At 45.4% G+C, this 144,179-nt stretch overlaps 1 protein-coding gene and 1 long non-coding RNA gene across 5 annotated transcripts; one reads left to right on the top strand and one right to left on the bottom strand.

The window, feature by feature from the left end:
• Positions 1-26,865: 26,865 nt before the first annotated feature.
• SESN3 (sestrin 3) lies at positions 26,866-126,703 on the top strand. 4 transcript variants are annotated; one of them, XM_063951475.1, is made up of 10 exons: positions 26,866-26,884; positions 91,934-91,996; positions 97,505-97,702; positions 99,176-99,358; positions 100,482-100,718; positions 102,406-102,553; positions 120,828-120,946; positions 123,593-123,783; positions 124,635-124,779; positions 126,510-126,703. In XM_063951475.1, exons 3-10 carry the CDS (start codon positions 97,595-97,597, stop codon positions 126,594-126,596), a joined length of 1,218 nt encoding a protein of 405 aa, XP_063807545.1. In that variant the 5' UTR covers positions 26,866-26,884; positions 91,934-91,996; positions 97,505-97,594; the 3' UTR covers positions 126,597-126,703. The 4 variants fall into 4 exon arrangements, with proteins under 4 accessions (XP_063807545.1, XP_063807542.1, XP_063807543.1 ...); XM_063951472.1 differs by lacking the exon at positions 26,866-26,884 and adding an exon at positions 26,986-27,217; XM_063951473.1 differs by lacking the exons at positions 26,866-26,884; positions 91,934-91,996 and adding an exon at positions 26,986-27,217.
• Positions 38,473-51,873, bottom strand: LOC135050529 (uncharacterized). The gene is made up of 3 exons (XR_010241648.1): positions 51,676-51,873; positions 39,491-39,621; positions 38,473-38,739 (listed from the first exon to the last, which is right to left on the bottom strand). It is a non-coding gene; the product is annotated as an uncharacterized LOC135050529 (long non-coding RNA).
• Positions 126,704-144,179: the final 17,476 nt, after the last annotated feature.

Here is a 144,179-nt window from a genome sequence, read left to right as displayed (position 1 = left end):
TTATGAACGTGTTCACGGAGGACCACGTAGCCGCCATGCACAATTGATCAAGGGTCGCACCATGGTGGGCCGCCCAAGAAGGTCCAACAGACCGAGTAGAATGGGCCGTAATGTGAGCCGGAGCTGACAGACCAGCCTTCACATAAGCATGTGCAATCACCATTCTAATCCATCTGGCCAGGGTCTGCTTGTGAGCAGGCCAGCCACGTTTGTGAAATCCAAATAAAACAAAGAGAGAATAAGATTTTTGAATAGAAGCAGTTCTCTTCACATAGATACGGAGAGCCCGTACCACATCCAAAGACCGCTCTTTGGGAGACAAATCAGGAGAGACAAAGGCTGGAACCACAATCTCCAGATTAAGGTGGAACGAAGAAACCACCTTAGGCAAATATCCGGGACGAGTCCTAAGAACCGTCCGGTCATGGTGAAAAATCAGATATGGGGAACTACAAGACAAGGCACCCAGATCCGACACTCTTCTAGCAGAGGCAATAGCCAGCAAGAACACCACCTTAAGGGAAAGCCACTTAAGGTCAGCTGAACCAAGAGGTTCGAATGGAGGCTCCTGCAACGCCTCCAAAACCACCGACAAGTCCGAAGGAGCCACAGGCGGGACATAGGGAGGTTGGATACACAACACACCCTGAGTAAAGGTATGCACATCAGGTAAGGTCGCAATTTTTCTCTGAAACCACACCGACAAGGCAGAAATATGAACCTTGAGGGAGGCCAGACGCTGGCCTAAATCTAGGCCCTGCTGCAGAAAAGCCAAAAGTTTGGCTGTACTAAACTTGGAAGCGTCATAATTGTTAGATGCGCACCAAACAAAATATGCCAGACCCTATGGTAAATCCGAGCAGAAGCCGGTTTCCGGGCCCGCAACATAGTTTTAATGACCTCTTCAGAAAAACCCTTAGCCCTCAAGACGGAAGCTTCAAGAGCCACGCCGTCAAAGATAGCCGGGCTATGTCCTGGTAGCCACAAGGGCCCTGAACGAGGAGGTCTGGGCGTTGTGGAAGTAGAAGTGGACGCTCAGACGACAGGCCTTGCAGGTCTGAGAACCAGTGCCGCCTGGGCCACGCCGGAGCTATGAGAAGCAGATTTCCTTTTTCTTGCTTGAACTTCCGAACTACCCTGGGCAGGAGTGACACCGGAGGGAACACGTACGGCAGCCGAAACCTCCACGGCACCGCCAGAGCATCCACGAATGCTGCTTGAGGATCCCTTGTCCTTGCTCCGAAGATCGGAACCTTGTGATTGTGTCGAGACGCCATCAGATCCACATCTGGAAGACCCCACCTTTCCACGAGGAGTTGAAACACATCTGGATGGAGGCCCCACTCGCCGGCATGCACGTCCTGACGACTGAGAAAGTCCGCTTCCCAATTCAGGACTCCCGGAATGAATATAGCCGATATTGCCGGTAGATGGCGTTCTGCCCACTGTAGAATCCGTGAGGCTTCCTTCATTGCCAAATGGCCTTGAGTGTCGCCTTGATGATTTACGGAAGCCACTGTGGTGGCGTTGTCCGACTGTACTTGAACAGGACGGTTCTGAATTAAATACTGGGCAAGGTTCAACGCATTGAAGACCTCCCGCATCTCCAGAATGTTGATCGAGAGGAGAGATTCCTCCTTGGTCCACCGACCCTGTAAGGAGTGCTCCTCCGTCACCGCGCCCCAACCTCTTAAACTGGCATCTGTCGTCAACAGGACCCAGTTGGATATCCAGAAGGGACGGCCCCTGCACTATTGTTGGTCCTGGAGCCACCAAAGCAGCGACAGACGGACCTCCGGAGTCAATGAGATCATTTGAGACCTGATCCGGTGAGGCAGGCCATCCCACTTGGCTAGAATCAACTTCTGGAGGGGGCGAGAATGGAATTGAGCATACTCCACCACGTCGAATGCTGACACCATGAGGCCCAGCGCCTGCATTGCCGAATGTATCGACACTTGCGGACGAGAAAGGAAGCAACGAATCCTGTCCTGAAGCTTCAGGACTTTCTCCTAATACAAGAACAACCTCTGGTTGTGAGTGTCCAACAGCGCTCCCAGGTGCACCATGCTCTGAGCAGGGACCAGGGAGGATTTCTTTCAGTTGATGAGCCACCCTTGGGCTTGTAGAAACTGGATCGTCATATCCAGATGACACAGGAGAAGATCTGGGGAATTTACCAGGATTTACAAGTCGTCCATATCCGGCAGTATCCTGACCCCTTGACGGCGGAGTACCACCGTCATCACCGCCATAACTTTGGTAAAAACTCGCGGAGCCGTTGTTGAACCAAAAGGTAACGCGCGAAACTGGTAATGGATGTTGCCAATAGCAAACCTCAGGTATTGTTGATGTGACACTGCTATAAGAATATGCAGTAAGCATCCTGTATGTCCAGGGAGACCATGTAGTCCCCAGGTTCCAAGGCCAGAACTATAGAGCGAAGGGTTTCCATACGGAACTTGGAAATCTTCACAAACCTGTTCAATGCCTTGAGGTTGAGAATGGACCGGGAGGACCCATTCGGTTTCGGGACTAGAAACAGCGGAGAATAGTACCCCCGGCCCCTCTGAGCAAGAGGCACCTGTACTACGACTCCTGTGTCCAGGAGGATCTGTACCACCGAGTGTAGAGTTTTTGCCTTTGTCCGGTCCAAAGGGACGTCTGTCTGGCAAAATCGATGAGGGGGTCAGTTTTTGAAGGCAATGGCGTAACCTCGAGTGACGACTTCCCGTACCCAAGCATCTGAACCTTCAACCATTCCTGGGTATACCCTAGAAGCCGGCCCCCCACCCTGGGATCCCCCAGGAGGAGGCCCGCCCCGTCATGCGGCAGGCTTATCGTCTTGGCAGCTGGCTGATGGGCAGCCCAGGCTCTTTTGGGCTTCAGCTTACCAGGTTTGGAAGTGCGGGCCTGCTTAAGGTACGCCTGACCTTTTGCTTTACCTGAAGGACGAAAGGGGCAAAAGAACGTACCTTTAGCCTTCGACACAGAAGGAGCGGTATTAGATAGACAGGCAGTTTTGGCAGTAGCCAAGTCAACCACTATCTTATTTAAGTCCTCCCCAAACAGAATATCTCCCTTGAAAGGGAGTACCTCCAGGATTTTTCTAGAGTCCAGATCCACAGACCAGGATCTCAGCCACAATATCCGGCGAGCCAGGACTGACATAGTAGAGGCCTTGGCTGCCAGGATACCGGCATCAGAAGCCGCCTCTTTAATATATCGAGAAGCTGTGACAATATATGACAAGCATTGTCTAGCATGGTCAGAGGAGATTTCAGCTTCTAACTCCAAGGCCCATACTTCAATAGCCTCAGCAGCCCATGGAGATGCAATAGTAGGCCTTTGTGCAGCACCCGTGAGGGTGTAAATCGCTTTTAGACAACCCTCCACACATTTATCCGTAGGCTCTTTCAGAGACGTGACGGTAGTGACAGGTAGAGCTGAGGAAACCACCATCCTAGCCACATGTGAGTCCATTGGAGGAGGTGTTTCCCAATTCTTAGACAGCTCTGGCGCGAGGGGATAGCGAGCCAGCATCTTCTTTTGAGGCACAAACTTCGTACCCGGATTTTCCCAGGGTTCCTGACGTATATCCACTAGGTGATCAGATTGAGGTAAAACCTGTTTAACCACCTTCTGATGCTTGAACCTATCTGGTTTCTTAGGAGGCACGGATGGCTCGGGATCATCCGTAATCTGCAGAATTAACTTAATAGCCTCCACAAGGTCAGGAACATCCACATGTGAACTACCCTCCCCATCAGCCGTATCTGAGTCAGAACCTGTGGGGTCAGTGTAAGTGCCGTCCTCATCAGACGAGGTGTCAGTGACAGCAGTGGATTGTGATGAGACGAGCGCTCGCTTAGAGGACCTCTTGGACTTAGGTGAGCGTTGGTCAGACTTTTTAGTAGTCAAGGACTGATTCAACTTCTTCAATTGAGCAGATAAATAATTCGCCCACGGCGGGTTAGCTGCAGGGACCACATACGGTTGTACCGGCATTGGGGGTCCCATAGGGGGTGTTAGTTGATGAACTAGCGTATGCAGTAGCGTGGAAAAAGTGGCCCACGGTGGGTCAGTATGTGCCCCCGTTGCCACAGTCCTACTGGGGGGCAAGGATCCCCCAGAACCAGAGTCCACAGCTGCTATAATCTCCTCATATGTGCCTGTGGCTTCAGCAACACCAGCAACCGTTACCCTCAGAAGCAGACATGATATAACTTGCAGTATGAGGTAACACAGTACAATTAACAGCAGCACAATATCCCAAACCCAAACCCCTGCGCAGTGTAGTCAGCACCAGCAGAGATAAAGGAGAGATATGGTGACCAAATCACATATTAGATAACACCTGACGCACCAAGCCCCCTCAGGTTATAGAATATAGGGATAGCAAGTTGAGTGAAAGACACGAGATGGACAACACTCTGCTATCAAATGCACACACAGAAGGTCACAGTTTGTACAATGCAGAGGTTATTTTACTGACAATAATACTGCACTGGACTAGCTTACACAGCTATATAAAAGTAGATATAACAGTACACAGTAAGAACTGGATGTATATCACAGGGTAATTGTACTAGAAACCCCTGACTAAATGCACTCTTTCTTAACTATCGCTGACTAAAAAAAAAAGGCAGGTAGAATACTTAAGTGTCATGTAAAGGCACAGCGCTGACAACCAGGCGGCTTTACATAGGAGGATTTGCCCAAGCAGTCGCAGAAACAGTGAACTGAGGAATAATGGCGCCGCAGACACTGACTGGGAGTGAGGAAAAGACAGATATGCAGCTCCAGAGCAGGAACATTTGCGGGAAATGGCACCCTGGGGCTGGGGGAGGGGCTTCAGGTCTAAGCCTTATCCCCCTTGCTGGCAAAACCACCGGGTACTGTGGGCGATATAAGAAGTGGTTTAGAGAGAAAACCCGACCTGCGCCCATGCCCTGGTGATCTAGTGGGATCGCCTGTATCCACAGTGTCCACCGCCAGCGCGCGCAGCCCGCCTCCCACTGACCGCGCCGGATCGCGATAAAGACCGGGTCCCGCAAGCGGGACCCACTTACCACCCCCGAAGCACGGCCACGCGATCCTGGAGAGCCCCAGCCGTGTGTGCCTAACATGAAGAAAACCGGAGCCTCCGCTGTAGGTACCCGGCAACCAGGGCTCGGGAGTGTACAGCGCCGCTGGGGAGAGCTGGAGCTGCAGCAGTGAATGTCACAAGACATTTACCACCGCTGCTGCCCATGAAGTCTTCACTTTTTACCTCATAAAAAGCTTTTCTCAGGGCTGCTTGGAGCAGCCCCTCTGTTAAGGGGAGGCGGGGTGATATAGGAGGTGGCGCTGTGCATTCTGGGAACAGTCAAAGCTTTGAGTCTGTTGGTGCCTCGAATAAAGATCCTACTCTACACACCCATTGTCCAGACTTGTGGAGCCCAGTGTACCCCGCAGCAGAAAAATGCAATACAGGTTGAGTATCCCTTATTCAAAATGCTTGGGACCAGAAGTATTTTGGATATGGGATTTTTCCGTATTTTGGAATAATTGCATACCATAATGGGATATCATGGTGATGGGACCTAAATATAAGCACAGAATGCATTTATGTTTCATATACACCTTATACACACAGCCTGAAGGTCATTTTAGCCAATATTTTTTATAACTTTGTGCATTAAACAAAGTGTGTCTACATTCACACAATTCATTTATGTTTCATATACACCTTATACACACAGCCTGAAGGACATTTAATACAATATTTTTAATAACTTTGTGTATTAAACAAAGTTTGTGTACATTGAGCCATCAAAAAACAAAGGTTCCACTATCTCACTCTCAGTCAAAAAAGTCCGTATTTCGGAATATTCCGTATTTCGGAATATTTGGATATGGGATACTCAACCTGTAATAAGAAAAATTAAAGGGATAAAATGACAGAAAATAGAGCATTTGCGTAGGATCATATAATCTATAAAGTGGGAAAATTACAGCAATGGAAATTTTTGGAATTGGATTAATCTCCAAAAGACTGACACACAGAATAGTTTTAGAATTATTATTTTTTTTTATATCCACACAGTTCTGCTTCAGCCCCCTTTCTGTTGGCCTGGTTCGGAGATGCAAGTACAGTTCTGCGCATGTGCAGATGCCGTACTGTGCAGGTCTCCTTCTGCGAGATCGCATGCAGTGCCTAAATCACAGCATGACTGACATACTGCAGCTGTTTGGGGGCGGGGCAGAGCTGCTTGCGTTTCCATAAAACAGGGGCATGTCAGACCCATTTTCTGGGAGTGGGGGGGGGGGGGTCAGTGTCAGCGTCTTCCGACGCATATTTACTAGCCTTGAAAGTGGGCAGCAGGCGAACATTTTGAGTAAACTTAGGCTTACTTAGCTGTCTGAACCCCCGACGCCTGAGTCGTGGAACCCCCGACGCCTGAGTCGTGGAAATTCAAAATGTTGAATGTTGAATTTCTCTGATTTGCTGATCCCAAATAATGATTGGTATCAGCATATCGGGGATGTTTAACATGCAGTATTTCCTCATCAATGGCCGCTAGGGAGGCCAATCCCGGGCCATTTTTTTCAATCCTGGAAATCGGGATTGAAAAATGCTCAATCCCGAGATTCCCGGGATTGCAGAAGGGATCAGTGTAGGGAGCAGGGAGAGTGGATGTTGATAAAGCTAAATATTTATCTTATAACATTCACTATATATTGGTAAGAGACTCAGTACGCAATGGGCGTACGGGGTACCGTAAGGGTACGCACTTAGAGTAGCAGACGCTAGGCCGTGGTCGAGACGCACAAGCGGCACGTTCGCTCACAGCTTACGCTGGGTATCGAGCACGTTATAGGCGGTCTGAGTACCGTAATGCTACGCTACTAGCGTAGCGGACGCTCACAGGATGACACACAGTAAACCTTGTATGCAACACAATGAAAGGATATGCTTATGCTTTAAACCTTATTACTGTAATATTACCATAATGCAACGCTAATTAACCTCTATTATATAAAAGCCGCCTGAGCGATTGAGACGCTCTGAATACTCTCAGCAATGTAATAAACACACAATACCTTGCTAAGGTTCCAAAACCTTTACTAACGAGATTTAGTTACGTAAAAGGGAAAATACAGTTAACAGTTTATACACTACAGGCTAACATCAATATCTATAAACATACAAAAAATATATAGCGCTAAGGAAGATATATGCAGACAGGTGTAAATGATATCAAATTTATTGGACTGAAATTATTCAATAAAAGCAATAAAAATTGTGGAATCAACCACAATGTTAAAAGTAGGAGCTATTCATGTAGAGTTCATAACAACCAATCTCTGGTAAATTGGGACTTGCGGGACTATATAGTAATGTCCAGTGGTCAGTGGACCTACAGATGTTATAGCCTTTTGTATGGGATGAAATGTTCCACAATAGTTACCACTCTTTGAAGATGGATAGTTCCCTTAGCGGTGGTCCAGATGGCACAGGTTCCAACCACAGAATTGAAGGGAAGAGAGGTGGATATTCAACAAAAGGATCGCACACCATAGGTTGAATCCAAGGCTAAAGGTCCACTTTCCGATGTTCTGGATGTCCCAAAATGTAGTCCTTTCAGAGATCGCTGATGTCCGTTATTATTAAGGGGAACATTACCTATAAAACATACTATTTGAATTTATTATGTAACGATTGAGTCTCCCGCTAGACGTACACAAACTCTACCGTAAATACACATACCACGCACCAATGCGCACGGCCGTAGAAGCTCCATTACGCAACTGCGAATATGCGCACGCACGGGAGAGAATGTGCACGTGCAGCGGGCAAGCGCATGGGGTTAACATATGGCAACGTGAAGCATGATATTTTTCGACTTTGACAGTCCACCCTTTGGCAGTCATCAATAACTGCCACTTACTAAAACAAAACAGAAAAATATATGTCGTCATGTAAACACCTTTTTATGATTGGGTCAGGGAGGAGAGAAGGTGGGAAAAGCATGACCTAGTGAGATAGTAAAGGCATGTGTGTATGAAATCCATGTTTGAGGGGTCATGTATCATCGTGCCGTACGTGTTTTAAATCAAGCTTCGAGGTATTGCGAAGTATATATTGAATCCTTCTTATCCCTTATCAAGGGTCTGTGGATGGGCTGTCAAACTCTACCGAGCTCTTTTCGGCTTTTGGTTGCACCAAATGGGGGAGCACATTTAGTTGATGATACATGAAGGGGGGGAACATGTGAATGCTGATATATGTGTCTATATTCCCTGTCGACTATGTGTGTCATTACCTGGAGGTTGTAGAGATGAAGATAAGAAACAATCGTTATAAATGCAGTCGTAAACTATGTGAGTTTATATAAACAGTCGCCGATTGAGGTCTTGTCTGATGTCTTGTCTTGATGTACATGTTGTCTGATGTCTCTCGGTGCTTTTGCTATAAATAGCGAGCAAAAGCTTTTCCATTGTCCATAAAGTTACAGTCTCTAAAGTATTGGGCTATCGTAAAAGTTAAAGTCACTAGGGATATTGGGGGCTTGTAGCATAGTTCATCAATGGTCTGTATAAAAGAGGTTGTCAAATTCTTTTTCCAAGCGGATGTCTTTGTACCTTGGAGGAAAACAAAGGAGAAACGGGTGAAAGAAACGGACCGTGGAATCACATTTTCATCACAACATTGTCTCTATCGTTGGGTCATAAATCAAATTAGTTGTTGTTATTACAGTGTCCTCGCTCCTCAGGCTCATCACTCTGGTACTACCTTTACACTTCGTTAAAGTCCGAACGCATCTAAATATCAGGCCAACCAATATGACGACTCCCAGAATACACAAGAGAAATTTCCCTACATCCATTATAATACCTTGGGCCCATTCTCCTAAACCAGAGAACCAATTTCGTGGGTTCAACCATGACACCCAACTGGTCAGCTCATTACCCACAGCAGTGAGAGTGAGATTATGTTTCCTTCGAAACTCCCACTTTAATTGCAAAATGTCATCCATCTTTTGGTCTATGACCTCGGCCGGGTCCTCAGTGCTGTTTGTAATATACGTGCAGCACTTTACTCCATACTGAGTTGCTAGGGTAACACAATACCCGCCTGTCACTGCTGTGAGATAATTGAGAATCATCCTATGCTGAACCAGCTCTGTTTTGTAGGCTTGTAACTCTTTCCCAGTGTACCTGAACGTGTCGTCATACATTTCGGTGATATTGTCTAACAAGTTCGCTAGCGCAGATATATATTTATAATTTATCACTCCTCTGGCGGTACGAGTGATATCTAACGCGAGTAGGAATTGAATCCCGGTGGATTCATGGATCAGATCAGAGGCCGGATGCTCTGTCCTCTCTATCAGGTGCCTTTTAACGATGTGCTCGTAATGAGTGTGAGTATAAGGAGCTTGGGCACCGCGGTGAATGTCTTTCATTTTGTTATGGGATACAGTCATTACTTCAGGCAGTACTTTTCCAATGTAACACAATCCCTCTGAGTTTGGGGCAAGCCACTTATACGCCTTTCTCCCGCATATGAAATATGCATCATCGGGGAGAACATATGGGACGGAGTATGACATTACCATGTTACAAATTTTCCATGTGAAATCTCCTAACCCTAACTCTCCCATCTGTCTAGTACACGTATCAGTTTGTACGATATGTGCACAGTATCCTGGTGATACTTCTCCAACTCGCATTGTTCCTACTTCCTAGAGTATACCTATACCGGAAATATTTTCCACTGTTGGCGATCTGGCGTATAAGCTCTGTGTCTATGGGCATTCTATCGGCTCTATATGAAAATGTCATGGTTTGATTACTCCATGACACTTCCCAATTTCCCGGCTTTCGGGGATTGGAAATGTTAAAGCATACTAAGGACTTATCCACATGATACTGGTGGAGCTTCAAACTAGGAGGACTAGAGACATTAAACCTCTAGTCCACCGGCCTCCCACCACTTAACTCAAGTACCTCTCCTACAGTTAAAGGGAATGGTACTAGTCCTGATTTGCTATGACCTTGAGGTACTTGAGAGCATACCCAACAGTCTGTCTGGTTTAACACTTTACCCACTAAGGAGTGATAGTCACTCAATGGATGTCGGTCCATGTGGACATTAAAACTGGACTGACATTTCTTGATGCACCCATCCTCAACTATATTATCACAATGCCTACAGATGCAGTTCTCTTCAGCTAACAATCCTTCACAATTCCTTCTATTGTCAATGTTACCAGATCGTTTTCTGATACTCGCCTTTACTCTGTGATTATGTTGCTCTTGGAAAACTACGCCTCCATCCTGGTCATCAGAACCCATTCCAGATCCTTTCTCGACCTCCATGGTACTCTCACCGAAACGGACTGCTCTGGTCAACATCATGGTCAACAGGAAAATCCGGATCACAGTCTCTTGGGGCAAGTCCATCTTATGGGAGGAAAAGGAGACAAATAAGAAGGGGGAAGGAGAATAGGAGGGAGATGGGAACTGGAGAAAATAACAAAAGGGAAAAAGAAATCTGGCTCGACAAGCCTCCGGTCTTATTATTCTCAGCGCTCAGGTGTCGTCTCGACCTTCCCGGAACAGACACTCTAGTGATACAACCTCTACCGTCTGTTCTTTATCACGGGACCTCTCCGGGTCAGCAACCTTTTTACAATGAGACGAATGGACCCAAGTCTCTCTCTCGGCAACCTTCAATGCGGTCGTGCTGGTCAATAAGACTTGATATGGTCCTTCCCATCTGTCAATAAGGCAACCTGAGCGTAGAAAATTCCGTATCATTACATAATCCCCAGGTTCAATGTCATGACAATTACTGTCTGGCAAATCAGGAATCACCAACTTTAGATTATCATTCTGGTTCCTCAGTTGTTTACTCATCTTAACTAAATACTTTACAGTGACTTCATTGTTACATTTCAAATCATCCTGGGGGTTAATCATAACATGGGGTTGTCGACCAAACAGAATTTCAAAAGGAGACAGATTAAGAGGGGACCTGGGAGTGGTTCTGATGCTGTATAATACGATTGGCAAAGCTTCGGGCCACAACAATCCTGTTTCAGCCATTACCTTGCTTAATTTGTTTTTAATAGTGCTGTTTACTCTTTCCACTTTCGCACTCGCCTGGGGGCGGTACGGAGTGTGCAGCTTACTATTAATTCCCATCAACTTACACATTGCTTGAAAAACTTCACCTGTAAAATGGGTACCCCTATCACTCTCAATGATTCTAGGGATACCGTACCTACACACAAATTCCTGCACAATTTTCTTTGCAGTAAACACAGCGGTATTTGTGGCCGCGGGAAATGCTTCAACCCAATTTGAGAACACGTCAATACAAACCAATACATATTTTAAATTTCTACAAGGTGGCAATTGTATGAAATCAATTTGTATTACCTGGAAAGGACCATCTGTAGGAGGGATATGGGATGGCTCTGTTGGTATTGCCTTTCCAATATTCTTCCTCAAGCAGGTGAGACATGTCATCGCTCTTTTACCCGCATGGGAAGAAAATCCTGGGGCGCACCAATAAGCTCTTACCAACTTACACATTCCTTCTTTGCCTAGATGAGTCAGTCCATGTGCCGCTTCCGCTAGACTTGGAAGGTATGCTCTGGGTGCCACTGGCTTACCCTGTCCATCTGTCCAGAGTCCTGAGGACTCCTGGCCATATCCTTTTGACCTCCAAACTGCCTTTTCTTGTGGTGAACACAAATCTTGCATTTCATATAATTTCTGTGTTACAGTATTAAATACCATCAGTTGTGTGCTGTCTGTCTGTATGGGGCTACCGGCTGCTGATTTAGCAGCTTCGTCTGCTCGGCTGTTACCAAGTGATACCGGGTCTTGGCTATACGTGTGAGCTTTACACTTGATAACAGCCACTCTGTCGGGTTCCTGTATCGCTGTTAGAAGTCTTTTGATGTGCTCTGCATGTGCTACGGGTGTGCCAGCTGCCGTCATGAAATTTCTGAGGCGCCATAAGGCCCCGAAATCATGGACTACTCCGAAGGCGTACCTAGAATCTGTGTAGATATTGGCTGCCTTGCCTTTAGCCAGTTCGCATGCTCTGGTTAGGGCAACCAGTTCAGCAACTTGTGCTGAGTGTGGTGGGCCTAGGGGTTCCGCTTCTATGGTACCTTGGTCATCTACGATTGCGTATCCAGTACACAAGTCTCCCGAGTCCGTCTGTCTGTGACAACTGCCGTCAGTGTAGAAAGTAAAATCTACATCTTCCAGTGGGTTGTCACTGATGTCAGGCCTTGCCGTGAAATTTTGGGCCAAATATTCCATACAATCATGTGTGTCATTTTCCTTACTAAATCCTCCTTCACCATCACTCTCATCCTCCACCCTTTGTGCCTGTCCAGGCACACCTGGGAGATATGTTGCAGGATTTAGTGCGCTGCATCTCCTTATGGTGATGTTTACGGGGGCCATCAATGCCAATTCCCATCTTGTAAACCGTGCTGATGAGACGTGTCTGGTTTGGGCCGAATTCAGTAAAGCTGACACTGCATGTGGTGTATGAATTGTGAGATTGTGTCCTAGCACTACATCTTCGCTTTTACTTACTAGCAATGCTATTGCTGCAACGCTTCACAAGCATGTGGGGAGGGATCGCGCTACCGTGTCTAGCTGAGCGCTATAGTAGGCTACCGGCCTGCTGGCATCACCATGCTTCTGGGTTAAGACACCTGCCGCGCACCCAGCACTCTCTGTTCCGTACAGCTCAAAGGGTTTTCCATAATCTGGCATGCCTAATGCTGGTGCCTGCGTTAGGCACTGTTTAAGTCTTTCAAATGCCATCTCAGACTCGTCTGTGTGAGAAATCCGATGAGGTTTGTTTGAGGAGACCATCTCCTGTAAAGGCAAGGCTAGTATGGAAAAACCTGGGATCCAGTTACGGCAATATCCACACATTCCTAAAAACGTTCTAATCTGTTGCTGGGTTTGTGGCAGGGTCATGTCACGAATTGCTTGAATTCTATCAGCGGTGAGGTGTCTCAGTCCTTGTGTCAGACAGTGTCCCAAGTATTTTACCTTGGTCTGGCATAATTGTAACTTGTCTTTGGAAACCTTGTGTCCGGTGTCTGAAAGATGAAACAGGAGTTGTTTCGTATCTCTCAGAGATGATTCCAGTGAATCTGAACACAGCAGTAGGTCATCCACGTACTGTATTAATATTGATCCACTCTCAGGTTGAAAAGACTGTAAACAATCATGCAAGTCTTGTGAGAAAATACTTGGACTGTCAATGAAACCTTGTGGTAATCGAGTCCAGGTGTACTGAACTCCTCTGTATGTAAATGCAAATAAGTATTGACTGTCAGGGTGCAGAGGTACCGAGAAGAAGGCGGAGCAGAGGTCAATCACAGTGAAAAATTTGGCAGTGGGAGGGATTTGCATAAGGATGACAGCTGGATTTGGCACTACGGGGAATTGACTCTCAACTATTTTGTTGATCCCTCTTAGATCCTGCACTAATCTGTAACCCCTCCCCCCACTCTTTTTAACAGGGAAGATGGGACTATTGGCAGTGCTGGACGTTCTTACCAGAATGCCCTGTTGTAGCAAGCGCTCTATTACAGGGTAAACTCCTAACTCCACCTCTGGCTTCAGAGGGTATTGTGGGATTTTTGAAACTATCCTACCATCTTTTACTTGTACAACTACTGGGGCTACGTTTGCCATTAATCCAGTGTCTTGTCCATCCTTGGTCCAAAGTGATTCCGGTATCTGGGAAATCATTTCCTCTACCTTGGATGGACACCTATTTACAATAACAGTGTGTGACATTAATCTTGTTGGGGAGTCTAGCATATCCTGCACTTCCTGAGCGTGGTTTTCGGGTATGTCCAAGAACACACCTTCAGGAGTACAATATATGACACATCCCATTTTGCACAGTAAATCTCTCCCTAGGAGATTAGTCGGAGCCGATGCAGCCAGCAGAAAAGAATGCTTGGTATGCAAAGGCCCTATCGTAATCTATGCAGGTTTGCTTAAAGGGTAGTGCTGTACTACTCCTGTTACTCCCATGGCTGGAATTGTTTTACCAGTGGTTCTCATGCCCACGGTCGAATTTATCACTGACTTGGCCGCCCCCGTATCTACAAGGAAATTTAGAGATTTACCAGCTACATCAATTGTGACCTCGGGTTCACTTCCAAGGCTCGCAATTAATTTTACTGGCTGCAGATTACAGGTGTGGCCCCACCCCTATTGTATGTGGTGACCTCCCTGCATTGCGCTGGCAGCTATTACCTGTGAAGGGGGTAAATGGGAACTATCAGAGACTTGCCAGTCTCTTTTTGGGGGATACCATTTTGTTTCAATGGGCGTACGGGGTACCGTAAGGGTACGCACTTAGCGTAGCAGACGCTAGGCCGTGGTCGAGACGCACGAGCAGCATGTTCGCTCACGGCTTACGCTGGGTATCGAGCACGTTATAGGCGGTCCGAGTACCGTAATGCTACGCTACTAGCGTAGCGGACGCCGTGCCCACAAGAGGAACACGAGCGGCGCAGACGCTCACAGGATGACACACAGTAAACCTTGTATGCAACACAATGAAAGGATATGCTTATGCTTTAAACCTTATTACTGTAATATTACCACAATGCAACGCTAATTAACCTCTATTATATAAAAGCCGCTTGAGCGATTGAGACGCTCTGAATACTCTCAGCAATGTAATAAACACACAATACCTTGCTAAGGTTCCAAAACCTTTACTAACGAGATTTAGTTATGTAAAAGGGAAAATACAGTTAACAGTTTATACACTAAAGGCTAACATCAATATCTAAACATAATAACTACACATATACAATATACAACAGCGTAACAATAACAGAGAGAGAGTATGGCAAATACAAACAGAGAACAAGTTGGTTACAGAGAAACACTTACACACTGGGGAATGATCGCTGCACAGTCCTGGTACCAGCTCTCTAGTTAGTCAATGATGAAAACCGTTGTGGAGAGAAGACTGAGCTGGCCAGGCTGGCTGTCCTTATATACACTGCGTACAGTACACTACAAAGGGACCTATAATCTCATTGTTCATTGGACACAGGAATGTCTCCCCACATTATAACAAAAGGTCATAGGTTGATTCAAACAGGTGGGCTGTGACTATTTTATACTGCTCAGGTGGGAGGGAATCTCAGGATTCCCGCCGCATGGATAATGAACTGCAAATATAGCAAATGTCTATAAACTTCTTATAGACATAACTATTCGCAGGAGCGATTGATTTCTCTCAAACCAATACCAGAATGTTTCTAATAATATACTCTACCGTTGCATACCAAACACCACTGCTCAAAACCTGTCTGACCCTTCGTATCATGTAAAGAGGGATTCCTCTGTCCAGGGACCAGTTACAATAAACAAACTTACAGTTATTATTAAGGGGAACATTACCTATAAAACATACTATTTGAATTTATTATGTAACAATTGAGTCGCCCGCTAGACGCACACAAACTCTACCGTAAATGCACATACCACGCGCCAATGCGCACGGCCGTAGAAGCTCCATTACGCAACTGCGAATATGCGCACGCACGGGAGAGAATGTGCACGTGCAGCGGGCAAGCGCATGGGGTTAACATATGGCAACGTGAAGCATGATATTTTCGACTTTGACAATGTGGAGGGCAGCAAGGGAGTGTGGGTGTAGGGAGCATGTAGGGAGCAGCGGGAGGGTGGGTGTAGGGAGCATGTAGGGAGCATCGGGAGGGTGGGTGTAGGGAGCGGGGAGGATGTAGGGAGCAGCACAGAAGAATGGATGTAAGGAGCAGGAAGGGAGGGTGGGTGTAGCGAGCAGGGAGGGAGGGAGGATGTTGGGAGCAGTGAGGGAGGGTGGGTGTAGAGAACAGGGAGGGAGGGAGGATGTTGGGAGCAGTGAGGGAGGGTGGGTGTAGAGAGCAGGGAGGGAGGGAGGATGTTGGGAGCAGTGAGGGAGGGTGGGTGTAGAGAGCAGGGAGGGAGGGAGGATGTTGGGAGCAGGAAGGGAGGGTGGGTGTAGCGAGCAGGGAGGGAGGGAGGATGTTGGGAGCAGTGAGGGAGGGTGGGTGTAGAGAGCAGGGAGGGAGGGAGGATGTTGGGAGCAGTGAGGGAGGGTGGGTGTAGAGAGCAGGGAGGGAGGGAGGATGTTGGGAGCAGTGAGGGAGGGTGGGTGTAGCGAGCAGGGAGGGAGGGAGGATGTTGGGAGCAGGAAGGGAGGGTGGGTGTAGCGAGCAGGGAGGGAGGGAGGATGTTGGGAGCAGGAAGGGAGAGTGGGTGTAGTGAGCAGGGAGGGAGGGAGGATTTTGGGAGCAGTGAGGGAGGGTGGGTGTCAGCGATACTTAAATGTTACTTAATACTCTTACTATTAGGCGGGCAGCAGCCATGGACACACAGTGACTGCGCCGGCGCCATTTCAAATGTAGCGCTGGCCGCCAGCCAGTCAGAACTGGCAGCCCGTCAGCCAATCATGAGCTGCGGCTACTGCCGCTTCTATGATTGGCTGCCGGTCTGCCAGCGCTAATTGGCTGGCGATCGGCACTACAGTTGAAATGCCGCCGGCGTGGTCACTGTGTGTGTCCATAGCTGCTGTAAATACCTCGCTGACAGCCCGGCAAAACTGCGCATGCGCCACCTAATCCCATGATCCCGGGATTGGAGGCTCCAATCCCGGGATTTAAATCCCTGCGTTTTTGGGCCAGAATCCTGGGATCCCGTCGATCCCGATCCCGGGATTGGCCTCCCTAATGGCCGCCAATTGGGAATTTTTGATCAGCGCATCGAGAAAACGGATCGGGAAATTGGGGAAAGCCGGTGCAGATGTTTGGGGCCCATAACACCTTTACATACCAATATTCCCTGTTTTTACAGCAAATACTTAATTTGTATTGGTATCCTAGATTCTAGGAGGAAATTTGGGTTTTTAGTTGGGAATCTGCAGACTTGGTGACTATAGTCTGGTCTGTGAAATGAGGTATACGTTCCTTAGGTCGACCATACTTAGGTCAACACTCAATACAGGCTTGGACTGGCCCACAGAGGTACAGGGGAAACCACCGGTGGGCCCCACTGCCTGGGGCCCCACCTCCTGCTCTAAGGATCGGGTTCCAGACTGTGCACTTGAATAATACATTATACACATGTTACCTTATACTGGACTGTGGTGCATTTTCTACAATGCATTGCTGTTATTAATCTGGTACATTATCACGCATGCAGCAGCTGAATTTACTGAATTTAATGAAGGGGCCCAGATGTTGCACTCTCTAATAGTTAGTCAAACCAATGTGGTGGCAGTCCACACCCCCTGTGCAGACTGGCCACACCCCTAAACATGGGCCCCTACCACTACATCCCCCCGGTGGGCCCTACATGCCCCAGTCCGAAACTCACTCAATAGGTCGACCACTATTGGTTGACATGCATTATTGCCTCTCTGCAGCTATGCACAGCTCCCCTCAATACTCGCCCATCCCCTTAGTTATTGCACCTCTGCAGCTACAGTATGCACAGCTCCCTTTCTTACCCGACCATCCCACTACTTATTGCCCCTCTGCAGCTATGCATTGCTTCCCTTGTTACCCACCTACACTACTTATTGCCCCTCTGCAGCTATGCACGGCTTCCCTTGTTACTCACCCACATTACTTATTGCCCCTCTGCAGGTATACACAGCTTCCCTTGTTACCCACCCACACTACTTATTGCCCCTCTGCAGCTATGCACAGCTTCCCTTGTTACCCCCTCACACTACTTATTGCCCCTCTGCAGCTATGCACTGATTCCCTTGTTACTCACCCACACTACTTATTGCCCCTCTGCAGGTATACACAGCTTCCCTTGTTACCCACCCACACTACTTATTGCCCCTCTGCAGCTATGCACAGCTTCCCTTGTTACCCCCTCACACTACTTATTGCCCCTCTGCAGCTATGCACGGCTTCCCTTGTTACCCACCCACACTACTTATTGCCCCTCTGCAGCTTTGCACAGCTTCCCTTGTTACCCACCCACACTACTTATTGCCCCTCTGCAGCTATACACAGCTTCCCTTGTTACCCACCCACACTACTAATTGCCCCTCTGCAGCTATGCACGGCTTCCCTTGTTACTCACCCACATTACTTATTGCCCCTCTGCAGGTATACACAGCTTCCCTTGTTACCCACCCACACTACTTATTGCCCCTCTGCAGCTATGCACAGCTTCCCTTGTTACCCCCTCACACTACTTATTGCCCCTCTGCAGCTATGCACTGATTCCCTTGTTACTCACCCACACTACTTATTGCCCCTCTGCAAGTATACACAGCTTCCCTTGTTACCCACCCACACTACTTATTGCCCCTCTGCAGCTATGCACAGCTTCCCTTGTTACCCCCTCACACTACTTATTGCCCCTCTGCAGCTATGCACGGCTTCCCTTGTTACCCACCCACACTACTTATTGCCCCTCTGCAGCTATGCACTGATTCCCTTGTTACTCACCCACACTACTTATTGCCCCTCTGCAAGTATACACAGCTTCCCTTGTTACCCACCCACACTACTTATTGCCCCTCTGCAGCTATGCACAGCTTCCCTTGTTACCCCCTCACACTACTTATTGCCCCTCTGCAGCTATGCACGGCTTCCCTTGTTACCCACCCACACTACTTATTGCCCTTCTGCAGCTATGCACAGCTTCCCTTGTTACCCACCCACACTACTTATTGCCCCTCTGCAGCTATACACAGCTTCCCTTGTTACCCACCCACACTACTAATTGCCCCTCTGCAGCTATGCACGGCTTCCCTTATTACTCACCCACACTACTTATTGCCCCTCTGCAGCTATACACAGCTTCCCTTGTTACCCACCCACACTACTTATTGCCCCTCTGCACAGTAGCGGATCTTGCCACGGGCAAGCAGGACTTTTGCCCAGGGCGCCGCCTTCCGGAGGGCGCCGCACCAGGGCAAGATCCGCTGCTGCTGTGTGCCCCCCGCTGCCCGCTGCGCCCCTGCTGCCGCTGGCCGCTGCCCCCCCCCCGCTGCCGCTGGGAAGGGAAACTAGACACGTACGCGTCTAGTTTCCCTTTGTGGTGAGGTCCTTTACTGTGCGGTGCGCGATGACGTCATCGCGCACCGCACATCATTTCAGTCTGTACAGGGGGCGTAAATGACCACGCCCTCTGTACGAAGCCACGCCCCCTAATGCCGCCCGGGGCGCCAGAAGCCACGGAACCGGCCCTGCCTCTGCAGCTATGCATAGCTTCCTTTGTTACCCCCTCACACTACTTATTGCCCCTCTGCAGTTATGCCCAGCTCCCCCTGTTATTGCTCCTGCTGTTAAATACAGCTCCCACTGTTACTAACCCTCTGCAGATTTGCTTTACTTCCCCGGTTATTGCCCCTGCTGTTACGCACAGGTCCCACTATCAGCGGTGGATTGGCACGCTGGGATGCCGAATCAGATTCCATTTGGCTGCTCCAGGCGTCCCTCAGTGGCCGCCGTCATCCCCCCACGCTGGCCGGCAGGGGGAAGATTGCCACAGGAGGAGCTGCTGCGCATGTGCAGCTGCAGCAGTTCCCCCACAAGCCTTTGTAGGGCCGGACCGTCAGTCAGCACTGACGGCTCCGCCTCCAGGACCGCCTCTAGCCCTGAGGCTTCCACCGGCCCCATGCTGTTTCTCTCCAGGCAGCCGCAGCAGCCAGGAAAGTCTAAAGTAAGTGAAAGCCACAGCAGCCTGGCTGTGTCCTGACTCCTGCCCACATCATGATGTGCCAAATATATATATATATATATATATATATATATATATATATATTGAGTATCCTATATCCAAATATTCCGAAATATGGAATATTCCGAAATACTGAATTTTTTGAGTAAGACTGAGATAGTGAAACCTTTATATTTTGATGGCTCAATGTACACAAACATCTTTTAATACACAACTTTATTAAAAATATTGTATTAAATGACCATCAGGCTGTGTGTATAAGGTGTATATGAAACATAAATGAATTGTGTGTATGTACACACATTTGGTTTAATGCACAAAGTTATTAAAAATATTAACTAAAATCACCTTCAGGCTGTGTGTATAAGGGCCCTCATTCCGAGTTGATCGGTCGCAAGGCGAATTTAGCAGAGTTACACACGCTAAGCCGCCGCCTACTGGGAGTGTATCTTAGCATCTTAAAATTGCGACCGATGTATTCGCAATATTGCGCTCACAAACTACTTAGCAGTTTTAGAGTAGCTCCAGACTTACTCTGCCTGTGCGATCAGTTCAGTGCTTGTCGTTCCTGGTTTGACGTCACAAACACACCCAGCGTTCGCCCAACCACTCCCCCGTTTCTCCGGCCACTCCTGCGTTTTTTCCGGAAACGGTAGCGTTTTCAGCAACACTCCCATAAAACGGCCTGTTTCCGCCCAGTAACACCCATTTCCTGTCAATCACATTACGATCGCCGGAGCGATGAAAAAGCCGTGAGTAAAAATACTATCTTCATAGCAAAGATACTTGGCGCAGTCGCAGTGCGAATATTGCGCATGCGCACTAAGCGGAATTTCACTGCGATGCGATGAAAAATACCGAGCGAACGACTCGGAATGAGGGCCAAGGTGTATATGTGACCTTCAGGCTGTGTGTATAAGGTGTATATGAAACATAAATGCATTCTGTGCTTAGACTTGGGTCCCATCGCCAAGATATCTCATTATGGTATGCAATTATTCCAAAATACGAAAAAATCTGATATCCAAAATACTTCTGGTCCCAAGCATTTTGGATAAGGGATACTTAACCTATATATATATATATATATATATATTAGGCTATTTGTTAGTGGCAGCACTCACTGGACTTACACTGCTCTGCTGCAGTTATATATATTGGGGGTAATTCCAAGTTGATCGCACCAGGAATTTTGGTGGTCATTCCGAGTTGTTCGCTCGCAAGCTGCTTTTAGCAGCATTGCACACGCTAAGCCGCCGCCTACTGGGAGTGAATCTTAGCTTATCAAAATTGCGAACGAAAGATTCGCAATATTGCGAAAAGACTTCTCTGTGCAGTTTCTGAGTAGCTCGAGACTTACTCTTCCAGTGCGATCAGTTCAGTGCTTGTCGTTCCTGGTTTGACGTCACAAACACACCCAGCGTTCGCCCAGACACTCCTCCGTTTCTCCAGCCACTCCTGCGTTTTTCCCAGAAACGGTAGCGTTTTTTCAAACACTCCCATAAAACGGCCAGTTTCCGCCCAGAAACACCCACTTCCTGTCAATCACACTCCGATCTCCAGAACGAAGAAAAAGCCTCGTAATGCCGTGAGTAAAATACCAATCTTCATAGCAAATTTACTTGGCGCAGTCGCAGTGCGAACATTGCGCATGCGCAATTAGCGGAAAATCGCTGCGATGCGAAGAAAATTACCGAGTGAACAACTCGGAATGAGGGCCTTTGTTAGCAGTTGGGCAAAACCATGTGCACTGCAGGGGAGGCAGATATAACGTGCAGAAAGAGTTAGATTTGGGTGGGTTATTTTGTTTCTGTGCAGGGTAAATACTGGCTGCTTTATTTTTACACTGCAAATTAGACTGCAGATTGAACACACCACATCCAAATCTAACTCTCTCTACACGTTAAATCTGCCTCCCCTGCAGTGCACATGGGGGGTCATTCCGAGTTGTTCGCTCATTGACGATTTTCGCTATACTGCGATTAGTCGCTTACTGCGCATGCGCAAGGTTCGCATAGCGCATGCGCTTAGTTATTTTACACAAAAGTTAGGTATTTTACTCACGGCATAACAAAGCTTTTTCATCGTTCTGGTGATCGTAGTGTGATTGACAGGAAGTGGGTGTTTCTGGGCGGAAACTGGCCGTTTTCTGGGAGTGTGCGAAAAAACGCTGGCGTTTCTGTGAAAAACGCAGGAGTGTCTGAAGAAACGGGGGAGTGTCTGGGCGAACGCTGGGTGTGTTTGTGACGTCAAACCAGGAACGAAACTGACTGAACTGATCGCAATGTAGGAGTAAGTCTGGAGCTACTCAGAAACTGCTAAGAATTTTCTATTCGCAATTCTGCTAATCTTTCGTTCGCAATTCTGCTAAGCTAAGATACACTCCCAGAGGGCGGCGGCTTAGCGTGTGCAATGCTGCTAAAAGCAGCTAGCGAGCGAACAACTCGGAATGAGGGCCATGGTTTTGCCCAACTGCTAACAAAATTCCTGCTGCGATCAACTTGGAATTACCCCCATTATTACCAGTTATTTATATAGCGCACACATATCCCGCAGCGCTTTACAGAGAATATTTGCTCATTCACATCAGTCCCTGCCCCAGTGGAGTTTACACTCTATATTCCCTATCACATGCACACACATTCACGCTAGGGTTAATTTTGTTGGGAACCAATTAACCTACCAGTATATTTTTGGGATTGTCGGAGGAAACCGGAGTACCCGGAGGAAACCCATGCATATAATGTGCTTTACCTGGTGCAATGTGTATAACCTGCTCTACCTGGTGCAATGTGTATAATGTGCTCTGTCTGGTGCAAAGTGTATGACGTGCTCTACCTGGTGCAATGTGTATAATGTGCTCTGTCTGGTGCAAAGTGTATGACGTGCTCTACCTGGTGCAATGTGTATAACGTGCTCTACCTGGCGCAGAGTGTATAACATGCTCTACCTGGTGCAATGTCTATAACGTGCTCTGCCTGGCGCAAAGTGCATAATGTGCTTTACCTGGTGCAATGTGTATAACGTGCTCTACCTGGTGCAATGTGTATAATGTGCTCTGTCTGGTGCAAAGTGTATAACGTGCTCTACCTGGTGCAATGTGTATAACGGGCTCTACCAGGTGCAATGTGTATAACGTGCTCTACCTGGTGCAATGTGTATAACGTGCTTTACCTGCTGCAATGTGTATAACGTGCTCTACCTGGTGCAATGTGTATAACGTGCTCTACCTAGTGCAATATGAAAAATGTGCTTTAACTGGTGCAATGTGTATAATGTGCTCTGCCTGGCGCAAAGTGTATAATGTGCTCTACCTGGTGCAATGTGTATAATGTGCTTTACCCACTGCAATGTGTATAACGTGCTCTATCTGGTGCAATGTGTATAACATACTCTACCTTGTGCAGTGTGTATAACGTGCTCTACCTAGTGCAATATGTATAATGTGCTTTACCTGGTTCAGTGTGTGTAATGTGCTTTACCTGGTGCTATGTGTATAATGTGCTCTGCCTGGAGCAAAGTGTATCATGTGCTTTACCTGGTGCAATGTGTACAATGTGCCCTGCCTGGCGCAAAGTGTATACCGTGCACTACCTGGCACAAAGTGTAGAATGTGCTCTATCTGGCGGAATATGTATAACGTGCTCTACCTGGCGCAGTGTGTATAGGTTCTATCTGGTGCAATGTGTATAAGTGGCACTACTGTGTGGTATAATGCGAATTGGCACTATTATGTGGCCACGCGCCTTCCCCACTTAGCCACACCCCTAAATTTTTGCTGCGCGCCTGCTGCGTGCACTTACCATACGTGCTTTTCGGCAGGCCTTCTGAGCAGTAATCCCTCCCACTTGACAGACTCCACCCCTTAACAGACATCCCCCCCCCCCCCCTTTAGGGCTGCTTCCATAAATTCCCCCCGCTGGTTTTCGATCCCAATCCATCCCTGTCCACTGTTAATGTCTCTGCAGTTATGCTTAGCTTCCCTGGCTATTGCCCTGCAATTATGCACAGTCTCCCGTTATTGCCCCTGCAGTTATACACATGTCTATGTCATTGCCACCCCCCCCCCCCCGCGCTGTTATGCACAGCTCCCCGTTTATGCCCAGGCAGTTACACACAGCTGCCTGTTATTACCCCTGCAGTTATACACAGCTCCCATTATTGCCCCTGCAGTTATACACAGCTCCCATTATTGCACCTGCAGTTATACACAGCTTCCATTATTGCCCCCTGCATTTACGCAGTTACCCTTGATTGCCCCTGTAGTTATGCAAAGGTACCATTATTGCCCCTGCAGTTATGCATGTCTGTTATTGCCCCTGCAGTTATGCTGCTGCGTAGCTCCATCATTGCCCCTGCACTGATGCTCAGATTCCGTTATTGCCCCAAATTATACAGCTCCCCTATTATTGCCCCTGCGGTTATACAGCTCCCCTGTTATTGCCACTGCGGTTATACATCTCCCGTTATTGCCCATGCAGTTAAGCACGGCTCCCCTGTTATTGCCCCTGCAGTTATACAGCTCCCGTTATTGCCCCTGCAGTTATACAGCTCCCGTTATTGCTCCAGCTGTTATACAGCTCCCCTGTTATTGCCCCTGCAGTTATACAGCTCCCGTTATTGCTCCAGCTGTTATACAGCTCCCCTGTTACTGCCCCTGCAGTTATACAGCTCCCCTGTTATTGCCCCTGCAGTTATAAAACTCCCCTGTTATTGCCACTGCGGTTGTACAGCTCCAGTTATTGCTCCAGCTGTTATACAGCTCCCCTGTTACTGCCCCTGCAGTTATACAGCTCCCCTGTTATTGCCACTGCGGTTATACAGCTCCCGTTATTGCTCCAGCTGTTATACAGCTCCCGTTATTGCCCCTGCAGTTAAGCACAGCTCCCCTGTTATTGCCCCTGCAGTTATACAGCTCCCCTGTTATTGCCCCTGCAGTTGTACAGCTCCCGTTATTGCCCCTGCAGTTATACAGCTCCCGTTATTGCCCCTGCAGTTAAGCACAGCTCCCGTTATTGCCGCTGCAGTTATACAGCTCCCGTTATTGCCCCTGCAGTTATACAGCTCTCGTCATTGCTCCAGCTGTTATACAACTCCCGTTATTGCCCCTGCAGTTATACAGCTCCCGTTATTGCCCCTGCAGTTAAGCACAGCTCCCCTGTTACTGCCCCTGCAGTTATACAGCTCCCCTGTTATTGCCCCTGCAGTTGTACAGCTCCCGTTATTGCCCCTGCAGTTATACAGCTCCCGTTATTGCCCCTGCAGTTAAGCACAGCTCCCCTGTTATTGCCCCTGCAGTTATACAGCTCCCCTGTTATTGCCCCTGCAGTTATACAGCTCCCGTCATTGCTCCAGCTGTTATACAGCTCCCCTGTTATTGCCCCTGAAGTTATACAGCTCACGTCATTGCTACAGCTGTTATACAGCTCTCCTGTTACTGCCCCTGCAGTTGTACAGCTCCCCTGTTATTGCCCCTGCAGTTATGCACAGCTCCCGTTATTGCCCCTGCAGTTATACAGCTCCCGTTATTGCCCTTGCGGTTATACAGCTCCCGTTATTGCTCCAGCTGTTATACAGCTCCCGTTACTGCCCCTGCAGTTGTACAGCTCCCCTGTTATTGCCCCTGCAGTTATACAGCTCCCCTGTTATTGCCCCTGCGGTTATACAGCTCCCGTTATTGCCCATGCAGTTAAGCACGGCTCCCCTGTTATTGCCCCTGCAGTTATACAGCTCCCGTTATTGCCCCTGCAGTTAAGCACGGCTCCCCTGTTATTGCCCCTGCAGTTATACAGCTCCCGTTATTGCCCCTGCAGTTATACAGCTCCCGTCATTGCTCCAGCTGTTATACAGCTCCCGTTATTGCCCCTGCAGTTATACAGCTCCCGTCATTGCTACAGCTGTTATACAGCTCTCCTGTTACTGCCCCTGCAGTTGTACAGCTCCCGTTATTGCCCCTGCAGTTATGCACAGCTCCCGTTATTGCCCCTGCAGTTATACAGCTCCCGTTATTGCCCCTGCGGTTATACAGCTCCCGTTATTGCTCCAGCTGTTATACAGCTCTCCTGTTACTGCCCCTGCAGTTATACAGCTCCCCTGTTATTGCCCCTGCAGTTATACAGCTCCCCTGTTATTGCCCCTGCGGTTATACAGCTCCCGTTATTGCCCATGCAGTTAAGCACGGCTCCCGTTATTGCCCCTGCAGTTATACAGCTCCCGTTATTTCCCCTGCAGTTAAGCACGGCTCCCGTTATTGCCCCTGCAGTTGTACAGCTCCCCTGTTATTGCCCCTGCAGTTGTACAGCTCCCGTTATTGCCCCTGCAGTTGTACAGCTCCCGTTATTGCCCCTGCAGTTATACAGCTCCCGTTACTGCCCCTGCAGTTATACAGCTCTCCTGTTACTGCCCCTGCAGTTATACAGCTCCCCTGTTATTGCCCCTGCAGTTGTACAGCTCCCCTGTTATTGCCCCTGCAGTTATACAGCTCCCCTGTTACTGCCCCTGCAGTTATACAGCTCCCCTGTTACTGCCCCTGCAGTTATACAGCTCCCCTGTTATTGCCCCTGCAGTTATACAGCTCCCCTGTTACTGCCCCTGCAGTTATACAGCTCCCCTGTTATTGCCCCTGCAGTTGTACAGCTCCCCTGTTATTGCCCCTGCAGTTATACAGCTCTCCTGTTACTGCCCCTGCAGTTATACAGCTCCCCTGTTACTGCCCCTGCAGTTATACAGCTCCCCTGTTATTGCCCCTGCAGTTGTACAGCTCCCCTGTTATTGCCCCTGCAGTTATACAGCTCCCCTGTTACTGCCCCTGCAGTTATGTACATCTCCCTTGTTGTTATTCTTCACTTTTTTCCCTTTGTCCAGCAATGAACCTCTCTAAGCTCCAGAGGGCGTGGCCAAGCCTGTTTTTGATCTTTTCCTATTGGCTGAGGCGCCTTTCTATTTCTCCGGCCTGCGATTGGCCACCGCTTACAGTTACCGGGGGGCGTGACGCGAGCAGCGGCTCGCACGCCATTGGCCGGAAGAAACGTGAAGCCGAGAGGTGGATAACTGTCAGAGCGAACATAGACCCAGGCGTGGCTATCTCAGAAAAAGGCGGGGCCAGCCGGTAAGTGGGCGTAATAAGGGCGGAGAGTGGGCGGCACCTCACCCTTTCATACAAATACCGGCGCTGTGTGGGCGTGTCTAGGGAGTCGGGTTGCCGTTACAGCCGGCGTGCTGATCCTCCCACCCCGTACTCTGTCACTCAGCTTCCCCCCTCCTCCTCTGCCCGGTCTGTGTGCTCTCGGGTCGGCCCGCAGACAGTGCACAGCTCCCGAGCAGCCTCAGCTGGAGCACCGGGGAACGGGGGCAGGGAGGTGACAACATGAACAGCACCGACAACCTGGGACACAGCACCGACTACCTGATCTGCAGCAACTGCCACAAAGTGCTGAGGAAGGTGAGCCCCCAGCTCCCAGACACAAAGTACTGCTGGGCAGCACAAGTCTCAGCATGCCCCTGGCTGTCAAGGCATGCTGGCACTTGTAGTCCCACAACAGCTGAATGGCTACAGGTGGCCCCATAGTTACACTGTATGCACAAAGTGCCCCCCCCCCCCCCCCCCATGCTGCACTGTGAGCAGCCTTATCCACCCCTTCTCTCACTGCAACCACCAATAACCCCAACTTACTAGTGTTATTTTTCAGAGTTAGTCACTGCACACTTCCATAACTGCACAGTGATCAATATACTGTGTCACTGTATGGACCAACTAGGCATTAACATTGAGCTCCTATACCTATTGTAATGCCTTTTACTGTGCATTGATTGTTCTCTCCCAGCTGTATTTTTCCTACTAAAGCCCAAGAGGAGGGGGGAAGGGGTATTTGGGGGGGCGGGGGGGGGAGGAATGGGGTGCTTGGTTACTGTACATTGCATTGCTTCAGCCAGTGTCTCAGTACCCCTATGACTCTGCACAATTGCAACCACTTCTTTACTCTATTCATTCTCCTCTTGGGACCAAGCGCCATTCTGAACACTGGCGCATAGAGCTAGCAATCTATTTTTACGGCTTGCTACATTTTTGGGGACACAAGTGAAACTATATTGCACCAACCCGCGCCCCCGTTGAAGCTGCCCGTATTATTTGCGTGCATTTGTACCGTGAAGTCTACCAGAGTGCATGTTTTCTGTGTCTCCTTGATTCAGCATTATGTCATGATTATGCAGCACTGTATGACTTGTGGAAATAACAATCCTTTCACTTGTGAGCATATAGCAGGCCATTTAGTTCATTCAGCCTTCTGGCAGCCGCCTACATTGAAATATGCAGTTATTTCTTGATTAGCGGATCAGTAACCAAGGTTGGATTGTGTTTCTCCTCATGTCACTCTCCCCAGAAAGCTCATTACCTTACGCTAATTCATGTGCAAATCACTGACGTTTAAATGCGCTTGACTATTATTTCGCTGTTGAATGTGAATATTGCTCTTTTTTTGTTAACCAAGCTCGCTCGTCACCCGGGTGCTAAATGCATTCCTTATTGCCGCAACCCTTGTCTGAACTGCTGCTAAATTGCTGAGTTTCCCAAGTGTCTGACGGATTCTTGTCACTTCTCTCTTGTTTACTGAAACTGCATTCCCATTGTTGCACGCTAGTAGGGAACAGGACCATGTCATATATTTAGTTTATTGTTACGTTTAAAATCATCCTTTTTGCAATTTTTGCACGCCACCTAGATTCGTTGGCACCCGTCTACCTGTCTTGGCATTAAAGGAAAGTGATATTGTCTTGGCATTAAAACAAAGTGATATTGGCAGATAATGCTGGATATCTTTCCTTTTTTTTGTATTTGTTATGCTGATTGAGCTTTCGAATCGAGATTATAACAAATTAAGGTTCAAAAAGGTTTGAGATCACCTAAAGGATAAAAAGGGACAGACTAGATGGGCCAAGTGGTTCTTATCTGCCGTCAAATTCTATGTTTCTGTGTCTTTTGATTTCTTTATTTTCTCTTTTTTTTTGGGGGGGGGGGGGGGGCATTTTGCACCACAACTGTATCCTGTTGTGGATCAAATGCACAGGAACCAGTGCACAATCTGTAGAGTCTTCAGTATGTCTTCTGGTAGGAGGTCTTCCTGAAACACTGCTGTCCTCTTTCTTTGAGAGTTTTTTGGCAGGCTGGCATCTTAAGAGTCAGTGTGCGAACATTATCCCCCTTTCACTAATCACATTTGTTAAGCAGGCGAAAGATAGCTAATGAAATCCCAATCTCAAACATTTGTTAACCCTTTTTTGGGGGTAACAGTACGTGAGAACGAACGCGTGAAGTGGGACTGTAGAAAATTCCTGCATATGCGGGGCACATGCGTGTCATTTTGTTTTCATATGTAGCACTTGCTTGGATACATCCTAATTATGTTTTAGTTTCTGATGGCACCGATTTTCTATCAACCTGTTCCTTCTTATGTACACCTTGGCATCTGAGTTGCAATTTTGTTTGATTATACCAAAAAAACATAATTGTTCGATTTCAAGGTTCATATGTGTATTTACTAGTGTTATAGAGATGATTGTATGCATATTTGTATTTTCTAATGTTTTATGGACATTTGTATGTAAATTTGTATTTTCTAGTGTTTTAGAGACGATTGTATGCATGTGTATTTACTAGTGTTTTAGAGACGATTGTATGCATACAGTATTTGTATTTTCTAGTGTTTTAGGGACGATTGTATGCATATATGTATTTACTAGTGTTTTAGAGACGATTGTATGTTTTGAAAGGAAGCAGATGCACAGAAATGTAACATTCTAAAAAAAACGCAAGCTGGTATGGACTCACAATCCATTACTTATGTCTAAACAAATAAAAAAAATTAAACATAGCTTCCTATATACAATCAGGTGTCATATTTTCCAAATGTTTTGTTTCTAGTAGAAGATAGAGAATTGATGTAAAATATAAATAAAGGTAAGGAACGTAGTCTTTTTACTGCAGTATCTAGCACAAACACTGGATAAACCTTTGCTCTAATACCCAGATATGCAGGTGACATACTGTACAGGGACAGATGAGCGCCCCAACTTGAAAGTAGTCTCATAACTGAATTGTTTGTATTTACTGCTTATACTGTGGGTTTGCCGACATATCTTTACAGCATTGGGTTAAACACTATCATCTGAAAGTCCATGTCTTGGGGTCTGCTGAGAAGCCAAAGCTCATGTTTAGAATGCTGAAAGGATGCAATGAAACAACAAAAATTAAGACAAGACATTTTTCAACGTTGGAAAAAACTATTTTTCTACTTCCCAAACCATTTCCCAGCATAAATGTAATGCGTATGTCAAAATTGTAGCCGTCTCATGGAATGTTTGGCCCAAATCACTGAAAATGTTACCATCTTACCCATACAGTTGTTTCTAATTCCATTGCCACCTACCCCCATCTTCCTGTGCTGCCTACTCCCATTTACCACTACTCCCCTGCCCTATTTTCCAGTACAACCTACCTCCATCACCACCCACCATCTTCAGGTGCCTCTCACCCCCATTTTCCAAGCAAGAACATTCCAATTCCACCTACCCCCATCTTCCACTGCTACCTATCTCCCATTTTCCACTACTCCCCAGCCCTATCCCCATATTCCTCTACTGCCCCCTATCTTCCAGTACCACCTGCCACCAACAACCACCTACCATCTTCCAGTGCCTCTCACCCCCATCTTCTAAGCATGAACATTCCAATTCCACCTACCCCCATCTTCCACTGCTACCTATCTCCCATTTTCCACTACTCCCCAGCCCTAATTTCCAGTACAACCTACATCCAGGGCCGTAACTAGGTGTGTGCAGAGGGGGCACCGCACATAGCGCTGCATGCTAGGGGGCGCTGTTGGCAGCACTTGTCAATTTATCTGTTTTATTTTCACTTGCAGCTTCCCCCCTTTTTGAAGCCCAGCATCTCCTGAGCACCACTGTCTCCTACCCTGACCCCTTCTGTTGCTAATATCTATTCAACATTTAGGAACTGAACTTGAGATTTCTTTGTTATCCGGTTACACTGTCCTTTATTACATTTCAAGATGCTGACATACCTGGGATTCAACCCCATTGCCTGTGGCATTGCAGTCCGACAATATATTCATTGAGCTATCTGCCCTGGCATAGAAAGGTAGTTAATTCTAAGCTAGATAATTCTAACTATTTGATATATACTGTATAATACCTCTAACATGTGGGAAGGGGCATCCTAGCATGGGCTTTCTCTGGGATCAGTCTTGTCATGCCCCTTCCCCACAAGGCATGCACCTTATGTCCTCATTGAAAAAGATGGGGGGGCGCCAATTCTCTTTCTGGCACAGCGCACCAAAAAGTCTAGTTACGGCTCTGCCTACATCCATCACCCACCATCTTGAGGTGCCACCTACCCGCATTTTCCACCACTGCCTATCCCTATTCTCCTCTACTGCCCACCCCTATCTTCCAATAGCACCTGCCACCAACAAACCAACCCCCATCTTCCAGTGCCTCCCACCCTCATCATCTAAGCAAAGACTTTTGCACAAAATTCCTCTACTTCTGGATCCTATAGCTGTGAAACCATTTGGGTAAATATTTGACGCTGATGTAGTTATGCAGAACAAACTATTGGAAGAATCATGGAAAATTTTATTTCTTATCTGTGATATTTTTTCTGTATACAATGTCTATAAAATAACACTAATTATTCTCATGTGCTACTAAAAGGGAAGGGTTATCTACCCCCTTAAATAAAACAAGTGGCTGGGATTTCTATGCACAAGATTGTCATACATAATAATATGTTATACCATAGAAAGATATGTCATTTCTACACAGAATGAACATATAACATAATGTTAGGAAATTAAAATAGAGCACATTTGCAGATGGAACAACCAGAATAATGGTTGGGGAGACGTGAAGGGAGGGTTGAGGTGGCATGGGGAGGTAGACTTCTTAGAGGGAGGTTACCATAGATTGGTATATAAGATAGAAATAAAGTTAAGATGTATGAGTCACTGATCTGCCTTAATACAGGTGTATGTTCCAGTATTAGTTTGAGACTGAAAGTGGACAGTTTAAGATGTTTTTTTTCCAGTAGAACTTTTGTTCCTCATTCCCAATGGGTATTGTCAGCATATGTGACCACTGTCTTTCAGATTGGATTAGAAGTCACTGACCAAAAAATAAACCCAGTCATCTGGTCAGACCACTACTCCCTCTGGTTCTCAGTTGCAACCCCTCAAATGAGATCTCTGCCCGTGGAGTTGACCAGGTATCGTCCAAGGAGGGGTATGACTCCCCAGGCTCTTGCAGCATATCTGGATCTCTCTGCTATACTGGGTGCCTGTGAAGATCCCTGTTCCCTAGTCCGTTATTATAATAGGGATGTTATGGCTGCAATTGATATTATCGCCCCTGTGCGTTTAAGACCTTGTAAACCACAACGTCACGCTCCATGGTTCGACAACAGTGTTAGTGAGCTCAAGAAAAGGGGGCGTAGACTGGAAATACGATGGAGGAAGACTAACCTAGTGGATGACAAAATAAAACTAATAAAGCATAACGAAGAATATCAATCGACAATCACTCGTAAGAAAGCACAGTTCCTGTCAAATGAGATCACAGCAGCAAACAATAGGCCAGCTCAACTTTTCCGCACAGTGGAGATGCTTTGGAAGCCAGCATGCCTGCAAACTGATGAACCCCTCTCCCAGGCAAGATGCAACGAGTTTGTAAACTTCTTTGCAGATAAAATATCCACCATCCGGGCTGGAATCTCCACAGTGCCATCAAAGGAGTGCCAAACTACAAAGCCTGCCAATATAAGCTACCTGCCTTCATGGACCAGCTTTGACCCAGTGGATGTAAAGGACACTGCTGAAATTGCTCAGATTTTGCGTCCCACCACCTGTGATCTGGACCCAGCCTCAACCAAGCTTCTAATAGGTTGTATGGATATAATTGGTCCTGTCTTTACAAAAATTGTTCAATGCTCTTTGCAGACAGGCATTTTTCCTGGACCCCTAAAGGAAGCAATTGTTAGACCGCTTCTTAAAAAACCTAATTTAGATCCCGACTGCATGACCAACTACAGACCGGTATCAAACCTTCCTTTCCTAGGAAAGGTTATTGAGAAAGTCGTTGCAAATAAACTGGAAACCCGCCTGACAACCCATGATATTTATGATCCATTTCAATCAGGATTCAGGAGAAGACATAGCACTGAAACAGCCCTGGTGTGTGTGTTAAATGATCTTCTGATGGCAAAAGACAGAGGTGACTGTTCAATATTAATCCTTCTGGATCTCTCAGCAGCATTTGATACCGTGGACCATGGGCTTCTGATTGAGCGACTGATACATTTCTGTGGTCTATATGTCACAGTCCTAAGCTGGTTCAAATCATTTCTCACAGGCAGGTCACAGAGAGTATCATCTGGATTATACTCATCACCACCAGTGCCATTGCCATGTGGTGTCCCACAAGGTTCTATACTATCCCCCATGCTTTTTGCAGTATACATGCTCCCATTGGGCGAAATAATCAGGCGCCATGGCCTGGTCTACCACTGCTATGCAGATGATACACAACTGTACTTGTCCTTTGCTCCGGCACTGATAACCCAATAGCAACCCTAAATGGCTGTCTAGCTGAGCTCCAGGAGTGGATGAGTGCCAGTTGGCTGTGACTGAACCCGGATAAAACAGAGGTCCTTATGATAAGACCGCAACATCAAAGGACAAGACTGCAGCATAGCCAACCAACTGGACTAACACTCGGGGATTCAGAATTACAGACCACTGATCGTGTGCGGAATCTTGGTGTTGTCCTGGATGGTGGCTTGACACTTAAACATCAGATATCAGCCACAATCAAATCCTCATTCTTTCACCTGAGGAACATATCCAGAATCAAGCACTTAATTCCCTCAGATGATATGCCAAAAGTCATACATGCATTTGTATCATCTCGTTTAGACTACTGTAATGCCCTCTACCTTGGTCTACCAGCAAAAGAATTGCAACGCTTACAGCTGGTGCAAAACACAGCTGCCAGGCTATTATTATTATTATTATTATTATTATTATTATCCTTTATTTATATGGCGCCACAAGGGTTCCGCAGCGCCAATTACAGAGTACATAAACAAATAATCAAACAGGAAAACAGCAACTTACAGTTGACGACAATATAGGACAAGTACAGGGTAAATAAACATAGCTACATCAGCAGATGACACTGGAATAAGTATCAGGTGGCAGAAGACTGCTGGATTTGGTGCAGCTGAAGATTATTAAAGTAAGAAAAGGGTAAGCACATGAGGGAAGAGGGCCCTGCTCGTGAGAGCTTACATTCTAAAGGGGAGGGGTAGACAGACAGGGGTGAGACAGATGGGGTACATAGAGAGCGTGGAACAGAGGTTTAGGATGAGATTTGGCTGGGTTTGGTGAAGAAGTGGGTCTTGAGAGCCCGTTTGAAGTTTTGTAGAGAGGTGGAGAGTCTGAGGGGGAGAGGTAGGGATATTAACCAACCAGCCCCGTTCTAGCCACATAACACCCATCCTCTACTCCCTTCACTGGCTGCCTGTAAGATGGCGAATCATCTTCAAGATTGGCTTACTGAGTTTCAAAGCATTACATGACCAAGGTACCTGAAACAGCTTCTGCCCCCATACTGCCCCACTCGATTACTGCGATCTGTAGATGAAGGTCTTTTAGCAGTACCTAGAATCTACCGTAATTCATCATCTGGGGGTCGAGCTTTTAGTCATGCGGCTCCGACTCTATGGAACTCACTTCCCCGCACAGTGCGAGAGGCCCCAACTATAGAATCCTTCAAAAGTAGACTCAAGACTTTCCTGTTTACTCAAGCATTTCTATAATGTCCCTTTTAGTGTCTTCATGCTTCTGTATTTTATGAAAATGTACTTCATTATTTTCTGTACTATATTATGCTATGTATCTGTTAAGTGCCTTGAGTCCTATTGGAGAAAGAGCGCTATATAAATAAAATTATTATTATTATTATTATGTATGCCATGGTTCTCCTGAATTAAACATTGGACTTCATTCAATTACTGGTGAATTGACAGTGATGCCCACAAGTCTCTGTTGCAACGGCATTGTAACGTCAGCAACAATGAACCAAATTGTCCCCAATACATTCTGATTTTGGCCCAAAACTGTGTTTTTTGTTTTTTTTCCGTCCATCACCACCTTTTGCTGCATATTAAAATCCATAATTTCAAGGCTACCACAAAGTATTTAAATTGAGCCCATGAAGTTGAAAAAGGATTGTGGTAACAACAAAGGCAAGTTTGAAGTAAGCAGGGGGTATATTTACTAAAACTTCTGAGGGGGCATGGCCAATCATGGAGGTGTGGTCATGTACTGCTTGGCATATTGTGCCCACAGAAACGGGGTCTTAGCTCCATCTCTCCCAGGCTCGGGAAAACGGTACCTGCCCCATCCCCCCTCTTGGCACCTCTGGTCAGTGTAGAGCAACCTGTGGCTCTACATACTGGTGTTATAAAACCACAATCCCAGCATGCTTTGCCAGATAGCTGAGTGCTAATATCTGGGACTTGTAGTTTCATAGCAACTGGAAGGCCACAGATTGTGCATCCTTGAGCTGTCTTAAATTGACATTGAATAGGGTGAAACTCCGAGCATACCAATGGATCCTTAACCTGTTTTGGTAACTATATATACCATTAATCCTTCACACCCTGGGCATAATAACAGTATATACAGATCAGAAAAGCCCCTTTACCAGAGAGAATAACCACAGCTTCTATTTTAGAAACATCTCCGTAATCTGAGACAGTAACATCTGAGCCTTACGGAGTCCGCTCTGCATTTATAGTGCATGAATCTGGGTAGCGAAATGCGGGAGAGCCTTAAGCCGGTCTTCTTAGCGTTCATCGCCACATTTAATGAATGTACTCCATTTGGGAACGTCCCCATCTACTGGAGGGGACATTCTAGATGTCTAATGGTCTGCAAACTACACTTCTGGAAGCTGGTCTGGTGGTGGCGTCATCGAGTCTCCAGAGTTATCAGTGACGGCGTGATCACACCAGGTAATTAGCGTCAATCTTCCCAAAGACATGGTAGCCAATAGTGGTGAGTTAAACATTATAATAACTACAGCTATTGGCGGTAAGAATGAAAAAAGAGATTAATTTCCGTGGGTTGCAGAGCTCACCAGCCATCAAGAAACTGCTTGTGAAACGCCCATTTAATAGACCCGAAGCTAGATTGTAATAGATATAGTAGGAGTTGACCTGAAGACGTGCCGCTGTGCTTCTAGTCCTTGTCAATGTGGCACTTGTATAGACCCTACTGTGTCGCATAGTGAGACCAGATCAGATACTGCTCCATAGGGGTAGAAAGTGACAGGTGGGGGGGGGGGTGTGTGTAAGGGGAATGCAGTGCTTGGTCTGTGCTCTGCCTCACCAAAAAATGTAACTAGTGACCTTGGAGGTCTCGAAAAGGTTAATTTACCAATGGTGTCTACATTCCAGTGTTGTTCATAATCTTATTGGGGAAGGGAAAAAAAAAAGAAAAGTAAGAAAGATTATCCCTCTCGGTGTTTGAAGGCCCAGCTGTGTAATCTGTTTAATGCAGCTTCATATAACTAACCATCGTAAAAGTAATTTTAATTCCGCGTTGCCCGTTAGCCGCAGTTTTTTCTCCTCTAATCGGCTGGAATTCAGTTCTCAATGTTGTCAATTAAGTGGCATTGGAACGTCGCGCGGGACGGTTGGCATTCCGGCACCTCGTAGACACCAGCATTGGCAATTTACCCTCGCCCCTTGTAGAATTGCGCAGTGGATGATGTTGAACTACCACAATTCTCAGGCAGCGCTCAGCTGAGCATAGTGACCGCACATCCAGGAGATTTGCCCCCCCCCAGCACAGGGCCTGCTTCAGAGTTGTATGCAATGCTGATTTATTTTTATTATTTTTTCAGCCGACTGCTTGCAACTAAGTGGCGCTACGACTGTGCTGCGATGGTCCTGCAACAGCGGTCGCAGACTGGATTTATTCACAAAGAGATTGACCGTCAGGGACCATTTGTGAGTGGAGCAGGCATGTCGGGCTTGTCACAGCCTGCATCTGCAAACCAGTACGCAATAAAAATGGCCTCGGTGCACGCGGCTATTCTGCGAGACGATAGAACTACTCACAACTCCTATAATCTTTGTACCCAGCCGCTGAGATTTGGGCGTCTCAATACAAATGCCAGCAGCTGCGACATTTGCATATGTCCACTCAGTGTTTGCGTACGGGGTCGCAGCAGCAAATGCATTATCGTACAACTCTGAATCACCCTCATAGTGTCGGAAACAAGCCAAATACTCCTTGATTATTACGAGAAATGTAACGTTTGCAAAGTTTGTTGGGGGGACAATCTGTATTAATGTAAACCTACGTTCCCACTCATCGCCCCTTTTCTGGGAGCCTGGGCAGGGGTGTTGAAGCTGATGTTTCCTATCCGTATCTTACTTTTGAGTTCTTTGTTAGGGGTGGGGGGGAGATGTTTTTCTTCTATAGCGCTGGCCTGGATCCAACATCAGTTGTTTGTCAAACCTTCCCCTGCCTTTGGCAGCTGGATCCTATGTAAAAGGATCTTGTTGAATGGAACAGTTGCAGATAGGAGGATTTAGCAAATTGCAGACCGTTTCAGGATTTTTTTTCTCTCTCTCCCGAAGCGGCAGTGGACATTCAGGGAAAAACAAAAACAAACACCTAATAATAATGTTTTTATCTACTTATGAAAGGATAGTGTGTGCAGTTATTTTTTTTTGCCTGTGCTCCCGGCATCAGATTACATATAATGCTTTCAACCACCCTATTGGACTGAGCGAAAAAAGCAAAGGGGGGTGGGGTGGGGTGGGGTAGGGGGGGTGGGTTTGTGCACATTGCTGCTGGTGTTAACCCTTGGCTTCCCGGCCAGCTGTAGACACTCTCTTACACAGCATTTTTTTTATGACTTGTTTTTGGTTTCAGGAATGCTCTCTAGTCATACTGTAGGAGGCCAAGTGCTCCTGCATCATGTCATATAGGAACAGGCTTGAGGCACAGGATTTGGCACAGCGGGTTATTGCTAAATGGCACACAGACCGTAGGTTAACGGGCAACTTTGTCTAAGGGCCTTATAGCATAATGAGAGAAATGAGCTGAAAGTGGAAATTATAAATGGGTCACTTTAAAGCTGGAGTTGTTTTTAAAAGACTAAAGGCATCCTATTGGTGAGAGCAACACACTGCAATAGGTGGAGGTTTAGCTTAAACTTCTTCAGGATGTTGGGCTCTGGAAAAGGGAGGGAGATTTATCAAATCTTGGAGAGAGAAGTGGAGAAGTTGCTCATATCAGCCAGTCAGCTGTCATTGTACAGGGTGTGCTAGAAAAATGACAGAAGCTGCACTTTATCTCTATCCAAGGTTTAATAAATCTCCTCTGTAAACCCTTAAAAAATAATTCCATGGGGTAGATTTGCTAGGACGTCGCAAAAGAGAAAAGGGATTACCACTGGCCACCAATCTGATTTTCAGCTATCATTGTTTTCATGGAGGGATGGACAGCCTGATACACCCCAGGGGTGCATCCTAAAGCCCCCGAACTTTTAAAAGGACAGCACATTACTCTTATTCTTAGTTGAAAATAAAGTACATTTGATCAATGAAAGAGATATCGATCTGTAATAATAGCAAGAATTATAAGTTACAGTGAACGAATAAGAAAACACAGCATGTAAGGGCTGGGGGCCGAATGCGGCCCCAGGTCCGCCTGTTGTCCATCGCTAGTATACAGTGTATTAGGTGAAACCTTAGGGATGTTTCAATTGTGGCACCGCCCCATGCTGGCCGTCCTTTGGAGCCATTCAATTGTTTCCCCGATGAGACATTCGTCACTCAGTAGCCACCAGTCACATTTTTTCTTGCAGCCTCTGGAGGTACGAGAAAAAAAAAATGTGTTAACAAGTTCATAGTTTGTTTGGGCACCCAAAGCGCCCCAAACCCGGACATTGGGCGCCCAATTAATATCTTAAGATGGGTTTAGCTGCTTTACGCGGCTAACCCCAGTACTATCAGGTGTGTTACTGTAACTACTAATTGGCATCTGATTAGAGCAACAATTGAATAGCTCCAATAGATGCCCAGTAGCTCCACCACTCAATTGGCCCCCTTGAATCTGATAGGTTGTCTGTAAAATCCTGAAATTCTCACTTGGCACCAAACCAGTAATACCCCTTTCAGGCCGCGTAAGGTTTGTCGCACCCGGGAGCCGTACACGGGTGCTTCCTGGGTGCGACCCGCCTGAGCCCCTGTTTGCCGCAGTCCCCAACCCAGCATAATGCCGGGTTTGTGATGTGGACGGGGGTGGCGCTTGGAGATCACATGATCTCCACGTGCCACCTGTCACTATAGTGTGAATGGGAAACAGGCCGCATCGACCCGACTTTCCCGTTCACACAGCTCAGCGAGCCGGGTTGAACACTCGTTCAACCCTGCTCGCTACCCGAGTGGAAATACCTCAACCCGGATTATTTCAACTGGCCCCTTTCAGAACGCACTGCAACACGGGTTATACGCGATCGTGTGCAATAATACGTTTTTAAAAGCTGGCAGTTTGAAAGGGGTATGATTAAGGTTTCCAAAAGGTTGTCCAATAATAGTCTAGGTCCCAATTGTAATAACCTGCAACTTGCGATCAGCTGGGAGATCTTGGAGCTGTAGTTGGCAGATTTAAGGTGGCATCCTGGCATCAGTGGTTTCTTACGGTATATAGTACCTCTTGATAAATATGTAGTTGTGGGAATAACCTCTTTCTGTAGCAAAAACGTAAAAAAAAGGGGGGTGTCATTGACTAATTAATAGACCCCTGCTTTTAACCCAGTCCTCAACCCCACCCATAATGCAGATTTATCATGAAGCCAGATTTGAACCAAGTGATCACGGGTGTGGTATTGAAAGTCGACAGTAACTAGGTCGACAATGTCTAGGTCGACCACTATTGGTTGACAGTAACTAGGTCGACAGGGTGTTTAGGTCGACATGTTCTAGGTCGACAGGTCAAAAGGTCGACATGAGTTTTTAATGTTATTTTGGTGTCGTTTTCTTCGTAGAGTAACCGGGAACCCCAATTAGTGCACTGCGTTCGCTCGCCATGCTTCGGGCATGGTGCCTTCGCTTCGCTCGGCACAGATTACCGTTCCAATCGTAGTCCACGTGGATCGTTAAGTATGAAAAGATTCAAAAAAAGAAAAAAATTGTGAAAAACTCATGTCGACCTTTTGACCTGTCGACCTAGAACATGTCGACCTAAAGACACTGTCGACCTAGTTACTGTCGACCAATAGTGGTCGACCTAGACATTGTCGATCTAGTTACTGTCGACTTTCAGTCCGGATCCCGTGATCACAACAGGCAGTTTGAACCTCCTGCCCCCAGTGGTTTTGTTGAGCAATTGCTGTGTATTTTCCAATCACTTGGTAAGCAATCGTTCACACAATTTGGGATGCAGGCAGAGCTGTATGTACTTGAAGCAAAGACTGTTCCGGCTCTGAACTGTTTGTTTTCTTAGAAGTGTGATCTATAAACAGGTATAGTCAGTAAAGCAGTCTGCGTGTAGCATTGATTGCTGCCGAGAGGATAGTTTATCAAGGTAATAAGGGCTTCTGCAAAACAGCAGGAACTGCAGCACTGTGCTGACATCCGCGGAGGGGCATATTTATCACATAGCTAAAATCTTCTGCTTAATATTTTTTTTATTTGTATTCTTAACGGTTGTTTTTAGCTTTTTTTCGTCCCCAAAATGGAACTGATAGCACAAGATGGCTGCCCCAGCAATATTTTATTGATAAGTACAGTAATTTTGTTTATCGTCACAATAAACAACAATTATAAATGATATAAAATACCACATGAAGGCCCTGCCGTGTGTTTGGAATGACGTGATCACATCAGTAGTCTCTTCATTTCTCTATCTAACTCCCAGAGTGCTACTGTGCATGCTTGGTACCATTGCCGGTAATATATGCAAAATGTAGCCCATAGGCTGCAGCATCGGGCCAAACTCAGGAATACTTCGTATTCTGGAGTTTGGGAAGGGTCTGGGACTGAGGGTCGACAGCACAAAGGTCGACACACCTTAGGTCGACGCCAATTGGTCGACACACCTTAGGTCGACATGGACAAAAGGTCGACATGGACAAAAGGTCGACATGGAAAAAGGTCAACATGAGTTTTTATGGGGTTTTTTGTGTCGTTTTCTTCGTAGAGTGACCGGGAACCCCAATTAGTGCACCGCGTCCCCTCGCATGGCTCGCTTCGCTCGCCATGCTTCGGGCATGGTGCCTTCACTTCGCTCGGCACACTTTACCGTTCCAATCGTAGTCCACGTGGATCGTTAAGTATGAAAAGGTTCAAAAAAAGAAAAAAATCGTGAAAAACTCATGTCGACCTTTTCCCATGTCGACCTTGTCCCTGTCGACCTAAGGTGTGTCGACCAATTGGTGTCGACCTAAGGTGTGTCGACCTTTGTGCTGTCGACCTGGAGTTCGGATACCGTTTGGGAAATCTGACAGCTTCTCAGCCCCCATATAAACCTATGGGGTGGCGTCGGTTTTCTGGAGATGCAGAGACTGAGATATCTACTGCAATCCCTCTATGGAAAAGTAATATTTGCAATTATCCCCCGAAAATACGTGTTTTTGTAGGATATGCCACAAATATTGTAATGATAAATACTAGTCCCCATCTTGTTAAAGGACAAAATCCTATTTGCACACACCCAGCTAATAACATGTTAGTTATGCCTTCAATGCTGTAGGGCCTGTGCGTCCTTTGTCCTTTGGTATTCCTGTACAGTATATTGGCGGTTTCTACAGATGACTTTAATAAGGAAGGAGACTGTTATGTGTTAAATCAGATTGTGTTTAAATCAAAATACTTCTGTTTGCTTCCCGCTGACTAAATATTCTGTGTGATAAGTGGTAAATATTTCAAAGGATAAACACAGTTGACAGATTACTAATAAATTAAGTATGAATCCTCTTTTGGAAAACATTGTTTCCTGATGCTAATTTTAAATGCAAGAAATCTTTATCCCCTGCCAACGGTGCGTGTGTGCTGATACAGGTTAAATAGTGCTGATATGGCCCCAATATATGACTTCTTGGACATCATGGTGTGTGTAGCCTCTGATGATCTGTATGCTGATATCCCAAATCATCTTTAGCCAGGGAGTTGTCTTTTCAAAGACAATTGGTGATAAATAAATGTTTTGCTACAAGATCACGTCTGCATCTGCTTGTAACCTATGACCTCGAGCCAAGGGCAGCCCTGGTCCATAGGAAGTGGCCAGTGGGGAGATAAACTGAGGGGTTCCAGATGCCAGTGGTAGGAGCCTAGGAGATGCGCTTCCAGGTGCCGATATGGGTCACAGCGAGTAAACCGCCCACCACGCAGTGGGAGGAGACAGTAACAGGTGGTTATTGAAGGTGAGAGGGAGTCCCTGCACCGTAGGAGGGGTGAACTGAGCCCACTAAGGCAACTTAAAGAATAGTAATCTCTACGCAAAATCATAACCACCCGGAATCGTGATGTCATCCGGTCGCACACAGTCTGTACTGTTCCGCTTAAATACACTTATTCTTGTGTCATAACACTATTCAACTAAAAATTAAGGCCTATATGTTCTAAATACCATAGTGGCAGCCAAATACCTTAATAAATGTTGTATAATACGTTCTGTAGATGATGATGATGATGATGGCATTGTTTGAGCACAAGCCTTGAAGGGTTACGTCCGCCCTGCAGGTTGCCACTTTGGTAACCTTGCTCTCATGTGACTTGAAAAAGTTTCTGATTTGGTAGCTTTGTCAGGATAACAGATCACATTTTTATACAGTTATACTATGTTCTGGTTTTTTTTGTTTGTTTTTTGCTTAATTTTCTATCCTTGGATATACATTTAATATATACTTTTAGTCATCTATGTTTCAGGATTTTGCTCATCCCCTATAACTTGTCCTGTTGATTCCAGCCTGTGTAATTGATACGGATGACTACCATGCTATTCTTCTCAGGCCTGGAAATCTAGTGCATCAACCCAAAAACACATTTTCTTATTTTCTTGCCATTTTATCCACATCCAGGTTACCCACAATGCACAGTGGCCGTCCTTGGCATTTTAAGCTGCAAAGTATCCTTTGCTAGCGAATTGAAGTAACTTTAGGGTCAAAATCAGTGACCCAGTTCTTAGTGAATAGCTAGACTGCCGTCTTACAATGGATATTGCCTGTTTTTGCCAATTCATAAGGCGCAGCAAAAACCTCCCCCCCCACCAAATCACATTTTATTTAATTTTCCTGATACGAATGAAATGCATTCTAACTGCTGATACAGTAAAAAAGTAAAAATAGCGTCTGAGTCATGGAGATGCACTGATGACCTGGCCTGCAGCCACCTCGTCCCAACTGATGTTATGACGAAACCATTGCACAAAGTGATAAATGTTACTGTTAGTTAATAAACTATTGATTCTGAGAACCCAGACTCTGACAAAAGCAGACTTTGCCTCTGTTGCAGATGGATTTTCTGTGTGTGGGGTATCCTGGGCTTTGCCCTCATGCTGGGTTTAGGAAGGGCTGGAGTGGGAAGTCCTGTCCCCTTTTAATGTCGGTTCCTCTTGGATAAATAATCAACTAACCAGGAAATGCTGTAGACACAGAGTGCTTGTTCTGCACTATACAGTATAATATGTAACGTTTTCTGTGGAAGACTTTATTTGTTATTATGTATGTTACACTATTTCCGTGAATTTCTGTTGAATGGAACTTGACGTTTAGTGGCAGTCTTTATAGTCCTGTACTTAGCTGTGGTATATAGTTGGTGCATGCTTCTCTGGTACATTAAGGCCTTGTGCACAGGCTTCACTTTAACCATTGAGCGCACGTTCTCAAAGCCTTTTAAATGCACAGTCCAACTGTGGAGGGACCCATCCACACAGGAAGGCTCTTCTACCACAAGGACAGGTCTTCTCTGTGTAAAGATCAAGAACAGTTCATTGAAGATATACATGTGTGTACATAATAGAAGTAAAAGTCATTGGTTGCAGAACTTGCTGGGCCTTGTAGTTTCACAGCTGCTGTATGTACATAAACTACCGTAGCTAGGTAAGGACATAGCTGTAGTGACCCCATTACTTGGGATGACATCACAAAGTCCCTCTACTTCTATTATGTCGGGGTCATAAAGGTCATAGTGTTACTGTCCCATTCAGCAGTCTCTAACTCCATAAGTGCTCAGGTTCAGCGACGTGAACCTGGTAGAGGTTATTGTCATCATTGACCGTCTCATCCTGATACCGCTGCCCGCTGGCAGTGTGGGTACTTGCGCAAAACTCATCCTCTCCATGTCCCAGAACCTTTTATTGTTCTTCAGGTGTTCATCTCTTTGGGTCGTGAGGTCACATTCGGGGTGAGGAAGAACACCCTCTCCTCAGATGGATCATGCTTGAGAATGACGAGAGATAAGGCAGTTAATTATGTTTTCTAGCCACTGACAGCATCAAGCTGATAGCGTGACTCACACTCCAGGCTGGATGAGAATATCAAAGGTTATCCAGTAGAGAAGGGAACGCTTCTCCCCATCTGTAAAACATTTCTCCCTTATCCTTGGTTACCTTTGTTATTTACAAGCTTCATCCATGCACATCCATTCTGTACAGTGGCACAATCTGGCTCTGGTCAATACTAATGATCAGATATTAGCAATTCTTAGGTGGTTATTACAGAGCGGTATATAGCGACACAAACCAGCGTGACGTAACGCAGCACTCTGTACATTTATACTGCATATGAGGGACACACAAGGCTCCTGTCTCTCTATTGTCTTTATAAAGGTTTAATGTGTGTCTTGTGTGTAGGTGACGTAACCTTAAATAAAATGGTGACACAGAGACAATAAAATAGTGTTAAAAAAGGTTAGCTATTTATTGAAAAGATTAACCTGGTTAAGACTGTATGTTGGCAAGAAAGGATGGCCAATAATCAGCGCAACCCGCATGGCTGTCGGAGTCCGCCCTATGGGTACTTACAAACAACACAAAACTAAAGGGCAGCCAGGATGTTTAACATGCTGCAGGCAGGCACCCAGCAGTTTGTGTAGCCCCGCTGGGTGTCCTGAGGACGCTCCAAGCGGTGCAGCACTTACCGGTGCCAGTGGCCCCGCCCCTTCTGTGACATCATTGGTCAGGAGACGTAATCGAGGGCGTTGGCGACACAAGGCGTAGTGGAGCGCTGTTACAACACTGCTAAAGGCTACCCAACTCAACCTTGCAACATAACAATTCACCCGGTAAAGTGTACTGATGCCCCCGGCGGGGTGTATTAGACTTCAGTCAAGATGAGTGCACCCAAAAAAAAACCCGGTCATCTGCACCCGAGCTGAATCAACTAACGTTCTTTACCGCAGTCCGTAAATAGCCAACAAACAATCAAACTAAAACTAAAGAGTGAGAAGGAGGCAAATTCTTCACAAAGAGTGTTATACCATGTGACCCCAAACCTTAAATACACCAAACTGTAACCCCACCCACTAAAACCAGCTGACTAAAAATATCCAATAGGACCCCACACAATCCTCGTGGTTTATCGACGCCATGGCATACTCTGGCCTTCTGTTCTTCTTGTCCACGTATAGTGTGTAAAACAACATGGTGCCACTATATAATAAGCCTTTATTTTTTTGTTTTTAAAGTACATATGTTTGCTACATTTTAAGCTTTGGTCTGCACAACAACACCAATGTAATGTAAATAAACGAATATAGAAGCAGGAATTGGATCAGCGTTGCTTTTGAATGTAGATTACCCAAATGAGAATTCACAATAACACGTATATATTCTACCCGCCCTAGGCAAAAGGGTTCCTTGGGAATGTAAATAAATTGTTATAATTGTGATATTAATCTCTCACAGTACAGAGAGCGCCAGATATGAGTAATTATGCAATAAGGAGCTTCAGAATAAATTAGGACTAGCACTACCCGTGATCTGTGAGCAGGGCTGCCCATAGGCGGACCCTAGAGAGTAGCCAATACTGTTTCACCAATCTGCAGATCATCTGCTGATGATCAATCTACTGATCTGCAGAACATTCATCTGTTCCAAGTCGCCCGTGACAGAAAGCTATTCATATCATAATTATGCAAGGCATTTCTTATACACAAACCATGTACAGGAACCAAAAACTGTGTTAATCTTTTTTTTTTTTATTAGTTTCTGCAATTTTTTTTAAACACTGCAGTCTGCATTAGAACCCAGCACTCTGCATTAGAACTCTGCACTAGAACCCTGCACTCTGCATTAGAACTCTGCATTAGAACCCTGCACTCTGCATTAGAACATGTTTTCTCTCTTCAGTAGGATTACGTAGGGTGTTGTTGAAGTGTTGTACACATGAAAAAAATAATGTTGTGCTCCTGGCATGAGCATGGCTGTTGTTGGTTGTCACGAGCATTCCTAAGAGCATAGAGAAGATTTATTTACTTTTTAAATTGTGATTTTAATTTCCGTATATGTTGCCACTTGCAGATACTTTCATGTTGTTCTCTTCCCATGCATAAATTAAGCTGTTTACACTGAGCTGCACTATTTTCCAGCACGGTCGTAGGTTATTGTAAAGCAAAATACAAAGATGTTATTCCCAACCTTCTAAATAGTAGAGCCACAGGGGTCAGCGAAATAATACCCCATGGCACGGGCTCACCTAGTCCGTGTCTGGCACCTTGGCACTGTATTGGCATCCAGTTATGGAAGCTTGTTCTGGTGGTCATATCACCAGATCCGCTTGCATGCTAGGCAGGAAGTCTTTGCTATTGGGGAGTTTAGTTCAGAAAGGGGGTTCTGGAATATCGCACTTCAGTGTCGTACAGTGAAAATGAGTTAAACATATGAACATCATCTCATACTAAGGTGTCTGGTTCTGTTTATACCGCCCTTATTTGTAACCTATTGTGACAAGAACACTGGATTAGTGTCTGAAGGCAGGTTTCTAACCTATGTTTTTTTAAAACCCCCAGGAATGTTGTGTTTGCTCTGCTGAGAGCTTTTTGGCTTTTGTTATAAGCGGTTAAGGGGTCCTGGAGTTTGGATGGAGAGAGAGAGGGCTGGCTCCATCTGTTAAGGCCCAGTACGGGTCTTGGGGCCTGTTGGCCTCACAGAAGGCTAATTGGTGATTTTGGCTGCATGAGTGTTGTAAGGCTGTTGACATGCTCACTAGGTCTCTTACACTGCCTGGGAAAATGGAGTCTACAGAGTCTCTGTGAGAGAACCTGCTACTGGATTCAAGTGAGCTATACTTATACCCTTTTCCACTAGCTTTTTAAACACTGGTAAATGCTTGGGTGCGTGCATTTACCCATGTTTTTCCCTAGTGGAAGAGGGTCCCCCTGTTGATTCCCGGATCAAGTGATCCGGGAATCCTACCCGGGTAGCTAGTCGGGTTGAACACGTGTTCAACCCGGTAAGCTGTCTAGTGTGAACGGGAGCCGTGTCGAGGCGACACGGCTCCCGTTCACAGTGTATGGGAGGGCGGCGCTGGGAGATCATGTGATCTCCCAGCGCCGCCCCTGCTGCGTCAGCAGCAGCGTCACCAACCCGGCAATATGCCGGGTTGTGAGCGCTGTGGGAAGGGGGCTGTAGCACGGGTGGCAGCCGTGTCAGGCTACACGGCTGCGACCCGTGCTACAGAGGTGGAAAAGGGGACTTAGTGATATGCTACTTATGGTTTGTAGTGTTAGTCAGGAATGACTTATGGTTAGCTAGTACCCGATGGCGAGGTGTTTACTTTGATGTTTATTTAATTTTTCTGCTTAATAAAACTGGTTGAGGCCATTTGCACCAGAAACCTTGGACTTGTGTGACCTCTCAGCTGCTGTGCACTGCCATCTATCTCAGGAGAGAGTACATGTTCCCCTAACCCTGTTACACTATGGGTTCTATTTATGAAGCAGTGAAAAGTGTGGGGAAGTGAGCCAGTGGGGAAGTGTCTCCACAGTGGATAAGAACCTCCCCTCTGCCCCCCTTCCCCTCCTCTTCTGTTTCCCCATTGCAATTTACTTTTGCCCAGTCACAGGCTCTCTACCCCACCACTCAACCCTGCTCTCTCCTCCTTTGCCTCTCACCTCACCTCGCCTCCACCACTATCATACTGCACTCCCACCATGCCTGACTCCTGCAGTCTCCCTTCCTAGCAAAGGACCCTCATTACACCCTCTATATCCCATCCTTCCAAAATAATCTTACCTCAACGCTACAGCAATCCTGATAATCTCATTCACATCTCTCCCACAAACTCTTACCCCCTATCCTGTGCCCTCTGAAATGCTAGATCTGTTTGCAACAAACTGGCCCCCACTCATGACCTTTTCATTTCCAACTCGCTGCATCTCCTAGCTATTACTGAAACCTGGATTACCCCCTCTGACACTACTTCTCCTGCTGCTCTCTCTGCTGGGGGCCTCACATTCTCACACACATTCCGACCCGGGGGTTGCCACGTGGTGGTGTTGGGGTCCTTTTACCCTCTAGCTACACATACCAACTTATACCTCCAGAACCGTCCCTTACATTCTCTACATTTGAGGTCCATGCGATACGCCTCTACCAACCTACTAATCTTTGAGTTGCTGTCATTTCCTGTCCCCCTGGCATTTCCTCCAAATTCCTCCCCAACTTTGCTTCCTGGCTACCTCACTTCCTCTCTTCTAACATTCCCTCCATTATCTTAGGTGATTTCAACATCCCTATCGATAACACCACAAAATCACCTGCATCTAAACTCCTTAGCCTCACCTCTTCACTTGGTCTCTCCCAGTGGACCTCCTCACTCTCCCATGTGAACGGGAGCTCACTGGATCTGGTTTTCACTCACCGTTGCAATACTTCTGATTTCTCCAACTCCCCCTTTCCCCTCTCTGACCACCACCTGCTCTCTTTCAACTTATCTATCTCCGCTTCCCTATCTCTCCCTCCTAAAGCTACCATCACTAAGCGTAACATTGAGGCTATTGACGCCTCATCCCTACCCTCCCTGTTCGACTCACTTCTCTCTCCTATTCTCTCTCTCATGCCCTGAACAAGCCACATCCTTATACAATGCATTTCTTACTTTTGCTCTTGACTCTGTAGGTCCACTTACCACTATTCACCCTTGCAGATCAGCACCTCATCCCTGGCACACCAAATGCACTAGATATCTTCAAAAATGCTCACGTACTGCCGAGCGACACTGGAGGAAATCACGCTCTAAGGCAGACTTCCTCCATTTCAAATTTATGCTCTCATCCTTCAGTGCTGCCCTTTCCCTCGCTAAACAATCATACTTCAAAATTCTCATCTCTACCCAGTCTTCCAACCCCCGACGCCTCTTTACCTTTGTCAACTCCCTCCTCTGCCCACCACCACCTCCTCTCCCATCCTCGTTGTCTGCTCTGGACTTTGCTACTTATTTCACATTCAAGATTGACTCCATATGTCAGGACATCACATCCCGCTAGACCAGCAACCAACCACCATCCATCCCTTGCTACCCCTCCCCTTTCCTCTCACAAACTCTGACATCTTTCTCCCACGTATCTGGTAAGGAAGTCATGGCCCTCATCTGTTCCTCCACAACCCCCACCACCTCCCCACTTGACCCTATCCCCTCCCACCTCCTCCACTACCTCTCTCCTTCTGCCTGTTCCCATCTTGCCCACCTTCTCAATCAGGCACTGTCCCCTCTGCCTTCAAGCATGCTCTTGTCTCCCGTATTCTTAAAGAACCTACCCTTGATCCAAACACCCTCTCCAACTATCGACCCATTTCTCTCCTCCCTTTTGCCTCCAAATTCCTTGAGCGTATTGTCTATAACCGCCTCACTGCCTTTCTTTCTTCCCACTCACTGCTTAACTCATTCCAGTCTGGTTTCTGTTCTCTCCACTCCACTGAAACTGACCTCACAAAAGTCTGCAATGACCTCCATGTAGCCAAATCTAAGGGCCACTACTCTCTGCTTATTCTTCTTGACCTCTCTGCTGCTTTTGACACTGTGGATCACCCTCTCCTGCAAATCCTTCACTCTCTTGGTCTGCATGATACTGCCCTCTCTTGGCTGTCCTCCTACCTCTCTGATCGTTTCTTCTCTGTCTCCTCTCATGACGCTACTCCCCCCCCCACTTCCACTAACTGTTGGTGTCCCCCAAGGTTCTGTTCTTGGTCCTCTCCTTTTCTCTCTCTATACGTCCTCTTTAGGTGATCACATTAGTTATTTTAACTTCCAATATCACCTCTATGCTGATGACACTCAAATCTAGCTTTCCTCCCCTGATCTCTCCCTGGCTGTCCTCACTCGTACCTCCAACTGTCTTTCTGCTATCTCTTCCTGGGTGTTGGTGGGAGTTGATCATCTTCCCACCCACCCACCCTACTGATGTAGCTATGCTTAGTTACCCTGTAGTCCTATATTGTCTCCAACTGTAAGTCACTGTTTCTGTTTTGATTATATGCATATGTACTCTGTAATTGGGCACTGCGGAACCCTTGTGGCGCCATATAAAGGATAATAGTAAATAATAATGGCCACCAATCAGCATTGAAGTAACATTTATAATTTGCATACTATGCAATTGTACGGAGCAGGTGATTGGTTGCCATGGGCAACTTCACCGCAGGCTCACTTCTCCACTCTTTTCACTGCTTCATGAATAGACCCCATCTGTTTATTGAGGTCTTACAGACAGAAAAATGTCTGGAAGTCATTAGGCTATTCTCATGCATGCTAAAATGCATGTATCAATATGTTTTGTAGATCACCGCTTCTTCTGTCAAAACAAAAACATACTTTAATATGTCATGTCGTATTTTTCTTGATTATTTTTGGACCAGGTGGCATTGTTCTATGGATGATACAGTATACCTATCCATTTTAGTATACAAAATGGCTCTTAGACATACAGAGGTGTCCTTAATAGGGGCGGGATGTACTAACGGGTCATTTCTGTAAAACTCCCATTTTCGGGGTTTTACCGCATTTCCCAAGACCTTCCCGCATCGGTGCTGTCAGAGGGAGCTGATCGGATCGCTCCCAGCACACCCCACGGCAGCCGTGTCACTCTGCATGCGCAGATAGACTCCCGGGTCATAAACCTGGACGTCCAGGTACTGGCAGCCATTGCAAAGGGCAGCTATTATCGGGAGAGCTGTGACTATAACAGCATAGGAATTTGTTTCAAACATGTTCTAAGTCGCAGATGAAGCACAATGGAACTTAGCATGAGAAAAAGCTGCAGTTTCTGAGTCGTTATTACACAGATTCAGTCGCTCACAGATGTGCAAATTTCACAGATAAAATTGATCAGTGCAATGTAGTTCTGTCACTCACAGTTTTTATCTATGCAAATTTGTTGAGCGAGAAAGACGCTTGGCGTCACTCAGGACCTGGTGCACCGAGAGGGTCTATATAGCATTACTAAAGCAACATTAAGCCAGGACACATCTCTACGGGATGTAGTTGTGTGACCGACCGACGGTCACTATACCGACGGCGGGATCCCACCCAACTCAGAGCCCGACAGTCGGCATGCCGACTAACAGGGACTATTCCCGCTCGTGGGTGTCCACGACTGCGCTCGGCCGCAAGGGGCTTTTGTTGCGCATGCTCGGCCGCAAGGGGCTTTTGTCACGCTCTCCCACCGGCAATCTAAAGGTCGTGATCCCGGCGTCTGTATGGTGACCATCGGGATCCCAAACGCCGGTCACCCAAACACAACCCATCTGTACTCATGGTAAAATGGTATTACATTTATGTCCCCCCCCCCCCCATGCATATACAAACCTTGGCGTTCAGCTGGGTATCTCATTCTGCCGGAATCATATAAACCATTCAGATGTAGTTTCTCATTGTTTTTGTATGCAATAATCGCCTATCTTTCCCAGTAGAAATGATTGGAGGGGATGGTATCAGGCTGAGCAGTTCTTAAGTTCTAATGGGGTTAAAAATGCTGTACCGCAAGCAGCAGATGTTATGAGGAGATTTCTCCCTCAGCCTGTGTTGTTGTGTACGTGTGTTTATATGCGCATACAGTGTAGGGTTTCGCCAGGCACGTGTTGTTTATCATGCAATGGATGTATCTATATGTGTGAGACAGACAGATAGCGAATACTCTCCCTTTTATGATCTGTTCTCATTTAACAAACTGCTGCACAAGCGGGAAACTTGGATAGACCTACTTTTATTACACTCCTAAAACTCACTTGTCAGTTAATGAATCATTATCTCTTTCAATTTAAAGGAACATAGTCCTTATAATCCACGTACTTGGCAAAACAACAAACCGAACACCCGGACCAAACGGACTGAAAGGGGTCCCATGTTTACACATGGGACCCCTTTCCACGAATGCAGAGACACCCTGGCGGGCGGGCGGGCGGGGGGGGGGGGCTGAATTACCGGTGCGGGCTGGAGCTGGCCCTGGTGAGCGGGAAGGGGTGCTGCGATCTTGGGGGGCAGTGACTGCAGGAGGGGAGCAGAGGGTGATATGCGGGGGGTGCCACGATTGCGGGTGATATGTGGGGGGTGCCGCGATCGCGTGTAAGCTGCGGGGGGTGCCGCGATTGTGGGTGATATGCGGGGGGTGCCACGATTGCGGGTGATATGCGGGGGGTGCCGCGATTGCGGTTAAGCTGCGGGGGGTGCCGCGACTGCGGGTAAGCTGCGGGGGGTGACGCGATTGCGGGTAAGCTGCGGGGGGTGCCGCGATCGCGGGTGGGGTGCCGCAACCGCAGGTGGGGTGCCAGTGATCGGGGGTGGCGTGCGGGGGTGCAGCAATCATGGGTGGGGTGCGGGGGGCGCCGCGATCATGGGGTATCGCGGGAGGGGTGCCACTGCTGGGTGTCCTCCGCTACCACTGCCTGTGGTCTGTTGTGACAGGGGCAGCCTGGCAGCAGTGATGAACTGCCGCAGCTGCCCCTGCGCCTCCTCCCGCTCCGCCGCCGCTGCTGAGGGTCCCGTTGTGACAGGGGCAGCTCGGCAGCGGCGATGTACTGCCGCAGCTGCCCCTGGTCCTCCTCCCGCTCCGCCGCCGCTGCTGAGGGTCCCGTTGTGACAGGGGCAGCCCGGCAGCAGTGATGAACTGCCGTAGCTGCCCCTGGTCCTCCTCCCGCTCCGCCGCCACTGCTGAGGGTCCCGTTGTGACAGGGGCAGCCCGGCAGCAGCGATGTACTGCCGCAGCTGCCCCTGAACCTCCGCCCGGCTCATGGTCCACAGTGCTGCCCAGCAGGCAGTGATGGTGACAGAAGTAGGTGGACACTGCCGGCCAGTGTCCGCCTACTTATCGTTCAGTTGGGGGGAAAGTTCTCCCTACACCTGAACGATTAGTTGGGAAAATCAAACAAGTTTGATTTTCCCAACTAGTTGGACCAACCGTTTTTGGCCGTTTTCTAGGGTGTGGGAGCAAACGGCTGATCATCGTTTGCTCCCACACACTGCCAGATTATCGTTCTAACCAGCCAACTAGTTGGCTGGTTGGAACGATATCTTCCTGATGTATGGCTAGCATTAGTTGTGGCCTTTTTCTTTGTATGGCTGAGCCTGCATCTAATAGCTGGTTAGCTATCCCTCAGCATAGTGGTAATGTAGTATTTCCAGCGGATTCTCTATGTACAAGGGCCTGTTTGTAAGCGGCCCCCACCAACACATTATCTGCACAATATCAGCAGTGTGAACTGATGTGTTTAATTCTGATTTGATATACTGTTAGGGTCTGAGGACAGCAGAAGCTCAACCCCCAGCATGCCAGGGTCTGCTCAGTGGTAAGTTCTATGTATTCACTAAAGTGTAAGCCTGAAAACCATCCCTGCATGAGATGCCACGCAGGGTGAGGAGAGTTCCACCATCGTGGCTTGGCCCAGGCCAGGTAATGTCGCGATTTGCGGCAGTTGCGGGGACGGCCATTCACTTCACTGGGAAGTTGGCATGGTCCGGAAAGCTGGCCTACACTCCCTGGAGTATGGGAAAACTCTGACATTTAAAGTAGGCAAGTGCTTCTCAAATCCAGTCTTTGAGACACACTAATGGGCCCTACACACTGCGCAATAATAGTGAAAGATATGAACGATCTCGTTCATTAATGAACAAGATACCGTTCATATCTTTCAGTGTGGAGGCACCGGCGATGAATGATGCGCGGCCCCACGCTCGTTCATCGCTGGTGCCCCGTCGCTTGTGCATGCAGGCCAATATGGACTATCTCGTTCATATTTGCCTGCACTTCTATGGTGACGGGGGGAAAGTGAAGTACCTTCACTCCCCCCGTCACTGCACCCCCGCCGCCGGGTCGGCCGTATCCGCTGTCGGGCAGCTCGGCGGCGGATCGCGCAATGTGTAGGGCCCATAACAGTGCATGTTTTCCTTAATTGCTTGCTGGAGCACAGGTGTATTCATTACTGAATGACACATTTTGAAAGATCCACAGTTGGTTCTTATTATTTCACTTGTCATTCTGGGGGAGATGCATCAAACCTTGGAGAGAGAGAAAGTAGCAACCAATAAGCTTCTGTCATTTTTCAAACACAGCCTGTAACCGGGCATATAGAAGCTAGTTGATTGGTACATTGGGCCTAATTCAGTAAGGATTGCAAATTCTGCTAATTAGCAGAATTTGCAATCCTTTTGCAAGCATGCAGTGTGCCGCCCATCACAGGCCTCCACCCTCCTTCAACAAACCGAAATTGCGAACGCATCGCAATTTCTGCTTGCTATCAGAAATAGATGGTGCCTCCTGCTGGCTCAGCCGTGATCAAGTCCCTGCAATCCTCCATCTACGCCCTGGAAACGGAGCATTGCCTCCCCCCCCCCCCCCCCCCCCCCGCCTCACCACCGCCTCTGTCTGATTGAGAGGCAGAGGTGATCCCATTTTCTGCGCCCCCCCTTACCCCGGGAAAGTGCGGGCGCATGCGCAGGACGATCGTTATAATTTCTGTTGGATCGCAATTTGCGATCCAACCTGAATTAGCCTCTTAATCGCTTTCTAAAGTTTAGTACATCTTCCTAATTGTGAGGTAATATGGAAAACATATTCTCCCCGTACTTGCGTGGGTTTCCTCCGGGTACTCTGGTTTCCTCCCACAATCCAAAAATATACTGGTAGGTTTATTGGCTCCCAACAAAAATGAACCCTAATGTGATTGTGTCTGTGTGTACATGTGTTAGGGAATATAGGGGGTAATTCCAAGTTGATTGCATCAGGAATTTTGTTAGCAATTGGGCAAAACCATGTGCACTGCATGGGAGGCAGATATAACGTGTAGAGAGAGTTAGATTTGGGTGGGTTATATTGTTTCTGTGCAGGGTAAATACTGGCTGCTTTATTTTTACAATGCAATTTAGATTGCAGATTGAACTCACCACACCCAAATCTAACTCTCTCTGCACATGTTATATCTGCCTCCCCTGCACTGCACATGGTTTTGCCCAATTGATAACAAAAATCCTGCTGCGATCAACTTGGATTTACCCCCATAGATTGTAAGCTCCACTGGGGCAGGGACTGATGTGAATGGCCAAATATTCTCTGTAAAGCGCCGCAGAATACGTGGGCGCTATATAAATAACTGGTAATAAATGAATAAATGAAACAGGCACTGTCAGTTTGTCCCCGAGGACTGAATGGGAAGAACTGCTTTTATGTTTATTCTCCGTTACATTCCTCTTAATCCCATGTGACACCATATAAATAAGTAACAATAATAATGGTGACACTCCTCCCTGTACACGTGTACCCCTTTTCCACTAGCTCTAAAAACACGGGTAAATGCACGGGCGCGCACATTTACCTGTGTTTTTTTCTAGTGGAAAAGGCCCCTCCCATGCAAATTCCTGGATCAAGTTATCCGGGAATCCTACCTGGGTAGCTTGCCGGGTTGAACACGTGTTCAACCCAGTAAGCTGTGTAGTGTAAACGGAAGCCGTGTCGATGCGATACGGCTCCCGTTCACAGTGTATGGAAGGGTGGCGCTTGGAGATCATGTGATCTCCCAGCGCCGCCCCTGCCGCGTCACCAGCAGCGTCACCAACCCGGCAATATGCCGGGTTGGTGAGCACAGTGTAGAAGGGGGCTCTAGCACGGGTCGCAGCCGTATCAGGCTCCCGGCTGCGACCCGTGCTAGCTAGTGGGAAAGGGGTATTAACTGCACTTTTGTTCTCCTGCTAGCGAGAACCTTTATACCTAGGTGCTTAAGTGCAAAACAATAGATTTGTGTTAAGCTTTGTAAATAACTACATGACTAGGGGTCTACTGTATCTAAAGTAGAAGCCCTCTCGCAGCTGTAGTCAGAACTAAACAAGAAGACAGGGTTGATGGATGACTAGTGACAAGTCCTGTGGTTCTTATTTGTTTGGGAGTCCAGGGCAGGCCCTGCACAGCTGATGGAATCCCAGCTCGGAGATTGTGATCTCTGCTGCAGTCACCACTCACAAGATAAAGAAACTTCACTAGGAAATACAGCCTAAAAGAGTCTGTGAGCAGGGGAATTGTATTCCGGGTTGACACAAATCCTCTCCTGGCTCTGGTTTCATTATTAACCACTTCCACATTCTGGTTTAGATTGCACTGGAATTGTTTTCCTGACTGCGGACTGTCGTTAATTTATTTTTCAATTGCAAAAAAAAAATCATTAAACAAAATATCAAAGTGACTTTTTCTAATTAGCAGACGTTCAGTGCTAAATGCACCGATTTGCAGTAATATTGGCTTGCTCTCCGGAGGTAGTGGTTACTGAAAACTGTGCACACATAAGATAATATTGACTACAGTGGAATAAATACAGTATAGTGGAATATTACATTAAAGTATTTATGTTTAATCTACTTGGCCAATTTACTGTTTATGTAATAGTGGATCCCCCAATTGGTGAACGACTATTACCCCGATAGTGATTCTTCCTGCAAGGGTTTAAACAGAGAAACCTAGAATTTGACGGCAGAGAAGAAATACTTGGCCCATCTAGTCTTCCCTAAACTTGCACACACACTAGGGTTCATTTTTGTCAGGGAGCCAATTAACGTACCAGTATATTTTTGGATTGTGGGAGGAAACCGGAGTACCAAGAGGAAACCCACGCAAGCACGGGGAGAATATACAAACTCCACACAGTTAGGGCTGTGACTGGTTGAAATTAGGGTTTGAAGCTCCAGACATCTGTAAGCACTCATGCCACAATGATAACCGATTTATCGTTATTTGCAAAGAACGTTCATATTTCCCTTTTATAAACCATCTGCACTTAAGGTCCAAAAGTTACATTTTGTTAAATAATTCTACACTTATGTATGACCTCTTACTAGAAAATAAGGGGCCCCATTTAACAGTGAGACATCACATAACCTGACATAGCAGACCATCGCAGGCAGGGGTAGGCTGCCAGCAACAGAGTGGAGGGTGCTGCCGCTGGACCTCCCCGCAGTGGTAGGTAATGTTCAATACCAATGGCATGTTTGTTAGTGTTACTGCAATACTAAACAAAATATGTCGCTGGTAGTAAGTATCGTTATTAAATGGGGAACTAAGAGGCAACCACATTGCCTTTTCTCTTATGTCCTAGAGCAGGGGTGTCAAACTCAAATTCATTGGGGGCCGCATCAGCAGTTTGGTCCCCATCAAAGGGCCGGTTGTATCTGTAGGTCTATGTGTCCACTCTTTATTATCATAAATTAATGTCACTGCATTCAATTATTACTGTTTTTTGTAATAATGTAAGTAATAACTAGCTCTGAAAGGGGGAGACGCAGAGAGAGAGCGCAAGGGGGGAGACGCAGAGGGGGGAGAGACGGAGAGAGGAGCAGAGAGAGGGGGAGAAAGAGAGGGGAAATGGATAGTGAGGAGATAGGGATAGAGAGGGGGGAGAGACGGAGAGAGAAAGGGGGGAGACAGACAGAGAGCGAGAAAGGAGGAGAGACGGAGAGTGGGGGGAGACAGAGAGGAAGGAGATGCATAGAGGGGGATACATGAAGAGAGAGGGGGGGCAGAGGAGCGAGAGAGAGGAGGAGCAGCACTTTCCACTTGTACAACAATAGTATTGCATTTTCCTGCCTGGCATCAGTAGTGCTTACAATCAGGGGCTGTCACTGTGCATGGAGATGGCTGCCAGTGACTCTATGCATCCCTCCCATGAACTTTTGGCGCTGGTGACAATCAGGACCGGGGTGTAACAGCCAGGTGTCTGTGTGAACAGCAATAGAGAGAGGGACTTGGAATAGTTAAACAAGTCGGGCACATGCAGCATTTGAGTCTATGGTGGAGGAGCTGAAAGCAGAGCATCTCCTTCTCCCCCTCCGGCCGGGAGTCGGGACCCGAGTCACTGACTGTGCAGTGACTGTCTTAATGCACAGGGCTCCGGGGCACTGGTGGTGGGCAGACAGGCGCAGCGTTGGTGGCGGCATTAAATGAGTCAGTGAGACTCATTGTAATGCCGGAAGCTCGGGGACCTGAACCAGCCCCCACCGCGGGAACAGTCAGCCCCCCTGTCACCGCTGATTGTAACAGCTCAGAGCTAAAGCAGCATCACCACCCGGAGCTGGCCGCGGGATCACGGAGTACCCAGCCCCGATCCCCGGCTGCGGAACACTGGCAGCTCTCAGACCCCAACACCCTCCTCCAGCCGCAGGTTATCCACTGTCCGAAGCACAACTCACCAAATCGAGGAGAGCTGCGCCATCAAGTCCGCACTGGCAAGGCTCCACCTCCTATTTTTAAAGTTTGCAGCCGGGCCACAGAGCCATCAATCAATCTGGCAGGCTAGGGATTGGCTGCAGCGAAGCGCGTCCCACGGACCCACCCATGTTTGAAATGTGAGTCCGCGGGCCATCAGACGAGGTCTGGCGGGCCGGATTTGGCCCGCGGGCCTTGTGTTTGACACCCCTGTCCTAGAGGATGCTGGGGTCCACATTACTACCATGGGGTATAGACCCGTAGAAGGTTTCTTGAATAAAGGGGTCAGTATTTTATAAGTGAAGGAGACATTTGTTTATTCACGTACGAATACAACACCAATAAACCGAAACAGATGTAATTTACCTATATAAGCTAAGACGGTTTCATGGACTTACCGGCTGCCACAGCTCTTTGATCCTGTCGCCTCACTCCTTCCCCAACCTTTTAGTTGTGTGCTTTGAAATGTATCACATATTTCTTTTATTAAAAATATTTTGTTTATTTGTAGGTCCCACTATTAATAATTAATCATCATACACACACATATAAAATATATACATAGATTGATAGAATAGAACTGGGGAACCGGTAGACTGAGCTTTGCTAGATTTTAGCTGGCACACTCCTAGCAAAGGTTGCTGATCCCTGATATGGCGTGTGTAACAAGGAAGATTAAAACCAAAACATTTTCCCAGTTTGTAAATAGAAAAATGAAACGGACAAAAATTGTAGAATTTTTTAACTTTTTTTTTTACTATGTAAAAAAAGAAAACTCATTAAATATTGTGCAATGAAATAAATATTACATGTACACCATTAAATGTTACTTGTTCTACATGAAGTCCAGCTAGGTGTAAACAAGATTAATGTGGGGTATTCCATTAATCACAGTATATTACCGCTGGCTAATTGATTCCCCCATGGCTATCTAATTAGCCCCGAAGCCAGGAGTTCATGGGCATGTTTTTTCACCAACCTCAGCAGATTGGCAGATTAACGGTCCTCGTGACCCTTTTAAACACGCTAGTCCGTGAAATTTTTACGGATTCTGGGGAAGATTTACTAAGAAGTGATAAAAGCGGAGAAGTGAGCCAGTGGAGAAGTTGCCCATGGTAACCAATCAGCATTGACGTAACACTCAAAATTTCCATTCTATAAAGGTATACAGAGCAGCTGATTGGTTGCCATGGTCAATTCTCCACTGGCTCACTTCTCCACTTTTACCACTGCTCGGTACATGTCTCCCTCTGTGTTAATACCCATTAATATGCTAATTTAACTTATCGAGGCTGTCAGGTTAAGAAGGGAGTGCAACTGAATAGCCACGGATATTAAAGGCTACCCCCTTTTTCACTCATGAGAATTTTTCACGGACAGTTGACAGATGGAATACCAGGCCCGGATGGCATTCACCCATGTGTGCTAAAGGTACAAAGTTCAGTCATTTAAATTTGTCGTGATTACGGACTCGCTCGTAAGAGACACAAGATTGGTGGAAAACAGAGGTAATATGTAAAAAAATTAGGCAATCTTTAAAAAGGGAAACAGATTGGAACCAGAACACTTTCGACCTGTGTGTCCGGCTGTGGGAAAATTGATGGAAGTAAGTATGAGTGGTCATAAATTTCATATTGGACTTTAATAATGCGGTTGATGTGATCTATTTGGATTTTGTACTCGAGTCCGGAACCAGGGACAGGTAATGTTATTCAATTTGGGTTCCAAACGTTCAATACAATAGCGTTAAAACAATATAAAGAGTGGCATCACCATTACAACATACAAGTACATTTGCAGAAATAATAAATAGGTACTGAAAAGCTTAGGGGTTTCTCTGTCCATCCTTTTTTGTATCTAGTTTGCTTAGGTGAAGTTGATAATTTGTAGCCTGGAAACGAAGGGGATGCAATCAATTTGCCGGCTCTCTGGATCCCAGCGGTTAGGATACAGACACTGTAATCCCAGTGCACGGAGGCTATTACCACTTGTGGGTGTCCATGACACCCATAGACTGAGAATAGAACCTGTGGCAACCGCAACGAGCCACCGAGCCCGCAGCGTGGGGAGTGCAACAAGCCTGCAAGGGTACTCTTAGCGCTCGCCCCACTGCCGGCACTCTGGCGGGCGGGGTGCCGCTGACGGGATCTTGACAGCCGGCATCCCGCTCTCCGATAAATTAACTCCAAGCGAAGACCTTCTTCATCATTATGTATTCTATCACGCATGCTATTAATTGATTAGCGAAGCCTCAAATCATGTCAGGGACAACAGTAAACAGCCCCGCCAAAGCAATACAGTGTGCAGCATGCGTTGATATCCTCCAGTATATGCGCAGATGTCACACGGAAAGCCTGGACTATAAAGCAGACAGGCAGTCGCTCACCCTCCTGTGTGGCCGCCAGTCCCGTTCTTCTATACTTGTCCGAAATGGAGACATTAAGCATATAATTATACACCTAGGCTGTGGTAGTAACAATGCTACTTACACATTATGTGAGGAGAACCGAGGAAGAACCATAGATTATGTATTGATTATCAGGCACATTTTTTAGGATTGTTAATTATGAATAGAAGTAAGGCTTTGTCACAATCTGCATAGGAAGTGTTCTTTACTGTAAGGGCGGAAGTGTTCTTTACTGTAAGGGAGGTAAGGTGTAGAAGTCAGGTGGAAAATGTAAAAATGTGAGTTGCTTGGGGAAGCCTATATATCCAGCATGCTGCAGTACTTAGCGTACAGACCGCACATCTACAGAGACTGGCCTGTGAAGTCTGTTACCGCTCTAGGTCCATGTTGTCGGTACAGCAGAGCCGTACTGGTAATATTTGTTTTATAAAATGTGCCGGTATGTGATTTTGCATTGCTGAGATAAAAGACAAATCATACTTATTGCTGCTACTGGGAACACATTAATACCTGCATCCCTATATCTTGAAGTAGCTGATGCCTTAACGATCCTTACTGGATAAGTAACTTTGAAAGTGAAGTTGATGTACAAGAACTTTGTCCACGAGATTTGTATTTCTTATATCCTATCAGGAGGGAGACATTCTTCAAATAAAAAAAAGTGTTAGAATATGAGGACGTGCACTGAAACTGGAAGGTGGCAAGTTTAAAGGAAACTTGAGGAAAAATGACTTTACAGAAAGGGTAGTGGATAGGTGGAATAGCCACCCAACAAAGGTGGTAGAAGCTAAGACAGTAGAGCAATTTAAACATGCTTGGGATAGACATAAAAATATCCTTACAAAGAACTAAGGATCAAATAGGATTGAGGTTCCCAAACGGTAAAAAAGGGCAGACTAGATGGATTTTATCTGCCGTCATGTCCAAAGTCGCATACAATGTGTATTTATTGAGTTCTACGCTAAACTGGCAACAAGTTATGGCGGGGTTACCTCATAACTAATTACAAATATGTCTAACCCAAGTGATGGTTTTCTTACTGAATCATCGGGGGAGATTTATCAAAACTTGGAGAAAGTACTAACCAGTCAGCTTCTATCTGTCATTTTCAGGTTGTGTTTTGAAATACTGATTGATTGGAAGCTGACTGGTTGGAACTTATCTCTCACCAAGCTTTGATAAATCTCTCCCATAGCCTTCCATTCAGATACTCTGAATATGCTTTATTAGACGTGTAGCCTAAATCCGGTTGCCAATACATGGTTGGTTTCTGTGCATTTAGTTTTGACCAAATTAATGTAAATATCTGCAGAGACAGGCTACATAGGCCAGCTAGTTTAATACAAAGTCGTGTTTTTATTAATTATTCTGGACCAAGGGTAATTAGCGGAAGCGCTGTGGTGACCTTCAGAAAATGCTGCACCGTGATAGAGCTTTGAATGACGTGATCGCTATTCAACAAAGAAAGTCCAGGGTGATGGGATAGTTGTTGTTGCCATATAATTTGTCATCATATGGAAATTCCCTTTGTTTTACTAGCCTGTAATGCAGATTCCATTGCTTGGAAGTCATATGTGTTTGCTTTTTAAAACCCAGCTGACTTTTTGGTGTTTTTTTTTTTTTTACTAAAGCTCAGCAGCAGAGGCTTATACTACAGTATATGACATGTTAGCTTCAGTGGGGCAGGTAGTGACGTGAATGACACATTCTCTGTACAGCGCTTAGTAATTGGTGGCTCTATATAAATCATAATAATTCGAATTTTAGTAATTATATAAGTGGCATACAAATAACGTGACATATACAGCTCAGAGTTGGAATAATAAACTAGAGGCAGTATAAGGTACGAAGGGGTCTATTCATGAAGCAGTGAAAAGAGTGGAGAAGTGAGCCAGAGGAGAAGTTGCCCATAGCAACCAATCAGCATTGAAGTAACATTTAAAATTTGCATACTATACAATTGTACGGAGCAGCTGATTGGTCGCCATGGGCAACTTCCCCACAGGCTCACTTCTCCACTCTTTTCACTGCTTCATGAATAGACTCCAGAGTGTTATACACTCGCTGTCGGAAGGAATGGAAAACTTCACCTGGCAGCCAAGGGGTAATCTTTATTTATTTTTTTATCCATGGAGCGGTTCCATCTACAAAAAGTAGTTGTACCTTAAAAACAAAAACTTAGGGACAAGTGGTTTATTTGTAGAAACTGTTATTCATACATATGTAACCTTAATGTAGATTTTATGAAAGGTGGAATAGTCCCTTTAAACAGGTGATTTGTGACAATGGAAGAATGTGAGTACAAAAACGGGGATGCGGTCAAGATGCCGCCGGCCGGAATCCTGGCGGTCGAAATACCGACGCCGGAATCCCGACCGCCACAATCCCGACATATTCTCCCTCCGTGGGTGTCCACGACACCCATAGAGGGAGAATATAATAGCGTGCCCGCAAGGGGCTGCGTTCCGCTCGCCACCCCTGTCGGGATTGTGTGGTCGGGATTCCGGCGTCGGTATTTCGACCGCCGGGATTCCGGCCGGCGGCATTTAGTACTGATCCCCAAAAACGTGAAAGGAAAGTTTACTTGTAGAACATTAAATGAAAACAAGTTTGGTTACAGAATTTCCCATAAGGGAGTGGAGTTCCTGCCATGTTGGGGCTTTTAGGCCACATTCACCGAATACAGTCACAGTAAAAATCCTTGACAGTGTTCCTACAAGATGGAATTGCACCCAGGCTATCTAACTGGGGAGAGCGAGGCGACAATACCCGGTCTTTGGAGGTTTGTCCTTTCTGTGGCTTGTGTGCCATACTGTGCCAAGGAAGCACTAAATGGAGACGATATACAGTGTGTATATATATATATATATATATATATATATATATATATATATATATATATATATATACAGGCACGCAAAAAAAAAAACCTAAGATTTAAAGTGCATTATCATGTGGGGCTAATGAGCTCCTCCCCATCCCTGTAGCTCCAAGCAATCATTTAACCAAGACGCCATAGTAAAGAACAGTTTAATGCCATGCATGGGCGTTGATCCAGAGGACCAATCAGAAGCCGCAAAAACACAATACAGATTCTGATTGATCCTTCTGATTACAGCCCTTTTAATGTAGTTTATCATGTTACATGGAAATGCAGATCTAATGACCTTTGATTCACATATAACTCACACTGAACCTTTCTCTAATGGTGTACATAACAGCAGTGAGACAACAGACAACTGCGATGATTAAAAAGAAATACCCCCAGAGGTGGTAAGGTCGTTTCGCAAATTTTATTTTTTATTTTTTTTATCGCGCACACATTTTTTTCTCTTTCGAAATGTTGAGCAAGGGGCTTTTTTTTTTTTTAGTATATAACCAACATAAATTGGGTCAGGCGAACACCAGGTAACAATGAAAAAATATTACTTTTTTTTTTAATCATATGCATACGTATGTTGAATATGGTTGTGTTTTTTTAGGTAGATTAGACTTGGGTCGACAGTGTCTAGGTCGACAACTATTGGTCGACAGTAAATAGGTTGACATGGTTTCTAGGTCGACATGAGAAAAGGTTGACACGTTTTTTTTTAACCTTTTTTGGTGTTTGGCATTTTTATTATGGGCTTGATTCAATAAACAGCACTTCTTTCTCATTTACTACGAGTGCCGCAGTCTCCACGCTTGCTATATATACACACACACACACACACACACACACACACACACACACACACACACACACACACACACACACACACACACCCTATTCAAATTTGCTCATTAATCAGGACACGTTATACATTATGCTAAGCAGTGCAACAGTAGACGGGGCATGTTTCATAGACTGAATGGGACTAAAGGTCCGTACACATTAGACGATGTCGCTCTGTGAGCGACGTCGTCTAATGCTTCCCCTCCCCGGTCGTTGGCCTACTGTACACACTGAGTGATATGACCACTCATAGTGATATGACCACTCATATCGCTCAGTAACGTCACGCCTTCGCCAGCCCTGCATGCAGGACATGGACGACAGTTCAGATCCTGCATGCATGCACTAGCGACAGCGACGATCGTTGCCGACCTGCGGGGCCGCGCATCGGTCGTCACTGGCGGCATACACACTTGTCGATTAAGCTGTCCGGATTGGGACGGAGGGCCAGAGACCTTAAATCGGTATTGACCCACTGAAATTGGTACAGTCTGAAGTATAGTGACAGGTGGATCTCCAGCTGCTGAACCTATTAGCCGATAGAGATTATCAGGCCAATGGCAGCTAAACAGCCATAGGTTAACTGCAGACTAATATCAGTGGACTTAGCAGTATCATTTTGTTTTCCCGTTCTGTCCTTTTATAAAACCCTGCTGTCCAACCTCATAATCTTCTACTTAGCAGACAACTAGGAAAAGAGTGCAGTGCCAAGGCACCATGTTGCACTGCAGGTGGGGCATATGTAACATGTGCAGAGAGATTTAGATCTGGGTGGTTTGTATTGTTTCTGTGCTGGGTAAATACTGGCTGCTTTTGCATGTAGCCCACAAATGGTACAAAGCTATATTTTAACAATGCAATTTAGATTTCAGTTTGAACACGCCTCACCCAGTTCTAACTCTCTCGCACCTGTTACATCTGCCCCACCTGCAGTTCAACATGGTTTTGCCCATTTGCTTGCTTTTTTTGCTTTGCTTACAAACATGAATAAGGCCCTATATGTGAACCTTGCTTGCTGCGGTCGCTTAGATAATAATAAACACATAATCTCTCGGGGCCCTTTTCCGATCTCCAGACTTCCAGGCAGAAAAATCTAATATGATTGTGGTTACAGTTGGATGACATTATCGTGGCACTCTGATTTTTTCATGTTTTTTTTTTTTATATTTGTCATTTATTTTGTAACTTAAAAAAGTTCATGCATTGGAACAAAAGTTAAAAATAGTACAGCATACAAAGCATACTGAAACAAAAGAACATTACTGCACACAGTCATGCCAGTGGCCACAGACCTTGTTGTGTATAGCGGACGGCACAATACTGAGTTAGTCACTTCAGTGATTTATTGCAAAAGCTTCATGCCAGCTTGGCACGGATATCAAAAGCAACACAATGTTTCCCGTTGTCCAAACTTTTGCCAAAACCGGTGCAGATGATGTGTTTTTTTAAATTTGTGTCTTGATTGAGCCAGGTTACTGTTTTGGTATGGCACAAAAGTCAAACTAAGTGCCAAAATGTATGTGTGGGCACTTTAACAATATTAAACAATTATGGTTACCGGATAATTTGCGCTGTGACCTGCGCCGCGCCCTGCTTGGCTGGCTCTTGACTTGTGCCGTGCCCTGTTTGGCCTGCTCTTGACCTGCGCAGTGCCCATTTGGGTCTTGACCTGAGCAACGCCCTGTTTGGCTGGCTCGTGACCTGTGTCGTGCCCATTTGGGTCTTGACCTGCCCGTTTCGGTCTTGACCTGCATCGTGCGCTATTTGGCCAGCTCTTGATTTGGGTCTTGCACTGTTTGGCCGTCTCTTGAACCGAGTCATGCGCTATTTGTCTGGCTCTTGACCTGCGTTGTGCGCTGCGTGGCCGGCTCTTGACCTGCGTTGTGCGCTGTGTGGCCGGCTCTTGATTTGTAAAGTAATATTTATAAAATCTTGCTGCTTCTTTTCCCCCAGTTAGTAAGGTTTTAGCAATGTTTAGTATTAAAGCCTGTCAACTTGCCGAACCAGTGTGGCTAAATCCTGCATTTAGAGCTGTCTAGACAAGCTTAAAGTGAAAGGGAGAAACTGTGAGAACCTCTACTATGTAATATTTTGTACTGCAGAGCCCCATTTGCAATTCTTTGTTATCCTTTTCAGCCATGTGACCATCTTAATACAAGATGAAACATGTCAGTAAACACAGTCATCCCTTTACTAAAAATGTGTTTTCCAGAAAGACAAAATGAAGATAATGTAAATAAACGCTACTGCTCATGTGATATTATTACACACACTGACATGTCCAACAAATGCGTTCTCCTGCCGCCACTGTGAGAAGCACTGCCTACCAATGTAATCTGGAGGGGAATACCAGGCCCACTGTAGTGAGAGCACTTCGGTCAAGATCGGGATACAGGCAGTCGAAATACCGACGCCAAGATCCCGACACTACTCGAAATGCCGTCACCGACATCCCGAATAGGGTCACCTGTCCGGAATGACTAGTTCAGTTGGATTTTGTTTTTTTTTTAGTAACTTTGAATTGCAACAATACAGAGAATGCATGTCGTTGTGACAGAAACTTATTAAGAGATCAAAAGAAAACAGGTGACCAATGGCTAAATAATATCAAGAAATGGTGTAAGTCTAACATAAGAATATGAGGTGTATAGTTGGCAGAAGACACCCAGGGGCAGATGTATTAACCTGGAGAAGGCATAAGGAAGTGATAAACCAGTGATATGTCCACGGTGATAAAGGCATCAGCCAATCAGCTCCAATATGTAAATTAACAGTTAGGATCTGATTGGCTGCTGCCTTTATCACCTTGCACATATCACTGGTTTATCACTTCCTTATGCCTTCTCCAGGTTAACACATCTGCCCCACAGTGACCTAAAAGAAGGGAAATGTAATTTAAAAATAAAAATTTAAGTTTAATTTCAAGTGTGCCCAGGGGGAGGCGTAGCAAGGGAAGGGGAGCAGTTCACCAGAGTACCCTTACTCTACTTTCCATACTCCAAAGAAAGTCAGCTGACAAGAATTGGAGGGTCATTGGCACTTAGTACAGAATGCATCAAGCATTGCATTTTGCATGCGATGCATCCCGCCACTGATTGCAAGCATAGCGGCAATTAATAACGGCATATGCTTGTACAATTGCAGCTAAAATCGCATAGTACAGCCCCAAATAACAGCTGTCTTTTGCTATATAAGGACTTCCGCGACCCGGAAGTTCTTCTGCGCATGCGCAAGCCGTTTGGCACACTGGGAGAGATCTGATTGGATCCCTCTTAGGGAACAATACAGAGAGAAGCTCATAGGCTTCTATTAGACAACACCATCTATAGATGGTGTTGTCTATCTGGTCCAAGCTCCCAAAAGTTTTTGCCGTTGATGCATCCCGCCCACCAAGAGGTGTGTTGTAGACTTATGAATTTTATATCTGTTGACATTAGGAAGTGGGGCAATGTAACCCTAGCAAACCTGTGGGAAAAAAACCCTGTGCGTCTTTCCCTTTCCCATCCAGTCCATTCTAAGAATATGCGAAGGAGGGGATGGGTGCTCTTTTGGAGTCTTCATTATTGTGAGTTTTAGATGTCAAGAGTTTTACGTCAAAATCCTTTACTGTCCTAGAATAACTAAAGTTCTACTAGGTTATAATAAAAAATGGCACCGCACTTGCAGATGTTTGTTTTGCTCTAAATAACAAAACCTAATGTTTTCAAATGGAATAACGTTTCGATTTAAGTTTCCTGTGAAACAATCTGCGCGCCTTCTTACAGTAGGCTTTTTTTGATGATCGTTTTCAATGATACAGGGCATTGAGTTGATTCGTGTTCTCTAGCAAAACCACATCAAAAAGTGAATTTAGCTTTGTAATAGAACATTTTGTACAACCGGATTTGTCTTTTGTGGATGTCACATCTGTTCCGTGTATGGTGATGACCGCCTTGCTCTAAAGTTCAGCTTGTCCATTTCTGATATTTTATCTTATTAATGGATTATTCATGTTATCACGTCAGAGAAGTTGTCCACTTTCTAATACTGCCATCCCCTTTTAGGATAAGAAGCTAAGGGGGACATTTACTAAGCAGTGGAAAGAGAGTGGAGAAATGAGCCAGTGGAAAAGTTGCCCCATCAACCAATCGGCAGCTCTGTATAAATTTGTAGTATGCAAATTTTAGATGTTACTTCAGTGCTGATTGGTTGCCATGGGCAACTTCTCCACTGGCTCACTTCTCTGCACTTATCACTGCTTAGTAAATTGGATAGTGATACATTACACGGTGCTAAAGTACCAACCAATCAACTCCTAACTGTCACTTTTCAGACACAGCCTGTGACGTGGCAGTTAGGAGCTGGGTGGCTGGTACTTTATCACCATGCAATTTATCACTCTCCACGGCATGATAAAGCTTGGCCTAAGTCTTCGTGTATAATTTAAACATGTAGTGCAGCCCCAGCCAATCGGGTGCCAGTGGCAAACGCAGGATTTGCATGGGGGGGGGTTCCAGAACTGGGTGGAGCCAAGCACAGGGGTGGGGACTGAGGTGACCCAGTATATGCTGGGTCCGTAAAACTAGTGTGTCTGTGTATGTGTGTGTGTATATATATATGAGTCCAATGAATCGTCCGGCACTCTAATGTAAAGATGTAAAATGCTGCGGTGCCCTCCTCATGGAAAAGCGCTTCCCATCATATACCAGGGTGAAATAGGCGGCACTCGGCAGACTGAAGGTAAACGTGGTTACTTTATTGGCAACAGGCCTGTTGCCAATAAAGTAACCACGTTTACCTTCAGTCTGCTGAGTGCCGCCTATTTCACCCTGGTGTGTATGTGTGTGTGTGTATATATATATATATATATATATATATATATATATATATATCTCTATCTATCTATCTATATATCTACACATATATATACTCCGTATATATATATATATATATATATATATATATATATATATATATATATGTGTATTATGTACACATACTGTATACGTATATATACGCATGTATTTATATCATATGTGTGTGTGTTTATATGTATGTATGTATATACATGTGTATATATGTATGCACAAATTGCACATGGATATATATGTACTATAATTAAAATAAAGTAAACTTTTATTAAGCACTTACAAGTGCCACCAGGAAGAAAGCAGGCTGCAGAGGACGCTAGAAAGCCATTAATAATACTCATGCAGCAAAAAAAAAAAAAAAATATATATATTTTTTTTTTGGTGGAGGGGGGTTTCTGGGTGCTCGGAAACCCCCCCTGGGTGCGCCACTGGGTGCCGTGTTCGTTATGAAGACCCATGATGCTCTGATGCCATAAGCCAGCCATTGTCATGTGGCTGCAGCCGTGTACATATAACTAATATACAAAATATATTTCTGCATGTTCGTTCTTCTGTTAGATCGTGCAACCAAACCATATTTCTGCTTTATCCGTAGTGAGCTGTTGCAGTGGCTGTTTTGTTGGTATTTTGTAAGTGCTGATAATTTTATGCATGTACTGTATTATACGTTTCCATATAGCTCGCTGGAAAAATAAAAGCAGAAATACCGTTCTTAAAAGAAGATGTGGTAGAAAATAAAGAAGTTGAACAACCAGATGGAATTTAGAAAATATAAATAGCTATGTAGAATATATATTATGTGTATAGTTGACCTCATTTGTACTTGCTTATATCTGAAGAAAGAAAATTCCATGGTCTCCTTTTGCTTTTGAGGTGTTGATCTGCAGATGTGCATGGAACATTATATACAGACATATGACACTGGACACGATCATAATATAGTATTTTCTCTATCGTCCTAGTGGATGCTGGGGTTCCTGAAAGGACCATGGGGAATAGCGGCTCCGCAGGAGACAGGGCACAAAAAGTAAAGCTTTACGATCAGGTGGTGTGTACTGGCTCCTCCCCCTATGACCCTCCTCCAAGCCTCAGTTAGATTTTTGTGCCCGGCCGAGAAGGGTGCAATCTAGGTGGCTCTCCTAAAGAGCTGCTTAGAAAAGTTTAGCTTAGGTTTTTTATTTTACAGTGAGTCCTGCTGGCAACAGGATCACTGCAACGAGGGACTTAGGGGAGAAGAAGTGAACTCACCTGCGTGCAGGATGGATTGGCTTCTTGGCTACTGGACATTAGCTCCAGAGGGACGATCACAGGTACAGCCTGGATGGTCACCGGAGCCTCGCCGCCGGCCCCCTTGCAGATGCTGAAACGAGAAGAGGTCCAGAATCGGCGGCAGAAGACTCCTCAGTCTTCTTAAGGTAGCGCACAGCACTGCAGCTGTGCGCCATTTTCCTCTCAGCACACTTCACACGGCAGTCACTGAGGGTGCAGGGCGCTGGGAGGGGGGCGCCCTGGGAGGCAAATGAAAACCTTTTTTGGCTAAAAATACCTCACATATAGCCTCCGGGGGCTATATGGAGATATTTAACCCCTGCCAGAATCCACTAAAGAGCGGGAGACGAGCCCGCCGAAAAAGGGGCAGGGCCTATCTCCTCAGCACACAGCGCCATTTTCCTCACACAGCTCCGCTGGTCAGGAAGGCTCCCAGGCTCTCCCCTGCACTGCACTACAGAAACAGGGTAAAACAAGAGAGGGGGGGCAAAATTGTGGCAAAACTATATTATTAAAGCAGCTATACAGGGAGCACTTATTATAAGGCTATAAACTCTCCCTCTGTCTCCCCAAAGGGCTAGTGGGGTCCTGTCTTCGTTAAGAGCATTCCCTGTGTGTCTGCTGTGTGTCGGTACGTGTGTGTCGACATGTATGAGGACGATATTGGTGTGGAGGCGGAGCAATTGCCAAATATGGGGATGTCACCTCCTAGGGGGTCGACACCAGAATGGATGCCTTTATTTATGGAATTACGGGATAGTGTCAACACGCTAAAGCAGTCGTTTGACGACATGAGACGGCCGGGCAATCAATTAGTGCCTGTCCAGGCGCCTCAAACACCATCAGGGGCTGTAAAACGCCCTTTGCCTCAGTCGGTCGACACAGACCCAGACACAGGCACTGATTCCAGTGGCGACGGTGACGAATCAACCGTATTTTCTAGTAGGGCCACACGTTATATGATTTTGGCAATGAAGGAGGCGTTACATATTGCTGATACTACAGGTACCACAAAACAGGGTATCATGTGGGGTGTGAAAAAACTACCTATAGTTTTTCCTGAATCGGATGAATTAAATGAGGTGTGTGATGAAGCGTGGGTTGCCCCCGATAAAAAAATGCTAATTTCAAAGAAGTTATTGGCTTTATACCCTTTCCCGCCAGAGGTTAGGGCGCGCTGGGAAACACCTCCTAGGGTGGACAAGGCGCTCACACGCTTATCAAAACAAGTGGCGTTACCCTCTCCTGAGACGGCCGCACTTAAAGATCCAGCAGATAGGAGGATGGAAAATATCCAAAAAAGTATATACACACATACAGGTGTTATACTACGACCAGCTATAGCGACAGCCTGGATGTGCAGTGCTGGGGTAGCTTGGTCAGAGTCCCTGATTGAAAATATTGATACCCTGGATAGGGACAATGTTTTACTGTCTTTAGAGCAAATAAAGGATGCATTTCTTTATATGCGTGATGCACAGAGGGATATCTGCACACTGGCATCACGGGTAAGTGCTATGTCCATTTCGGCCAGAAGAAGTTTATGGACGCGACAGTGGTCAGGCGATGCGGACTCAAAACGGCATATGGAAGTTTTGCCGTATAAAGGGGAGGAGTTATTTGGTGTCGGTCTATCGGATTTGGTGGCCACGGCTACAGCCGGGAAATCCACCTTTTTACCTCAAGTCACTCCCCAACAGAAAAAGACACCGACTTTTCAACCGCAGCCCTTTCGTTCCTTTAAAAACAAGAGAGCAAAGGGATATTCATATCTGCCACGAGGCAGAGGAAGGGGGAAGAGACAGCAACAGGCAGCTCCTTCCCAGGAACAGAAGCCCTCCCCCGCTTCTACAAAAGCCTCAGCATGACGCTGGGGCTTCTCAAGCGGACTCGGGGGCGGTGGGGGGTCGTCTCAAGAATTTCAGCGCGCAGTGGGCTCACTCGCAGGTAGATCCCTGGATCCTGCAGATAATATCTCAGGGGTACAGGTTGGAACTAGAGACGGATCCACCTCGCCGTTTCCTGAAGTCTGCTTTACCAACGTCCCCCTCCGACAGGGTGACGGTCTTGGAAGCCATTCACAAGCTGTACTCTCAGCAGGTGATAGTCAAGGTACCCCTTTTACAACAAGGAAAGGGGTATTATTCCACTCTATTTGTGGTACCGAAGCCGGATGGCTCAGTAAGACCTATTCTAAATCTGAAATCCTTGAACCTGTACATAAAGAAGTTCAAGTTCAAGATGGAGTCACTCAGAGCAGTGATAGCGAACCTGGAAGAAGGGGACTTTATGGTATCCTTGGACATCAAGGATGCGTATCTCCACGTTCCAATTTACCCCTCACACCAGGGGTACCTCAGGTTCGTCGTACAGAACTGTCACTATCAGTTTCAGACGCTGCCGTTCGGATTGTCCACGGCACCTCGGGTCTTTACCAAGGTAATGGCCGAGATGATGATTCTTCTTCGAAGAAAAGGCGTATTAATTATCCCATACTTGGACGATCTCCTAATAAGGGCAAGGTCCAGAGAACAGCTAGAGATGGGATTAGCACTGTCTCAAGAAGTGCTAAAACAGCACGGGTGGATTCTGAATATTCCAAAATCCCAGTTAATTCCGACAACACGTCTGCTGTTCCTAGGGATGATTCTGGACACGGTTCAGAAAAAGGTTTTTCTCCCGGAGGAAAAAGCCAAGGAGTTATCCGAGCTTGTCAGGAACCTCCTAAAACCAGGAAAGGTGTCTGTACATCAATGCACAAGAGTCCTGGGAAAAATGGTGGCTTCTTACGAAGCAATTCCATTCGGCAGATTCCACGCAAGAATTTTCCAGAGGGATCTGTTGGACAAATGGTCAGGGTCGCATCTTCAGATGCACCAGCGGATAACCCTGTCTCCAAGGACAAGGGTATCTCTTCTGTGGTGGTTGCAGAGTGCTCATCTATTGGAGGGCCGCAGATTCGGCATACAGGATTGGATCCTGGTGACCACGGACGCCAGCCTGAGAGGCTGGGGAGCAGTCACACAAGGAAGAAACTTCCAGGGCGTGTGGTCGAGCCTGGAAACGTCTCTTCACATAAACATTCTGGAACTAAGAGCAATCTACAATGCTCTAAGCCAGGCAGAACCTCTGCTTCAAGGAAAACCGGTGTTGATCCAGTCGGACAACATCACGGCAGTCGCCCATGTGAACAGACAGGGCGGCACAAGAAGCAGGAGTGCAATGGCAGAAGCTGCAAGGATTCTTCGCTGGGCAGAGAATCATGTGATAGCACTGTCAGCAGTGTTCATCCCGGGAGTGGACAACTGGGAAGCAGACTTCCTCAGCAGACACGACCTTCACCCGGGAGAGTGGGGACTTCATCCAGAAGTTTTCCACATGCTGGTAACCCGTTGGGAAAGACCAATGGTGGACATGATGGCGTCTCGCCTCAACAAAAAACTGGACAGGTATTGCGCCAGGTCAAGAGATCCGCAGGCAATAGCTGTGGACGCGCTGGTAACGCCTTGGGTGTACCAGTCGGTGTATGTGTTTCCTCCTCTGCCTCTCATACCAAAAGTATTGAGAATTATACGGCAAAGAGGCGTAAGAACGATACTAGTGGTTCCGGATTGGCCAAGAAGGACTTGGTACCCGGAACTTCAAGAGATGATCACGGAAGATCCGTGGCCTCTACCTCTGAGAAGGGACTTGCTTCAGCAGGGTCCCTGTCTGTTTCAAGACTTACCGCGGCTGCGTTTGACGGCATGGCGGTTGAACGCCGGATCCTAAAGGAAAAAGGCATGCCGGAAGAAGTCATTCCTACTTTGATTAAAGCAAGGAAGGAAGTAACCGCGCAACATTATCACCGCATTTGGCGAAAATATGTTGCGTGGTGCGAGGATCGGAGTGCTCCGACGGAGGAATTTCAACTGGGTCGATTCCTACATTTCCTGCAATCAGGATTGTCTATGGGTCTCAAATTGGGATCTATTAAGGTTCAAATTTCGGCCCTGTCGATTTTCTTCCAAAAAGAATTGGCTTCAGTTCCTGAAGTCCAGACTTTTGTTAAGGGAGTGCTGCATATACAGCCCCCTGTGGTGCCTCCAGTGGCACCGTGGGATCTCAATGTTGTTTTGGACTTTCTCAAATCTCATTGGTTTGAACCACTAAAAACTGTGGATTTGAAATATCTCACATGGAAAGTGACCATGCTACTAGCCCTGGCTTCGGCCAGGAGAGTGTCAGAACTGGCAGCTTTATCTTACAAAAGCCCATATCTGATTTTCCATTCGGACAGGGCAGAACTGCGGACTCGTCCGCATTTTCTCCCTAAGGTGGTGTCAGCATTTCATCTGAACCAACCTATTGTAGTGCCTGCGGCTACAAGCGACTTGGAGGACTCCAAGTTGTTGGACGTTGTCAGAGCTTTAAAAATATACATTTCAAGGACAGCTGGAGTCAGGAAATCTGACTCGCTGTTTATACTATATGCTCCCAACAAGTTGGGCGCTCCTGCGTCTAAGCAGACTATTGCTCGCTGGATTTGTAGTACGATTCAGCTTGCACATTCTGTGGCAGGCCTGCCACAGCCAAAATCGGTAAAAGCCCACTCCACAAGGAAGGTGGGTTCTTCTTGGGCGGCTGCCCGAGGGGTCTCGGCATTACAACTCTGCCGAGCGGCTACGTGGTCGGGGGAGAACACGTTTGTAAAATTCTACAAATTTGATACCCTGGCTAAGGAGGACCTGGAGTTCTCTCATTCGGTGCTGCAGAGTCATCCGCACTCTCCCGCCCGTTTGGGAGCTTTGGTATAATCCCCATGGTCCTTTCAGGAACCCCAGCATCCACTAGGACGATAGAGAAAATAAGAATTTACTTACCGATAATTCTATTTCTCGGAGTCCGTAGTGGATGCTGGGCGCCCATCCCAAGTGCGGATTATCTGCATTACTTGTACATAGTTACAAAAATCGGGTTATTATTGTTGTGAGCCATCTTTTCAGAGGCTCCGCTGTTATCATACTGTTAACTGGGTTTAGATCACAGGTTGTACGGTGTGATTGGTGTGGCTGGTATGAGTCTTACCCGGGATTCATAAATCCTTCCTTATTGTGTACGCTCGTCCGGGCACAGTACCTAACTGAGGCTTGGAGGAGGGTCATAGGGGGAGGAGCCAGTACACACCACCTGATCGTAAAGCTTTACTTTTTGTGCCCTGTCTCCTGCGGAGCCGCTATTCCCCATGGTCCTTTCAGGAACCCCAGCATCCACTACGGACTCCGAGAAATAGAATTATCGGTAAGTAAATTCTTATTATTACACCCTATGCAGACATAGGAGACTTCACCAACTAACACGTCCTGACCACTAGACTTTATCATAGTACAATTCGATTTACACTCTATACAGACATAGGACACTAAGGGGTCTATTCATGAAGCAGTGAAAAGAGTGGAGAAGTGAGCCTGTGGAGAAGTTGCCCATGGCAACCAATCAGCTGCTCCGTACAGTGGTATAATATGCAAATTATAAATGTTACTTCAATGCTGATTGGTTGTCATGGGCAACTTCTCCACTGGCGCACTTCTCCACACTTTTCACTGCTTCATGAATAGACCCCTATACCTCCAACATGGCCTGACCACTGGACGTCACCATATACAATCCATTGTACGATCCCTGTAAGTATTTTAATCCGTCCCTACCCCTAATTCTAACCCTAAAACACCGCTCCTGCAGCCTAACCCTAACTCTTCACTACAGCCTAACCCTAACCCTCCCTCTACTGCCTTAACCCAACCCCAGCACTTATTTTTGGGATCCGTCTGGATTCTGCTGTCTGTACTGTAGCTGCTGAGATCCTGTGTGTGTGTGTGTGTGTGTGTGTGTGTGTGTGTGTGTTGAGAATTTTTTACATTTTGTTGTCAGAATCGCTCAGCTATAACCAGGTATAGAGCAGGAAGGAATACATGGTGAAACGTCTTTCCAGAGGTTGCTATTCTCCTGACTACAGATGGAGCCCTGCTCATCTATCCCTTTAATAGGATTAATTGAGTCAGTGCTGTCGGACTTAGGTGGACATTCCGAGTTGATCGCAGCCAGCAACTTTTTGCTGCTGCGATCAACTAGTCCACGCCTATGGGGGAGTGTATTTTAGCTTAGCAGGGCTGCGATGGCTTGTGCAGCCCTGCTAATTTCTCAAGCAGAACATGACCAGCCCTGGACATACTTACCCTGTGCGACAACCTCAGCGATGCTGGAGCCGGCTTTGACGTCAGACATCCGCCCTCCGTTCTCCAGGACACGCCTGCGTTTTCTTCTCCACTCCCCTAAAACGGCAGGCAACGGTCCAGACACGCCCAGGAACGCCTTCTTTGTGTCAATCTTCTTGCGGTCGGCTCTGCGACCGCTTTCTTCGGTGAGCGCAACGTAACCGCTGCGTGCGAACGGGTCGGAATGACCCCCTTAATCCCCTGCTGTAATGATTTGTGAAGTAATAAAAAATAAAAAAAAGCATGCAGTGTGCCAGCTACACATCAGACTGGTGTTATACACATACACTTGACATTAATGAAGTAAAATACAATGTGTATATTAATGAAAACTGTGGGCATAGGATGAAAAGTGCTATGAACCAAGGTATCCTATTTGATTCTGTGATATTTTTGTTGTTGTTTTTTTTTTCCCTCAATGCAATTTAGAACATGAAAATTGATGTCTGGTTGCTTTGGGGTATAATGCTTTTTTCATGTCTGCCAGTTACAATGGATGTCTTGCCTGGCTAGTGAGAATGTACACTCAGTGGCGGCAGCTTCTCTGTGAGCTGTAGCACTAGTCACTGCACATGCCCTAACCTGCCTAGTTTTTGGTGTTCACGTGTAGCAGAGGTGGGGCCTGTTGGCACAAATCGCATGTTCAAGGCCCTGTCCACTTTACAAGAAAGCAAACCAGGATCTGGAATGTTGGCCTACTTTTCCTGGAGTCCTGCATGACGCTCCCCCCCACCCCAACACATATGGGTATGCTCCTGTTTGACTTATTGTCATCATAGATTTTGGTTCCCCATACAAAATGGCCACCTCCACTGTATATTGGCATCGGTGCAGTCCATCATATTTACTCTCTCTCTGTTTTAATGTTGGGTTGCAGCTGAAACTGAGACTGTGCTACTTTGGCCTTGATAATGCAGATTAGGACGTTCAGCTATCTGGGCTATGAGGCGTTTGCAGTCCTAATGAGGTTAACAGATATAGTTTGTTTATAACTCGCGTAACGCTAATGATCTCTTCAAGGAAAGAAAACTAGTAAGAAATTAAAATCGACCTTGCGTCTTCCACAGTGTTATGTCATTCGATTTTAGGATTGAAAAGTAACAGCCAAAGAAACTGATTTCCTAAAATCAGTTTGCGCGAAAAACCGGACTTTTCCCGCGAAACGCAATTACAGCCTATTCAATTTTCCAGGAAAATTTATCGGTGATAATTTTTTCACTAATTTCACTTCACCTACTCTGAAGCAGGTGAAGAGTTGGGAAAAGTCACTATTTTAAGGTAAAAATTTTGGATATGGTACAGAACTCCTGGGACACCCCCCTTAATGACTAATTAGGCACGTTGAAGTTTTTAATTATTTTTAATTGGCCAATAATGACATGTCATTTTTGGGGTGAAAAAGTACAAAGTGATGGAAATTGGGGTTCAAGGTATGGGACAGGTATATTGGGGTGCTTTATGAGTGGGACAGGTGTTTTTAGGTTTGCAGATGGGAGTAATCGGTCTGTTTCCACTTTTTTTTTTAAAGTACCCTAAAATGACTCAAATATATACTTATACCCATTTTCATGTACCCCAAATTTAATGAGAGCATTTATTTTGCTCAAAAAAACTTGCTTTCTATCATTTTTTTACATTTTTAAAAAAATGCATATAACAGCCATTTCACACAATTTAAGTCCCCCAAAACTCTCTAATGTGATCTCTAACACACTTCTCTTCTGTTTTCCTATGTTAGTTTAGCATTTTTGGGGGTACAGGCTGATTTCCCCATTTTCACCTGCACTTTTCACTGCAAGAATTTTCACGTGAAACCCGTTTGGAATTAAATAGGTCGAAAAACGGAGCGTTTCCGCAGCAATTTTCGCCCGATTGGCGCGAAAAATTTTCGGGTGAAAAATTGCCGCAAATTTGCGGATAATTGAATACTCTAGAAAGTGAAGAAGTTGCTCATAGAAACCAAGCTTCTAACTCTCATTTGGCTACCACATAATCTGATTGGTTGGTAACATGACAGAATCGGATTTGTTGGTATGGGCATCTTCTCCACTTTATCGCTCTTCAAGATTTGATAAATCTCCCCCTAAGTATATACATGGTAAATAGATAACTGTGACGGGGGAGTTGGTACCCATAGCAATCAATAAGCTTCTACTTTTCATGTTATAGAATGTAATAGATAAATGATAGCTATAATCTGATTGATTTCCATGGCCAACACCTGCACTTGTCCCCTTTAGAAGGTTGATACATCTGCCCTTGTGAAAGTTATGTAAGCTGCATCTCCCTTAGTGTTCATTCTAGCACCCTGCAACTGTCACAACCCGGGCAGTTCCTTTTTCTTGCCTGGGGGGTGTCGCACTCTGCTCTGGTGCTTCTAGCACACTCTGATCTGTATCTCAGTGCTGAGATACAGCCCAGAAGTGGTCAAGAAACACCAGAGCAGAGAGCGACACCCCAGGCAGGAAAGCAGAATTGCATGGGTGATGACAGGCGCAGGGTGCTAGAATGAACACTATCCCCCATTGACAGTGGGTAATACACCTGTGCACCTGCTGGGTGGTCTGGAAAACATGAACTGTTTGAGGTCCTGAGGACTGAGTTTGGGAACCACTGAACTAATGTATACCATGTTGGTCAGAATTAGTCTTTATACAAATCACCTCACCTGTGTCTTTCATAAACCTCTATCAAACCGAATTACTATACCAATTATAATGTTCTGCCGCCTACATATAATAAAAACGACCATTTAGTAGGCTCACCTAACCTTCATGAGAATGTAGCCTACTGGATATAGATTGATAGATAGATAGATAGATAGATAGAATGTGTTTTTTTGCCCTTATGCTCCACGGGAGGTTTTTGTCCTCCTCGAACTCGTATTAGGGCACCTGTGATACAGTTTGACGGGTGTACTGCCCCATTATATATATATATAATGTGTGTATGTATATATTCTTACTGTGCTCCACTGTAAGGGTTAAGCTACTGTAGTACTGTAAATTTATGGCTCTCAGAAGCTGTAGGCTTTATCTGTACACTCTAGCAAGGCCAAGGTTACCGACCGCATGCAGTCCAGCCTCCTGTTCCTTTCTGCATTGATAACATGTTGAATAGTTCTATGAACAAATCACTGCTTGTATATTTTTATTATGTACGTTCCATGTCACTGGGACCCACACAAATCAGAGAAAAATGCAACTCTTTGTAGATAAAAAGTTGTGACTTGTGGCTGCCTATGTAATCTGGTACTTTTCCACTCCCAGAATCCTCTGTGACACTGTACAGGCAATGGCGTATTCATGTGCTGATGTTTGTACTTACAGCACACCTCCTTTTTACATCAGTATTGTGAATTAGAGGAAAGTTTTCAGTAAAACAAGTTGTCACCTTCTTAACAGATAGCTGGGATTCATTTACATTAAATAACTGGCTCTACTGAATTGCCTGTGATTAAAAAACAATCTATAAGAACTGTGTACATTAACAATATTATACTGTACACTGTTTCTACCTCATTATCCTAAAGGACACATATGTGTAGTAAAGACTGAGGGGTTCTGGTATGAATGGTCGACCATGTTATAGAGAGATTATCTATCTATCTATCTATCTATCTATCTATCTATCTATCTATCTATCTATCTATCTATCTATCATATCAATATAGTGTTTCTTTAGGTATAAGTGCAGAAAGATAAATATGCAATTGTGGATGCATTGAATAATGTGTGCATGATATTCTATGTGAATATATTGTTAACTTAATATTTTTATTTTCAAATATTTTATCAAGTATACAGTGCGTCCTGGTTAAGCGCCAGCTGGTACGACACACACATCGTAGTGTCTCATCTACTACTTATCCAAAACCAAATTAATACATCTCAGCTTTAACAATAAATTTCAAGTCATTCTCAACTGGATTATAGACACCAATAAGCAGCGCCAGTCAGTGGCCATCTTCCCAATGCCCTCTCCTTTAGTACTCTGTGTTTTTACTTCTGTAAGCCTCGGCTATATTACAAGAGCTATTAATGTACAGTAGGTCCTACTGTGTGAAGGAATGGAAAGGAGTCAGGGAAATCATATCAAGTAGATGCAAATCTGTCTGTGGCCCTGTGCCTGCAGCCGCTTACAGCAAATCCTGCAAGTCACTGTGGTGAGAGGCTGTGTTTATAGCCTGTGTATGACAGGTGCGCACATACCATAAACAGTAAGACATTATTATCTAAGAGACTTGTCATTGACCTGAGCCGCAGATTCCCTTGTCTCCTTGCAATAGGTTATTCCAGGTCACCGCACCCTCCAGCAGAAAGGTGATTCTGTATTGTCCAATAGCACGTGTCCGTGAATAAAACGTGTCAGTGGTAGAGTCTTATGGTTTCGCTGGTGAACCAGAGTGGCCTAGGAGCTCATTTCCAAACCTTTATCTTTGTTTGACTTATGCTTTGGATCATAACTAGAGTGTAACGGCAAAAGAACAAAGTGTGACGGCAGATGGTTCGCGTCTGGTGTTTTTTTGGGGACTGAGCAACTATATATAGATAGATAGGTCAATGGGAACTAGTTGCATCACAGGAGGCAATCAATGCCTCATGCCTCAGCGATTTCACTAGTTCTTAGCGACTTGGTGGACTGACTTCTCTTAAATGTGGTCTCCATTTTCAAAATGGCTGCCCCTGCTCCATACAGGCAATGAATGCACTTTAAGTGGATTTTGTATTGAATTCAGTTGCAATCACTGAGGTTTTATTTTGGGATAGGAAAGAATAGAATATGCACATATTTTGTAGTTACATCATATTTCACTCGAGACTCAAGTTACACAAGTTAGACATTTTTAAATGTTTGGAGTTTTTTTTAAGTTGGGAAATACACAGTATTGGATTTTTGCTCATGCCCCATAAATGACCTGTAACCCTGGCATCTGCTTTCAAACACATTTAAAGGGTGTTCTTACCTCTATGTGACGTCAGTACCTGTTTACGACAATAGTTAGTAAATAAAAGGGTTTTTTGTTTTTGCGGTCCTTCCTTTTGTGCTTTTCTGGCAAACTTTTATGAAGACATAGAAAATGGTTTATTGTTGTCCGGGGGTAGAGCACAAAGCTGAGTTTTTGCCATACAAGTGCAACAAAACAAATAAAATAAACTGTACCAGATGATATAAATATGTGTGAAAAGCACAGGGAGTTACAGATATAAAATGCTGGACTTTGTTAAATAAATTTAGACAGGTGTATACAAGCCTACCTTTAACTCTAACTCCTTGAGAGAGCTTATAGAGATAAAAATGATTTGAAATGTACTGTACTTAAGTGTTGCACTTTCCTCACTGACACGGGTTCCTCAGAGCTGTCCTCCTTCTCTTATTTAGGATCCCAAAAAATGCCATTAAAAATACAGATATTGATAAATTCTGTTTCTTGACAAGAGGGTCATATGATCTGAGTCACAGCCCTCCCTTCATGTACATGTTGGCAGAGGAAGAAGTGAGTTAGGGGATTATGCTGTGAACTAAAGGGTCTTGGGTGTTCCAAAGCCTTTTCCTGCTCCCTACATAATAAGTCAGGTGACTGTGGTTACCATGGTAGTCACAAGAGAATTCAGAAACAAAATCAGTGTACTTCAGCTTGAAGTGAAAATGAACACAATAGGGTCATTTCAGTTGTATGCAATGTGCCATACATGGCATTCCAGACAGGCACGATGCGCAACATACTGCATTGACCGTTTAGGGTCACATTCATAGAGGTGCGCAGGAACATTGTGATGTAATGGCAGCCGTATACGGCAGAAATGTGCACAACTGAGCATTGCAGCAATGCCCCTGTGGCACACTGAGGCTAATTGGATTGGCCCCAATATTTTTTCTTACAATAAATGAGTAACTATTTTGTCGCTTTGGTTACAGCGTCTAATGTTAGGCAAAAACGAGACCTTAAAGCTGAAATCTGGACAGATATTAAATAATGTAGACAGTAATGAAGATAGGCTTGAGGCCGATGACCTGCAATACCACAGGCTTAGATTGCGAATTGATTATAGAACAAAACAGAAGAGTCCTTTGTTTGAGGTTGTCATCTGAAATGTCACAATCTTTGAGTAAAGATGACTCTGGGGTTACTGACGTGTTACCTGTGCAAATGCCCAGTTCCTGGGACTGATAGAGGGGTGTGGTCTGGATAGTGGAGATTGCTGTGCAAATTAAGTCAATCAGAAATGTAAAACATGCAAGATTAGAGTATTGAGACTATCTGGCCATCATGACTGGTACTGGCATAAACTGACCTAACACCCACAAAACCAAGAAATTGTTTAATGCCTACTATTTTGGGCACCCTCCTACAAAAAGGATATCCTGGAACTAGAAAAGGTTCAGAGGCGGGCGACCAAACTAATTAAGGGGACGGAGACGCTGGAATACCAGGAAAGACTTGCAAGGCCTGACATGTTTACACTAGAAAAGAGGAGATTAAGAGGGGACATGATCAACATTTATAAATATTTAAGGGGACAAAACACAGAGCTTTCGTGGGATCTGTTTTTGTTAAGACCTGCACAGGAAACCTGTGGACACCCACTTAGGTTAGAGGAGAGGAGATTCCGCACACATAGTCGGAAAGGTTTTTTCACAGTAAGGACAATACGAGTTTGGAATTCCCTGCCTGAGAAAGTAGTAATGGCAGACTCTGTCAATACTTTTAAGAATGGATTAGATAAATTCCTAATGGATAAGGATATACAGGGTTATGGTGGATAGATCACGTAGCATAGTTATAATAAAATGAGGAAATACAACACAACAACCGACTTTATCAACAGATAAAATTACTCATGAAAATAATACAGATAATGAGAACTCGACGGACGGATTGTTTTTTTTCAACCTCACAAACTATGTATCTATATGTGGACATAGTAAAACCTTCTTAACATGGGACTAGGGTGGCCAATCCTGGGATCTTGATCCGTGGGATCCCGGGATTTATGGCAAAAATCGTCCGGGATTAAATCCCGGGATTGAAATCTCCAATCCCGGGGATTGCGGGATCAGGCGGCCCTTTGTGTTTTTAATGCCGGCCAGCGTTGAGCATCCTCAGGAGGCTCAGATGCTGCCCGCCTCCCCCTGCGCAGCGTGACATGAAGTCAGAGGTCACACTGCGCAGTCAGCTGCCCGTCACCTGCCACGGAGCCCGAAGGAAATGGCCCGCCCCCGTAGTATGGTGAGTTGTGTGCGGTGGGGGGGGACGGGCGGACGAACAGGAAAAAAGCCAATCCCGGGTATCCTTTGACCATTTTTCAATCCCGATACCCAGGATTGAAAAAAATGGCCCAGGATTGGCCACCCTACCTGGGACTGGCCTCTTTGTGTTTTTGGCCCTGGATGCTGCATGCAAACAGCCAAGCACCAACCAAACAGATGGTATCCGGATGATAGGTCGACAGTCAAAAGGTGGACACCAGGGCCGGTGCTAGGGTGTCCGGCGCCCTCCTGCAAACAATAAATTTGCGCCCTCCCTCCCATATGGAATAAAGGGACAGAGCCCGCCAAAGGGGCGTGGTCTCATATGGAAGGGGCGTGGCCACATAATAGTATCCCCAATTCAAATTACGCCACACAGTATCACAATCGTATTCACATTATACCACACGTAGTGCCTGATTCATATTGCACCCGATAGTTGTGTACCTAATTCACATTACGATACACAGTAGTGCTCCTTATACACAATACCCACAGTAGTGTCCCTTATACAAATAACACCCGCAGTAGTAGTGCCACACAAAATGCCCACAATGATAGCGTGCCTAACACACAATGCTCACAGTAGTCGTGCCACACAGAACGCCCACAGCAGTAGTGCCACACAGAACGCCCACAGCAGTAGTGCCACACAGAACGCCCACAGTAGTTGTGCCACACAGAACGCCCACAGTAGTAGTGCCACACCGAGCGCCCACAGTAGTCATGCCACACAGAACGCCCACAGTAATCGTGCCACACCGAGAGCCCACAGTAGTGATGCCACACAGAACGCCTACAGTAGTTGTGCCACAAATAACGCTCACAGTAGTCGTGCCACAGAGCGCCCACAGTAGTTGTGCCACACAGAGTGCCCACAGCAGTAGTGCCCCACAGAGCACCCACAGTAGACGTGCCACACATAATGCCCACAGCAGCAGTGATCCACAAAGCGCCCACAGTACTAGTGCCACATAGAATGCCCACAGAAGTAGTGCAACAATTAATGAACCTTACACTTAAGTAAACCGGAGGGGAGATACAGGTGGTGTGCGGTACATACCGCACACAGATCCGTGGAGAGTGCTGCCGGCGCCGCTGCCTAAAGTGCAGTGGGGAGGAGGGAGGGAGCCGGAGGGACCAAGCCGGAGCCGCGCTTCACGGTGCTGAGCTGGAGAGTACCGGCTCTGTGCGGGAGAGTGCTGCTGGCACCGCTGCCTAAAGTGCAGTGGGGAGGAGGGCAGGCCCGAAACCAGGAGTTTTGTCACCCGGGGTAAGCCATTAACTTGTTGTGTGTGCATATATATATATAACTCCACAAGGGCAAAGGGGATAGCTACTGTAGGCATTTTCACACTTTTTACTTGTATTTTTTTATTTATTTGGGCTACAGATAAAGATAAAATAATACCTCTGTTATATCATCTGAGGTGGATCGCACCTGGGAGCCTGACACGGATGCTTCCCGGGTGCGACCCGCCTCAGGCCCTTTTCCCACCGCAGATTCCAACTTGGCATATTGCCGGGTTGGTGACATTGCTGGTGACGCAGCGGGGGCGGCACTTGGAGATCACATGATCTCCAAGCGCTGCCTGTACATACACTGTGAACAGGAGCCGGGTTGCATCGACCCGGCTACCAGTTTGCACAGCACAGCTTGCCGGGTTGAACCCGTGTTCAACCCTGCAAGCTACCTGAGTTGGAATACCAGGTCAATCGACCCGGATTATTCTAACTGGGCCCTTTTACAGCAACCAGCAACATGGGTTATGCGTGCTCATGTCCAATAACCCGTGTTACTAGCTGGCGGTGTAAAAGGGGTATACAATAATAACTCAGACATTGATACATACATGAAATCACACACCCATACAAATACATGCTGTCACACACCTAAAAACATACACGCACACATACATTCTCTCACATACATACATATAATCACACACCTGTATAAATACATATATAGTGACACATATACATACAGTGACATACCAGCACACATACAGCTATGTAGTCAGACACCTATTCACATACAGTCACACACAAGCAAACATTTATACACACATATAGCAGTCACACACACACATACAGTGCCCTTCCCTGAGTCACACTCACTGTTTTGGCCATGCTGCTGCTCACATCCCCTCCATTCTCCCATGCTGCTGGCAACTGGCAGTGGCAACTTGGCAAGGCACTGTGTAGTACAGTGCCATCTAGCCCCGCCCCCTTTTCGGACGTCGGGTAACTTCTTAGTTTACAGTGCACTGCCATGATTAATGGCAGTGGGGGGAAGAGGGGGGTGGTGAAAGGCTGGGGTAACTTGTCCCCTACCTCTGCCCCCTCAATCCTGTTCAGCTGATCACTGCAAGATGAAACTGAAAGTAAACTACAGCTCCCGGCAGCAAGGGCTGCTGGGAGATGTAGTTTTTGTTCAGTTTCATCTCGATGCCGGCGGCTGCTGCATAGGGAGGGGAGCGTTAGGGGGATCGGCGCCCTCTCCTATCAGGCGCCCAGGTGACATGCCTCTCTAGCCACGGCCATGAGGAGGTGGTGGAAACAGGAGGGAGCCGGAGCCGCATTTCACGTTGCCTGCGTCTGTCATACAGTGTGACAGATGCAGCAGCAACCAGGAGCCAGCAGCAACAGCAGAGCGGGGAGAGCGCCTCTGCCGACCTGCGCCTCCCTGCCTTGCAGGAGCTGCTGAGCGGTTAGCGCCGGCTCTGGTGGACACCATATGGCCAGTTTGCATGTGGTCGACATGGTCAAAAGGTCAGCAGGTTCAAATGCTCTACACACCGTATGGTCGACACAAGTTTTTGGGAATTTTTGGCATTTTTTTTTCAACTTTTTCATATTTTACCATCCACTTGGACTTTGATTGGGAATGCCAACCTGTGCAGAGGTTACCATTCCCAAAAATCCTGTCATCAACCCATCTCGGACCTGGAAAACAGAGCACGGGTTGAAGTCGAGGCTACCCCTTTCATACATGGGTGATGACCTGGATTATTACTGGGTCATCCCCCTTCACACTAGACCCAGGTCTTCCAGCATTCAGTGGGCACGTGGAGATAATCCCATCTCCAAGCGCTACTGTCTCCAACCAATCATTTTCTTTTGATTTTTACCCGGGTCATCAAGACCCGCGTCGCACCTTTCAGACCTCAGAAGCTGGGTCGCCTACCCAGGTTGCAAGTCCTGGGAAAAACTCTGCTAGCGAGCAGGATCGCGGACCTGGGACTCCAAACCTGGGTAGAACCCAGGTTCTAGGCTTATGTCTAAAGGGGGTATTACATTTACCATAGACAGTCTACATCAGGGGTGTTCAACATGCGACCCTCCATTTGCTGTGGAACTACACATCTCAGCATGCCCTGCTACAGATTTGCTATTAAGGCATGCTATATATCTATATATAAAATGTTTTTGTTATATATTTAAGACATGATGTTGACAAAATAAAAAACAAAGCTACTCCCTTGTACCTGCTCCCACATGTGTCTTGGCAATTAAAAAAGAAAATATACTGATTAATCTGAGGGATTAGAGCAGTGATTTTCAACCTTTTTTTACTCGCGGCACACCAAACAATATTTTAAAATTGCCAAGGCACACCATCAGTAAAAAAAAATCCACACATACATTGGCCTACACAGAAAAAACAATCACATTGCTCCCCACATAAATCCTATTGCTCCACACATAAATCCATAAATCCTTATTCTCCCCACATAAATCCTATTGCAACCCACAGGAGAAATAACATAACAAATATTAGCCCCTACCGGTCAGCTGTCCTCCCTGTCCCTCAGTGGCGGGGGTTATTCATAGTGGAGTTCTGCGAATACTGAGCAGCGGGTGGTCGGGCATGTGTGGATGTGGGTGTGCAAAGAAAGCTGTGTATGCATGCAGGAACTGGAAGATGCATATTGCAGGCGGGTGGGCTGACTGGATGGTGAGACGCGGCAGCCGTGACCTATGATATCGCACCGCTGCGTCTTCAAGGCATAGGTCACGGCCGGAGCACGACTGATCCTTTAAGAAGAGCCCGGGCCAACAGTTCACTCTTAAGGTGCAGGAAGCTGCTCTGGCTCCGCGGCACACCTTGCAACTGATCGCGGCACACTAGTGTGCCACGGCACACTGGTTGAAAAAGCCTGGATTGGCGCATGTTTAACTGGGGCTCGCCAGCAGTAACAGGAATCACCAATATGACGCAGGCAGGGCTTGCTGGGACTTGTAGATCCACACTGCCGGAGAGCCTCACGTTTACCTACTCCTGGAACTAAAGATAGGCACAGATCTTGTAACCATACGTTACAGCAGTCCTGCTGCTATGATTTAGGGGGAGATTTATGAAACGTAAAGATGACAAGTGGAGGTGTTGCCCGTAGCAACCATTCTAGCTAACATTAAACTAGTACATAATAAAATGATAGTTGGAATCTAATTGGCTGCTATGGACAACACCTCCATTTGTTCTCTTAAGCAGGTTTGATAAGTCTCCGACATATAGTGCTTGAACTCTTGAACTATTGTTGCTTTGTGATTTCTAGTGGGCAGAGTACATCTTGTGTGCTGGCGTCTCCTGATGGAGGTGTGGTTCAAATGTAGTTGGAGCGGTCTTTATTGATTCATATGGCTTAGCCGACTCATTGGTTAGCATAATGATTGAAGTCTACTCCATCTGTAATGTTTGTTATCACCCTTATAATTTACCATACAAATTAATTCAGCTCACTTTTGCACTTAACGAGCCATAATGTCTGGAGCAACCAAAGCCCTATATTGTTATCAGATAGTCAGTCAAGTTAAAAAGGATGATAAACGTAAGCAAATATGGGCACTCCCTTTTTAAGTGGGCATGTTACCTGCTCAGAGGTCAGCCATTTTGTGGGCTGAACCAATATTCAGGCTATCCATGCAATACAGAGCTACCGACATACCTGAGACAAGAAACACGGTAATGTCAGTGCATTTGATAGTTGATGGGCTGAATTTTGGTTTAGCAGAAAAAATGGCTGACTTTAGGGTGTGTACCATTGACTGCTAACTGGGGCTTAAACCGCTGACCTGTTTTCCAGCACAGTCCTAAGCTGGGTACACACCTGACGACGGAACGTGGCGAAGCAATGTAACAAAACATTGCACGGCCGTACACACTATACAGTCCACTGTACAGCGGCGCAATGTATCGTTACACACTGCATGGACCTACATCTTGTTGGCTGTTGAATGTTCTCATTTAATGCGCAGCATATCCAATGGGACAATTCAAACAATCACGGATTGTGAGGGCAGAGAGGGGAGGGCCCTGGCCGCTCATGCCGCTGCCCGCCACTATTGTGTCACTATCTGTCCTCCTGCCGCCACCGCCACTATTGAAAATGTCCCTCTCGAGATGGCCGCCGCCTGAGAGGAGAGGAGGCTCTAGTATCTTTAATAACTGTCGAGGCGGCGTCCATTTTGGAAGGGACATTTTCAATAGGTTTACTTGAACCAAGCTACCGAACAGTCTGCAGCAGAGGTGGGGTGGGGGGATAATTAGAACCCCTGGCAACAAGCAATACCCCAACGAGCAGGTACTGGGGCATAATATGGTGCTCGACTGCTCGGGGCAAAACTGTGGGGACATAGCTTTGTTGTACAAAGCTATATCTTTTTTTTTTTTTTTTTTAAATAATTAACAACGCTTCTTTGGAGAGGGGACAGTTCTATGGCCACATTAATTGTGACCATTATACAGGTCACGGGATTCTGAAGTGATGTCTAACATCCGTCACAGCTACGGGTATTGGTATGTTGCCCCCTGTCTGCCGCTCTTTAGACTGTAGGCTGTGACGAGCAGGGCCCTCTTCCGTCATGTGCTTTCCTTGCCTTATATTGTCATCTACTCGCTGATTCCTACAAGGGCTCCTAACCTTTCCTGTCTCCCAGCTTCTTATTTGGGTAGTGTGACTGCTGCTTTACAGCAGTACTTATAACCCTTGTCTGGGTCCTGCAATGTTCTGTACTATAAGTCAATTTTGTCTTGTTTTATTCATTTTGTTTTTGCGTTTTGTTAGTCGCTGCTGAACCCTTGTGGCACCATAAAAATAAAGGCTAATAATAATGTTATTCCTTATAAAATACCCATAATCCAAATGAAGTGACTACCTCAGGATCACGGCTGTAGATAATTCATATATTGTCCTTATTTGCTTGTTATGCCTAGGTAAATCTAGTACAGGTTGAGCATCCCTTATCCATAGTTGCCGACTTTTGGGCTGCTCTCTCCGGGAGAGAGCAGCCAGTCGGCTCAGCAGGGGGGCGGGCAGTGAGCTGATGTGAGGAGGGGGCGGGCCGGAGGTGGCACGGGGGCGGGCCAGAGGAGGGATGGGGCATGGCTGCTGGATCGCGTCATGCAAGCCACGCCCCCACTGTGTAATGCCGCAATTACCGGCATTATACAGTGGGGGTTGTGGCTTGCATGACGCGATTCAACAAGAATCGCGTTGTCGCCTGCCCGGACCGCCCACTTCACTCGCTAAGTGGGCAGCCGGGAAGGGGGGGACCCTTGTAATCGGGAGACTTGCCTGCTCTTCCGGGGGGCCGGGAGGGTCACCCGATTTTCGGGAGCCTCCCGGCCATTCCGGGAGGGTAGGCAAGTATGCACTTATCCAAAATGCTTGGGACCAGAGGTATTTTGGATATGGGATTTTTCCGTATTTTGGAATAATTGCATACCATAATGAGATATCATGGTGATGGGACCTAAATCTAAGCACAGAATGCATTTATGTTACATATACACCTTATACACACAGCCTGAAGGTAGTTTTAGCCAATATTTTTTATAACTTTGTGCATTAAACAAAGTGTGTGTACATTCACACAATTAATTTATGTTTCACATACACCTTATACACACAGCCTGAAGGTCATTTAATACAATATTTTTAATAACTTTGGGGGTAATTCCAAGTTGATCGCAGCAGGATTTTTGATAGCAATTGGGCAAAACCATGTGCACTGCAGGGGAGGCAGATAGAACATGTGCAGAGAGAGTTAGATTTGGGTGGGTTATTTTGTTTCTGTGCAGGGTAAATACTGGCTGCTTTATTTTTACACTGCAAATTAGATTGCATATTTAACTCACCCCACCCAAATCTAACTCTCTCTGCACATGTTATATCTGCCTCCCCTGCAGTGCACATGGTTTTGCCCAATTGCTAACAAAAATCCTGCTGCGATCAACTTGGAATTACCCCCATAGTGTATTAAACAAAGTTTGTGTACATTGAGCCATCAGAAAACAAAGGTTTCACTATCTCCCTCTCACTCTCACTCAAAAAAGTCCGTAATTCGGAATATTCCGTATTTCGGAATATTTGGATATGGGATACTCAACCTGTAATGGCTGCCTCAGACAGTGTTGGTGCAATGGCTTTACTTATTTTGTACTCATTTTGTAAGTATTTAGTTGTAACATATCCCTGTGTTAATATGTCAATACATCGGCATACAAACAATGCAAATCCCAATACAATTCACACACAGTCACATACCAATCAAATTTTACTCAAATCTTAGAGGTCAAATTTGATATAATTTACTTTATACAGTATATTATAAGCCCTTTTATTCATTTTATTTTAGGATAAGAAAATACTAATCTCTCAACCATCAAGAGGACCAAGTGCCTTTATACCTGAAAAAGAGGTAAATATACAGTATATCAACATAATATAAAACTGAATAAGGAATAAGACATCTTATTTACATACACATTGCTTTACCGCTATATTCCACTTAAGTGTCCTGTAAAACTGAAATACAAGTCAATTCAGTATGAAAACTCATCATGTAATGCATATATGACAGGAGCTGTTTGCCATACATAGTAATCAGGCATATACTTAATCTGCAATCACACGTCTGGAACTTAGACGCAGATATCTTGATCTGTCAGCGTCCTTATTGGAATTTGGCATTTCTAAATGTGCATTCACAGATATAGACTTTATAACATCAGTGAGAGATGCGTACAGATGTATCTTCACACCGCAAGCCCCAATACGCCATGCGGCGTGAGTGAGCCGCACTGAGTGGTGTAGCATGTATTTAGTGCAAATGTGCGTCCTAATTATTTATTTATTATTTATTAACAGTTTCTTATATAGCGCAGCAAATTCCGTTGCGCTTTACAATTTCAAACAACAATAACAAACTGGGTGATAACAAACAGTCATAGAGGTAGGAAGGCCCTGCTCGCAAGCTTACAATCTATAGGGAAATAGGCATGTGTACACAAGGAAAGGTGCTATATATTGCATAGTTGTTCGCCAGATTACAAAGGTTCTTGGTGGGCTGTATGATATGGTCATACAGCAATGATGAACCGGGTTTGAGAGGAAGGGAAAGTGAAGAATGAGAAGAAGTGAGGATATGTGTGGAATGTACAGAGTGGATGCAATTTGATAAGAAGGTTTATGAAAGTTATGTGGGCGGTTCTGGAATTTGATAATAAGCTTGCCTGAAGAGGTGAGTTTTCAGGGAACGCTTGAAGGTTTGGAGACTAGAGGAGAGTCTTATTGTGCGTGGTAGGGCATTCCACAGAGTGGGTGCAGCCCGATGAAAGTCCTGCAATCGTGAGTGGGAGCGAGTAATGAGTGTGGATGAGAGACACAGGTCTTGTGAAGAGCGAAGAAGTCTGGTTGGGAGATATTTTCGATGCTATGAGACAAAACCACTACACGAGACTGCACGGATTCATTTGATGTGCGACACTTGAATATCTGTGTGTGACCAAGTCCGACTCTGCATACGAAGCACAATGGAACTTGGCGTGAAAAGAAGCTGCTGCTTCGTGTCGCTTCGTAAGCCTGGCCAACCTGTGGCTCTCCAGCTATCGTAAACTACACAACCCAGCGTGCCCTGCCACAGTTTTAGTATTCCCTAGTAGCAAGTCTGTGGCAGGGCATGCTGGGACGTGTAGTTTCACAGCAGCTGGAGAGCCATAGGTTGGCATGATTCAGTTCAGCACAGATCGTACCAGTAAGACCCTGGGGTTTATGGCGCAGTCGGTGGACCCGGGATAGCTCTCCCGGACATTCAGAGAAAGTAAGCAAGTTGTACTTGCCTGAAGTGGGGAGAGTAACTGACTGGATGATATTACTTTGCTCCTATTTATCATTATAGCCCCAATCTTTGCTGTTGGTATTCTCTGCACACTGCAGAGTTTCGCTCAGAACCTTCTGACTGCTAACATTTGGAGGAAATAGTCCACCCCTGATATATAGTATATATATTGGCTCAGTTTCCTTCACATGTTTACGTTTTTTTCTGGGGCACCAGAAATGGCTGCTTTAGGGTATGTAAGTGAGCAGGCTTGGCCTACGTAGCTGAATATTTTCTAGTATTCTGAGGAAAAAATACACGTTTCCATGTTGTTTCTTTATGCTGTTGGCATTGCCACAGAAATATGCGTGAAATGTACACCACTAATTCCTTCAAGGTGTAATGCAATTAGAGAGTCTCCAAAATATGTCAGTATAACATGATGCTCAGAGGCCAAACATATTTGCTCACTTGTGACTCATTGACCTATGAGGTGGATGCCGTGGAGAGTGGGATGTTTACAACTAGTGAGGTTTTAGGCCAATCTGCGGCACCTACTTCTTGTGTTTTGTTTTTAGGCCGTTATCTGTGTAACATTCATTCATGTATTTTAGACTTTGGCAAGGGCAGGGAGTTTCTGTACCAGAGGTTGCATTAGCTTTCGAGGTTGCTGTTATTTTTAACTTGCAGCTGACCTGATTAAAAATAAAATAAAAAAATGTTCACAGCAGCACAGAGTATTTTGAGAAATTTAGTGATCTGATCCTTTGAGAGGTAGTGAGCCAACCCGCCCAGCGGGAGCAGGACTGCATGCGACAAGGGCTGTGTCATTAATAGAAGTAAGGAGGCCAGTGGGAAATCACATACTAAGTGTTATATTCTGGAATGAGCAGGGTCACCCAGCAGCGCAGAGTATATCAGGTGATGAGTGATGTGCCAGTGAGGACAGGGCTGCATGTGCCTGGGGCAGTGACATTATGTGAGGAGGAGAATGAAGGCAGCAGGAAGCCACAGACTGAGAGTTTTTCTTGCTCAGAACAGCAAGAAAAATGCCTAATTCAGACAATTTCTTTACAATTGTGTATTAAAACATTTATATTCTTTGCCACAATTCCTGGACTCTTGAATATTTCCTCTATAGATAGGACTGTTCTTAGTGTGGTGTGTGTTTCAATCTTATGTTATTGTATATATATGTTCAGCTGGGGTTGGGTAGACTCTGCCGGGGGTCAGAATCCCGACCACGGTATCCTGTATAATCTGGATCCCGACAGGGGAAGGTTAGTATACTAACCTTCCCCCGAAAGCTCCCTAACCCTCCCTCCCCACAGCATAAACTTAACCTTCCCTCCCCAGCAGCCTAACCCTCTGGAAGGGTGCCTAACCCTAACCCCCTCCTCTCCGCAGCCTAAACCTAACCCCCACTGGTCGCAGCCTAACTCTAACCTTTCTCCCCGCAGCCTAAACCTAACTTATGCCTCTCCCCCCCACAAACCTCTCCCGGCGGTCGGGATGCCAGCGTCTATATTTCGACTTCCTGGATCCCGTTCAGCTGCTACCTGCGATGCTGACTAAAAATAATTTCTATCCATAGATCTCAATAGAACAGTGCCACCCAGTGGTCAAATTGTCATAAAAAAAGTTTTGGATTTTCCAAGTCATCCATGTATTAGAGTATATATTTCTCATATACATTTATTGTATTCTAGTCAATGTTTTTTTTCCTATATAGGCAGTCTGCATAGGGAAACTGGAGAAATATTGCATCTCTTTCTCTTGTAGTAATTGATTAATGTTTTAATGCAACTGGCTTGTCTATTTTTATGATACAGTGAAAAAATAAATAAATCCAGAGATGTAAAGCTTGTATGTGTTTCTTCTCTTTGTTCTGGTACGGGTCCTGTGTGGGGTGAAATCTTCTTCTTCCCTCTCCTCTGATCCATCTTTTCATGTTCTGGAGTTTCTCTGCGATCAGGGTCACTGGGTTTGTCTGGTAAAATGAGTGAGTTGCTGACCTTGCAACTCCAGTCGGGTGGAGAAAATGGGCTTTGTGTTTGCACTCTTACTAAAATACTCCCAGCTGACCTGAAAAAAGAAGAAGCACGTTACAATAAATGTGAGAATCTCCTCTATTACAACAAATCCTGAAAGTGCCCCCTCCCCCCAACTTCACCCTCTTCACTTACTAAGTTTAAAAAGCCCTGTAGTTATTTTACAACTGTTTTTTATCAGAACAATATATTTCTGTCTGGCTGCCATGTTCCCTGGCCATGCGTTTGGCAGGCTGAATCTACCTACTGGATGGCATACAAATTATGCATTCTACATGTTTCTTTAATCAAGTGCACATCAGAGTGTCTCAATAGCAATCACTATACCAAATGAGACATATTTGTGTTTTTACATGCCTTTAACTTGCGTCGTTCCCCAATGTGTTATGTTGGATGCGTCTAGTTCCATTTCGGTGCGTCTTCTACCTTGCAGCACAGCTGAAAAACTGACAAATGCGTTTCACAAATGTACATCCACGCGGTTTGCTATACGTATGTGCTGTTGCTTGCGTTTAAACATAGCTGTGTGTGCGAACTAAACTCCAGCTGAGGACCTAATGTTTTTGTCAGGAGAAAAATCCTCCTGGTCCGACTGGTCAAGCACCCAATCTGCTATGCATCTGTATGGTATCTGGTCACGGTCCCGGCAGTGTAAATATCGACGCCGGAATCCCAACTTTGCTCGGAATGCCGGCGCCGGAATCCTGACTAGAATCACAATTCTGGCGCCGGTATCCCGACAAACCGGCATTCCAGGTTTAGGCACCACCAGGTAGGGTTACGGTTAGGTTTAGGCTGCGTGGAGGGTTATGGGGGCATTAGGGAAAGGTTAGTATACTTACCTCGCCCCATTGGAATGGCACGGTTGGTATTTTCTGACTGCCGCCATGGCAACCGCCGGCATATCAATCCCAATCCATCTGGATATCCCTCTGCAGGAGACGGAATTGTTTAGCAATAGTAAAATACCCATTTGTTGGGGGTTTTTTTTGCAGTCTGATGTTCCCAGTATAGCATTTCTATAGCATATAGCGTATCCCATACCTGTAATCCTTCTAGTTGCTCCCTCTAGGGCAGGCATTCCCAACCGCGCTCCTCAAGGCACACCAACAGTGCAGGTTTTAGTGATATCCAGGCTTCAGCACAGATGGTTAAATCAAAATAACTGAGGTTCTAATTAAGTCACCTGTGTTCAAGCCTGGATATCACTAAAACCAGAACTGTTAGTGTGCCTTGAGGACCGAGGTTGGGAAACACTGCTCTAGGGACTTGTGTTGGATACTGGGGATCCCATCTGCACATGCTTATGTTAATGTGGAACTTATGTTTGCGCAATGCTGGGAACGCTTTGTTAACATTTGACAGTGATGCTGGAGTACTTGTGCATGACGTGTGTCTGTGTGATGTGTCATGCTTTCAGTGAGGGCTATTTGCAGATAGGAACAGCCTAACACCATCTTTCTGCAGCTTCTACTGTATATGCCAGGTGCAGGACACACCACTGTGCTACTACTGACAAATGGTTGATAACAGATAGCGCTAGCTTGCACCCTGCTTTCCACTACAATGTGAATTTTAAAGCTTTACTATGCTGATTTTGGCATGTACATGAATGTCATTAGTAGCTTAAACATTGCACATCATTGTACTCATACATCAAGTTTCTTATAAAAGGGTGGGATCCAATTCTACGCCATGTGCCCCAAAATTATGGTACCCAAATTCACAGATTTCCACCTCTGTGTGCACGAAAATCCCTGCCCCCATCTGAAATGAAGTAGTTCCATTTAAATCGCCATGTGCAAACACTTTTCTACATAAAACATTGGTGATTTAGAATCCAGTGAAATGAAGTTTATGTTACTACTATAATAAGTGGCCTTTGTTCCTCTCTGTACATTATTTGGGTGGGTGCTGCCAGGGACCGGCAGATATTTCAGGAATCTGCTGAATGTGGATCTGGTTTTTTGCTTGACTGTAAATCTTAATGTTAGGGGAGCTGTTCATCTTAGGGAACATCCGATCTGCAGTCTCCTGAGTGTTGTTCTCTCTCAATTAGTTTGGCCAAAGCAACGATGTGGTTACACTCATTAACCGACTGGTGGAGGAATACAGCACGTCCGGCCGCCTGGACAACATCACGCGAGTCATGAGTCTGCACCCGCAATACCTGGAGTCCTTCCTCCGCACGCAATTTTATATGCTTCGTATGGATGGACCCTTGCCTTACCATTACAGACACTACATCGCTATCATGGCAAGTAACCATTTTGCTAGCTATACTGACGATTTTTATTTTGTGGCTGTTTTTTTCCCACTGATAAAAGGTTTTTTGAGACCTATGCCAATCTAGCGCCTCAATTTTAGATTGGTTTAAAAATGCTTTTCCTAGTATATCACTCTTGGAGGGCAGATGTATTAAGCCTGGAGAAGTGATAACGCACTAGCGACTAGCCAATCATTACGGGTTTGAAAATGACAGGAGCTGATCTGCTGGTGCGTTACCACCTTCCACTTAACACTGCTTTATCACTTCTCCAGGCTTAATACATCTGCCCCAGTGTTATTGGTAGAACATTTTCAAAATGTAGTCCGTCTTGCGTTAGAAGCATTCGAAGATTTGTTATTGGGCATGACAAGACAGGGACCAAATGTTTTGTTGTTGGGATAATGCAAGTTTAAATGGATACATTTCATATTTGTGGACTTTTTAAATGGGTCATAGAAGCACTGAGATTGTGGGTTCGATTCCCACCATGGCCCCAACTGTGTGGAGTTTGTATATTCTTCCCGTACTTGGGTTTCCTCTGTGTATTCCGGTTTCCTCCCACAATCAAAAACATATTGGTAAGTTAATTGGCTTCCGACAAAAATTAACCCTAGTGTGTACATGTGGTAGGGAATATAGAGTGTAAGCTCCCCCTGGGTGTGACCATGATCTGTGGACTGGCGTGATACAGCTTATGAGAAGGAGAAAAATGTCAGTGATGGACCAGATGGCCTGGTTATCACGGTGTGCTGTAGCAGGTGTACTCTCCCTGATCTACTCTCGCTTTTATCTTACCTGCAGATTCATAGTCCATGTGTGTACGTAACTGATCACAATGTTATCTAGTGCAGTCATAGAAACACACAAACGTTCCAAAGATAAGTGAAAGTGTCGACCAAAGCAACCAATCAGATTCCAGCTATCATTTATCTAGTACAATCTATAACATGACAGCTAGTCTGTGATTGGCTGTTAAGAGGAACACCCCCACTTGTGTAATTTAGAAATTTTTAATAAATCCCTCTGTGTGTCTGAATCCAAGTGTAGGCATATATGAGAGTGGCCAGAATAGGTATCACAACATTCTGCCATATATGTCACATTCACAGTTTCTATTCAGCGTTGTTGCTGCCTGTTATATATGCTCCAAAGAGCTGTTAATAAATGTCCCCTACCTGAAGATGGTTAATTATAGGATAGGGGATTTAGTGCAGAGCATCATGCCGCCATGTCCGGCTACGCACCTTACAGTATAATACGGTAGTCGATCTTGCCTCATTTTCCTGCTTGCCTCTTGTGGGATGTGAGGAAAGATGAGAGAAGAGATTGGTCTTGGAGTGCCTCCGCCCAACCGTTCCAGGGGCACTCCGCCCACTTCGCACAGCGTGTAGTACCTCCCAGAGGTTCTGTAGTAGGTTTGCTTTTATAAATGGTTATTATAACTCTGTTTGGCCCTTCCAGGCTGCGGCGCGGCACCAGTGTGTGTACTTGATAAACATGCACGTGGATGAGTTTCTGAACACCGGCGGATCCTCAGAGTGGCTGAACGGGTTGGAGTACGTGCCCCAGAGGCTAAAAAATCTAAATGAAATCAACAAGCTGCTTGCACACAGGCCCTGGTTAATAACGAAAGAGCACATACAGGTAAGTCGGCACACCTGGGGAGAGCAAGCTTTTATCTGCACTTAGCAGACCTGGTTAAGGGGGCGTGAGAGCTGTGTTACAGGTAGTGATAAGCTCAGAACCCACCAAGGTGCCACAAGAGCCTGGCAGCTATCCGCCCAGTGGGCCTAATTCAGATGTGGTTGGAGTTATGGCGCATGCCGCAGTACCGGTACTTTGCACATGTGACGGACCTCTACTGCGCATGTACAGTACAGGTCTGCGACGTCGTACGCATATCGGCAGCAGAACCCTAAAGAGAACAAATGAGGATTAGATTAAAAAAAAGTGTGGATACAGGGGGATATCCATTATCCCCGTTAAAACATCGGGTCCGAAAAACGGCCGTTTTCGGCTGTTTATCTGACTTTTTCCCGATGTTTAACCAATTTTTTTAATTATTTTTTTTACAGGCTATCCTGTTAAATCACGTGTAAAAAAAAATAAAAAAAATCCTTTCTCCAGAAAGCACACAGGTTCAGCGAAACCTGTGTGTTTTCGGGTGAAACAGCCCCGTTTTCGGACGAAAACGGGGCTGTTTCCGGGGATTGCGCGGCTTATCGGGGCTAATTAGATAGCCCCCGGCAGGACAATTAGCCCCGGTAAAAAATACGGGGCTAATTGGATATCCCCCACAGAATCCCTTGGAATGCTAGGATTACCAGCTAACCTTACAAGCACTTACTTCTGCCTTAGTTGTCCATGAAACTTGATGCAATCTCCATGTTGTCGGGAAGCCTTCTTCCTGTCTTTATTGTGATTGGCTGTATCTGTCACAATCCATTAATTAGGGGGTAAATAGAAGGGTTCTGCTTCGCGGCTGAACCTGGAAGATGCAGAAGCTGAAAGCAAAAAATTAAAAAAGTTGGATAATTCCATGGACTCTTGTTGACCATAAAAAAAAAATTAGGCTTTAAACTATTATTTTTTGGGGGGATTTTGTCATTAATTGTGCCAGAAGCGCGATGGCAAGAGAGCTATATAGAGTGATGGTAATTATTAAACCTATTGAATGTTTATGGCAGTGATCCTTAAATATGATTATGCTGCTGCTCAAAGTAATTGTTCTGTGACCATATCCCCGGCATTTTATTGTATCTCCCAGAAACTGGTGAAGACCGGAGAGAACAACTGGTCGCTGGCTGAGCTGGTGCATGCCGTGGTACTGCTGGCTCACTACCACGCATTGGCAAGTTTTGTGTTTGGCAGCGGCATAAATCCCGAAAGAGACCCCGAGCCTTCCAACGGGCACCACCTAGTGGAGAAAAACAAGTTTTGCGTTTGCGATCTTGCGAATGACAACAGCATAGAGAACACGGGCCTCATGAGTAACGGCACAGAGGTCAGTGAAGGGATGGTCGGTGGAGCGCTTTGTTTGTACTTTAGCCTAATCACTCGCTTAAATATTCTGCTGGTATATGAAACTCCCTTTCCGTGGGTACATCAGGTAATTGCCTGCGAGATGCAGACACAGCCACAATTCCTGCAAGTTAGCCAGGACTTTTAAAGCAGCAACAATTTGAAAAGCAAAACTTTTAAGTTTATTGCCGCTTTAAAAAAATGGTCTAACTGCCGGAATTACACCAGTGCCGCATCTCACTATCTGTTACATAAGACCCATAGCATGCTTTTACATTTTTATATTCAGACAGCGTCTTTATTAGCAGTCATTTATTTAGCTCGTCCATTATTGAGGATATCAGATGCCTATAAGTGATCCTTCTTCAGGTGGCAAACTTCCACACAGTGCACTAGGCCCATAAACCGTGATAGTTGCAGTTTATCTCATCTACCTGTGATAATATAATGTCCCATATCTCAAGCAAAGAATAGAACTGCATATGTGACAAAGGTCAAATGTGATAGAGTGAGATTTATCAAAAGTGCTGATGTTTTGCCATGGGACGTAAAGCGTCATTAAAAAACAAAAAACAAAATCTGTTTTTTCCCTTACAAAAATGTGTCACTTTAAAAAACTGCTGCAACAAGAAAAATCTGCACTTTTAATATATTACACCCTACTACACTTGGACTGAAGAAGTGATCTTCTTAGCCCATTTATGGGAAGAATTAGCAAACCTTAGAGAGAAAGTTTCAACCAATCAGCTTGTAACAATCCTTTTACAGGCTGTGCTTGAAAAATGGCAGGAGCTGATTGGTTGGTGCTTTATCTCTCAACAAGCTTCTGTGCTGCAGTGTATTTATTGGAACGCGATAAATAAAGTTCTGTTTAAACAAAATGTCTGTGAGAATAAGTTGGAGTTGGCTGAGTGTGAGCGCTGTGAGAAGCAGGCACCTGTTACAAACTACGAGAGGTGTCAGTGTGGCACATGGTAGAGAGGTGTGTCAGTGTGGCACATGGTAGAGAGGTGTGTCAGTGTGGCACATGGTAGAGTGGCATTGGCTTTTCTATAATGGGTGCGGTGCACACGGGCCCCTGGGTCCAGGGGGGGCCCACACTGCACCCATTGCACCCATTTTAATACTTACCTTTCCGGAGTCCAGCGCCGGGAGCTGTGATCGCGCTGGAAATGGCAGCCAAAATGGCCGCGCGCATGCGCGATAGTCAAATTGGTCTCCGGATCATGGCGGGCGCCATGTTTACGGAGACCTGCGCATGCGCAGTAGACTCCGGCACAATGCCAGAGTATACAGCGCCGTGCAGAGGAGGGAGCCCACCCGGAGGTGCACACGGGCCCCCTCCTCTGTAGAAACGCCCCTGTAGAGAGGTGTCAGTGTGGCACATGGTAGAGAGGTGTCAGTGTGGCACATGGTAGAGAGGTGTCAGTGTGGCACATGGTAGAGAGGTGTGTCAGTGTGGCACATGGTAGAGAGGTGTGTCAGTGTGGCACATGGTAGAGAGGTGTGTCAGTGTGGCACATGGTAGAGAGGTGTCAGTGTGGCACATGGTAGGGAGGTGTGTCAGTGTGGCACATGGTAGAGAGGTGTCAGTGGTCTGACCAGGAGGAGGCAGAACTGTAAGTGCAGTAGACAATGTTCTGGAACTGATCATCTAAACTGATTTACAGAACTCAGACTATGAAAGTGAATTAGAAGCTTTGATAGAAAGAATGAAGAAGCTCCAAGAGGAACGAGAGGAAGAGGAGGCATCGCAGGAAGAGATGGCCACGCGTTTTGAGAAAGAAAAGAAGGAAAGTCTTCTTGTGGTCTCTGCAGGTAATTGCAACTCGAGTATTGCTGAGTGAGATGTATCAATCACCAGACAGGGGTGGGGGGTTGTTTATCAGCATTCATTAGAATGCATCCAATCCAGTCAATCCAGTGTCGTCGTCGGCTCTTTGGAACTCACGGCTAGATTTTTCATGACTGTCAGCTCAGCCCATGTAGTGATGGGAACACATTAACATAAAAATCTGACAGGTGGGACGTGCAATCTCCAGCTCTTGTTACTGACCTTCAGCTAGTTATACATTAAGTTATGTACAAAATTGACAATCACATTATGTAATAAAAGAGACTGATCCGTTCTGCACTCCTAGTCAGAAGAGGGAGGTGGATACGTATATTAAGTTACAGCAGAAGTTGGGAGCTGTTCTGTGGAATCTCAGTGGAACCCAAGGGTCTATTTTTCATGACCGTGAGTTAGTGAACGTCTCCTTGTATTTGACATTAGAAATGGGATTGTTGAGCATTAGGCTGTGCTGATCTGACCTGGGAACCTGCATTAAATCATCATTTCGCTATGTACATACAACTAAAATTACCGTCCCTGACCTTTCTCTGCCGTAGTCGGAGCACTGCCCCCTCCTACACCCGCAGTTGTGGCCCCTACATTTCTAACCTGCAGCACCCCAAGGAAATGTTACAGAGTGCAGAGCTGTCACTGTAGGGACGGGAAATAAACCATTCCTGCAGAGCAGATGTGATATATAATATTTTATAATAACAAAGTCAACCTATATCTAAATGTGATCATTTGTATGCCCTTTTCCGTTAAATGTTCTTATTTTTTTTAGCTTTTTCTTTACTATAGAAAACCTGTTTTTCTCGCTCTTCTGTGTCAGCTTTCTAGTTTAAATAATTACAGGGAATTTACAGCCTTGGGTATAGACATCTCCCAAATTAATAATGCTGTCCGTATACAGTATACAGTATATCGGCTCCACAAGCGAGTGTCAGGCGAGCAGTGTTCATTCGTGGTGTAGTACGTGGAGGTTCTGTCACAGGGGGCAGAGCTGTGGATGTTTGTGAATGCCGGTGCACAGGGAAAGGATCCTGTTATCCACGGCACCCACACAAGATAATTGGTGTCATTTTTTTTTTTAAACCTTCGCTAGAAGAAAGTTGTTTCTTCCTATGGGTTACAGAGAACTTTTGCACCAGTTTACATAAATGCCCCACTGTGGGCATAGCTGCGCGGTCTCAACCCTTCCCCACCGCTGGCTTCATGCTAGCTGGCAGCATTGTGTCTTCATATTATCTGGAGTTCGAGATCATGACTGAGTTGTACCGTCTTGTCGAGACTGAACTGGTTCTTGCTGACACCCTCACTCGGAGCACTGTTTACTGATCACATTACTGATATGCGTTTACATACCCGAGACATCAACATTTCAGAGAATATAGACTGTGGTTTCCAAGGACAGCCATGTAGATTTTCCCCCCACTAATTATTATTAATGAAATGAGAAATGGACCCTTCTGACTGATACCAGACTAGACCAGTCATGCATTTTCCAAACGTACTGTAGTTTATTGGAATGATGATATTAAACATTAGAGAAACCTATAAAACATATAAAAGTTGAGCCTCTAATTCAGCAATTTGAAGGGAAAATTCTAGATGACAAATTAGATAGGTTTGTTGTGTTAGATTTACATTTTTGTCGATGCATCTGTACAGGATAGCTGTAGTGCTGGGCTAGACAGGTGTAAAGGACATGAGGTGGTTTGGGAGTAGAGAGGAGTACAGATAGACGTGTCCTCATACATCTTGCTTCAATACGCCACATAGCTGGAGATGTGTGAGTGAGCTGACTGGTCCTGTGCAAATCCGTTTCTTTTTTGCCGAAATGCATGTTATTCACAAAACGATGCAAATAGGATGCACACCCAGCTTATGCTAATTAAAATGATATGCGGCATGCCTATATTCTGTGTGCATCTGCGGCTGTATCTGCATATGTAATGCTGTGTTACAGTGTCTTCTAGGTAAACACTGTAGCGTAGCATTTCATATGGAGATACAGCCTCAGTCGCACGCAGAATATAGGCATAACACATACCCTTTTTAATCCGCATAAGCTGCCTGTGCATCATATTCACATTGTTTTGCAAATAAGACACATTTTAGTGGAATAAGTCGCATGTTAAGACGCTCGGCGCTACCGGGGCATGGCATGACTAGAAGGGCTTCTTAACATGCTAGGAGGCTAGATGTACTGTAAGTGGACACATCTGTAGTTCAGGAGTAGAGAGGAGTACAGGATAGATGTAGTTCGGTTGTAGAGAGGAATACAGGATAGATGTAGAGTAGTAGTAGAAAGGAATGCAGGATAGAAGTAGTGCAAGAATAGAGAGGAGTATAGGATAGTTATAGTGCAGCAGTAGGGAGGAGTACAGGATAGCTATGGTGTAGGAGTAGAGAGGAGTAAAGGATAGTTCATAGTGCAGGGGTAGAGAGGAGTACAGGATAGTTATAGTGCAGGGGTAGAGAGGAGTACAGGATAGTTATAGTGCAGGTGTAGAGAGGAGTAAAGGATAGTTATAGTGCAGGGGTAGAGAGGAGTACAGGATAGTTGTAGTGCAGGGGTAGAGAGCAGTACAGGATAGTTATAGTGCAGGGGTAGAGAGGAGTACAGGATAGTTATAGTGTAGGAGTAGAGAGGAGTACAGGATAGTTATAGTGTAGGAGTAGAGAGGAGAACAGGATAGTTATAGTGTAGGAGTAGAGAGGAGTACAGGATAGTTGTAGTGCAGGGGTAGAGAGGAGTACAGGATAGTTATAGTGCAGGTGTAGAGAGGAGTACAGGATAGTTATAGTGCAGGGGTAGAGAGGAGTACAGGATAGTTATAATGTAGGGGTAGAGAGGAGTACAGGATAGTTATAGTGCAGGGCTAGAGATGAGTACAGGATATTTATATTGCAGGGGTTGAGAGGAGTACAGGATAGTTATAGTGTAGGGGTTGAGAGGAGTACAGGATAGTTATAGTGTAGGAGTAGAGAGGAGTACAGGATAGTTATAGTGTAGGAGTAGAGAGGAGTACAGGATAGTTACAGTGTAGGAGTAGAAAGGAGTACAGGATAGTTATAGTGTAGGAGTAGAGAGGAGTACAGGATAGTTATAGTGTAGGAGTAGAGAGGAGTACAGGATATTTATAGTGCAGGGGTAGAGAGGAGTACAGGATAGTTATAGTGTAGGAGTAGAGAGGAGTACAGGATAGTTATAGTGCAGGGGTAGAGAGGAGTACAGGATAGTTATAGTGCAGGGGTAGAGAGGAGTACAGGATAGTTATAGTGTAGGAGTAGAGAGGAGTACAGAATAGTTATAATGTAGGAGTAGAGAGGAGTACAGGATAGTTATAGTGCAGGGCTAGAGATGAGTACAGGATAGTGTGGTGTAGAGAGGAATACAGGATAGTTATAGTGCAGGATGTAGGAGTAGAGAGGAGTACAGAATAGTTATAGTGCAGGTGTAGGGAGGAGTACAGGATAGTTACAATGTAGGAGTAGAAAGGAGTAAAGGATAGTTATAGTGTAGGAGTAGAGAGGAGTACAGGATAGTTATAGTGCCGGAGTAGAGAGGAGTACAGGATAGTTATAATGTAGGAGTAGAAAGGAGTACAGAATAGTTATAGTGCAGGAGTAGAGAGGAGTACAGGATAGTTATAGTGCAGGAGTAGAGAGGAGTACAGGATAGTTATAATGTAGGAGTAGAGAGGAGTACAGAATAGTTATATTGCAGGTGTAGAGAGGAGTACAGGATAGTTATAATGTAGGCGTAGAGAGGAGTACAGGATAGTTATAGTGTAGGAGTAGAGAGGAGTACAGGATAGTTATAGTGTAGGAGTAGAGAGGAGTACAGGATAGTTATAGTGCAGCAGTAGGGAGGAGTACAGGATAGTTATAGTGCAGGGGTAGAGAGGAGTACAGGATAGTTATAGTGCAGGGGTAGAGAGGAGTACAGGATAGTTATAATGTAGGAGTAGAAAGGAGTACAGGATAGTTATAGTGCAGGGGTAGAGAGGAGTACAGGATAGTTATAGTGTAGGGGTAGAGAGGAGTACAGGATAGTTATAGTGCAGGAGTAGAGAGGAGTACAGGATAGTTATAATGTAGGAGTAGAGAGGAGTACAGGATAGTTATAATGTAGGAGTAGAAAGGAGTACAGGATAGTTATAGTGCAGGGGTAGAGAGGAGTACAGGATAGTTATAGTGTAGGGGTAGAGAGGAGTACAGGATAGTTATAGTGCAGGAGTAGAGAGGAGTACAGGATAGTTATAATGTAGGAGTAGAGAGGAGTACAGGATAGTTATAATGTAGGAGTAGAAAGGAGTACAGGATAGTTATAGTGCAGGAGTAGAGAGGAGTACAGGATAGTTATAGTGCAGCAGTAGGGAGGAGTACAGGATAGCTATAGTGCAGGGGTAGAGAGGAGTACAGGATAGTTATAGTGCAGGGGTAGAGAGGAGTACAGGATAGCTATAGTGCAGGGGTAGAGAGGAGTACAGGATAGTTATAGTGCAGGAGTAGAGAGGAGTACAGGATAGTTATAGTGCAGGGGTAGAGAGGAGTACAGGATAGTTATAGTGCAGGAGTAGAGAGGAGTACAGGATAGTTATAATGTAGGAGTAGAGAGGAGTACAGGATAGTTATAATGTAGGAGTAGAAAGGAGTACAGGATAGTTATAGTGCAGGAGTAGAGAGGAGTACAGGATAGTTATAGTGCAGCAGTAGGGAGGAGTACAGGATAGTTATAGTGCAGGAGTAGAGAGGAGTACAGGATAGTTATAATGTAGGAGTAGAGAGGAGTACAGGATAGTTATAATGTAGGAGTAGAAAGGAGTACAGGATAGTTATAGTGCAGGAGTAGAGAGGAGTACAGGATAGTTATAGTGCAGGGGTAGAGAGGAGTACAGGATAGTTATAGTGCAGGAGTAGAGAGGAGTACAGGATAGTTATAGTGCAGGGGTAGAGAGGAGTACAGGATAGTTATAGTGCAGGAGTAGAGAGGAGTACAGGATAGTTATAGTGCAGGGGTAGAGAGGAGTACAGGATAGTTATAGTGCAGGAGTAGAGAGGAGTACAGGATAGTTATAATGTAGGAGTAGAGAGGAGTACAGGATAGTTATAATGTAGGAGTAGAAAGGAGTACAGGATAGTTATAGTGCAGGAGTAGAGAGGAGTACAGGATAGTTATAGTGCAGCAGTAGGGAGGAGTACAGGATAGTTATAGTGCAGGGGTAGAGAGGAGTACAGGATAGTTATAGTGCAGGAGTAGAGAGGAGTACAGGATAGTTATAATGTAGGAGTAGAGAGGAGTACAGGATAGTTATAATGTAGGAGTAGAAAGGAGTACAGGATAGTTATAGTGTAGGGGTAGAGAGGAGTACAGGATAGTTATAGTGTAGGGGTAGAGAGGAGTACAGGATAGTTATAGTGTAGGGGTAGAGAGGAGTACAGGATAGTTATAGTGCAGGGGTAGAGAGGAGTACAGCAGTGGTTCCCATCTTTTTTTTTAATCATGGCGCCCTAGAGTATCAGAATTTTTTCACGGCACCCCTAGGCCAAAAGTTTCTTTGAGAATTTTAGAAAACAATAAGTAGATGATGTTTATGTGTCATCCTTAGTTTCTTTACTGTGGTGCGGGACAATATTTGCTTCATTTTGTCCTTATATTTTAAAATTGGCAGCCACCAGCACTGGTTTTGTCTATTACTTTGACCAAAAATGGTTTGAATTGGTCCTGAACCACCAATCCAAGGCACTCCTGCTAGTGTCCTGAGGCACCCTAGGGTGCCTAGGCACACAGTTTGGGAACCACTGGAGTACAGGATAGTTATAGTGCAGGGGTAGAGAGGAGTACAGGACAGTTATAGTACAGGATAGTTTTAGTGTAGGAGTAGAGAGGAGTACAGGATAGTTATAGTACAAGATAGTTATAATGTAGGAGTAGAGAGGAGTACAGGATAGTTATAGTGTAGGAGTAGAGAGGAGTACAGAATAGTTATAATGTAGGAGTAGAGAGGAGTACAGGATAGTTATAGTGCAGGGCTAGAGATGAGTACAGGATAGTGTGGTGTAGAGAGGAATACAGGATAGTTATAGTGCAGGATGTAGGAGTAGAGAGGAGTACAGAATAGTTATAGTGCAGGTGTAGGGAGGAGTACAGGATAGTTACAATGTAGGAGTAGAAAGGAGTAAAGGATAGTTATAGTGTAGGAGTAGAGAGGAGTACAGGATAGTTATAGTGTAGGAGTAGAGAGGAGTATAGGATAGTTACAGTGTAGGAGTAGAAAGGAGTACAGGATAGTTATAGTGTAGGAGTAGAGAGGAGTACAGGATAGTTATAGTGCAGCAGTAGGGAGGAGTACAGGATAGTTATAGTGCAGGGGTAGAGAGGAGTACAGGATAGTTATAGTGCAGGGGTAGAGAGGAGTACAGGATAGTTATAATGTAGGAGTAGAAAGGAGTACAGGATAGTTATAGTGCAGGGGTAGAGAGGAGTACAGGATAGTTATAGTGTAGGGGTAGAGAGGAGTACAGGATAGTTATAGTGCAGGAGTAGAGAGGAGTACAGGATAGTTATAATGTAGGAGTAGAGAGGAGTACAGGATAGTTATAATGTAGGAGTAGAAAGGAGTACAGGATAGTTATAGTGCAGGGGTAGAGAGGAGTACAGGATAGTTATAGTGTAGGGGTAGAGAGGAGTACAGGATAGTTATAGTGCAGGAGTAGAGAGGAGTACAGGATAGTTATAATGTAGGAGTAGAGAGGAGTACAGGATAGTTATAATGTAGGAGTAGAAAGGAGTACAGGATAGTTATAGTGCAGGAGTAGAGAGGAGTACAGGATAGTTATAGTGCAGCAGTAGGGAGGAGTACAGGATAGCTATAGTGCAGGGGTAGAGAGGAGTACAGGATAGTTATAGTGCAGGGGTAGAGAGGAGTACAGGATAGCTATAGTGCAGGGGTAGAGAGTAGTACAGGATAGTTATAGTGCAGGAGTAGAGAGGAGTACAGGATAGTTATAGTGCAGGGGTAGAGAGGAGTACAGGATAGTTATAGTGCAGGAGTAGAGAGGAGTACAGGATAGTTATAATGTAGGAGTAGAGAGGAGTACAGGATAGTTATAATGTAGGAGTAGAAAGGAGTACAGGATAGTTATAGTGCAGGAGTAGAGAGGAGTACAGGATAGTTATAGTGCAGCAGTAGGGAGGAGTACAGGATAGTTATAGTGCAGGAGTAGAGAGGAGTACAGGATAGTTATAATGTAGGAGTAGAGAGGAGTACAGGATAGTTATAATGTAGGAGTAGAAAGGAGTACAGGATAGTTATAGTGCAGGAGTAGAGAGGAGTACAGGATAGTTATAGTGCAGGGGTAGAGAGGAGTACAGGATAGTTATAGTGCAGGAGTAGAGAGGAGTACAGGATAGTTATAGTGCAGGGGTAGAGAGGAGTACAGGATAGTTATAGTGCAGGAGTAGAGAGGAGTACAGGATAGTTATAGTGCAGGGGTAGAGAGGAGTACAGGATAGTTATAGTGCAGGAGTAGAGAGGAGTACAGGATAGTTATAATGTAGGAGTAGAGAGGAGTACAGGATAGTTATAATGTAGGAGTAGAAAGGAGTACAGGATAGTTATAGTGCAGGAGTAGAGAGGAGTACAGGATAGTTATAGTGCAGCAGTAGGGAGGAGTACAGGATAGTTATAGTGCAGGGGTAGAGAGGAGTACAGGATAGTTATAGTGCAGGAGTAGAGAGGAGTACAGGATAGTTATAATGTAGGAGTAGAGAGGAGTACAGGATAGTTATAATGTAGGAGTAGAAAGGAGTACAGGATAGTTATAGTGTAGGGGTAGAGAGGAGTACAGGATAGTTATAGTGTAGGGGTAGAGAGGAGTACAGGATAGTTATAGTGTAGGGGTAGAGAGGAGTACAGGATAGTTATAGTGCAGGGGTAGAGAGGAGTACAGCAGTGGTTCCCATCTTTTTTTTTAATCATGGCGCCCTAGAGTATCAGAATTTTTTCACGGCACCCCTAGGCCAAAAGTTTCTTTGAGAATTTTAGAAAACAATAAGTAGATGATGTTTATGTGTCATCCTTAGTTTCTTTACTGTGGTGCGGGACAATATTTGCTTCATTTTGTCCTTATATTTTAAAATTGGCAGCCACCAGCACTGGTTTTGTCTATTACTTTGACCAAAAATGGTTTGAATTGGTCCTGAACCACCAATCCAAGGCACTCCTGCTAGTGTCCTGAGGCACCCTAGGGTGCCTAGGCACACAGTTTGGGAACCACTGGAGTACAGGATAGTTATAGTGCAGGGGTAGAGAGGAGTACAGGACAGTTATAGTACAGGATAGTTTTAGTGTAGGAGTAGAGAGGAGTACAGGATAGTTATAGTACAAGATAGTTATAATGTAGGAGTAGAGAGGAGTACAGGATAGCTGTGGTGTAGGAGTAGAGAGGAGTACAGGATAGTTATAGTACAAGATAGTTATAATGTAGAAGTAGAGAGGAGTACAGGATATTTATAGTGCAGGGGTAGAGAGGAGTACAGGATATTTATAGTGTAGGAGTAGAGAGGAGTACAGGATAGTTATAGTGTAGGAGTAGAGAGGAGTACAGGATAGTTATAGTGTAGGAGTAGAGAGGAGTACAGGATAGTTATAGTGTAGGAGTAGAGAGGAGTACAGGATATTTATAGTGCAGGGGTAGAGAGGAGTACAGGATAGTTATAGTGTAGGAGTAGAGAGGAGTACAGGATAGTTATAGTGTAGGAGTAGAGAGGAGTACAGGATATTTATAGTGCAGGAGTAGAGAGGAGTACAGGATAGCTATGGTGTAGGAGTAGAGAGGAGTACAGGATATTTATAGTACAAGATAGTTATAATGTAGGAGTAGAGAGGAGTACAGGATAGTTATAGTGCAGGAGTAGAGAGGAGTACAGGATATTTATAGTGCAGGGGTAGAGAGGAGTACAGGATAGTTATAGTGTAGGAGTAGAGAGGAGTACAGGATAGTTATAGTGTAGGAGTAGAGAGGAGTACAGGATATTTATAGTGCAGGGGTAGAGAGGAGTACAGGATATTTATAGTGCAGGGGTAGAGAGGAGTACAGGATAGTTATAGTGTAGGAGTAGAGAGGAGTACAGGATAGTTATAGTGCAGGGGTAGAGAGGAGTACAGGATAGTTATAGTGTAGGAGTAGAGAGGAGTACAGGATAGTTATAGTGTAGGAGTAGAGAGGTTCCGGTATGAATGGTCGACCATGTTATGGTCGACAGTCATTAGGTTGACCACTATTGGTCGACATTGACATGGTCGACATGGACACATGGTCGACCCATGAAAATGGTCGACACATGAAAAGGTCGACGGGTGTCATTTTTTGCGTAAAGTGACTGGGAACCCCAATTAGTGCACCGCGTCCCCTCGCATGGCTCGCTTCGCTCGCCATGCTTCGGGCATGGTGCCTTCGCTCCGCTACCGCTTCGCTCGGCACAGATTACCGTTCCATTCGTAGTCCACGTGGATCGTAAAGTATGGAAAAGTTTCCCAAAAGAAAAAAAAGTTAAAAAACTCATGTCGACCTTTTCATGTGTCGACCATTTTCATGTGTCGACCATGTGTCCATGTCGACCATGTCAATGTCGACCAATAGTGGTCGACCTAATGACTGTCGACCATAACATGGTCGACCATGTGAACGGATACCGAGTAGAGAGGAGTACAGGATAGTCATAGTGTAGGAGTAGAGAGGAGTACAGGATAGTTACAGTGTAGGAGTAGAGAGGAGTACAGGATAGTTATAGTGTAGGGGTAGAGAGGAGTACAGGATAGTTTATAGTGCAGGGGTAGAGAGGAGTACAGGATAGTTACAGTGTAGGAGTAGAGAGGAGTACAGGATAGCTATAGTACAGGATAGTTATAGTGCAGGGGTAGAGAGGAGTACATGATATAGTTTAGGAATATTGCAGGTGTACAGGATAGCTGTAGAGAAGTAGTAGATGTACATGATAATTGTAGTGCAGGATTAGACAGGTGTAAAGGAAATAATGTGGTTTGGGAATAGAGAGGAGTATAGGACAGATGTAGATTAGGAGTAGAGAGGAGTACAGGATAGATGTAGATTAGGAGTAGAGAGAAGTATAGGATGGATGTAGATTAGGAGTAGAGAGGAGTACAGGATAGATGTAGATTAGGAGTAGAGAGGAGTATAGGATAGATGTAGATTAGGAGTAGAGAGGAGTAGAGTAGTATAGGATAGATGTAGATTAGGAGTAGAGAGGAGTATAGGATGGATGTAGATTAGGAGTAGAGAGGAGTACAGGATACATGTAGATTAGGAGTAGAGAGGAGTATAGGATAGATGTAGATTAGGAGTAGTGAGGAGTATAGGACAGATGTAGAGAGGAGTATAGGATACATGTAGATTAGGAGTAGAGAGGAGTACAGGATAGATGTAGATTAGGAGTAGAGAGGAGTATAGGATAGATGTAGATTAGGAGTAGAGGAGTATAGGACAGATGAAGAGAGGAGTATAGGATACATGTAGATTAGGAGTAGAGAGGAGTACAGGATAGATGTAGATTAGGAGTAGAGAGGAGTACAGGATAGATGTAGATTAGGAGTAGAGAGGAGTACAGAATAGATGTAGATTAGGAGTAGAGAGGAGTACAGGATAGATGTAGATTAGGAGTAGAGAGGAGTACAGGATAGATGTAGATTAGGAGTAGAGGAGTACAGAATAGATGTAGATTAGGAGTAGAGAGGAGTACAGGACAGATGTAGTGCTGGTGTAGTGAGAAGTACAGGAAAGCTGTAGTGCAGTGTAGAGAAATACACGATAGCTGTAGAGTAGTAGTAGAGAGAAGTACATTGCAGAGTTTATACTTTTTGTGTTTTCATAGCGCACACAGAATATAAAAACTAACATACACTTAATACGGCCAGTGGTATATTCATCTTTACCTAAAATAGTTATATGAGAAATCACAGGAAGATTGGTGCTACTCTGTGTCACTGGAGTAAATTGGTTGCGGGGGACGGCAGTCCCTGGTTGTGAGCGGAGTATTGGTGTCACTTTGATAAATATTTAGGTAGCATTGGGAAAGGATTTGTAACCACAAGATCTTGGATCTGAGGCACAAAAGGGAATACGACAGGAGAATTCATCAGGCTGCTCATGATGATGCTACTAGTTTTTCTCTTACGTCCTAGAGGATGCTGGGGACTCCGTAAGGACCATGGGGTATAAACGGGCTCCACAGGAGACATGGGCACTCTAAAGACTTTAGATGGGTGTGCACTGGCTCCTCCCACTATGCCCCTCCTCCAGACCTCAGTTAGATCCTGTGCCCAGAGGAGACTGGGTGCACTGCAGGGGAGCTCTACTGAGTTTCTCTGAAAAAATACTTTTTGTTAGGTTTTTTATTTTCAGGGAGCACTGCTGGCAATATGCTTCCTGCATCGTGGGTCGGAGGGGAGAGAAGCAGACCTACTTAAATGATAGGCTCTGCTTCTTAGACTACTGGACACCATTAGCTCCAGAGGGTCGGAACGCAGTTCTCACCCTCGCCGTTCGTCCCGGAGCCGCGCCGCCGTCCTTTTCACAGAGCCGGAAGATAGAAGCCGGGTGAGTATGAGAAGATAGAAGACTTCAAAGGCGGCAGAAGACTTCTGATCTTCTATGAGGTAACGCTGCGCGCCATTGCTCCCAACACACACACACACACTGGCGGCACTGTATGGGTGCAGGGCGCAGGGGGGGCGCCCTGGGCAGCAATTATTAACCCTTTGGAGACACTGGCATAGATATATACTGCGGAGGCAGTATATTGCAAAAACCCCCGCCAGTATAAAGATTAGAGCGGGATCGAAGCCCGCAGGTAAGGGGGCGGAGCTTGATTCCTCCGCACTACCCAGCGCCATTTTCTCCACAGCACGCTGCAGAGAAGCTGGCTCCCCGGACTCTCCCCTGCTGAACACAAGTACAGAGGGCAAAAAAGAGGGGGGGCACATTTAATTGGCGCAGTGAGGATATTTATAAAAGCGCTGTACTGACTGGGATTTTATTTCAGTGTCCGGTGGCGCTGGGTGTGTGCTGGCATACTGTCTCTCTGTCTCTCCAAAGGGCCTTATTGGGGGACTCTCTCTCTCTCTCTCTATATATATATATATATATATATATATATATATATCTATATATATCTATCCCTGAGTGTGGGGGTGTCGATACATGTGTGTCGGTGTCTAAAGCGGAAGGCTCATCTAAGGAGGAGGTGGAGCAGATGATTGTGGTGTCTCCGTCGGCGACGCCGACAGCTGATTGGCTGGATATGTGGAATGTTTTAAATGCAAATGTGTCTTTATTACATAAGAGAATGGACAAAGCAGAGTCCAGAGAAAAGACAGTGAGTCAAACCATGGCTTTGGCTGTATCACAGGGCCCTCCAGGGTCTCAGAAACGTCCCCTGTCCCAAGTAGCAGACACGGATACCGACATGAATTCTGACTCCAGTGTCGACTACGATGATGCGAGGTTACACCCAAGGGTGGCCAAAAGCATTCATTATATGATTATTGCAATAAAAGATGTTTTGCATATCACAGATGACCCCTCGGTCCCTGACAAGAGGGTACACATGTTTAAGGAAAAGAAACCTGAGGTAACCTTTCCTCCATCTCATGAGCTGAACGCGTTATTTGAAAAGGCTTGGGAAACTCCAGACAAGAAACTGCAGATTCCCAAGAGAATTCTTATGGCGTATCCTTTCCCTGCACAGGACAGGTTACGGTGGGAATCCTCGCCCAGGGTGGACAAGGCTTTAACGCGCTTGTCCAAAAAGGTGGCGCTACCGTCTCCAGACACAGCAGCCCTCAAGGATCCTGCTGATCGCAGACAGGAAACTACCTTAAAATCAATTTATGCACATACGGGTGCCTTGCTCAGAACGGCAATAGCGTCGGCTTGGGTTTGTAGCGCAGTAGCAGCTTGGGCAGATATTTTGTCATCTGACATTGATACCCTAGATAGGGATAGCATTTTATTGACCTTAGGTCACATTAAAGACACAGTCTTATATATGAGAGACGCTTCGAGGGACGTTGGGCTGTTAGGTTCGAGAGCCAACGCCATGGCGATTTCTGCTAGGCGAGCCCTGTGGACCCGCCAATGGACGGGTGATGCCGACTCAAAGAGACATATGGAAGTTTTGCCTTACAAGGGTGAGGTTTTATTTGGGGAAGGTCTCGCGGACCTGGGTTCCACAGCTACCGCGGGTAAATCTACTTTTTTACTTTATGTTCCCCCACAGCAAAAGAAAACACCACAATATCAGATGCAGTCCTTTTGGTCGCATAAGTCCAGAAGAGGTCGGGGCTCTTCCTTCCTCGCCAGAGGTAAGGGTAGAGGGAAAAGAATGCCTGCTACGGCTAGTTCCCAGGAGCAGAAGTCCTCCCTGGCTTCTACTAAATCCACCGCATGACGCTGGGGCTCCTCTGAGGGAGTCCACGCCGGTGGGGGCACGTCTTCGACTCTTCAGCCACGTCTGGGTTCAGTCAGACGTGGATCCTTGGGCGATGGAAATTGTATCCCAAGGCTACAAGCTGGAATTCGAAGACGTGCCTCCTCCAGCTTCTCCCCCAGAAAGGGAGATAGTTTTAGCTGCAATTCAAAAACTGTGTCAACAACAAGTGATTGTCAAGGTTCCCCTAGTGCAACAGGGGAAAGGGGTACTATTCAACCCTGTTTGTGGTCCCGAAACCGGATGGCTCGGTCAGACCCATTCTAAATCTAAAATCCCTAAACCTGTACTTGAAAAAGTTCAAATTCAAGATAGAATCGCTCCGGGCAGTTATCTCCAGCCTGGAAGGGGGATATTTTATGGTGTCACTAGACATAAAGGATGCATACCTTCATGTCCCCATATATCCCCCTCATCAGGCATACCTGAGATTCGCTGTACAGGACTGTCATTACCAGTTTCAGACGTTGCCGTTTGGGCTTTCCACGGTCCCGAGGATTTTCACCAAGGTAATGGCGGAAATGATGGTGCTCCTGCGCAGGCAGGGAGTCACAATTATCCTGTACTTGGACGATCTCCTGATAAAAGAGAGATCGAGAGGTCAATTGCAGAAAAGCGTGTCGCTCTCCCTGAGAGTGCTGCAGCAGCATGGCTGGATTCTAAATCTACCAAAGTCACAGTTGATTCCAACGACTCGGCTATCTTTCTTAGTCATGATTCTGGACACGGAACAAAAGAGGGTTTTTCTCCCGATGGAAAAAGCCCAGGAACTCCAGAACATGGTCAGAGACCTGTTAAAACCGAAAAAGGTGTCAGTCCATCAATGCACTCGACTACTGGGAAAAATGGTGGCGACCTACGAGGCCATCCCCTTCGGCAGGTTCCATGCGAGGACGTTTCAGTGGGACCTTCTGGACAAGTGGTCGGGGTCCCATCTACAAATACATCAGAAAATAAGCCTGTCCCCCAGGGCCAGGGTGTCTCTCCTGTGGTGGCTGCAGAGTGCTCACCTTCTCGAAGGTCGCAGGTTCGGCCTTCAAGACTGGGTTCTGGTGACCCCTGACGCGAGCCTCCAAGGATGGGGAGCAGTCACACAAGGAAGAAACTTTCAGGGACTATGGTCAAGCCAGGAGGCTTGTCTACACATCAACGTACTGGAATTGAGGGCCATATGCAATGGCCTACGACAAGCGGAGAATCTTCTTCGCGACCTACCGGTTCTGATTCAATCAGACAACGTCACAGCTGTGGCTCATGTAAACCGCCAAGGCGGGACAAGAAGCAGAGTGGCAATGGCGGAAGCCACCAGGATTCTTCGCTGGGCGGAAAATCACGCAAGCGATCTGTCAGCAGTCTTCATTCCGGGAGTGGACAACTGGGAAGCAGACACGATCTCCATCCAGGAGAGTGGGGACCTCATCAAGAAGTTTTTGCAGAGATAACAAGTCAGTGGGGACTTCCACAAATAGACATGATAGCGTCACGCCTCAACAAGAAGCTTCGGAGGTATTGTGCCAGGTCAAGGGACCCTCAGGCAGTAGCGGTGGACGCCCTGGTGACACCATGGGTGTTTCAGTCGGTCTATGTGTTCCCTCCTCTTCCGCTCATCTCAAAAATACTAAGAATCATAAGACAAAAAAGAGTGCAGACAATACTCATTGTTCCGGATTGGCCTCGAAGGGCCTGGTATTCAGCTCTTCAGGAAATGCTCACAGAAGATCCGTGGCCTCTTCCTCTCAGGGAAGACCTATTGCAGCAGGGGCCTTGCGTGTTCCAAGACTTACCACGGTTACGTTTGACGGCATGGCGGTTGAACACCAAATCCTAGCGGGGAAAGGTTTTCCGGAGGAAGTCATCCCTACTCTGATTAAGGCTAGGAAGGAGGTGACGGCGAAACATTATCACCGCATCTGGAGGAAGTATGTATCTTGGTGTGAAGCCAAGAATGCTCCTACTGAAGATTTCCATCTGGGCCGTTTTCTCCACTTTCCACAGACAGGAGTGGATATGGGCCTAAAGTTAGGCTCCATTAATGTACAGATTTCGTCCCTATCAATTTTCTTTCAGAAGGAATTGGTTTCTCTCCCAGAAGTCCAGACTTTTGTAAAGGGAGTGCTGCACATCCAGCCTCCTTTTGTGCCCCCAGTGGCACCATGGGACCTTAACGTGGTGTTACAGTTCCTAAAATCTCACTGGTTTGAGCCTCTTCAAACGGTGGATTTAAAATTTCTCACTTGGAAGGTGGTCATGTTGTTGGCCTTGGCATCTGCACGGCGGGTGTCCGAATTGGCGGCTTTGTCTCACAAGAGCCCCTATCTGATTTTCCATGTGGATAGAGCAGAATTAAGGACTCATCCTCAATTTTTGCCTAAGGTGGTTTCATCTTTTCATATGAACCAACCTATCGTGGTGCCTGTGGCTACGGGTGACTTGGAGGATTCCAAGTCCCTTGATGTAGTCAGGGCCTTAAAAATGTATGTAGCCAGGACGGCTCGGGTTAGGAAAACAGAGGCACTGTTTGTCCTGTATGCAGCCAACAAGCTTGGCGCTCCTGCTTCTAAACAGACTATTGCTCGCTGGATCTGTAACACGATTCAGCAGGCTTATTCTACGGCTGGATTGCCATTACCAAATTCGGTAAAGGCCCATTCCACTAGGAAGGTGGGCTCTTCTTGGGCGGCTGCCCGAGGCATCTCGGCATTACAGCTTTGCCGAGCGGCGACTTGGTCGGGTTCAAACACTTTTGCTAAATTCTACAAGTTTGATACCTTGGCTGAGGAGGTCCTCATGTTTGCTCAATCGGTGCTGCAGAGTCATCCGCGCACTCCCGCCCGGTCTGGAGCTTTGGTATAATCCCCATGGTCCTTACGGAGTCCCCAGCATCCTCTAGGACGTAAGGGAAAATAAGATTTTAAACCTACCGGTAAATCTTTTTCTCCTAGTCCGTAGAGGATGCTGGGCGCCCGTCCCAGTGCGGACAACATTCTGCAAGACTTGTATATAGTTATTGCTTACATAAGGGTTATGTTACAGTTTGATCAGTCTCGGGCTGATGCTGTTTTGTTTCATACTGTTAACTGGTTCGTATGTTCCAAGTTGTATGGTGTGGATGGTGTGGGCTGGTATGAATCTTGCCCTTAGATTAACAAAAATCCTTTCCTCGTATTGTCCGTCTCCTCTGGGCACAGTTCTCTAACTGAGGTCTGGAGGAGGGGCATAGAGGGAGGAGCCAGTGCACACCCATCTAAAGTCTTTAGAGTGCCCATGTCTCCTGCGGAGCCCGTCTATACCCCATGGTCCTTACGGAGTCCCCAGCATCCTCTACGGACTAGGAGAAAAAGATTTACCGGTAGGTTTAAAATCTTATTACATTCTCAATAGCAAAGGTGCCCCCCAGCTGTTATAGAACTACAAGTACCAGCATGTCCTAAGCTGGGGGGGGGGGGGTGTAGAGGGGAGTCCTGTACTTTCTTGTGATACAGCTCGGAGGAGCTCACTGAGAATCGGCACCAAGGTCAGATGCAGTCAGCCAGCCGGTAACTAGCTCCCTGGCACCTACCTCTGTAGGAATAAAGACACGTTATTTGCTTAGTAACACATTGTTAGAGCTCTAGAGAATCGCTTGGCTACAGCAAACACCAGACTCACATCAGCGCCAATCGCTCCTCACCTTCCTCACACTAATCTACGCTACTGACATTTCACGGACATCTCCACCTGGTTATTTAAAGGGCCTGAAGTGCAAGATGCATGATTTCCCATTGATCTGGAGACTTTCAAAGGTGCAAAATTTCCCTTTTTTGGGCTTCAGATATCTACAGTAAAACTGATTGCATTTTATTTCCAATCTCCAAACCGGACACAAGTTGGATGAAATGAGTGAACACTGCGGTGCATGAGAAGATGTGATCACAAAAAAAAATAAAAAATTGATTAAAATAAGCAAAAGGCATTAATTCACTGCGCTCACCCTGCCAGTATCTGGGGTTCCAGTGGTCACATACCCAGGGCCGTTTTAGGAAAGGAGAGGCCCCGCGTTTTGCCTCCGTTGTGGGCCGTCTCCTCTCTGGCAGCAAGTAAACTCTGTATTATGCACATGCGCAGGTCTCCGGGAACATGGCGCCAGTGTGCATGCGCAGATCGCTCAGAAAAGGTACGGCGGTCATTTTCCAAGTGATTTGTGTCCACAGTGCAGGGCCACTGCTGCAGGACTCCGGAGGGGTAAGTATAATATATGGGGGCAGAGTGTGCACCACACACCTTGCACCAATTATAGAAACACCTATGCACATACCACATATAGGAGTGGTGAATGTAGGGGATCAATGCCTTATTTATATAACGTGTATGTGTATATACATGTATCATTTTTTATTTATTTATTTTTAAACAAAAAATAACACATTTATGGTAACATTTTAGGATTGGAGTAACCACCATCAGCATCTTATATCATGTGGGGGCTGCTTATGGTGAAGGGATATGTAGAGGTTTCCATTATCTATTAACTTTGCGTCCAAAGAATGACTTCTTTATAAATAGCCCTAAACGTGTAACATAGGGATATATATTGTGCCAGTTGCTTTTTGTGTCTCGTGCGGCTTTTATGGGTAAATGTGAAATAGGCCATGAATTGTAAAGTGCTTTGATGTATGTTACCAGTTTTGAAGCTAGGAGATTATGGGGACGTGCCCTGTAAGTTTCAGCAACGCCTTACACTGTTCTCTTTCTCTGATCAGCGTTCGATGACGACGTGGTTTCGATGTCAAATACTTCCCGTTATATAGAAGATCCCGGTTTTGGATATAAAGATTTTGCAAGGCGGGGAGAGGAACATCTGCCTACATTCCGAGCACACGTACGTACCGTATGCACTAATCATGTTACACAGACTTTGGGGAAGGGCCACCCCACTGATTAATATTAATGACCCAGCAACAGGCAATAAAAACTGATGACATCACTATAAATGCGTCTGCCTGCACATCGGCTCCGATCAGCAGCCATTGGATTACAACACGTTTTGTCATAGACATACAAACCCTATGATCTTGCATGTTGCCACCTGTTTTACTTGCATTGAAAGTTAAAATCTATCTATCTACCTAAATGTGTGTGTGTGTACACACATACACACACTATATAAGATTCTTAGGAACACTTTAATTTCCATATATGTTTTATTATGGCCCAAAACAAAACAAAACATACGCCAAGCTCTATAATACCCCCAAAATAATCTCTTTAATTTGGCACCAATGTATAATAAACACAGTTTGTATACACACACACACACACACACACACACACAGTATAAGATTCTTAGCAACACTTTCATTTCCATATATGTTTTATTATGGCCCAAAACATACGCCAAGCTCTATAATACCCCAAAAATAGTCTCTTTAATTTGGCACCAATGTATAATAAACACAATTATTAACTTACTCCACAACAGTGTGAAGGTGACCTCTTGACCGTGAAAACTAGAATTGGTATTAGTACACAGGTGACAGGGCTAGAACAGTCTGTAGCCAATCAGAGCATTATTATTCATTTTTTATATACTTATATTTTGTCAATATAGTCTTAGCGTTTAAAACACAAGAACAAAAACTTTTAAGAAATCAAATCCCTAAACTGAGCAGAGCTGGGCCAGCTAGTAGTAAATCCAGGCATTGCAACATCTGCAGAACAAAAGGCAATAAACGCAACAGCAATAAAATATTATGATGAAATAATAATAATGCCTCCAGGTGAGACAAAAGTCCAGGTATCCAGTGTGTTCCACAGCTATGTCCATGCATAGCTCAGACAATAGATGTATTGTTTTATCTGAAGCATGTCCTTACATCATACAGCAACACCTGGATACAGATGGGGGAATGAAAGCATTGCTCTCAGGCTTGCGGTTCTGTCCCAGTTACAGACAAATATTGTGCACCGTATTTATCCCTTCCTATGTAGCTAAAGAGAAAACATTCATAGAGGACACCTACAGTACATTAGGCCAAGAGAAGTGTTTGTATGAAATGAGACGTATACTATACGTTTACTGCATAATGTCCCAGTCCATCCACTGCTATTAACGTTTAGTGAGAATGAACCCTTTCTGTACCTGTGTATTATAGATTAGTACGGGCAGTACGGATGGTGTAATGGTTAGCACTGAGGTCATGGGTTCAATTCCCTCCATGGTCCTAACTGTGTGGAGTTTGTATATTCTCCCTGAGCTTGCGTGGGTTTCCTCCCACAATCCAAAAATATGCTGGTAGGTTAATTGGCTTCCAACAAAATTAACCTTAGTATGAGTATGTCTGCATGTACATGTGGTAGTGAATATACAATATAGAGTGTAAGCTCCACTGGGGCAGAGACTGATGTGAATGGCCAAATATTCTCTGTAAAGCGCTGCGGAATATGTGTGCGCTATATAAATAACTGGTAATAAATTATAATAATAGATAGTACATGTCGGGTGTCCATGTTACTAGCAGTCATCACTTTCTGAAAGCAGAAGAAAAGTTAGAAATACCTTCATTTAGCCTAAAGCGGTGACGTGACAGTCCACACACCCACTAAAGCCGGTGCAGCCCGCGGAATTAGCCTCCTTTTTAAAACATTGCACTGTTTTTGTATAGATCACTGAAATATATGACGACGTATGACATACCTGGAGATTAGAGCGACTGCGGGCTAAATCTAATAGCCTGCGAGAAACCGGAGGTGCGAGACTTTGGGCGAGAATGCACATATTTTTTAAAGCGCCAATCATTTATAAGGTGAAACCAACCTTGTTTTGCTTTGTAAATGATTGCCGCTTTAAAAATACGGGCATTCCCGCACAAACTCCCGGACCTCCCACTTCTCGCTGGCTGTTACATCAAGGGGTCTATTTACTAAGCCTTGGATGGAGTGGACGGAGATAAAGTACCAGCCAATCAGCTTCCTAACTGCCATGTCACAGGCTGGGTTTGAAAAATGACAGTTAGGAGCCGATCGACTGGTACTTTATCACCTTCCACTTTATCTCCATCCAAGATTTAGTAAATAGACCCCTTAGCCCGTAGTCTCTTCTAGAATTCAGCTGAATAATTGATTGTTGGTGTTAAGGTTGCGATAAGATTCACAGCTGCCATCGTTTAGAGCCATGTCGGATTTTCTCTAATTACATTCTTTCATCGCATATTGATCGGTCATTGCTTAAGCTGCTAACTCCGTCACGCGTTTCACCACCACCCCTTCTCAGTTTGTAGAGGTGATTCTCTGGAACATGTGTCGCCACCTAATAACTTAGCAGCTTGTAGACTGTATAAAACCATTGAACGTTGTTAAAGCAAGACCATGACTGAAGGTCTACCCTAACATCCAACCCTAGAAAGACACGTTATCCTGTAATAACATCTCACTTGATATGAGATGGCTCCATTGTTTTCAGAGGCAGTGTGACAAATGTGTACGTAAATTCCCCTTAGACGTGTCCTTTCGCTTCTTTCCGGCACAGGATTACTCTTGGGAAGATCATGGTTTCTCGCTGGTCAACCGGCTTTACTCCGACATAGGCCACCTTCTAGATGACAAGTTTCGAATGGTTTATAATCTCACCTACAACACCATGGCCATGCATGAAGATGTAGACACCACCATGCTGAGAAGAGCCTTGTTTAATTACGTTCACTGTATGTTTGGAATCAGGTATGTATATATGTGATATGCCCCGCTGCTGTAGGACTCACTACCTCTCCCTATAAGACTCTCTGCCCAGTGACCACACATACAGACAGGCTCCTAAGTCTCACCTCTTCATACAAGCCTATCAGCCCTCATTGTATCTCACTATACTGTCCCTCTGTCCTCCCACCTTCTTTCTCCCTCGTCCTCACCTCCCATCATGGTCTCTGCAAGCTGTGTGCCTCCCATACTCCACCAGCGACGTATCCAGTGCGCACTGCACCCACAGCATACATACCTGGTGCCGGCAATCAGGTCTCCCCTTCTCCACTGCACCAGTAAAGTCTTTGGAAAGATGGCGCGGCGCAGTGAAAGCAAAGCCTCTGACACTGTGTCACATCCTTTTGCTATCTTGTCACATGTGCCATCTTCGGGAATATCACTGGGAAGATGGCGCCGCAGAAGAGTGGGAACCTGATTGCTGGCACAAGGTAGGATTTGCAGCGTTGGGTTGGATGGTTGCTCTGAGGAGGGGGCCTGCTGCACACAGGCCCTCTCCGGTGTTAATACGCCCATGCACGAGTGATACACTAAGAAAGCTGGATGGGGTATTCCCGGAAATTGGGATTTTCTTCCAAGGCGCAGATGATCACAATTCAGCCTCTAGAGGATGTAGTTACAGCAATGTAGGCGTTTTCTATATTATTTAACAGATCCATGCGGTTTCCTAGATACGTGACAGCAGGTGTCTTCTGAGCAGATAAATGTGGTGTAATGATTAATAGGGTGCCTACAGTAGACGTTATACAGTACACGCACGCGAGGTGTAGTTAGCTGAGTCGATAATTCTCGTTGTCTGACCTGATTTTCCCCAGGTACGATGATTATGACTATGGGGAAGTTAATCAGTTACTTGAGAGGAGCCTTAAGGTTTACATTAAAACTGTGACCTGTTACCCTGAACGAGCCACCAGGCGCATGTATGACGGTTATTGGCGGCAGTTCAAGCACTCTGAAAAGGTGAGTTTGCCTGAACCAGCAGAAGAACTTGGTGCTGAGTCTGCAGGAACAAAAATGATCAATATGAAAAATTGTTTTGTTGTACTATTACCAACCCCTGGCAGGAGAAAACTAGCGTTTGGTCTTACTACAGATGGGGGGAGTGTAAGTCAATCGCCGCTACATAGAGACCAGTCAGGCATTACTGCATGCACATACTCACTGAGCCACTATAGGACAACCTAACGCATCTTCTCTCTGAGTCACGTGCAGCTGTTCATTAACTTTCCCATGTATATTTGTATTCCACTTTAAAGTTCTTTTGAGGTTTGTAGAAGATGTAAATGTATATAGCTTAAATGATTGCTGCTTTTTAGATACTTGCTGACTCGCAGGAACCAAGCCCATGCAGGGTATTACATAAACCCCATAGGGGGACATTTACTAAGCAGTGATAAGAGCGGAGAAGTGAGCCAGTGGAGAAGTTGCCCCATCAACCAATCAGCAGCTCTGTATCATTTTATAGTATTCAAATTATAGATGTTACTTCAGTGCTGATTGGTTTGCATGGGCAACTTCTCCACTGGCTCACTTCTCCGCTCTTATCACTGCTTAGTAAATGTCCCCCATAGTCTTTAAATCATTAAGCCTAGATACGAAGGAAAGTTCATCAGGGATAAAGAGGTTCCCAAGGGCACAATGGGGGTAATTCTGAGTTGATCGTAGCAGGAACTTTGTTAGCAGTTGGGCAAAACCATGTGCACTGCAGGGGGGACAGATATAACATGTGCAGAAAGAGTTAGATTTGGGTGGGTTATTTTGTTTCTGTGCAGGGTAAATACTGGCTGCTTTATTTTTACACTGCAATTTAGATTGCAGATTGAACACCCCCCCCACCTAAGTCTAACTCTCTGCACATGTTATATCTGCCTCCCCTGCAGTGCACATGGGCCCTCATTCCGAGTTTTTCGCTCGCTAGCTGCTTTTAGCAGCAGTGCACACGCTAGGCTTCCGCCCTTTGGGAGTGTATTTTAGCTTAGCAGAATAGCGAATGAAAGATTAGCAGAACTGCTACTAAATAATTCTTTGCAGTTTCTGAGTAGCTCCAGACCTACTCACAGATTGCGATCAGCTCAGTCCGTTTAGTTCCTGGTTTGACGTCACAAACACACCCAGCATTCGGCCAGCCACTCCCCCGTTTCTCCAGACACTCCCGCGTTTTTCCCTGACACGCCTGCGTTTTTTAGCACACTCCCGGAAAACGCTCCGTTACCACCCAGAAACGCCCCTTTCCTGTCAATCATTCACCGATCAGCAGTGCGACTGAAAAGCGCCGCAGGATCCACAGCAAATCTACTAAGTTTTTAGTTAAGTAACTAAGCGCATGCGCCCTGCGTGCCTTGCGCATGTGCATTTAGCAACAGATCGCAGCATAGCGAAAATCGGCAACGAGCGAACAACTCGGAATGACCACCATGGTTTTGCCCAACTGCTAACAAAGTTCCTGCTGCGATCAACTCGTAATTACCCCCATTGTCAAGATAGCTAGTGCAACGGAGGGATACAGTTATATACTAGCACCCTTCCTCAGGTCACACGGTGCAGAGCTCCATCTTTATAAGCTCTCTAAGGTGTCATAAAACCTATAGATGTCTTCAGCCCTATAGATCACCTAATATGCCAGTCTTACTCTTGTGTATTAATGTCATTGTGCCACCCAGCTGCTGATGACGTCTCTTGTCTATTCCCAGGTCCATGTCAACTTGCTCTTGATGGAGGCCCGTATGCAGGCGGAACTTCTCTATGCCCTGCGGGCTATAACCCGCCATTTGACCTGAGGTCCCGCATGCAGTCCTGTACATGCAAAACATCTTCACTTTTCAGTTCAATAACAGCGACCGCCTGTCATGTAGCATCAAACATATATATGCATTTCTAACGTCAACGCTGGCCCACTTGTGGCAGTAATGTGCAATGACCTGTGTTGTTTCTGACAATGCTTTATCTTTACTAATGTTAGCAAAACTGGCACTACTATGATATATATATATATATATATATATATATATATATATATATATATATAGATATATATAGATATATAGATATATATATATAGATAGATAGAGATTTTATATATATATATATATATATATATATATATATATATATATATATATAATTTTATTTTTTTTATCTTTCAGCAGTAACTAATCCGCACTGCTTTTCCAGAGAGTTTTTGTTTTGTTTTTTTGTTCAATTTTCCTTTTTTGTGTTTTTGTACATACATGTGTATAGCAGTTCTGGTTGCCTTGTGCCAGCTAAGTGTTCCGCTTTGTTTTATATAAGAAGCAAAACAAAAAAGAAACAAAACAAGAACCAGGAGAATAAGCTGTATGGTCTAATTCATAAAAATAGCTTTTTTACCCAATATTGTGCCATCAGATTGGTATAAAAAGCAGTTTATGTGCCATAAATGGGATTTCTTACATATTACTTTATAGCGATGCAGCGTCTGCATCCGTGTCACCTGACATCAGATTTGGTGCTTTTTATTCATCAACTCTGCCAAAAAAATAGACTTTACTGAATGTGGAGAGTGGTTGCCGGCTTAATGTGAATGATCTCCTTATGCCGTGGCATATCTTGCAGCATCCTACTGAGGTGCCCAGCCATGCTATGTCTGTATTTTGCGCCTTAACATTTGAATGAGTTCATCAGCTCCGGCCCTCTTGATGAGAGTACTTAGTTTTATTCTGTACATAATCATTCTAGTGTGAGAGTGAGCACAGGGATGTCACACACAGTGTGTAGCAGATTAGTCTTAAAGTGGATGGTGAGCTTACAGAGTGAGCACAGTTCGGTCACACAGTCTGTGTAGCAGTTTAGTTTATAATTGGATGGCGATCTTACAGAGTGAGCACAGTTCGGTCACATAGCCTGGGTAGCAGGTTAGTGTGTGACTGGATGGTGATCTTACAGAGTGAGCACAGTTCGGTCACACAGCCTGGGTAGCAGGTTAGTGTGTGACTGGATGGTGATCTTACAGAGTGAGCACAGTTCGGTCACACAGCCTGGGTAGCAGGTTAGTGTGTGACTGGATGGTGATCTTACAGAGTGAGCACAGTTCGGTCACACAGCCTGTGTAGGTGGATGGTGATCTTACAGAGTGAGCACAGTTCTGTCACACAGCTGTGTAGGTGGATGGTGATCTTACAGAGTGAGCACAGTTCGGTCACACAGCCTGTGTAGGTGGATGGTGATCTTACAGAGTGAGCACAGTTCTGTCACACAGCTGTGTAGGTGGATGGTGATCTTACAGAGTGAGCACAGTTCGGTCACACAGTCTGTGTAGAAGGTTAGTGTGTGACTGGATGGTGAGCTTACAGAGTGAGCATAGTTCTGTCACAGAGTCTGTGTAGCCGTTTAGTTTGTAATTGGATGGCGATCTTACAGAGTGAGCACAGTTCGGTCACACAGCCTGTGTAGCAGGTTAGTGTGTGACTGGATGGCGATCTTCCAAAGTGAGCACAGTTCGGTCACACAGCCTGTGTAGCAGGTTAGTGTGTGACTGGATGGCGATCTTCCAGAGTGAGCACAGTTCGGTCACACAGCCTGTGTAGCAGGTTAGTGTATTATTGGATGGCGGTGTCCTCTCATCCTTTTAACAAATGAGCCTTGGGCTATTTGTACTTCATGTCAGTGCTCTTGTCTCGTAACACGATACAGTATGTTCCGATTCTGCTAAGTGAGGCCCCTGAATAAAAAAAATCAAGTTGCCCAACTCTGATCTAGGTTATTTAAGAGCTGATTTGCTAAAGTTAGTAGTTCCCTAGCCAATCTATGTTGAACACAGACACCATGAACAGTGCCATATTAATAGCCCCTCTGTGTCAGCACAAATGTAACATACATAGTTTTAGACAAAAAAAAGGGCAAATCGTACCATTCACAAATATGTGCAGAACTAAAAACCGCCATTACAGATAGGCTGTGTTCCATAGGGGAAGGCGTTTTCTAACATACGCCAGACTTCCGCTTCCATGAGGCAGGTTATCCTGCAGTAAAACGTTTTAAAGGAAGCAACTATGCACCCGAAAGACCATTGCTTGCACGCGGCTATCATGCAGTTTTGATTATCAAAATGTCCGTCATGGCGTGTCATCATATATTTGTGAATATTACTATTTTAATTTTTATGTTGTATCAACTAACATTATAGAGGTTGTTAAGATAACTTGTTCTATGTTAATCTGTAGCTTGATGTTTTTGTGTACACTCACGTTGTTCTTTACTCACGTGGAGGCAGCCATTTTGCGGACAGCACCAGTGTTCTTGGGAATGCATCCGTTTATTGGACACAGTGGCGTCACACAAAATGCAAGCTGTCTGTCCACCTGGAAGCAGCGACATCATTCAGGCACGCAGTGTCTCGATTATTTGATTGGCTGCATTCTCACTAGCCTTGGACCAGCCCCTAAAATGGCTGCCTTAACTGTGTATGTGATGAGTTCCTTTCAGTATGTTATACAAGGCAGCAGTGGCCATAGGAACAAAGTGGGTAGATCGTATTAAATCTTGCTGGGTGTAAGGGTGGAGTTCAGTTCTGCATGATGTGTCAGCGAAATGTTAGACTGCACAGATTACTTTCTATTACAGTATACAGTCGTCGTTAATAAAGTATTAGCGGTACTTCTCACAAAGTCTCCTTAGCGACCATTACGGGTGCACGTAAGGGCCATCACACTGAATTGAATTCCCTGTAAGTGTTTATTGGTTATCTGAAATTGGCAGTAGCGCATGTTCCAGGTCTGCCTATCAGGGAAGGTATATAAAAACAATAGCAGGAACGACAGAAGTTCCCCAGCCCCTGGTCTGAAGAGAATCTTGTATAACAAGCATCAGAGCAATAAGACTATGCAATAACTGATGTATCTGCTCAGTGTGTTCCTATGTGACACTGCTCATGCCCTTGTTGCATTGGGGAAGATGTATTAACCTGGAGAAGTGATAAACCAGTGATAAGTGTAAGGTGATAACGCACCAGCCAATCATTACAGATTTGAAAAATAACAGGAGCTGATTGGCTGGTGTGTTATCACCTTCCACTTATCATTGCTTTATCACTTCCTTATCCTTTCTCCAGGCTTAATACATCTGCCCCCTGGTTTGCTGCCCATGGTGCCTATTGTGCTCAAGTTTTAAAGTATTAAAATACCCTCCCATCGAAGCTTTCAGAAGCATCTTAGCCCAACAGCAGAGCGTTCGCCTGAGACGGTGAAAGGGTAAGGAATAGCTGACCAAAAATAAAGTTTTGCACATAACTTTAGCATCCCTTCTCTTGCTATATAAGAGCAGGATGCCTCTTGTACTTGATATAGATATATATATATATATATATATATATATATATATATATATATATATATATATATATATATATTTGTGTAATTTGTAGATTTCTTTTTTTTTTTTTTTAAATGTTTGAATTGTTTACTCCAAAATAATTTTACCTTCATTCATACGTGTACTAATGATGGCTCCAAGCTGTGATATTTTGTATGCATTGTTGTACGTGAACAAAGGTAGAGTGCAATATTAACGTAAAGCGACCACCCTCACTCCCCCTTATATGGAGCGGAAGTGTCCTTTGTAAATCTCTGCTTAATCTGAGATTGACGTTTATTTTTTTGTGTTTAGAAGATTTTTGTATAATGTAGTTTATTTTTATTTTTTTCCCATTTCAGCAAAACAAAAAAAAAAAAAAATGGTTAAAAAATGTGAAAGCCACAGCAATAGCTAGCGAAACTTGCCAACGTACGCTGCAGCTCAATTAATTATTCAGATTTCGTTGGATACAAAAACCTCAAGCATTGGTTTACGTATAGCAGTGCAGGGTTAATGATGTTGCAACGGATAGAGCACTTATAGTAAGCATCAATCCAGAGAATGATCTGATTGGAGTCCGTTAAGATTGTCTTCAGACGGCACCCAAAAACCTCTGTAGACAGCTGCTAATAGTCGGTGCGTGGTGGGATTTGCCAACCAAGTTACCTGGTCTCTGCGCTGTTGGAAAGCACTGCCCCTCTTCCAAATGGTCATATGATTGGGTAACCCACATGTGGAAAGTGGAAACAAATCCTGACGCTCAATGTAGCCAGCTTTACGTCAAGTGAAAGCTTAATTAAAAACAAATATATCTAAGATAGTTTATTGAAAGGGGAAGTGTCAGTTTTGATCAGTTTTTATCGCTAAATATAGCAGGGTATCGTGATTTCAATTAATGCGTTTTATGTTTGGGTCTTTTTAAGTGTTCATTTACAGTTGGTGCATTGCAGTGTAGAATAATGTCGGTAGCGCTTAAAGATTGAGAGCTATGGATCGGCCGCGCAGATCCCTGCTCCAGATTGCTCCGATCATGATTAAGCTTTGGGGGTGTTCCACCTGTCGCTCTGTTGGGCCAGAGCAAGGGACTTCACTGCTGACATATGGCTCTGTTTGTCCAACACCACTTTGTCCCTGGAACTCACGGACAAACGATATGGTGCGTACACACTGAGCCATTTTACAAACCACCAAGCGATATACGCGAGTCGTCCGACACTACCAAATTGTAGGGTTTCAGGCTAATTTAACATATCGTTCATTGCAGGTAGCGTACACACTGCACAATTTGTTCTAGTCGTTGGCCACAATTCGAAGTTGTTACATGTTTCAGATGGCCTCAATAGCGACACGCAGGTATGCGCATCGCTAGCGATATAGGCCCTCATTCCGAGTTGATCGCTCGCTAGCTGCTTTTTGCAGCCGTGAAAACGCATAGTCGCCGCCCACAGAGGAGTGTATTTTCGCTCTGCAAGTGTGCGATCGCATGTGCAGCCGAACGGTACAAAAACATTTTGTGCAAAACAAGACCAGCCCTGAAGTTACTTATCCTGTGCGATGATCCTAGGGACGGAGGTCCCGGAATTGACGTCAGACACCCGCCCTGCAAACGCCTGGTCACGCCTGCGTTTTTCCTACCACTCTCAGAAAACGGGCAGTTGACACCCATAAACGCCCTCTTCCTGTCAATCTCCTTGCGATCGGCTGTGCTAATGGAATCGTTGCTAGAAGCATTGCACAGCAACGATGCTGTTTGTACCCATACGACGCGCGTGCGGATTGCGGTTCTTGCACAGTTTTGCCATTTTTTTTACCTGATCGCTGCGCTGCGAAAATCGGCAGCGAGCGATCAACTTGGAATGACCCCCATAGTGCGTACTGAATGATTTTAAGAATTTGGCGTAGCGAATAGTCGTTATCAGCAAATTTGTTTAAAATGTCTAATGGGTACCTGGCTTAAAGCTCCGCACTGGTTTCCGGTCTGGTGCTCCGGATCACCAGCTATCCCTAGTTCACTAACAATTTTTGTGTTTGTTTAAGTATCCTTCTAACATATGGCATTTTTTGTAAAGAACCCAGGTTTGGACAGTACTGCCTGTTTATGTCGAGGATTCTTATACAGATGGCCATTATACATTTAGGTAAATGCACCATATAAAAGTAACTCTCCCATGCTAGTCATAAACACTCATGGCAGAAGTTGTCTAAATAGAATTATTGTACTCCCATTAAAAAATGGGTTCTAGTATTGTCACTCCTAGGCTGGCCGTACCTCATCCTTTAACTCTTTCTCGGAGACTCCTGAACAGGGTGTAAGGGGTATGTGACTTTTTGCATTATTCAGAAAAGGGGGTTGCCAATGTTTTTGGTTTTGCGGTCTCCTATATAATCGGGATGTATAATTTGTTTTACAGACACCAGTCCTTGTGTGGTAAATAGTTATTTGTGTAGCTGAGGCAGCCATCTGTGGGGTGAATGAAAATCCGTATGCATTTATTGTAACCTGGTGCCTCGGCAAAGTCACTATTCCCAGTAAATTGATAAAATGCATTCTCAGGAGTATTGTCTCGCTCCATGCCGCTTTCCCTGCTAGGTTATTTCATTCCTTAGAACTATGGGGGTCATTTCGAGTTGTTCGCTCGTTGCCTATTTTCGCAACGGAGCGATTAAGGCTAAAATGCGCATGGTACGCGGTGCGCATGCGGTTAGTATTTTAGCACAAAACTTAGTAGATTTACTCACGTCCGAACGAAGAATTTTCATCGTTGAAGTGATCGGAGTGTGATTGACAGGAAGTGGGTGTTTCTGGGCGGAAACTGGCCGTTTTCTGGGAGTGTGCGGAAAAACGCAGGCGTGTCAGGGAAAAACGCGGGAGTGTCTGGAGAAACGGAGGAGTGGCTGGCCGAACGCAGGGCGTGCTTATGACGTCAAACCAGGAACGAAACGGGCTGAGCTGATCGCAATCTGTGAGTAGGTCTGGAGCTACTCAGAAACCGCTAAGAATTTTCTATTCGCAATTCTGCTAATCTTTCGTTCGCAATTCTGCGAAGCTAAGATACACTCCCAGAGGGCGGCGGCGGCCTAGCGTGTGCAATGCTGCTAAAATCTGCTAGCGAGCGAACAACTCGGAGTGACCCCCTATGTGGACAACTGAAAGGCATGATGTGTATGAAGGGGTCAGTTCCATCAGATGTGATGTGTGGGTGACCCTTCATCACCTTTAAATTGCATAGATTTTGCCCCTCAATCTCACATTGTAGTTTGTATGCAAATTAGAGGCTACTATAAGTGTGGCTGCGTTGCCCATAATTAAATGGACCCCAACGTGTTAATTTTCCTGCGATTGGTGGAATGTTAGTGCTGTACACATTATATGTGTAGTGCTGGAATGGGGTGTGCTACCAGTTTGTACAAGAGGCATCAGAAAATAGGGACTTCATAAGAACTGGGAAAGTCACGTAGGCTGTTTAGTAGCCAGCCCTTTATTCCACTTGGAGTACGGCATTACCCATGACTGGAGACATGCTCTACAAGTGTGGCAATGAGCTGAGCTTATTATTGTTGGTAAATGTAAGTGAATTTATGCCACGCGCTGGCTTATAATTGAGGGAATAGCGCAACAGTGGCTTATAATTGAGGGAATAGCGCAACAGTAACCGGGAATTCACCCACTTGGTGCCATGCGCACAAATCTGCTGTAACCAGTAGTAACCAGATGTTATACTGTACTTCATTTTCTAAACCTGAAATTTTAGTGACCTCTATAACCTGGTTGCTATGGGTTACAACACATTTTGTCACATTGCACATTTAGCCCCCTAGCCCGAAACTCCGGGAAGTAGACCTAATTCTTTAACAGCTGTAAGAATCCTGCTGTGACTTTATCCACCTTTCTCCTAAATAAATAGTCCCTTCACCACTGTCCCCATGATGAATTTGTCAGCCACTCCTCTGTTCCTTCCTGTGATTGGTTGGCTGTGTTAAGTGAATAGGTGGGCGGAGCTCACAGTTTAGCGATGGATGATGGTTATAAAAGGACTGGGTGCAGTGCAGTTAGCACTTATTTAAAGGGACACTAACCCTATATTTTCACCTTTTTTGTATCTGCCCAATCTAATTAAAGGAAGGAATGTATATAACTTGTGTAATGACTACGATGGTGCTATTAGATCACCTTGCACAGCTCAATCTCTTTATCCCAGAGTTCTCCTTTCAATCTGATTGAGGTATGATAACTCCCTGATGAGGTATGATATAACTGGTGATGTAATATGCTGAGGGGACAGTCCGATCAGAAAATTTGCAGATGGCAGACACAACTTTGAGGTTGCGCTTAGCCCACCCAGGGACAGTATACAGTTTGTAGTCCTTTATTAATAGAGGAAACCTGAATACTGAATAACCTAGTCATTTGTAATGTGGCTCTTTGATAAATCGCTACATACCATTACAGGAGGTCTGATTAGGTCTTGATAAGCACTGGACTAATGATTAACATTAGACTCTGTTATACTGTGTGACTATGCGCTGAGAGGTGGTAGCTTCTGATACTTCATGGGTTAGCATACAGCAGGTTCCAAATTCACTGGTAGCTTAATATTACAGTAACACTTGTTAAGCCTATAAAGCCATTCACAAACATACAATGTTTTACTGGGTTCTGTGGATGACTAATCTATTTGCAAATACTATAATGCCCTTAAGTTTTTTTATTTCTTAGTTGATCCTTTGAATGTAGTTCCTCTCTACTCCACTAGGTGGACTGTAGCCATACAATCCCGGCAATGGATCATAAAGCACTGCACAGAATAGACTTGGATGTACGGCCCGGCAGCTACTAGACATGACTGTGTCACAGTGACACAGGGTACAAGCACTGAATTGGGTCCTTAGCAGAACTGGACACAGAGGCCTTTCGCTGCCTCACTTTTGCTGCACGGAATCCTTATATGAATGTATTACAACTTTAACCAGCAGTTTAGAGTTCTATTTTTGATCTTGTGAGCAAGATATGTGGCATGCTGTGAAATTTCGACTAATAGATTTATTTTAATTAATCAGTATTAGCAAAAAAAATTAAAAAAAATTAATAAATGGTCTCTTCTTGGTACTGCTTTTCCTGATATAAACTGTGGCTTCAATGTTAAATACCTGCTATGCCTGTCTCGCATTCAGAGAGATTTTTTTCCCCTGACACAGGCCTGTGTATAGTAATGTGACGCACACAAGAGAGATAACAATTACTGCATTGCTTCTCTAAAGGTGGGTACACACTAACAGATATATCTGCAGATCAATTGATCTGCAGATATATCTATGGACGGATCGGGCAGTGTGTTCAGCATACACACTGCTCGATCCGTCGGGGACTGACGTCATGAACTGGGCGGGCGTGTACACATGCCCGCCCAGTTCAGCTGTCAATCACCGCCGGCCGCCGCAGCATGTGTACGGGCGGTCGGCCGACCGCCCCGTACACACACAGCGACGCGCCAATATATCGGTAGATATATTGGCCGTCGGCTGTGCTGCGCGGCCGACGCACTGGTTGATATATCGGCCGTTCTCCTGAACGGCCGATATATCGCGGGACCGTCGGCCAGTGTGTACGGCCGATACGTCTGTGAACTCCGTCGTTCACAGACGTATCGGCCGTACACACTGGTCGACGGTCCCGCGATATATCGGCCGTTCAGGAGAACGGCCGATATATCGACCAGTGTGTACGGGCCTTAAGATGTGTGCTTGACTTTAGAATCCTTTCTTGATTTCTGTATAGTTGCAGGATTGGTTACTTTCATGGGACAGTGTGCTCCATTCCTCAGCCGTAATTATGGTTAAGCACCCGGGGTCTCCTGGGCAGCCATTTGGTCTCCTGGGCAGCCATTTGGTCTCCTGGGCAGCCATTTGGTCTCCTGGGCAGCCATTTGGTCTCATGTGCAGCCATTTGGTCTCATGTGCAGCCATTTGGTCTCATGTGCAGCCATTTGGTCTCATGTGCAGCCATTTGGTCTCATATGCAGCCATTTGGCCTCCTGGGTAGCCATTTGGTCTCCTGATCCAAGATATTCATGAGATTGTTCTGCCCCCCAAAAGTCTGCAGAACTGATTTTACAGTGCCCAAAAGAGGTGGAGCTTTGAAAAAGGGGAATTAGTATTGGGGGTCAGAAGTGTGGCCACAATTGGTCCTGAATTCTTCACCGCCAGCAGTCGTTGCTGATCTCAGCCTATTCATTCGCTAAGAGCCAGTGACATCATTAAGACATTTCTCAACTGGCTGTAAGCCTATAGAAGTATAGTAATAAAAAGGGGTGGAGCTGACAACTGCCTCAAGAGGATGGTTGTCGGGGAACAACTTTGCTTGTCTCGTTTTGCCAAATTGTCACAATTTCCTAGTGAATCAATAGGCTACGTCCTTGTGAATATTGCTTGCGGGCCCCTAACTGTCCACCTTCACAGAGCGTGTAGTTATCACTCCAGGTATGACTTTGCAACTTAGAGAAGGAGCTGTGTTTTCCGGAAGTGACGGATTATATTTTGGAATTCAAAAATAAAGCTTTTAATGTTTTCATACCTCTGTATATTTAAATGCTAATTTTAAAGAAAAACAACATTTTTTACTTTTGTGTGTAAAGTCAAATGCATTTATTTCTATAAATACACCTTTTTTATTCTGTTCTGATGCACTTACTTTTTCATTGTCTTATTTTATAACCATGCAAAGATGGCTAGTGTTGTAACCCAGAGCAGCCAATATAGAATTGCCTGTGAATAGGCTGGGGTAGTATAACATCTGGTTTTGTTGCTGCGGGTTACAGCACATTTTTATTGATCTACTGCATTACATCTATTCAAAATTAAAATGATACATTTATTTTCTGTTAGAACAAATTGTAGTTTTCTATTCAGTGGAACTTTCTGCAACACAAAAGTTGAAATAGCCTGGAAATATTTTTTTTCTTAATTTTGAATCCAGTTGTAGTACACTATTTCTTTAAGTGAATACCTCAATGCTGCACTCATTGCAGCCTAAAGGCTGAAACGCACACACCGGCTTTTGCCGGCCGGGAAAAAGCCGGATGGCTTTTTCCCGTGCCGGTATTGTAGTTATCAGTGTGAGGGGTAGGGTTCTTTCACACTGCATGGCCCCGGCCCGTCTGCCGGGTTGCAGACGGAAATATCCACTGGAAGGTCCAGCTGCCGGGCCGGGGCCATGCCGTCTTTGAAGGCAGTGGACCGTGTGTGTGAAGTGGAGCTTTCACACACCACGTTTTTTCCCCAAGCCGTGTTTGCTGCTGCACATGCGCACAGCATCATACACGGCTTAAAGCCGTTGTGCGTGAAAGACTCTGCCGGATTGCAAAAAGCCGGACAAAATTTGTCCGGCTTTTTGCCATCCGGGAGAAACCTCCGCGTGTGTTACAGTCCTATGGATTCAGGTGAAGATTTATGCAGTGAGAGTTAAAGTGGCAACTCTGTTTTGCCTGTCAGTGAAAAGAAAAAAATCCCCCCCCCTCCTCCCTCTTAAATCCCACTGCTAAAACTGATTTCAATAAATCGCTTGTAGTTACATTTACCCCTTCAGGAGATTTCATTGTTTTGGACCACTTTAAAGAACTTAATTTGCCCATTAAACTTGATCTATTATTTTACTTTTTTTGTTTTTGTTTTCTTGTAAATCTTTTTGTAAAAGGATCCAGTACTCATCTGAATCCCAAAACATGGTTTCACCGAAACCGGTAATATACTGATCTTACACCTACACCGCAGGCATAAAGATGTGTGATAAACTCCAATACAAGGTAGCAATGTCGTTCTTCCAATCTGTTTTTCTTGTAAATAACCTCATTATTAACAGAATTAAGTAGAAAGTGCAGCTACACTGAGCTACATTTACGTTCAACCGTAATACACTCTGGTTGCAAAATAAGCTTAGCATATAGAACAGCCATTTTCTGATTAAAACATTGACTTCTAGTCTCGATTTACACTGAACATATAGGAAACGTGTTTCTGATACAGACATGACTTGTTTAGCCTTCATCACTGATCTGGTCACAGAAATATCTAACCCCAGTATAGGCCGGGAATAGCTGGCAGTGATGAAACCGTGTGCCTGAAGATTCCAACCATTGCTCTAGCACAGTGGTTCTCAAACTTTTTTAAATAACGGTGCCCTAGAGTATCAGAAATTTTTTCACACCACCTCTAGGCCAAAAGTTTCTTACTGAGAAATAAAAAAAAAATATATTAAATGAAGTAAATTGTGTTTATATGTCATCGTTAGGGTCAGTTGTGTGATGAGGGACAAGATTTGCTTCTGTTTGTCCACATATTTAATGATTGGCAGCCACCAGCACTGGTTTTGCCTAGTACATTGACCATAAATAATTTGAATTGGTCCTGGACCACCAACCCAGGGCACCCCTGCAAGTGTCCTGAGGTACCCCAAGGTGCCACGGCACACAGTTTGAGAACCACTGCTCTAGCATAACGCATGCCATATCTTCTGATGATTGGTAACCGAATGGGATGTGCGTGGAGAGCTTTTAGGATGAAATAATTTGCAATAGTGATTCATGTTTTTGTGTGTTACAGTCACAATATATATTGGGCTTACAGTGGCTGGGTTCTGTTTAGTCCTTACTGCACAGTGTATTCCATCATACATAATGCCAAAGGGGTCTGTGTAGGCTTATTGTCTTATGTTGTACATTCAGGTATAAATTGCTGACTGTACGTATGATAAATAAATGTAAAATCCAGCTGTTGCTGTGTCGTTAATGCTGCAAATGGCCATTTGCAAATCTTTTGCAGCTTTTTCTAAGGACACAAATTCAGTATGCTTAAATGACGTTGATGTATCATTAAATTTGAATAATTAAGTGCTCCTGTTGCTGACATGGGGGAGTGGGAGCCATTTTGTGGGCTACAGCATCATCAAGCTTAATACTGGTTAGGACCACAAAATGGCTGCCTCTGGTGTGTCCGTAGGCAACCGGTACTTCTTAACCTCTTCAGTGCTCAAACAACTTAGCAGCACATATGCCTGTGACGTTTTACTACTTTCATCACTGAAGTAGACTTTGTGCTAATTGTAAATGAGCATTCATGATGTTTTAGCGATAGCCTCAGAAGATGCAGTGCGTTTGGTAACATGCTGGCCGCAATTTTAAATGGAAAAAAAAAAATCTGCACTTTTTGGATGGTTTTGAAGAATATATTTATACTGTAGGTACGGAGTTCTGGAGGTTTGTTTGTAAAGCTGTAACACATTTATACTTGCTGAAATTCCTTTTCGTTGTTACTAGTAGAATTTTTTGGTTCAATAAAATTTAATTGAAAAACAAAAAGGAATGTGTTTCTTACTTATTTTATTTGTTACGATAAATATGGGATAATCACTGGTCTGACGACATCTGTGCACAGAAAGCGCTGCATACAGACGTCCCTAATATACTTAGATGTTATTACTTGCATAGCACCTATATACTTTGCACCTGGAGATTACAATCTATTTTTGCTAGTTATACAGGAGGTGAACATTCAACCTGGAAGTCCTGCTATAAGGGGACAAAACCCAACCGTCTCCTGTGAGTTCTTGTTTCCATCCATCTCCTGGACCTGTTCACTCTGGACACGCCACCCATGTTTCCTAAACTGCTTATTGGCAACATGCTCACATTTATATTTGATACTCTGTGTGACTTAACATTCAACCAATGACTCTCTTTTTTCACACACCCACTTCCAGGTTCGCAATTTGCTATTTATCTTGGGTTAATAGAAAAGTTTGCACTTGCTAGTGATTTTTCCCTATACACAACTGCCCATTGTTCTGCCTGATTCAGCTACCTGTGTGCAATCCTTCTACTCTCCTCATATGCCACCTATCATCTTCCAACCCCACTTGCACACATTAATCCACACATCTACTTTCCACCACCTTGCATCTCACCACACCCATTTCTTTCATTACTTACCCATACTACCCTCTTTCTCATTTCTCTGCCCCTTTCAAATGAACTACTCTCGCTCATATACCACCTTTGCTGGTTATCTTACCTCCTTCTGGCAACATCTACCCATACCTTGGGTGACATACAATTACCATTATTCATTCTTGCTCCACGTTCCGACCCAAAATTTCCCACCATCATGTTCCTCCAACCTCACCTGCTCTCAACATCCATGATCACGCCTCCTATGGTCACTCCCTGGACCTCATTTCTTCCCATCTCTTTTCCATCTTCAGCTTGCCACACTCATTCTTCCCACTCTCTGAACACAATCTCTTTTTCTTCTGTCTCAAGTTGCCTTCTGCACTTGCAGGTACGTGTGCACACAGGGACAACGAAACCCTTTCGACCAGATCATCTTCTCAGGCTCACTATGGAAAGTTGAAAAGCTGTAGCTTTCCTTTGCATATATTAAACATTACATTTTAGAAGTTTATGTAAATGTTTTGATTGGCAGACAACATAACCAATGTGTTCTTTCTGATTTGTGTTAAGATAAATGCATTGAAACGTCATTTGGGCAAACAGTATGGTCAGGACCTTAATTGAAAAGCCACACAGGTCCACGTGATAAATTTGCATTACTGTAGTTAGCCAGGTTCTACCACTGCATTGCACCTTGCATGTGTGAAGATTGACTGGAGTCTTTTGTTTTAGCGTTCTGTAATTTCCTTCTCAAGTGTGAACAAGCCATCATCTCCAACCATTACATATGTCCACCAGTAAGCTACATTTTCAGCGTAAGAAGCCATAAAGAGCACCAGTCAGCGACGCAGAGCACAACAATAAAGCAGCTCTGCCCACTTCACTTTTGGGGGGGATGGGATTCTGGGAGGTTTGTCTGCTTTTTGGGGTATCTACTGTAGGAGAACTTCCTCAATTTGGGATTTCTGCTGCGGGGTACACTGGGCTCCACAAGGAATGGACAATGGGGTGTAGAGTAGGATCTTGATCCGAGGCACCAACAGGCTCAAAGCTTTGACTGTTCCCAGAATGCATAGCGCCGCCTCCTATATCACCCCGCCTCCCTGCACAGGATCTCAGTTTTGTAGTTGGTGCTGCAGTAGCAGGCACTTAACAGAGGGGCTGCTCCAGGCAGCCCTAAGAAGAGCTTTTTTTCTGAGGAAAAAAGTGAAGACTTCAAGGGCAGCAGCGGTGTTACATGTCAGTGGACATTCACGGCTGCAGCTCCGGCTCTCCCCAGCGGCGTTGTACACTCCCGAGCCCTGGTTGCCGGGTAACTACAGCTGGAGGCTCCGGTTTTCTTCTTGTCAGGCACACACGACGGGGGCTCTCCGGGATCGCGTGGCCGCGCTTCGGGAGGTGGTAAGTAGGTCCCGCTTGCGGGACCCGGTTTTTATCGCGATCCGGCGCGGTCAGTGGGAGGCGGGCCGCGTGCGCTGGCGGTGGACACTGTGGCAGTACAGGCGATCCCACTAGGTCACCAGGACATGGGACAGGTCAGGTTTTCTCTATAAACCATTTTATTTGAGCCCGCAGTACCCGGTGGTTTTACCAACAGGGGGATAGAGCTTGGACCTGAAGCCCCTCCCCCAGTCCCAGGGCGCCTTTTTCTGCAAATGTTCCCACCCTGGAACTGCATATCTGTCTCTCCCTCATTCCCTGGCAGTGTCTGCGGCGCCATTATCCCTCAGCTACACTGTTCCTGGGAATGCTTGGGCAAATCCTCCTATGTATAGCCGCCTGGTTGTCAGTGCTGTGACTTTACAAGACACTTAAGTATTCTACCTGCTTTTTTTTAGTCAGTGTTAGTTAAGAAAGAGTGCATTTAGTCAGGGTTTCCTAGTACAATTACCCTGTGAGATACATCCAGTTCTTACTGTGTACTGTTATATCTACTGTTATATAGCTGTGTAAGCTAGTCCAGTGCAGTATTATTGTTAGTAATAACCTCTGCATTGTACAAACTGTGACTATTTGTGTGTGCATTTGATAGCTGAGTGGTGTCCATTTCGTGTCTCTCACTCAACTTGCTATCCCTATATTCTATAACCTGAGGGGGCTTGGTACGTCAGGTTTTATCTAATATAGGATTTTCACAAAGACATACTGTACAGGTTGAGTATCCCATATCCAAATATTCCGAAATACGGAATATTCCGAAATACGGAATTTTTTGAGTGAGAGTGAGATAGTGAAACCTTTGTTTTTTGATGGCTCAATGTACACAAACTTTGTTTAATACACAAAGTTATTAAAATATTGTATTAAATGACCTTCAGGCTGTGTGTATAAGGTGTATATGAAACATAAATGAATTGTGTGAATGTAGACACACTTTGTTTAATGCACAAAATTATAAAAAATATTGTCTAAAATGACCTTCAGGCTGTGTGTATAAGGTGTGTATATGTAACATAAATGCATTCTGTGCTTAGATTTAGGTCCCATCACCATGATATCTCATTATGGCATGCAATTATTCCAAAATACGGAAAAATCCGATATCCAAAATACCTCTGGTCCCAAGCATTTTGGATAAGGGAGACTCAACCTGTATTACGTATTTTTCTCTGTGATTTAGTCACCATATCTCTCCTTTATCTCTGCTGGTGCTGACTACACTGTGCAGGGGTTTGGGCTAGAGGTATCGTGCTGCTGACAAATTGTCCTGTGTTACCTGATACTGCGAGTTATATCATGTCTGCTTCTGAGGGTAACGGTTCTGGGGCTGAACACACTGCTGGTGTTGCTGAAGCCGCAGATACCTATGAGGAGAATATAGCAACTTTGGGCTCTGGTTCTGGGGGGCTCCTTGCCCCCCAGTGGGACAGTGGCAACGGGGGCAAATAATGACCCGCCGTGGGCCGCTTTTTCCACGCTTCTGCATACGCTAGTTCATAAACTAACACCCCCTATGGGACCCCCAATGCCGGTACAACCGTTTGTGGTCCCTGCAGCTAACCCGCCGTGGGCGGACAATTTATCTGCTCAAATAAAGAAGTTGAACCAGTCCCTGACTACTAAAAAGTCTGACCGTCGCTCGCCTACGTCCAAGGGGTCCTCTAAGCGAGCGCTTGTCTCCTCACAATCCACTGCTGTCACTGACACCTCGTCTGATGAAGACGGCACTTACACTGACCCCACAGGTTCTGACTCAGATACGGCTGATGGGGAGGTTGGTTCACATGTGGATGTTCCTGATCTCTTGGAGGCTATTAAGTTAATTTTACAGATTACGGATGATCCCGAGCCATCCGTTCCTCCTAAGAAACCAGATAGGTTCAAGCGTCAGAAGGTGATTAAACAAGTTTTATCTCACTCTGACCACCTAATTGATATACGTCAGGAACCCTGGGAAAACCCGGGTACGAAGTTTGTGCCTCAAAAGAAGATGCTGGCTCGCTATCCCCTCGCGCCGGAGCTGTCTAAGAATTGGGAAACGCCTCCTCCAGTGGACTCATGTGGCTAGGATGGTGGTTTCCTCAGCTCTACCGGTCACCACCGTCACGTCTCTAAAAGAGCCTACGGATAAACGTGTGGAGGGTTGTCTGAAAGCGATTTACACCCTCACGGGTGCTGCACAAATGCCCACTATTGCAGCTACTTGGGCTGCAGAGGCCATTGAAGCATGGGCCTTGGAGTTAGATGCTGAAATCTCTTCTGACCATGCTAGACAATGCTTGTCTTATATTGTCACAGCTTTTCGTTATATTAAAGAGGCGGCTTCTGATGCCGGTATCCTGGCAGCCAAGGCCTCTACTACATCAGTCCTGGCTCGCCGGATATTGTGGCTGAGATCCTGGTCTGTGGATCTGGAATCTAGAAAAACCCTGGATGTACTCCCTTTTAAGGGAGATATTCTGTTTGGGGAGGATTTAAATAAGATTGTGGCTGACTTGGCTACTGCCAAAACTGCCTGTCTGCCAAGTACTGCTCCTTCTGTGTCGAAGGCTAAAGGTATTTCCTTTCGCCCCTTTCGTCCTTCAGGTAAAGCAAAAGGTCAGTCGTACAACAAGCAGGCCCGCACTTCCAAACCTGGTAAGCCTAAGCCCA

Source organism: Pseudophryne corroboree, chromosome 2 (genome assembly GCF_028390025.1).
Source record: "Pseudophryne corroboree isolate aPseCor3 chromosome 2, aPseCor3.hap2, whole genome shotgun sequence".
Lineage (NCBI taxonomy): Eukaryota > Metazoa > Chordata > Amphibia > Anura > Myobatrachidae > Pseudophryne > Pseudophryne corroboree.
This window is presented reverse-complemented; position numbering and strand designations above follow the sequence as displayed.

Bases quoted from the DNA above. Each gene is read 5' to 3' on its own strand.
- SESN3 (XM_063951472.1), top strand. From the start codon at position 27,143: ATGAACAGCACCGACAACCTGGGACACAGCACCGACTACCTGATCTGC. The intron at 100,719-102,405 runs GTCAGTGAAGGG...ACTGATTTACAG, and splicing joins TCATGAGTAACGGCACAGAG to AACTCAGACTATGAAAGTGA. The intron at 102,554-120,827 runs GTAATTGCAACT...TTCTCTGATCAG, and splicing joins TCTTCTTGTGGTCTCTGCAG to CGTTCGATGACGACGTGGTT.